Source organism: Perna viridis, chromosome 9 (genome assembly GCF_037379345.1).
Source record: "Perna viridis isolate PV_CMFRI_1.1 ecotype Kerala chromosome 9, ASM3737934v1, whole genome shotgun sequence".
Classification (NCBI taxonomy): Eukaryota; Metazoa; Mollusca; class Bivalvia; order Mytilida; family Mytilidae; genus Perna; species Perna viridis.
This window is the reverse complement of record NC_142453.1, coordinates 588,396-732,574: the sequence shown is the minus strand read 5'-3', so window position 1 is coordinate 732,574 and position 144,179 is coordinate 588,396. Positions and strand designations below refer to the sequence as shown.

At 32.1% G+C, this 144,179-nt stretch overlaps 8 protein-coding genes, 1 long non-coding RNA gene and 1 pseudogene across 16 annotated transcripts; 7 read left to right on the top strand and 3 right to left on the bottom strand.

Moving 5' to 3' along the window:
• Window positions 1-3,267: 3,267 nt before the first annotated feature.
• Window positions 3,268-8,621, top strand: LOC148606017 (uncharacterized). Its single transcript, XM_088546052.1, has 6 exons — window positions 3,268-3,395; window positions 4,211-4,301; window positions 4,741-4,863; window positions 7,193-7,266; window positions 8,099-8,256; window positions 8,472-8,621. The coding sequence occupies exons 1-6, from the start codon at window positions 3,308-3,310 to the stop codon at window positions 8,619-8,621; spliced, it is 684 nt and encodes a 227-aa protein (XP_088402178.1). The 5' UTR covers window positions 3,268-3,307.
• Window positions 8,622-11,212: 2,591 nt separating this feature from the next.
• LOC148606016 (uncharacterized protein T19C3.5-like) lies at window positions 11,213-15,511 on the top strand. Its single transcript, XM_088546728.1, has 6 exons — window positions 11,213-11,400; window positions 11,947-12,037; window positions 12,551-12,673; window positions 13,132-13,205; window positions 13,992-14,149; window positions 15,275-15,511. Exons 1-6 carry the CDS (start codon window positions 11,313-11,315, stop codon window positions 15,338-15,340), a joined length of 600 nt encoding a protein of 199 aa, XP_088402854.1. The 5' UTR covers window positions 11,213-11,312; the 3' UTR covers window positions 15,341-15,511.
• Window positions 15,512-21,330: 5,819 nt separating this feature from the next.
• LOC148606015 (uncharacterized) lies at window positions 21,331-25,445 on the top strand. Its single transcript, XM_088546987.1, has 6 exons — window positions 21,331-21,489; window positions 21,887-21,977; window positions 22,848-22,970; window positions 23,332-23,405; window positions 24,566-24,723; window positions 25,301-25,445. The coding sequence occupies exons 1-6, from the start codon at window positions 21,375-21,377 to the stop codon at window positions 25,379-25,381; spliced, it is 642 nt and encodes a 213-aa protein (XP_088403113.1). The 5' UTR covers window positions 21,331-21,374; the 3' UTR covers window positions 25,382-25,445.
• A 674-nt stretch (window positions 25,446-26,119) lies between these two features.
• On the bottom strand, window positions 26,120-64,498 carry LOC148606014 (unconventional myosin-Ic-like). Of its 7 annotated transcripts, none has more exons than XM_088546981.1 (31): window positions 64,376-64,498; window positions 51,514-51,665; window positions 47,613-47,728; window positions 46,603-46,801; window positions 45,834-45,914; window positions 45,140-45,319; window positions 44,562-44,660; window positions 44,286-44,399; window positions 43,851-43,922; window positions 42,665-42,784; window positions 41,839-41,906; window positions 41,396-41,501; window positions 40,817-40,897; window positions 39,591-39,728; window positions 38,856-38,951; window positions 38,439-38,519; window positions 37,824-37,929; window positions 37,289-37,406; window positions 36,485-36,598; window positions 35,833-35,909; window positions 35,012-35,080; window positions 34,160-34,244; window positions 33,458-33,617; window positions 32,591-32,674; window positions 32,144-32,237; window positions 31,615-31,685; window positions 31,269-31,410; window positions 30,683-30,753; window positions 29,884-29,984; window positions 28,347-28,446; window positions 26,120-27,636 (listed from the first exon to the last, which is right to left on the bottom strand). In XM_088546981.1, exons 2-31 carry the CDS (start codon window positions 51,637-51,639, stop codon window positions 27,622-27,624), a joined length of 3,084 nt encoding a protein of 1,027 aa, XP_088403107.1. In that variant the 5' UTR covers window positions 51,640-51,665; window positions 64,376-64,498; the 3' UTR covers window positions 26,120-27,621. The 7 variants fall into 7 exon arrangements, with proteins under 7 accessions (XP_088403107.1, XP_088403108.1, XP_088403111.1 ...); XM_088546982.1 differs by lacking the exon at window positions 64,376-64,498 and adding an exon at window positions 60,548-60,701; XM_088546985.1 differs by lacking the exon at window positions 64,376-64,498 and adding an exon at window positions 60,033-60,054.
• Window positions 64,499-67,838: 3,340 nt separating this feature from the next.
• On the bottom strand, window positions 67,839-106,681 carry LOC148606012 (two pore channel protein 1-like). Its single transcript, XM_088546978.1, has 26 exons — window positions 106,560-106,681; window positions 97,167-97,540; window positions 96,737-96,850; window positions 94,189-94,319; window positions 92,751-92,839; window positions 90,953-90,987; window positions 90,204-90,262; window positions 88,912-89,011; window positions 88,212-88,328; window positions 87,899-87,962; window positions 85,616-85,725; window positions 84,661-84,727; window positions 83,757-83,801; window positions 83,079-83,135; window positions 82,581-82,658; window positions 80,521-80,593; window positions 79,319-79,423; window positions 77,986-78,057; window positions 77,533-77,622; window positions 76,825-76,922; window positions 75,024-75,070; window positions 74,401-74,469; window positions 72,840-72,930; window positions 72,265-72,386; window positions 71,795-71,872; window positions 67,839-71,123 (listed from the first exon to the last, which is right to left on the bottom strand). Exons 1-26 carry the CDS (start codon window positions 106,669-106,671, stop codon window positions 70,959-70,961), a joined length of 2,562 nt encoding a protein of 853 aa, XP_088403104.1. The 5' UTR covers window positions 106,672-106,681; the 3' UTR covers window positions 67,839-70,958.
• On the top strand, window positions 75,564-81,456 carry LOC148606013 (uncharacterized). The gene is made up of 4 exons (XR_015915537.1): window positions 75,564-76,200; window positions 79,608-79,739; window positions 80,747-80,847; window positions 81,253-81,456. It is a non-coding gene; the product is annotated as an uncharacterized LOC148606013 (long non-coding RNA).
• A 216-nt stretch (window positions 106,682-106,897) lies between the features above and the next one.
• LOC148606011 (dynein regulatory complex subunit 10-like) lies at window positions 106,898-111,259 on the top strand. Its single transcript, XM_088545735.1, has 4 exons — window positions 106,898-107,937; window positions 108,517-108,750; window positions 109,142-109,213; window positions 110,361-111,259. The coding sequence occupies exons 1-4, from the start codon at window positions 107,020-107,022 to the stop codon at window positions 110,631-110,633; spliced, it is 1,497 nt and encodes a 498-aa protein (XP_088401861.1). The 5' UTR covers window positions 106,898-107,019; the 3' UTR covers window positions 110,634-111,259.
• Window positions 111,260-114,411: 3,152 nt separating this feature from the next.
• Window positions 114,412-117,287, bottom strand: LOC148606010 (uncharacterized). The gene is made up of 3 exons (XM_088544737.1): window positions 117,069-117,287; window positions 114,877-114,971; window positions 114,412-114,605 (listed from the first exon to the last, which is right to left on the bottom strand). Exons 1-3 carry the CDS (start codon window positions 117,129-117,131, stop codon window positions 114,506-114,508), a joined length of 258 nt encoding a protein of 85 aa, XP_088400863.1. The 5' UTR covers window positions 117,132-117,287; the 3' UTR covers window positions 114,412-114,505.
• A 304-nt stretch (window positions 117,288-117,591) lies between these two features.
• LOC148606009 (uncharacterized) lies at window positions 117,592-135,924 on the top strand. Of its 2 annotated transcripts, XM_088544736.1 has the most exons (3): window positions 117,592-118,027; window positions 119,502-120,574; window positions 135,468-135,924. In XM_088544736.1, exons 1-3 carry the CDS (start codon window positions 117,592-117,594, stop codon window positions 135,477-135,479), a joined length of 1,521 nt encoding a protein of 506 aa, XP_088400862.1. In that variant the 3' UTR covers window positions 135,480-135,924. The 2 variants fall into 2 exon arrangements, with proteins under 2 accessions (XP_088400862.1, XP_088400861.1); XM_088544735.1 differs by lacking the exon at window positions 135,468-135,924 and having other exon boundaries at window positions 119,502-121,530.
• Window positions 135,925-137,639: 1,715 nt separating this feature from the next.
• Window positions 137,640-143,226, top strand: LOC148606008 (patched domain-containing protein 3-like; annotated as a pseudogene).
• The last annotated feature ends 953 nt before the right edge of the window (window positions 143,227-144,179 follow it).

Here is a 144,179-nt window from a genome sequence, read left to right as displayed (position 1 = left end):
GACCAAAGAAGTAACAGAAAATATCAGCAAAACACTTAAAAATCCTTACTCTCAAGAAAAACATAAGCTTAGTTCAAGTCACGTCGAGGTAATCTTATAAAGTGTGCATTTGTTTTTCGAAATGACATTGGGCAGTTGACGCTACATAAAAAAAAATTTAAAAACCTGTTGGTAATTAATAACGGTATTATTACGCAGTGATTTTCCGAAGGGCTGCGTTAAAGGTCTTCGGCTCGTCAAATTGTCCGCAGGCCAATATGACAAACCTTGCACCTATATAACTAAGCCGACATGGAAATCACTAAGAAATAATACCACAGAAATGATAGTATTGTCAACATAGTCGATAATACATCTTAAAAGTAGTTTTCTCAAGAAGATAATGAATCATTATGACTTTCATTAAGTTACGCGTGTCTGCATTTTCTGCCTTTGTAAATAGCATATCAAATGACAATGTCTTCTTCCTTCAACTCTGATAAGGCAAGTATTGCATAGATAAATTGGACAAATTTTCATCGTGGTTAAGGTAGAAATAAATAGATATGAAAGGGATTTGAAATTGACTTTTGAAAACCAAGCATTATGTTCCATTCGATATAAAATTCAAAATATTTAGGCACATGATAGGAATTTATTACCAGTTATAGCGTGCTTTTGTTTTTTATTTTTAACATGTCTTTTTTAGCAATTTAAATTTTTGCACTTTCCCATCAAAGATGTTTACTTACACTGCATTATGACTATAGGAGAGATAACATCTATCAAAAATATTAATATGTGCACATTATTTGCAAACGTTTCAATATAGAGGAAAAAACTTATGATTGTGGATTTTTTTTAGTTTGTCCTGTTTTACTTCAGACTTGTACCTTTCTGTTTATTTAATACGTTTTTGAACTAGAGAACAGTGTTTCAAAAGGAAACTTATACATATATATTTACAAAGAAAACACTGCTATTCAAATAGGTTATAAAAGCTTAACTAGTGGTAAATCTGATCAATGTTTGCCATATATTTATGTGTGTATATGAACATTTTAAGCAAGCAATTACAAATTGGAAACGATCATGTGACATCTTCTTTTCTTATCTGACTGATTTCATATAGAACTGTATTTAAACTTTCTTTGTATGGACTCTTTTGGAGATTTAGTACCTAATTCAAAGATATTAAAATTATATTCGACCGACATTTGGAAACCGTCACATAAAACGCAAATAGCTTTTCCCCAACATTGCAAGATTCTTGCATTTTCTAAGAAGGATGTCTTTAGTGTTTAAGGCGATCTTCCAATGTCAGCTGTTGTTCGAACCTTATTACGACTTGGAGCTTGACACTTTCCAGGACATTTCAGCAAACTTGACAAAACACTTATCAATTTATTCTGTGTTTTTTGTAACGGTTATATCAGCAAACATCTTACCTTCCGTGTCGTTTGTTAGAAAATGAGTGGAATTTCCATGAACACAAAGATTAAACGTTCCACCTGTTGTTAAGTTATTGAATGATTTGCTGGATTAAACAGGTAGACTAATGTGATAATGTCAATGTAAACTTCACAATAATAAGTTGTGTAACATATGAAGATTATGTTTTTATTTTTCAATAAAGTACCATATTAAATGCACCATGCAGTAATACTTGGATCTTGTATTACCTTGATACTACTTACTCAAGTATAAATATAATTAGGCTAATCAGCTTGTAATAAATGTATGTGCCTTTTAAAATACTGATGATAGATATTGTCGAATGTATAGCGTTTTCACAACAATAATTGCTTTTTCGTCTACCATGGATGTTATAGATTATAAGCAACTTGGTGGATGTTTTTTTATAAAATCGGTGTCTGTCTACCCTGCCGGAGAACCGGTTCAATGCTCTCAGTTTTTAGCGTGGTCCGGGTTGCTCATTTATTTTTGTTTCTTTGTACATATCACTTTTCTTATTTCATGGTCTTCGTTCCTCTCACTTTTTTAAAAGGTATGTGGAAATTGCTCATCGATTTTAGGTTTCCATTCACTTTAATTCATTCACACCATCAGTTGGCAAGAAATGAAGAAGTAAATATCTAACAATGCTATACAAAGTTAATTATTATTATTATTCAATTATTAACTCATATTTAATAACAATTACTATACAAAGAGTAATTAAGGGAACCAAGGTTATAGCGGAAATCAAAAGAATGTAATCCAGGGACAAAGACCAGACATTGAAAACAGACATACACAACAAAGAACATAAAGTAACTACAATCATACATACAAAGTAACAAAAGCAAATGAGCTACTCGGACTCCAGTAAAAACTGGGAGCATGGACCAGGTGCACCGGTAGGGTACATAAGAAAAAAAATAATACAAACAACACAAATAAAATGAAAATATATACAAAAATGTTCAAAAATAACAAGTTTAAAAACAATAATAATAATATGCCATCAAAGGTATTAGCAAAAAGAGAAGTAAGGAAAATGTTAAAAACCTGATTTTCACGAAATATTATGGTATAAGTTATAAGTTATGTTAAAAAGTATAGAAATGAAAAGTCGTGTTAAAGGTAATAAAACAATGAGCGACGGAAACATAATCAAGTACACGGGATCGTTAAGGTCAGATAAAGTGATAAATAAAATGATCAAAATTTACACACTGTCTCCATAGGCTGTAAAAGATGTGTTTTAACAAGTTTTTTTTCAAATATACAGTGACGGCACATTTCGAATATATAGTGGGAGACTATATTGGTTGCAATATTTTACACAAAAGTTTATATCAGAATAAGTAAAATATATGGCTCATTATTGTATGTCCTGGATGTAAACCTAAAATTAACATTATTTGATTTATATCAATGCACATCTGGAAAAAGTATGAAACCTTCATACAAAAACTTCTACATGATAAGTACATTATTGAAAATATTTAAAATCTCTATGATTTAAGCAGGTTGATCGAACAGGATTAGTTTTAGTATTTTTTGAAAATGTTATCATATGAAAACCACGAAAGTTAAATAGGGTATGAGAAAGAAGGGATGATTAAATGCAATGCATAAAAATGAAAGTTTTTATACATATACACGATGCATATTCACTTAAAGTTAACAAGAAAGAATTTGAAATCGAAATACATTTAACTGGTTGAGCAAATACAGCTTATTCTCTCATTTGTAAAAGAATACATCCAATGAGGACCAAGAAAGCTGCCAATAAGAAAGAAATTTCAAATCTAAAACGTTACATGAGTTATAATTTTCTAATTTATTGTAAACAAAAACATATATACTATACTCAGTTAAAATGACTTGCATAAAGATTTTGTTTCTCGTTTCATTGTTTTGTATTGTTCAATTAACCCTTGGAATACCTAATGCAAATATCAATATAGGTAAGAAAAGAATGTTTTAATAACCAGTACACCTAAATAACGTAAACAGTCTTATTGCATGTGGCACGGGGCAATGGAGAATAGGTTATTAGATAGTGGGGTATGGCAATAATAATTTAATCTGCACATTTCGGTTTTTTTTATTACTATTATTCAAAGCTTTATATTTGCGATTAAAATTAGATGTGCTCTAATTGTATGTATGATTTTAGTTACTTTATGTTCTTTGTTGTGTATGTCTGTTTTCCATGTCTGGTCTTTGTCCTTGGATTACATTCTTTTGATTACCACTATAACCTTGATTCCCTTGATTACTCTTTTAAATCACATTAGCATAAAGTGAGCAAGTGTATATTTAGCGATTTCTTATTCATACATAGGCGAGTTTAACTTTTAAGAATAACAAATTCAAAGCTTCTTTATAAAATGCCTCTGAATGATTGCAAAAAAATGGCTAAAGAAATGTCGTAGTTTACTTTGCTTTTACAGTGCATTATGATATGTCTTTGTACAAAATACATTTAATTAACAATAATACCACTAAACCTATCAAGCAAAATGACATATTTAGGCAGATTTTTTGTATTTGACAAATATGAACGTTTTATTCCTAAGGGCAAAAAAAAGGAAAACAAAATTCTAGCGGAAATCAGACGAATACAATCCAGTTATAAAGACTAGACAGAGAAAACAGACACACGTAATAAAGAACATTAAATAACTAAGACAACCAATGATTTTAATGTCCCTAATATCCCTAAGTGTTATACTGTAAGCCATTAACTACAATGTACGCATATTGTATTTTGATTTAGCCGGAAAAACACTCCAAGGCATGATAAAGAATGATATGTTATCTCTGATAAAAATACCAGATTACAAGATTAAAAAAGGCAAAGTTACCAGGTAAGAGTTGCCAATTTGCTTGCCATTCCGAGTGAATTCACAGTCGTGGGAGCAGATCATTTATTTTTTATAAGATAGACGTTCATTGGTGCATATTTTATATCACTTCGATGTAGTTAAATTATCGAAGATTCCAGCGGGGCGCTCAAAATAAAGCTTGGGAAAAAAGACAATGGACAAAGGTCACAGAAGAACAAGAAGTTAGAAACAAACATCCAGATACTCACAGAGAAGTAGTAAAGACCTTGACATAAACTTATTACCCAACACTAGACAAAGGTATTGCATTCTAGTATTTACAAGTTCGATTTCATTTTGTATCTTTTAACGAACAGTATATGTATGACATTATACTTTATGATCGTATGAATTATTGTTGTAGATATTGAAAAAAATAGTCATAAATTAATTTGATGCTAATAATAGGTTAATATTTCAGTATCAAAATTGTAAGCCTGACACTCCCGGATGTAAAAATAACTGAAAGGGGAACAACACTTACAGTTCAAATATCAAATTTTGGAGTAAAATTGGAAGCTAATTGGAGAGTCAAATTTAAAATGTAAGTAAGTGTTGTTTAAAAGGGCAGATGTATCAAGTAAATTCGATGTCACTTCGAACCTCCAAGGCGGGTCTTTCTTGACAAGTTCGCAATTATTGATAGACAGGAGACATGTTTCGCTGCGCCAGGAATTGCAACGGCACCGTGACTAATTGGACAATGATAATATACACAAAGTCGACGTGCCAAACTTTCTACGGTCGTCAATCGAACTAGACTGACAAATATAAAAGTAAATCCAAGAAGACCATGATAAAAAAAAAACATTTTATTTAATATTCGGGGACAAGATCTACACAAAAACAGACACAACGTCACAATGACGCACATTAAGAATACAATTAGTAACTTATGAATCTATTAGCAATATGCACTTAACTATTTATCAGGTGCAGTGGTACGGCAAGCGTCATCTTCATTCACAGAATAAACCATCGAGTTAATCATATGATGTCTAATACGGGGTGAAATAAAAGGGAGAAACAGAAACGGCAACATTCTGATCAAAACTATTATAACGGTTGAGATAGCTGCATTTTGACGATCAACGGGTTTATGGTGTCAACTTTAAAACATTTGAAGTAGCGACTTAAACTTTGTGGCGACATAACCTTGTTCCAATATCTTATTTGAAAGAAATTTAGCGCAATACAAGAAAGCCGTGTAGCTTCCAAAGGCTCTAACATTGCGTATAAACTGTGATAAAGAACATCTATACGCAGGGGCTGAAAAAATGCCAGCAGACAAATGACATCGTTTGTCGTTTGATGAAGCTACTAGTCGTCTTCCTTAATCGGTCTCTGAAAGTAGGTCTTGATATGAAGCAGACATCATTGTCTGTAGTATCCTATGCGGCAAAAAGTTCTTTGGGGTAGATTTGAGGTAAAACGTCAACCATTTTTTTTATTATTCAACGTCACCTTTGTGACATAAAATACCGTTCTTTCTCTTGTAACCTTTTCGAATATGGTCAGCGACCCCCAGTTGTCTTTCTTTACATTAATTTTGACCTTCACTAAACAATACGCCTATAGTCATTCAAGAAATAGGAAGTGTTTACCCTTTCGGGGCCATTGAAAATGGTTTACGGTGTAGTTCATGCAATTTATTTTTAGTTCTTTCGTTGATATTGATTTGTTCTTTGTGGATTGCCATTTTGGTGCTTTCGTTGCTGTTTCGTTAAGGAATCTTCGTTTGATTTTTCTTCTTTTAAATATGTTACCACAAGTTTATGCAATGCCTCCTTCCTGAATTTTGTTTGAATATTAAAGAACTTTAAAGAACACAAAAGAACAAAAAAGAACAAGAGTGATCAAGGGAATCCAAATTCTAGCCGAAATCTAAAGAATGTAAGCCAAGGACAAAGGCCAGACTTGGAAAACAGACACTCACAACAAAGAACATAAATAACCAAAATAATACATACAAAGTAACACAATTAAACGAGCCACTCAGACTTCGCTAAAAACACCAGGTGCACTGGTAGGGTAAGAGTCCTCTGCTTTTCTATGTTAGGTTGAACAAACCAGTTTTTATGGTGCAAATGGATACAAAAAGCCATTTTTCTGCATTTATCGATTTGTTTACGGTGACATCGTAACCAGCATGCCATTATTTACATTACGAAATTTGCACAATTTTTACTTCAAAAGCAAATGTTGATCATTAGTGATTTAACTGAAATCCAACTTTACCGTTTAAATTTTCGAATTCAAAACATTTACCCAGATAACTTACGATAGTACTTGTTTATTTCAAATTCATTGGAAATCAAATCTTTCCCGGCGGATAATTTGAATTTATGCTAATAGTTTGGTAAATCTGGATGGTCCAATGATTAGTAATATCATATTACAAAAATGTCGATGTGCCAACAACCCTCGTGGATGAAAAATATCATCTATAGCTAGGCCACACATGTTTCTGCAATGAACACCGATGAAACTATTACACCACAGGGCAAGGTGCAGCTGTCATAAAGACTACAGCGAAATAGTTGCCCTTATATACACAAGCAAAATAAAAATAACCTGAAAGTGAAAACTAAACAAGATAAATAGAGGCTAGAATTTCTGACCTGGGACAGTCGAAAAACATGCAGCGGGCTTGATCATCCCCTTTAAATCCTGTTAGTATGGAAAAATATTATACCATTAAGCACACCTAAAAAGGTCAAATCTAACTTTGATCATTTGTTGATAAAGCCGTGGTTCAAAGTTGTCTTTGTCTGTCATTGAAATGTTTGATGCTTTGTATGATCTTTATTTACTTTTATTTCGATTGACATTTTAATCAACTTTTGAATGTTACCGTTAAATGTATCTTTCAGAGTGTTAGTTAGCGTCAAAGGAAAAGGCACATTGAAAGCATCAGCAAATGGCGTGGGAATTACTATTTCTCTCAGTAAGATATTACTCAGAATAACTTTACTACTGTCATGATGAAGCTCAATGTAATCATTACTGATATAAATTCAAAACAAGCAGAAATTAAAGATGTATCAGTGTCAGAATCCAATTCTGAAGTTTGAACAGACCTGATTAAACTTTTAAAAATTGTATTGCATCACTGACTGGTAAATGTTCGACTGTTTTTAGATTTTTAAAAAGTTATGGAATCTGAAACAAGCAGTTTGGTGAGTTAGAGTTTCAACAAACAACATTTATTCAGATGGGCACAAAATGTGTGTGTGTGTGTGTGTGTGTGTGTGTGTGTGTGTGTGTGTGTGTGTGTGTGTGTGTGTGTGTGTGTGTGTGTGTGTGTGCGTATTCTTCGTTATTCCTTCTGGTTGTTGTTACTCTTAATTTCTTTACTGTGTATATTTCCTCGTTTGAATCTTTGACATTGTTACTTTTTTGTTTACCCCTAAATAGTGTTCTATCATTTTTAGAAACTATCAACCAAACGTAACAGTGCTCTAGATTATAAGCTTTTCTATCCTAATGTACAAATTTCACAAGACATTAATACCTTTCTTTAAAGAAGTGTCAAAATCTTACAAATGTCTTTACTGTATAAATTTGAACACAGAAAGGAGTTTGCAACTAAGATGACACAGATGAATATTATATCTAAATAGCAAAAGTTTTCTGCCTATGATATAATGTGGTCCTCTGAAGTAGTGTCGCCTATAAATTAAACGAATTAAAACATTGTGCACTTAAGTACTGGCGGTACTATGAATATCTGTTCTGACAAGAATTTACTAATAACGATTTAACTTTAAAATTAACAGGTAAAACAACATTGCAAGTTATAAGATGTTCCGACGTTATAAAGAAATTGGACGTTGACTTTAAAGGAAAAAACTTTGTCGGAAAGGTTTTGACTTTTATAACAAAGACGTTCAAGAAACGTGTTATCAAATTCTTCAAAAGGCAATTGAAGGGAAAGGTTAGTACACCGATAATGGGGTATTTATATTTAACTTATCAAATCCGTATTGGCATTTTGTTATATCATATTAGATAAGATATCTTAAGCTTGCAGTCTTTTTATAACATATATGCATGTATTGCCTAGGCAAACATTAATTTATCATTTAAAAAAATTTGTTGCTAATCTGAGATAAGGCAAATTATAACTTTTATGTTCATGATTTGTTTTAGATTTGCGCAGCTGTTAGACGACTTATCGATAGCAATGCCGCTAAAATTGCCAAAATACTTGGAATAACATTGAAACCAAGACCAATACCTAGACCAAGACCTACCCCTTTTCCACGACCGACACCTCGACCTAACGGGGTAATTCCATGATATTCAAATAAAAGTGTTTTAAATTCATATATTTGTTTATATGCTTGCTGTTTCATATTTCCCCCGAATGGATTTTGTGTCAGTTTTCAGTTACAGTGAAACCTGTATTAAGGAGATAGATCTTGGGTAAGGGATATAACTCTTGAAATCAGTGATATGCTTGTATCATATTCAAATTCACCAAAGTCTATCTAGCTTCCACTTGAAACAGAATGAAATAAATCCAAGTTACTTTGCTGCTTACATGAGATTGATGTCAAATGCTGAATACAAATGTTCCAATGATTTGTCAGTCTTATGTCCCTTACCTTAGGTCTACCTCCTTCACTTAAACGTTAAGGGCTGAAGGATTCGTTTTGTTTAGGAAGTCGTTAAGTCTCCGCAGGTTCATAATGAATTGAAGTTGAAATGTACGTACTTAAGAAGACGCCAAGTGAAGACAAGTTTTCGGTTTATTCCGGATATGTTTTTGACAGGTTTCATGGTATCTCGTTTGCGTTTAGTATCATTTGTGTGGAATCATGAAATTTTAACAGAAAACAATCTTTGGTATGTTGAAAGATTTAATTTTCAAATTATTCAAATTAATGGTAACAACAAAATTACCAAAAACTAATTTATTTTCATTAAATTCTTAATTGGGAAGATTGGATATGATACAACAATTCTTATCGAGTTGAAATAATTGGCGGAAAAATTTGTACTTGAATTATGAACAAATCATAGTGGTACCTTTTTGTTTTGTTTTGTTTTTGTTTTCGTTTAGTGACCTGTATCTTTAAATGGAAATTGTTGATGTAGTCTACTAACAACCTTTTTGAGTGTTGGTAGAAGTGCTTATGAGAAGAAAATGTAGACACTATCTATATATCTAGTAAAGTAATAAGCGCATTGGCAATACGTAATTGTCTTTGTACTAGCTCCTACATAACCCCAAGACACATTTATTCATTTATTTTTCTGTCATTTTTGGTCGTATATTTTTTCCACTGGTGTCTATTTCATGTCAGTTGTTTGGGATTAATGTTAGTTCCATTCTTTTACACTCTCCGAATCCGCTTCTAATTTCACCTATATTGCTGTTGTGGATTATTGTATAACTCCTCTCAAATATTGGGTCGGAAATATCTCTAGCATTGATATTATGTAAGTACGATCTACAGTTATTCGAACCAATATAAGAGGACTCCAAAGATTTTACTCTAAAAAATTCTTACCTTCCTTTGATGTTTCTTTGGTTTGCAAAGGTCGCTATTACTTTGATATTTCTAACAGGGTAGTTGAATGTATTCAATGTGATTTTTTGTGTGGTCTGTCTCTGAGTTACAATCTTCCGTAATGTATAATCATTAAAATCATAAGGTTATACAGTAATCTGTATTTTTACGTTCACGTCGGCTACTGAAGCTGATTAAATCCTTTTAGGCCAGGACAAGACAATTTGGTGAAACAGTTCTAAGTTTGATGACAATTATCGAGATGACGAAATGTTTGGCTATTTCAATAAGGCAAACCTAACCTCAATTTTGCATCAGCATTCATGATACAGTCATTGTTTCACTGCCAAATCTGATCATCAATCTGGTGCATTATTTTTCTAATTTTAGTCACAAAAAGCCTGGTATAAATTACATGACATAGGATCAAACAACAAGAAAGAAAAATCATGAAAATACATACAGGAACCAGCAGCACCACCCCATTAAAACGGGCGTGAACATGGATTGTTCGGGGGGTAAGCAGATAATGCTTTTTGCGAGACTCCAACCATGCTGTTCATAAAATTCCATGTCCGATAATGAGGCAGAAGCCTAGCGAACTTCATTAGTCATTATAGAAGCAGATACTCTATGACGATTAAGGAGGTCATGTTGATGACCGTTGAACTTTCGGAGTAGTGGCTACCGTCTTTTGAAAACATATTTCTGTTCAAATATTTTCTGAGCCAGCCGTTTACATCTAAAATCAAACATGTGTGCAAGCCGTTTAGCCTTTACAAAAACATCTAAAACCTGAAAATGTGTTTACCAGCATATAAATTTAAAATAAAATTATAAAGTACTTTTCATTTTTGTCGAAATTTTATAAATTTATTCTAAAAGTTAATCAAACAGAAAAATGAGTGTAGCAGGATTTTAATAAATTCAATCTCTTTAGCCCTTACACCGCTATTAACAAGACGTAAGTCGGAAATTCATAGTTACCTAAACAATTTCATTATATCCAATCCCACATCATTTCACATATATATAAAATGACAAAATATTTTTTTTTACAATATATTTTACATGTTTTGTATTTTCCGTTGTTCTGTGTTTCTGAATGGTTTAAAATTATGCACTACTTCATTAACGCAAACCGTCAAATTTGTTCTGTGACATTTATATTTTAAATCAATTCATTTTATTGCTATTTTAAGAAAACTAGGAATGTTGTTCTAAAATTGATGAAACGAAAATATGTCAGGCATTAAATAAAGCGATTCTTTAGCCGTTATACCGTTATAATATAACAAATATACAGCATGCATACTTACATAATTTACATGGTCTTGAAATACTAAACGTTCAATCATAGAGAAAGTAAAAGGAGTTTTAACCAATGTAATCATCGAAATCTGTCGACACTGATCATATAAGTGCTTTATTTTCTTTGGATATACCGAAACTCACGACGATTATTAGAAGTAGCATGACTTGTTTAAAATTTGCATTGCTTATCTTACTACTTTATGTTGTAAAAATACGAGCTGGTATACCACAGACAAAGTTAGAAATAGGTAAGATTTGTTAGTATTGTACGATTTTAATCAAAACTATACAAGTCAAATGTACACTAACGTGATTGCGTTATATACTCAAAAAAAAGTTAATGGCACTTGTAAAAATCATATTTTGTTTTTTTTTAATAAATTTATTCTAGATTTGTTTAAATTAATAGAAGTAAGTATTAAATTTGACACACATAAACATAACAGGACTAAAATCTGATACTTTCTGTTAAGAATTCAATTAAATCTCCATTGTATTCATTTTTTCCAAGACTTTTTACTTTAAACGTGTTTATCAAAAATGGAAAGTGAGATATATAATCATAATTGTTTTTTGACGCGTTTAATGAAATGGCTTTTTTGAAAACTTGTCGTCATACAAATGTTTTGTGATCCATGCAAATTAACTACATACATAACATACAAAGATAAATGCATGTTTTAACTAACATATAACGATTACACCATCAATAAAGAACGTGCCTTTGATAAAGAATCTGCCTGGTTTTTAGAAATAGCAATTCTTAATACACTGATCGATACATTACATTCCAGCTGGATCTACACTAAAAGACTTGGTTAAAGTTGATTTGATAAATCTCATCAAAATACCGGACCAAAAATTCAAGAAAGGAAAAGTTACAAAGTATGACCTTGTATTAAAAATACGTTTATATTAATATTCTTATGTGCTGAATTTTATTAATTATTATAAATATTATCAATGTAAAACTTTTGGCGATTTCTAACTCCATTACATACGGTATTCAGTTATACTAACTCGGCATACATTTTACGCCTTCATCTTTTTTTTTTCATTTTCGTAAAATATTTTCGATTTTTTATGGCAAATTTAGGAGAACAAATGTCGGACATATAAAGCATGGTAATGTTGAGATAACTTTTAAATGTGGTCATTAAAAGATCTGGACACGAAAGACTGAATGTCAAGTAAGAAAAATGAACCTTCCGCCTGCAGAATGAAAATAACAAGAAAGTTGCTGAAATTACCGCGTTCAAAATATAAGGACTAAAAACAAACTTATGGAATAAACATATGTTTGTTGCTCTGCTTGAAACTATTAAGGAAAGACCAAAGGTTGGTCAAGTATATACAAAAAATGCTTTAAAATGATTTGTTATACTTTCATGTCTTTAGTATTAAAGTAATAGAGATATTTCTACCGGATATAAAGATAACAGAAATTGGTTCCATTCTTAGATGTGAATTTACCAATTTTGGAATTAGATTATCAGCAAATTGGAATATTAACTTTAAGATGTAAGTGTATATTGAATCTGTTTGTAGTTAATGCAGCTTAAAAAGATTATTGGCACACTTACAAATTGAAATTAAACATTTTTTTCTACTAAAGTGTCTCAGAGACAGAGAAAGTGCCCATTATCTTGTCGGTCATTTGGAATCCCCTTTGTCACTAATTATAGATCTATTGTGTTACTAAAATGATAAAACACATTTGAAGTTTTAAAGTGCTAGAAGTTGTGGTATTTATCTATGAAATAATTATTTTTCACTCTTGCATTAAGTTGTTTTGTAAACACTTTTGGCATTTCATACGTAATTAGAAAATCGCTTTTAATATCAATCACACAGTTATAAAACATTTACAATAAAAAAAAACTTGATTCATCGGTTGAAAATTCTTTTATACTTGTAGTAGTTACACTATATTCGTTGCCATGATATAAAATTAATTGTTTTGTCGTGTTTGGTTTTAGTGTATTTGTCAGAATAAAAGCAAGCGGTACTTTAAATGTGTCTGCTAAAGGAATAGATATCATACTAACGCTCGGTGAGTATTACCGACATATTTTATTTCGATAAATTTATATTAATGAAATATGTATTTACTTTGTTACAATTTCATTTTGTATACAAAAAGTTGATAACTTATTAAAACTACCACAAAATGTAGAATATGAGATAAGTAGTTTTTGTACATTGAAAGTAAAATATATGAGGTATAAATTTCAGTGTTTTTGCACAGAGTGACATTCTTTTTTTTGTTCTTTTTGTTTTCATGTATCTAAGCTTTTCTTTAAAAGAAAATCACAAATTTGTTTTTGTTTTTTGTTTTTGTTTTTGTTTTTGCTTTTGTTATTTTTTTTTTGTTTTTGTTTTTGTTTTTGTTTTTGTTATTTGTTATTTGTTTTTTTGTTGTACCTATTTTATAGTAACCAATATTGCCTATCTACTCAATTAGCCTTGCTCCATTTCAATGGGAATTCAAAACTTTGCAGTGGTTAGATATTAAGGGAAAATATAAACGCTTTGTCTGTTTAATGTCTCACATTTATTTCATTTATTTAAAAAAAAAGTCCAATTTAACTAGCACCCGTGTTCATCAATGTCGGGTGTCAATTTTACTGAATAAGAGTAAAAAAATAATTTTCGAAATTTTAGGATTGGAATTATAACCATTTAACTACAAATCAGACATAAAAGTCCGTCCTTCGGACTTTTATTTGTTTTGTGAGTGGGTGGTCCGACTTTCCGATTTTAGACATAGATAAATTCTGGAAAAAAACGGTGTGCAATCTGATAATAAACTTGCTTTAATGAATAACTGTTTTTATAGATAAAAAGACATTCAAAGTGAAAACATGTAAAGACTCTATAAAAACCTTAGATGTTAAATTTGAGGGTAAGGATCTTGCCGGGAATGTAATAAGTTTCCTTGCCAACACATTCAAGAGGCCTGTTTCAAGACGTTTAAAAAAGGAGTTGAAAGGGAAGGTAAGTTGAACCGTCAGTGTTCAAGGAACCCGGCTAAGTCAAAACATTGTCTACTGTATATGACAAATATGCTGTTGTACCAGCAGACAAAAAAAACAATACTTTTTTGTCTGCATGACGCATTATATCTAATGTTTAGTATAAAATATTTACAGTAATAAAACATATATTGCTTCCAGACTCTCCATAGATGAGCTTGTTAAGAACCAAAAATCCGTTCTATCCTCTTTCGGTCTCGCTACTTAAGGCGATGATTTTGATCTTTCGTCCATGTCGTAGATTTTAAAAAAACTCCACAAGAGTCCATACAAACAACTCTTCACAACTGGAACTGCAAAATGCACACCAAGCTTTTTTTCGAATCAACTTTCCTAACACTTGTTACTTCCGTGGCGGTATAATTTCAATGTGGATTCTGAAAAGTTCAAAAGGTCTTCATGAAACCTGTTTTGCTAGATTATCAAAATGTTTGAATTTTGTATCGACAACTAAATGTTCAAGTATGGCGGGCAGGTTCTTTCACAATTATGATGCTGGCTTTACACCAAAAAACTTATGATAATGGACACTACAGGCACTAAAAAAATGATGACCAAATATACTACAAACGCAAAGACATCTAATCCAGTATCATCAACTTCCCCTTCATCTGTGGCAATATCCCTTCGGCACCTTAGTATGGGCGTTCACGTCACAACTCAATTTTGTAGCCACACTACCCAGACTATTGTACCATAGTAAACTTTTAACAATAATGTAGTCTCCATTATCATACTTTTTCGGGGTGAAAGCCATGTGCAAACGTCATCTATTCAACGGAAACTGAGATCAAAGGATCTGACGAAAAGATGCTCCTTCTTTGGATAAGATCAGCTATAAAGCCAGCATCACAATAGTGAAGGAATAGGTCAGCGAGTAACGGAGCACAATTTGATTCAGTTGGATTGATAATCTGCTACGTTTGCAATGAGCATAAGCTAAATATCGAAAAATCTATAGTTTGTGTGAGAAATTAAAATAATTAAATGAAACTAGTACGTTAGCGGTCGATGTACTCTACATTTTTTTTTAATTTTCAATATAAAAATATTGACATATCACTTTGATTTACTCGGCTTATTTCAGATTTGCAAAGCGGTCACCAAACTTATCAACGACAATGCCCCAAGGATAACTGATATACTAGGTTAATCAACCGCACAACAAAATCAATAGTAGTAATTGTATATTGAATGTTTACAAATATATCTTAATAGGTGGGTTATCGGTTTGCTTAACATTATCTTCGATCAATTCTTTCCAACAAATATTTTATGTGTACAAAATTAAGATTTAAAAAAAAATAAAGTAAAAGAAAATGAAGCACTGAGTCGTGTTGTTTGCTAATTTATAATTTGTAGTCATATATGCTTATTTGGAAAGACAATATTAAATATTTTAAAAACACGAACACACATTTGTACCCCGTCTTGGGAAATCTGCCATTAAAATTTCAAACAAGAATAACAACTTATATTAATCAGTATCATCCTAGACTCAAACAATGCAAACATAATATAATCACCCATTAGAAAAGCTTTCAAGATTTTTAGAAATGTTGTCAATGCAATATCCTACTTAAAACGATACGTAAAAAAGAAAACACAATATGTGCTGTATGTTAACCATTCAGATTACCATTATTGGTTACCATTATTCTCCAATAAATGTTCATAATTAAGAATTAGGCCGAATTCATGGTGTCTGTAGTGTCCAATAAGGAGTGTAATGAATATCTAAAAAACATGTTTAGGACGAGATTGTCTTACTTAAAGTTATACAGGTGATGAGTATGAAGTGGTCTTAAGAGATATTCTAAGAGCTTGTTTGCAGAATTCATGATGGTTCGTGGTTTCTAATGTACAAACAGGTATCTTGCGAACTGTTCTGTGATTATCTATTAAACATTAAAACAATACAAGGCGGAGTGGCATTGTGGGAGTCAAAAATCTCTGTTTTAATCAATCTTCAAATTCATTGAAACTTATATCTTGAATTTTCAAATTTGATATCTTAATTGTAAGCATTTTGTAATTGTATTTATTTTGGCTATTTCATATGTTTTGTGTGTGAGTCTTTATTTTCCTGTCTAGTTTTTATCCTCGGAATATTGTTTGGTTATCATGCAAATCTTGGTTCCCTTAATTACCCTAACATCTAAAAGAGGGAAATAAATGATAAGTTAGCACATATAATATAACCATACAAAAGCCATATACAGTGAAGTATTGAATTGATTTATCAAGTTTTAAATTTAAGGCTTTATTTTGTAAGATAATTTCAATAACGGTACCTTTTAAAAAAGTCAAAACGCTGGATATTGTTGGTGTATTCAACGTATATTGTGTGCATCAGTTGCAAACATGTACAAACTGTTTGTACATGTTGCAACTTATATGACACGGAAAGACAAGTTGCAGCCTGTACAATTATTTGTGTACATGTTGCTACTTGTACAACATTTACCATGAAAGTGGCTGCAACTTGTACAAATCCTTTCATTACAAGATTACTTTTTTTAAATTACAAGTTTTGCTTCCAGTCCAAAGTTAATTCTAATCATAAAAACTGATAATTTTGAAAGGTGTGTAAGAATAACAAATTAAATGATTAACAAATCAATACTAAAAATGGATGCCAATGTCCAGTCAGTTAGAGCTGAGTTGTAGTTGAATGAAATTATAAGACATATAACAATATAACAATAATGAAGTTTTTTATCTTCAATATGACATTAGAGACGGTCGAAGACAAGCTCTCTCGGGCAGTGTTCTTGACGTCACAAACAAATTCATATCAAGTATCACTTACCCAAACAATTAACAAAGAAAAAGTTAAGTGTGTTAACTTAACTGATCATTCCGTCAATTGTCAAAGGACTAGCTGATAAGAGAAACATTGAGTGTATTGTAATAGATGTGAATGAACATGGAAGTTTAAAAAAATAGGAGCACAAGTATGGCAGATTAAGGGGTACATGAGTAGGACACAGATCAAAAGTTATAGAAGGAGTAATCAAGGGAACCAAGTTTCCGGTGGAAATCAAAAGAATGTACTCCAGGGACAAAGAACAGACATGGAAAAATAGACATAGACAAAACAGAACAAAGAAAAATCAAAATAATTAGTGCAAAGCAACAAAGGTAAATGAGCAACTCTTTCTCTAATAAAAACTGAGAGCCGTACAGCCTTTACCCACTCTAACAGAGAATCAATGTCTTCTTGTTCTCGTTTTATCCATTTTCTTGCATAGTCCTCAATGGCATCCATAAGAACTTTAAAGTTATAATTCCTATTCATGGAGCGTGGTTCACGGTACTTGGAACCATTAAAAAGGACCTTGCGAAGAGATTCGTTTTCGATGATGATTAAATCTCCGTAATGACGTCAACGGGAGGACCATATTTGAATGGAGAGTTTTTGCAATTTTGCAAGAACAGTCAGGCGGTTGAGCCTTGAAGTCCTCACTCTCGAGGTTCTGCAATATCCTTTTATAATTGAAAATTTTGGAATATGTGAAGTATAGGAATATGAATAATCGGTATTGATTTTTCCTTGAAATATGGGGAAATTCGTTGGTTACGTTTTTGTGATGGAGGATGTTAGCCAAATTAATTGCATCTATACCTTTGTTGACAAACGGTAGTGAAATCATGCAGAGGGTGAAACATATCATACGAAATACACACTTATGGCCGTGTTATCAAGACAAGATTTTCTAAACATATTATGATAAACATGCGCAATATATAATCAACGGCAAACTCTGTCAAAAAAAAACTTCTTCTAACATTCGATAATTTTCTTACAAATTCAATCATGACAAGATCAAAAAGATGTTATTTCAAATAGAAGAGGCTTCCTTTGTTGAAGATATATTGTCCGGTTGGTAGGTTTTGGAACCAAGCAGGCCAGATACTGGCATGTTGTAAATTGTAATTTCATTTTGCCTGCTTCGTTTAAAGATTTGTACTTAACTAACTAGGTCGGCATGAGTAAATAATGTATTGGAAATGTTGCAAAGGTATGTCGAAACCATTTAATTATCACAACCGTAAAACTGTAACTATTTCACATGCTTAGTTCTTATATGGATGTATATAAAACATTTCTATGTGTAAGATTTCATGTTGTCTTTGACAAATTAAAAAAATGATTAAAAATGGAAATAAAATCAGGTTACCAATAAATTAACCTGTTATTATATTAAAAAAAAACAAGCCATACACTGCATACTCTGAATTAATCATAAACACGGGGATTTTACTCAACTAATGCAAGTCATTGAAATAAATCTAGCTCGTGTATTGATTCAAACCTTGAAATGGGGCAAAAAAAATAAAATACATACCTATGAATCTGTCAATACCGATTAAATAAAAGAAATATTTTACACTCCTAAAGAAATGTTTTAACCATAACAATTGAGTGAAAGTTTTCTAAAGGCATAATCATGAATTGTTTTTCAAATCTGCTTTTAGTTTTATGTCTATGTATCGTCAATATCCATGCAAAAATATAAGAGAAACATCTTGCAATTTTGTAAGCATTATTAGAACTGTTAGGGTTGGTTTACTTAAAACAATACATGTAATTTTCAAATTTGATATCTTAATTGTAAGCATTTTATAATTGTATTTATTTTGGCTATTTCATATGTTTTTAGTGTGAGTCTTTTTTTCCTGTCTAGTCTTTATCCTCGGAATATTGTTTGGTTATCATGCAAATCTTGGTTCCCTTAATTACCCTAACATCTAAAAGAGGGAAATAAATGATAAGTTAGCACGTATGATATAACCATACAAAAGCCATATACAGTGAAGTATTGAATTGATTTATCAAGTTTTAAATTTAAGGCTTTATTTTGTAAGATTATTTCAATAACGGTACCTTTTAAAAAAGTCAAAACGTTGGATATTGCTGGTGTATTCAACGTATATTGTGTGCATCAGTTGCAAACATGTACAAACTGTTTGTACATGTTGCAACTTATATGACACGGAAATACAAGTTGCAGCCTGTACAATTATTTGTGTACATGTTGCTACTTGTACAACATTTACCATGAAAGTGGCTGCAACTTGTACAAATCCTTTCATTACAAGATTACTTTTTTTAATTCTTAAGTTTTGCTTCCAGTCCAAAGTTTTGGTTTTTTTTCGTTTTTGTTTTCACATGTGGCGATATCCTTTCAGCACATGCGTGTGGAGTTTTCATATTATCTCTTACGTTATGCTTATTCGTACCTACGCGAACTATTTGTGCAGTGCTCGACCTCTAACAGTTAGGTTTCTGGAATAGGGTTATGTTACATCAAGATCAAAGTCATCACTACAGAAGTTTTGCAATCGTCATCATGAACTCGTGGATCCCTACGGTGTATCCATCTGTACCATGATAACCGATTTGTTCATCGTGTCATAGGGTTGTACGTGTTACATTTAGATTATTTCATTCTCTATGTTGTTTGTGTCTTTCTGTCATGAACTCGTGGATCGTTACGGTATATTTATTTGCACAATGAAAACTGATTTGTTCGAAGTGTTATAGTTTTCCTTTCCTTTTTTTTTTTTTGTCTACTTTTTATGAGCAACTCTATGTGGATGTTTCTAAAAAAAAGCAGAGGGCGTTTACCTTACCGGTGCACCTGGTCCATGTTCCCAGTTTTTAGTGGATTCCGAGTTGCTCATTTACTTTTGTTACTTTGTATGTATTTATTTAATTACTTTATGTTCTTTCTTGTGTTTCTACGCTATAATATTTGTTCCTTTGATTACTCTTCCCTGTGTGGTCTTTTTCCTTAGATAATATCCTTTTTATTTATGCTTGAATCCTGGTTCCCCTTTCTTTCTCATTAACACTCAACTACACTTTTTAGAATACGAAAAAAAAATAAACGAAATTAGCTATTTTCGCCTGCTGATAAAGCGGTCAACAATGTTGTCATTATGTGAGGTAGATATTGTGACGAAGTACTCTGTTGCGGAATAACGTATTATTCTAGGTACCATAACTTTTTTGTGTGTGTGGTTTTTTTTTTTGTTTTTTTGTTTTTTTTTGTTTTTGTTTTTTGTTTTTGTTTCTTTTTTTCTTTTTTTTTCTTTTTTTTTTTTGTTTCTTTTTGTACTGGTCAGAACAATTTACTTGTTATCGATTTATCCAGTTCATAGCATAGTTTGTCCCCTTCGAACAATCCCTTCTTTTGTTTAAATTAATGGATTAATGATTTTAGTTACTTTATGTTTTGTTTCAACAATCATGTTATTTAATTATATAAGAATTATTGGCAACAGGTCGGTACTTTTCGAATTTGAAGATATTTTTGGAAATATGTGCGTGTTGACAAAGATTATCGAACTTTTTAGTAGATTTTAGTAGAATAACGACTTGATATTAAAGTGTAATAATAGTCAGTCAAAGACTCAGGCAAAACTGAAAACCCAAAAAAGAAAATAGTATGATACAATTACTCCTATTCAGATTTGTTTCCCCTATGTTTGCGTGGTAACGATTTCCCGTAAAATTGTTTCAATTTCAGGTGCTAAATGTATGTAACCGTTCAATTAATAAACATTTATTCATTAGGTGTTCCAATGTGTTAAGATAATACATAGACTTTATGTATTTAAAAGATTCACATGATTCACAAATTTTCGTGCCTTCCAAAAAATAACCCCTTTCTTGCCAATTAACCAGCACGACTTGCACAGCAGGTATTTGCATTAAGCCGGAACAGCTCCCCCTTTCGGATCAGGTATTTGCATTTAGCGGTAACTGCTTACCCTTTCGGAGCAGGTAATTACATTCAGCTGGAAGAGCTCACCCTTTCGGAGAAGATGTTTACATAAGCCGAAACAGCTAACCCCTTTGGAGCACTTGGATTCTACCCTTGCTGTTGGTAGACTTTGTGCTGTTGGATTTTTTTTTAACTTTTTTGCAGACCTTTGAAGATCTTTTCTTTCTATTTCAACTCCTATTTATATATGCCCTAGTCCAGATACTATTCGTTTTCTTACATGATCCTTGTTTTCACCGATACTTTAATAGCAGTACTTGTGTGACCCAAATCATCAATATTTTTGGATGTATGTAATGAAACAATGAGTATCACAGCTGTAGAATAATGAATTTAGAGTAGTGATGCCTTATAATAAATAAAACAAAAGGTAGGAAATTATAGCATTAAATGTGTACATTCCACGCGATAAACATAAACATGACTAAACTTTTACTTGCCCTGTCGCTGTTTCTTAGTGTTCAGATCAGTACTGCTGGAATTTCTGCATCAAAAAAGATAGCAGGTAAGACATTCAAAAGGTTCAGATAAAGGAAATGTGTTTTCTAGATTTATAAAGAGATTTTGATCTGCAAAAGAAATTCTTGTACAGGGTTTACTTGAAATAGAAATGAAATAACATATGTATGCATAAACGTATTCACTGCGTCATTGGTGTATGAATGGCTCTTGTAAGATTTATTGAGAGATAAAAGTGTGAGATCGTAACCATATATGTTGACAGTTACATTAATTAGAAAGAATATTCCAATTGGTAATGTGGTTATTACTGTAAAACTTACAACAATTGTTCTAAGTTATAAACAATAACTTCTTAGTCTTTATGAAACTATAATTGAACAAATGGGCTAATTAGGCTCTTTTTGTTGTTAAAATAATTAAATAATGAAGTATTATTGCAGCGGGCGGCTTAATCGGTGATTTGTGTAGCAATGATCTCAAGGCTTTAATTCAGATACCTGATCAGAGCTTTAAGAAAGGAACCGTCTATGAGTGGGTATTTCTATTTTATAATTATTATTAATGTCGATGGATAGAACGGGGAAGGGAAATAAATACAGAAATGTCACTTAAATCAATATTGAAAATTTCAGTATATTGCTGTCTACGTGCTTCAATTAGTAACATCTCATCATCATTTGAACCAAATAAATAGATTATTTAAGGTCGGCATGGTTAAAGTAAACATAAGTTTTTTGAGCTTTTGACGGTCAAACACACATAATACATTAAAATGAACACCTTCGGCCTGAAATGCATGAAATACCTGCCATAAGACGTTAAACCATAAGTAATCAATCTGTCCATGACGGCACTGATTTGGGGCAGGTGTTTGAACATACAGCAGGAAGAACATCTGACGAAACAAAAAAAAAGTTATAATCAGATAAAAAGAATGATCAAGGGAATCAAGATTCTTGCGGAAATCAAAAGAGTTATCCGAGGACAAAGACCAGACAGAGAAAACAGACACACACATAAAAACATTAAATTACCACAATAACACGTACAAAGCAACAAAAGCAAATGAGTAATTCGAACCACTAAAAACTGGGAGCTTTAACCAGGTGCACCGGTAGGGTAAGCGTCCTCTGCTTTTCTAGAAACATCTGCCGAGTTGCTCATAAAAAGTCAAGTCTGGGGTAAACAAAAGTCAAAAGGAAACTTACGACACGTTAAACAAATCGGTTCTCGTGGTGCAGATGGATACACCATAACAACTCACACAGGTTCATGATGACGACTATAAAACTTTTGTATTGATGACTTCTATCTTGTAGCCACATTTGTAAGAAGTCTAGAGCGGTACAAGAAGTCTGCGTAGGCAAAGGAAAAAGTACACATTCTTAATTGTCATTGCAGTATCAATGTGCTCCGGATAACTGTACCACACGTAACAATTACAGAAACCTATTCAACAATAACGGTACACGTGTCTAACTTTGGCATCACTCTAGCCGCTAAGTGGAGTGTCAAAATCAAGGTGTAAGTAATTATTATATTGTGTATGTCCACCATAGTTTATTATTTTATTATTCTGGTCCCTATCAGTCAGCAGTATGAAACACGTTCTTCAATGTTGTTTTGTTTTTCTTTCATGAGAGATTGGCTCTTTTATTGTTCTCGATCAACATGACGAAGATCTATTGATAGATTCCTTTGATTTTTTTGTAGTGTAGAGGCTAAATTGCGGTTTCTTCATAGAATCTTCAAGAAATCTTGAAATTAAAATATTCTTTTATATTAAGCTGCATCTATTACCTAAGTTCCCTTAATATTGAAAATATATCCATATATCAATCGGACTTATAGATATGAATGTGCATGTACATGTGTATATTTTCAGCTTATTTGTCAAAATTAAAGGAAAAGGGACTATTCAATCATCAGCAGATGGAGTTGGTATTTCAATTACACTTAGTAAGTTAATTTCAGAGACTGTCCGTTCAGAAACCAGGCAGTTCCTATGATGTGGATGGCACATGGCAAATTTCATCCCTCTGAATTTTTTGTTCCAGTTTATAACATATAATATATAATATATATATCCATTTTTTTTTAAATCAACAATGGATGGTTCAATTTTAGTTTCCTAAGAAAGCAACTAAATTTGGCCAAAATGAAAGAGTTATATCCCTTTTTCAATAAATGTCAATGCTTTCCATGTAATTTGTTTCTCTTTAGGGATGCATTTGTGATATGAAGTAGATGAACATTTTTTTTAAATCAAATTTGTCATGTGCCACACGCTGGACGCCCTCTTAAACGTATTGCGATTGTATAGGTAGGTATGACATTGCAAGAGATGCATTTAAAGGAGAACATGTTAGAATTTGTGCATAGTTACATCCTAATTTTCTCCTTTTCGTTTTTAAAAAGTGATTTTCAGTCGGTATATTAAAATCGTTTGTAAAAACATATAAATGACCCCACAATATACTACAAGGAACATTTTCCATTCGCCTGTCTAAGTGATCTAATTTAATAAGTCATTTGAATGCTAACACTTCACAAGGGGATAGTGTTGCATTGAAGCAATCAGATATTAGTAAAGATAATTAAACAGTTAATTATCAACTATTCCCTGGGTAATTAATTTCGATATTTCACAAATAAATGTATGAATTCTCTGTCAGATTTTCTATTTTCATCATTACATCTAGCTATTTCTGTGGTAAAATTGACTTTATTTGACGCCAAAGGCTTAATGAAGTGGAATATGAATCGGCAAATCACAAAATCTAAAATCTATTCAAAATAGAGTAGGTAGTCAATTTGTCATCGTGAATAACTACAATATGATTAAACGTTGTGTCGGTAACAGTTGGAGTTGTTCCGGGCACTCGTTAAAGAATAATCAAGGGAACCAAGGTTATAGCGGTAATCAAAAGAATGCAATCCAGGGACAAAGACCAGACGTGGAAAACAGACATACACAACATAAAGTAACTAAGATCATACATACAAAGTAACAAAAGCAAATGAGCAATTAAAAAATTGCATTTGTCGGTGGTCTTGGTCGCATTTTGATTATTCTTTCTCTATTAACAATTAATTATCCTATATTTATTTATATCTAGGAAAAGCTGATCTGAAGGTTGTTCGATGTAGAGATTGGATTAGGAAGTTAGATGTGAATATCAAGGGTTATAACCTTGTTGGAAAACTAATGAGCTACATTACAAAGGTTTTCAAAAGGCTTGTAATACACAGACTGAAGAAAAAACTCAAAGGAAAGGTATGTATATATATAGTCATCGACGAGAATAGTAATACAAAACAAGAATATGGTATAACATTGACGTGATAGATCTGCGCAATACTAATCAACTTGATCCATCGAGAGTCATCATCGTCCAATTTTCAATTACTCTGTCGATTTATAGTAATATATAATTCATCGACTATTCTCCGTCATTACATCACTAGACTGAAACTATGTAAACAACACAGAAGAGAGCAGACATACATTAATATTTGTTACACGAGTGTGTGTGTGTGTGATGGATGATGTTATAATTTATCTCAAGATTAGTGGAATTTAAGCTGCTCGTTTCTAACAATTCTTTGTATTATTTTAAAAACAGTTAATTCATTCTTTGAAGTAATGGCGAGTACTCCCCGACGTTTATAGTTGTTATAATTGAAGTTATTGGTTTGGTTGTATGATGGGCATTTGGTCTCGTTTCAGTTACATTGCCAATATTATTACCTTGTTCAGTTTCTGTAGTTTTTTTGTGTCTGAAAGTTGTCTCGCCATACTTCTGATCCATTATACATGTATATATATAATACATATATAATTAATATTATAGATTTGCAGTGCTGCAGAAAAACTGATAGCGAAGAATGTCTACAAGATATGTGGGGTGCTAGGGCTACCTTATATCGGGTGAAAACAGACTGCTTCGTCCAAAAAGGTACAACCGAAAACCATATAATAAAATATCATACATCGTATTACAACTTTACTTTATTATAATCCTACCATACTTCTGTGTTACAAGAATTTACTACTGAGATTATTGTTTTGTATATATTTTATATCTTTAGTTATTACACACGTATTCATCAGTATAACAAGAATGGTTATGGTGAATGTGTCAAGAGACAACAACCCCAGCATAATGAAAATGTCTGCTCAAAGTCACCTATGGGTCTTCAATGAACGATAAAGAAACTCTCACAACACAGGGTAGGCTGCAGCTGGCCCCAAAACAACATTATACACAGTGTACAGCGAAAGAGTTGCCCCTATATACTACTACCATCAATAGAACGTTCAATAATTAAACAGAATTTTGTTTCATTCTTTAAATTCTGGAAAAAATGGTTTCATTGTTGAATTCTTACAAACATCATGATTTCATAACTTTCTGGTTCTTGTCTTGATATTGTTATTTGTTATATGGAATTTCCTTCCATTGACTAATCCTGTTGACAACAGTTTTCATCAATAAGTTTGGTAATTCTGTTATTACCCTTTTAATAATGAGCCCTTCTTCATCATTTAATTACCAGCTGTATGGTTAAATGTACTTTTTAAAAGTACTGATACCCATTAATTGAAATCTGATCTTAAAGCAAAGTATAGCTAAGATACATCCATGATGTATATAAATAAACAACATGTATGTAGAACTAAGTTTATCCGATCAATTTGTAATGATAGAAATATAAATATACAACAATAATTCATATATAAAGCACCACAATAAAATCACAGATGTAATGACAGTTTGACGTGAATTGAAGACATAAGAATCTAATTCATGACAAAATGTTTAGTACAAATATATAAATACTGCAATAGAGAAACTTCACTTTTTAAGCATAGTCCTTACCATATGGAACTTATGGAGAAAGAACTAAGTAAACAATTGGATACAATATTTTGATAAAATGGTTGAACACATGGTTAACAATAAATATCACATGAATATATATAAATATAGATCTGAAAGCACTGTGTTTACACGTACATTCTACAAAATACCTTTCTTACTACCAAACAAATTCTGGGGTGTTTCACAATTTGTTCTAGAAATGTTTCCAAAAAGTTCTACTTTGAATGTATTATTGTTCGTGGGTACTAATTTTTCTGATATTCATAAATTTGACAAACCATGAAATTGGTTCCTAACAAAAATGAAAATTTAAATTAATTTGTATGATGGAGCAGTCAAATCAACGATTGCAAGCATCCACTAATAAACTGAAGTTTTTTCATTAAATTAAAAGCATTTATACCCAAGAAAAAGAATACATTCAAAGTATCATACAAACTTACTATACTTGGAAAAATGCAAGAATACAACGCATAGCAAACATTGAAGCCACAAAATCAGAAGAAAGGATATTCCTACTGTTAATATAATATAAATTCAATCTTGTTTAACATTCATATCTTAGCTAGAGAAAACATGTTCCAACAGATGTGATGTTGATGAACATCTATACATGTATCTGATCATTTCTTTAAACAGGTTACTTTACTTCCACGTACATTTTGTCAAAAAAAAAAACACTAATCAAGAAATTGCTGTAGAAAAAAAAACATCGGGGAAAAAACACAACATAAGACAAACATGCAATTTTAAAAAGTTTTGACTAGAAAACATGTGTATAATTTAATGAATGAATGGAAAAACATTTATAGCGCAATATAGAACAGTAAATATAGAGTGGAATAAAGAATGCAAGTCCTCGTTGCAATTCTGTAAGGCTATTGTTAGGCTAAAGATGTTTTACTCTTTCTGTTGTTGTAACATTCGGAGGTCTTTCTAAATTGATGGTACCAAATAAATCTAGTTTATGAATTTAACAACTCAGAAACTTTAAAAAAGCACAGGACTTCATTTAAATCTGGTTTGATGTAAGTGTTATGAGGAATTCATGCAGTTGGTTTTTTTAATTCTAATTTGAGTTAAACTAAAGCTGTTTGATTTATCATCTTTACATACAACTTCAATCATCAATATATGGGCAAGAAACAACATTTAACTTCCTGCATGCCAAGGAGACCAATTATTGTCAATGAAGAATTGTCCATGCATTGGAATGGTGATTTGTAACTGGCTTTTTCAGGATTTCCTCAAGATTGCTGAGTTTTGATCATGTTATCAGGTTATCTCTTTCAATGGGCAACAATCTGAAAATAAAAACAAAAATATCTTTTATGTTACCATTAAAAGTCAACATAACAACCCAAATGATTCATAAAATCAAAGGAAGAAAAAGATTTTACAAACACAATGATGAAAATGAAAAGAAATTTCATGTACAATTTGTAATGATATTGTCTGAAAGTGAATTTTATATTTTCAAATTAACAAGAAATTTGGAAAGATAGATTGACAGACAGACAAGATGGTGATTCCTATTTACCCCTCCAAACTTTGTATGTGGAGTTATCAGAAAAAAACATTTTGGTGTGTTATGTTCATTAATAAAAAAAAAAACAAAATATTTTAATGAGCAATAAAATAACATACCAGTTACAACCCAAAAAATCCATTCCACCCATCCATATGTAGTATGGCACCTTGTTGTACAATTTTTATAAAGATCCATTCATTTATAGTCAAGTAAGTGTCTGGATATCCATAAAGTGCTTATTTCTGGCTCCCTTTTTGATAAATGGCCAAAGTGACAACCCGAAAATCAATCCCAGCCTTCCTTTTGTAGTATGGATCCTTGTAATTAAATTGCATAAAAATTTATACACTTATACTCAAGTGATTGTATGGAAACAATATTGTTATGGACACTGGATGATGCTAACAAAACCATGATACCATTAAATGACCACAATTTTTGTGGTTGTATAAAAAGAGATAATCAATATGGATATATATTTACCACACAGAAGTGTCCGTTCTTTCCTTTCTTCATGCTATCAACGGAACCTTTAACAAAGTCTATAGTACCAGCTTTCCCTCCAGATAAACCATGACTGATGCTGAAAAATAAAGCAAAGTATGATATTAAAAATAAGGCCAAACAAATCTAACAAAACTCAGATTACCCATTCATGTTAACCTTTGAAATAGTTCACATAGGAGATTCTCCACATCAATCTTCTGTCTCATTTGCCAGATTTTAATGTAAACGCATATTTTTTATGTAAAAATTCTTTTTTTTTTTACTTTTCACAGAAAATGTAGTAATTCTAATCAAACACCTCCCATACTTTTTTTATGAGAGATTCTACATTTTTCATTGATTTTGTGAGTCTGGCCCTAAACTGTGAGGGGTAACAGTTATGAGTACCAATTTTCTCCCCAGAAAATCCATGACTGGTGCTGTTAAGAGAAAGTATGACAAATTATCAAATATAAAACTCAGCAAACCTTTTCACAAAAAAATCATAAGTGTAAAATAAGTCGTAAGTATGACATCATAGTAGATCAAAGTTTTGTGATGTTATAATGTACAATAATTTTACAGTTAATGTTTTCTGTGAAAAAGGTTACAGGTCCTTCCTCGCCTCTTATTGGGGTTCCACAATACCCATTTTCATCACCATGCCAAACATAAACAGCTCAAAGCATAGGAGTGTGATATAGGGTATGTGATATAGGTCCATAAATGTGATATTGGGGATGTGATATAGGTCTAGGGGTGTGATATAGGGTATGCGATATAGGTCTAGGGGTGTGATATAGGTCCAGATATGTGATATTGGTCTAGGGGTGTGATATAGGGTATGCGATATAGGTCTAGGGCTGTGATATAGTTCCAAAAGTGTGATATAGGGTATGCAATAAAGGGTAAACAATGTAGGGTTTAAACAACCACTTATAATGCATTTAAAAACTAAAGACTTTGAAAAGCCTGAATTGCTCACTTGACTTAAAGAGCCACATAGTTTTTTTTGTACGAGAGACCATGTTTTTTCTTGATAAAAATTCATAACCCTCATACCTAAGGAAAAATCATATCAACTTTCATTGATTTCTGTCCAGTAGTTTTAAAACAGAGGATTTTTTAAAGTAATAACATCAAAGTAGCAAAAAAACACAATAACTCCACCATGGGTAAACAGATTTTCATAACAATTTGACTACTGATAGATTTCATCATGCTTAACACTTTGACCCCATCAGAACTTTGCTGAAACCTTACAGCTTCAGAAATGTTGTCCAAATGTTCTATTTTAAGTAATGGCAGCCATGTTTTTCGACATATCAAAAATCCCCACGTCAGTTCAATGTAGAATACCCCAAAAAACATCTACACCAAGTTTGGTTCTTATTGGTCCAGTAGTTCAAAAGAAAACAGTTTTGAAAAATTGTTAACGACGACATCACATGCCAAGTGATGGCAATTGCTCACATGGCCCTTTGGACCAGGTGAGCCAAAAACGTGTATTTTAATCTGAATATATGATATATACCTCTCATCGCTGACAACCTGCACAACCTCTGATTTCCCTCCAATCATCGATAATTTTGTAATCACTTCTATCACATTGTCACTTTTTAATATCAAGTCTCCCTACAATGTACAGTTTTGAGCTGAATAATAAATATGATTCAGACATATAACACTGAGCTGAGGAATATAATTAATATAAACAAATAACTGCTACATTGAGATAATGCACTATCAAAAACATATCTCAACTTCCAATTAGTGAAATAAAATTGAAAATAATAAACTATGTTGCCATGAATACTTTAACTTTTATGATTATAAATACATGTTCAAGCTAATAGCAAATAAATATCCCCAATAAAATCTAAAATAGGAGGTGCACAATGGGAAAATGTAATAAAGATTCTGTGAAAATTTCATGAAATTCAATTCAGAAGGAGCAGCAGTTAAGAGATGGATACTGCTCTGTGTTAGGGAATGAGGAAAAGGTCATACACCTCAATAGGGATGATATTACAAGGTCAACAAAGCAGAAATTGGCAAAATCGAAGTAAATATACAGTAAAAATAGAATCATAATAGTAAAATCTGGATTTGAAATAGCATAATTCCACTAAAGTGCCAGAAAAAAAATCATGTCGGCCCCAATCACTATATACCTGCACTCAAAGTAGGGGCTCAATTGAATGATTTTCTAAATTGTCCAGATTCTTCATTAATTAAGGCTTCCTGTGTAGGATTTCTATTTTTGTGTGGTGTTTCTTTTTGTTTTTTTCTTTTTAAAGCCACAAATTTACATTCTAAACTTCTAAACCTACTTTGACTCCATCTTCTCCTTGGGTTACAGTTACAATGAAAAGGCCATCACCATAGCAACTTGTCAATATACCTACAAGAAATGGATACCTGTATAATTTTTTTCCTCAAGATTTTTCTTTCTAATTGCTTACACTATAATTATCTTAAATAATTGAAAAAATTTTAGGATTACATGGTACAGATTTAGTATCAGAACCTGAAAAGTTTGGGTTACATTAAGGAACTTTCTAACATCTAATTCATTTCAGAACACATTCTTCTAAATAAAAAAAACTTTACCAACTTCAGTGTTTACAAGACCCATCAAGAAAAGTTTGACAAAAGTAACAAATCAAGAAGATATGGCAGCTGAATATCAATCTTTGAACAGCCAATATATCATTGATATTTTTCTGAAGTCTTGACAACCAGCATTCCTCACTTAATTATGGGCTTAAAGAATAATATTAAACATGTAACTACATGTATCATGGACATTCATTTTTGAGCTTTGAACATTCAATTATAATTTCAAAAAAGTTGGAATTTTTCTATCCTGTAAGCAATTCTAACCTACAGTACTGTTGTCACAGCCCAGTAAATTACCTGTGATTTTATCAAACTGAATTTTGTCCTTCAATCCACAATCCTTGTCTGTTACTAAATATAGATGTTTATCAGTAAGAATCATCAGTCTCTTTCTGGCTTTGTAACCATGGCGATCAAATTTCGTTACAACTGTTGAGTACTGAGAGAAAAAAACAAAACAAAATAAATTCATTATTCTCTATCTTTTGTAAAATCACATTTAAAAAATTATTTCCATAAATGCAGTCCAAAAACTAAGTTTTCGTTTGGAATTCATTCTCAAACCTGATACAATATTTCTTAATAGAATAAAATATTCAAATTTCATTGGCAGTACCAATCAAAAAACCAATAAAAATGTTACCTTGACCTTCTCTTCCATGTCTTTGACCTTTGAATCAAAAACTGAAGAAATCAATCTTGCATGCTGATCACCTGCAAAAGATAATTAATTTTCGTTTTTTATTGCACTCTACAGAATAGCAAGTTTGTTATGGATTCAGCACTGTTCAAATAAGACAAAGGCTACTAAGTATTTAAAATGTACATGTAACCTTGGTTCCCTTGATTACTCTTACTAAGGATAGTTTCAAAAAGTCTGAAATGCTTACATCAAAGATGGATTTTGTTTGGGTATACAGCTTTCATTACTCTATATATCTACAATGGAAAGACCATGCTGCCTGAATGGTGAACAAAATCAACTTTCACCCATATTTCATTGTGAAGAGCATTGTCTTAAAAGTTTAAAAGATTTGAACAAAGGATTTCTAAATCATCACCTGGAAACAAAAATTCTGAGGTTCATTATATACCCTGACACTTCAAGCTTGGATATAACATTAAAATTATAGTAAAGATTCTCTAGTTGTTAAAAACATTATAGTACTTACCCAATCTGCTATCAGTAAACATTAATTTTACACTGTCTGGGTAGGAAGCTTTCTTCCCTTTGAACAGTGACTCAGCCTCTACCTTTTCCTCCATCTGTAATTTTCACAAGATAATATTCTTATATACAACAGACAGACAAACCCACAGCTATAAATTACATACTCCATGCAAATCCTTGAATTTTTAATTTATAAACCTATATACATGATAAAGTAGCTGTTTGAGCTATAACCAAATAGGCTAATATACAACAGAAATATGTACTCTTCAAACCATCTCTGTTCATCCCTAGTTTTTGGTGGAATTAGTGTATATGTGTTCATGTGTATATTTGAGTTTCCTCATGTTTTGTGTAACTTGTCAAGTTTAAAATTCCTACTATTTGACACCTTGGTTTACCCACTAAGCCCATATATATGCACAGATACCATGTAATTATGATTTACCTTAAATTTATAATCAGGAGTGACTTTCTTGACATATTTCAGTACAAGGTTTTTCATACATAGGGTCCGTAACAGTGAGGATGTCTGGAATAAATATACTATATATATATTATGCTGTAAAAATGGATATACATGTAGAATCTATATGTGATCACCTCATCAAAGTTAACATGCATCTATAAATAATTACAATTACTGAGCATTACAATATGTTAGTTTCATTAGATAATCGGCCTTACACATAATATTATTCATTAAAGGAAGAAACACGTTTGAACTATCTATATAGACCACGTCCACAACTGAGTGAACTACTTATATTGATCACTGTGAATTGCCTATTTACTATGTATATCTTAACATGATAAAATAAAATAGAAATAAAATCACAGAAACATATGAAATGTAGTTATAAGTAGCGAATGTTTCATCAGCGTGTGAAAGCATTGACCAGTTGGTCCTTTTCGACATGAAGTGCCAGTAAATATGCTATGGTCAATGCTTTTACATGCTGATGAAGCATCAAAAATGAAACATTCAATTCTTAAATAATTCTAAATTAAATACTGTAATTTGTTAAAGCAGAAAACCCCCCATTAAATTCTGTATAAATCATTTACTTTAACTGAAAAGTAGAAAGGTTCAATCTAGTCAACTAAATACACCCTAGTACCACATTACTTGATAAATAATTTAATTCTGAGAATGTCCTTTACAGCATTGGATGCCACGATATCCTAATACTTCCAATGAAGTTGCCTTGGAAAGTAAGAATATCCTTAGACTTCAGTAATTATACAGTTTGTTTTTTTTTTGTACTGGGGCTAGTACTTGTTGAAATGCCTGGTAGTAATACATTGTACTTACGTCTTGTAGAAGAGCTGGTGCATTGGGCCATGACTTTGACAAAACTGAGATAGGAAGATTGTTTTTCAGTTTGTGGAGATAATTATATTTGGTAAACTTTATAAACTCTCTGTTCTCATCACATTCTGGGTCCTTTCTGTGTATAAAACCATTGACAAATCTGCAAACAAAAAGATTCAATAAAATAAACCATCAGATGATTTTAAGCAAAATTCTACAATTGTAATGCCTCTCTTTCATGATTTAAATTTCAACGCTTTGTAAGAAAGAAAAACTAGCTCAGCAAAAAATCAATGCACCAGAAAAATTTTTTTAATTGATTTGTAACTGTTTATGGTAAAGCAATGTACCACATATCAGTTGTATATCTGCAAGCATGACAAAACAAAGTGCAGAAAACTAATTTGTCAGACTGATGGAAGGAATCCCCTTCAGCCAAAGTCGATGGTAGGGGACTAATAACTAGTCAATTTTTCCCTACCCAAAAATCAGGCTTTTAATACATTGTTTCATCCACACAGATATATGATACTAAGTCATTGTGTAAAGTTTCATCTTAATATATTGATTCATAAATCATAGAAAATAAGGTAACCAGTTAGACAAGACTTATTCAATATATAGCTTACAAGTTGGGTTGCAAAATAAAGTAGAAATCAAGTGAGTTGGACGATTTTAATTAAAGTGATCTTAAATTCTTACTTTCTTATGGCCATAGCAGCACGCTTCCTCTTCAGCATTAATACTCTGGCCTTATATCGTCTCCAATAACTCTGTAATGTGATGGCTGAAATATAGAGTAGAAGTTGATAAATAGCTAAAAAATATAGCAAGATTTATTTGTTGTAGAAGAGGTATTGCTTTGTATTTCACGACATATTTCTTTATATGTATATGTATTTGTTTCAGTTCTGTTTTCTTATTCTTGTTGTAAACTGCAATTTCAATTAAATAACCTTAATGAGCATGCTCATATACCCCATAAGTTCCCATGTTGGATACTCAAGTAAATTTCAAACTCTAGACTGTGATTTCTATGAGTTTTAATTATTCCAAAGTAAATATAACAACTAAAGTACACTTGACCTGTAACTTATCATGGTGAAGGTATATACCAAAAACCATGACATAATCTGTGAGCATTCAGAAAAAAAGTAAAAAAAACTGTTATTACTGTGGTTTAAAAAAGTTCAAGGCCCGTAATTTTCGGTAAAAATCATCAGAGCAAAACCAAACACAAACCTGTCCTGTAACTTTTCATGGTGAATTTATATACCAAAAATCATGTCAATATCTGCAAGCGTTAAAAAAAAATCAAAAAAACTGAAGATGGACTGACAGATGGACGGGTCAAAAACATTTTACTCTTCTCAACTTCGTTACGTAGGATATAATTAGGTACTAATTAGTGGGTTGGAATTGGTATATATAATGTAAATTGGGTATTTTGTTCTGTACAATTTGTATGGATAATGAAGAATGGTGTTTTGTAGTTGGGAAATTCAAATTGAGTATCTTTAATGTTAAAAATAAAACAGAGTACTGTAATCTTACTTGATAACTTAAGTTTCTGGTATTTTTTCTTCTGTGCAAAGCCTCTGTACTGAGCCTGGATACTGGTGGCTATAAAACATGGCATAATTATAAAAATAGGAAGGTTCAAGTGTGACATAAAAAATGTCTTAGTGATATGACAAGGTTTTTTTTTTATAATTCTTGAAATCTGAATTGAAAAATCTGAAAACTGCCATACCCCAAATATGTTCTATTTAACTACTGTCAATAGTGTGCCAAACTAATGCTTCAGAAATTGATTGTAAGAAAATAGAACATTGGCCAAAAATAAAGAAAAAGTTCAAGGTAAATTTGCTTACATTAACATACTGTGTTGACCTTATTCAATATCAGTTTTTTTCTTAATCTGTCAAAAATTTACTGTTGTCTTAACAAGGTGTGTTATAATTTCTCCTTATCATTTAAGTGAAAAGTATCAAGTAGTCAATGTACATGATAATCTATAATTTACCTTGTTGAATGCAATTAAGTATTTGGTTTAGCTAAATGTCTTATTATTATGAAAGTAAAAAAAAGAAAAGCACAAGTAAAGAAATGATGAATTCAACACTAAAAATGAGATTAGAAAATGCTGATCATTCAAAAGGACCAACAAAAATCTATGTGATCTTTGAGACATTGTCTTTCAAGTTTGAATAGCAGTCAACTATGATGACAACATTTCATTATCCACAAGTAGGTTTACATAAGGTAGCTTGAGTAAACAGATTTGTATTGAAATCAGTGCCAGTCATTTTAAAGCTGCTATAGTAGGTAATGTCAGTTGTAAGATGTCTTTAATGCCTGTAATGGGCACTTACCTAGTTCATGTTTTCTGAGTTGGAAGGCATCTTCGGTGGCAAACAGAACCCTGGGAAATCTTATAAATAGCTTGGTCCTGAAAATATATGTTCTTTAACAGTAAGAGAAACAGTGAAAATTCCCTACAGAATTGATATAAAATCACCAATATGAAGGCTCCATTACCTCCAACTTAAGTTTGGTGACCTATGCTTTTCATTTAACTCAAAATTTGATAGCATGTTCGTTCAAGGTCATTTTTGAGAAAACTTAGGAAAATCTATCTACTAAAAGGATTAAGTATGACCTACCTAACATACAACTATGAAAGAACACATTCACTTATTCACAAACGATCTTGTGTTCCCTACATACACATACAAGCCAAACTTTGATTTGTGTCCTTTTTTTGTTTATATGATTTTTTTAAAACCAACAGTGTTTGGTAAGATGTTAAAGTAGGTAGGAAACTTTTAGCTAACATGGCTGAAGGATTAATGTTTTGGCTTGGCTGAATCTGTAACAGAAATGTCAGCAAAAGGACTAAGGTTCCTTTGAGAGGTATATATGTGAGGGGACATTAATGATGCTCTCTGTTTCTTCTAGGAAGAAAGGTATATATGTGAGGTAAGGTGAATCATGCTCTTCAGTTAAAGTAGCAGTAGCACTTACTTGCCAAGCCTAAATTCCTCAGGATCATAGTTGAGATATCGCACCAGTATTTCAACTCCCTCTTTATCTGATCCATGAAATCTTGGCCAGGTTTCTGGGCATAAACTTTTATATCTTTAAAAAAATACATCATCTCAACATGACAAGTGGGTAAGTATGTAGTGAAAATTACAAGACAAGTTGAATTATATCCCTTTATAAGGTTCACATAAAATATTTTTTTCTCTGTTGACATCACAGGAATAATTTGATTCCAGATGTAATATGCTTTCTGATTGGATAAAATATTTTGTCCGTCATCTCATAGACCAAATTTTTTATATGACTGTGACGTCATCAACCTTTTTCAATGGTTTACTCATTGAATTTTGAAACTGAAATTAAATTATAAGGAATAACAGTTCCATATTTTCGATTTATTCAAAATAACCTCAATGCCTTTGGTGCACAATTGAAAATAACCAGCTATGTAGGTCATTTAGTGTGCACCACGTGATTGAAGTTATTTTTTTTATAGACCTAAAAAATATAACAGTCATTCCTTATATATTCTAACTTTATCTAAATTATAATCATTCTATCAGCTGATAAAGAATTCAATCAGTGACAGACATATGAAATCTATAACAAGAGCAGAATTCATCTAAGAAGTTGCTGTTCCCTGTCAACATAAAGAAGCAAACGAAACATATGGAAATCGTAATTGCTGACCATGCAAATGGTTAAATATTTCTCTTGCATTCATACAATACAAATCTACGAGTATATTTTTTTATAGCATTGCCAATACTGATCTTAAAATACCTTTTTAAGAACACTTCATAAGGCCGTCTGTAGGCAAAACCAGCTCTACGTACTCTCAAATTCTCCATTAGACCTAAATACTTCACCTGGTGGTTAACAATCTTCTCATCAAATATTCCTATAAATATAAATATTGCCAAAAAGTGATGGAAGAGCTTTAGACATTGTTGCTGAAAAGTATAATTCCATCAATGATGTGGAAGGTGCTTTTTCACTAGTATTTTATTGATGGATAATGATATTCCCTCAATAGAAAAGATTAAAGGCCTCAGAAACAAGGAATTATTTTTAGTTGGCCTAAATGGAGTAATTTCCAGATAAACCTTAATGTCACTTTTTAAAATGATAATCACAAATTAAAAAAATCAGCTAATTTTTTTTGTAACATCATATGTAAGAATATAAATATCTAGTGTGAAATGCAAGAAACCATTCCTCAATAAGTATCTGGACTCATCTTCTACTTGAGCAACACTTAACTTAATAGATTTTAAAAGGTTTAGTTTTCTCAATTTATGTTTGTGTTCAGTTTTACCTTTATTTTTATAATCATTAGGTTTGATACACCGGACATAGGAAGGCTCCTTTGACATTAGTATTGTCATCAGTTGACTCAGACTCATCTTAAACTGGGTCCCTGCCTGAAATACATTGACTTGTTTAAAATCTCTGAATTTTGCAAAAACACATGATTTTTTTAACTCATCATAATAATGAAATCAAAGTTTATAGTCAATATTACTTTAAGCAAATCTTCCTCACAATGAAAACAGAATAATATTTAAAATGTAGTGACTTGATATGAGGGCAGTTCAATGTCACACAAGATCGAACTATTACAAGAGGAATCACCATTAACAAAAGTTGGTTACTAAGCGACAGACAACTTATTTTTCCCCCAAAATCCAGTAAATAAGTGTTTTATCATACCTAAAGTAATAGAGTGTTCTTCAGCATTTGTTATCATATTCTGGCTATTCACACTCTCAAATTGATTTTTCTATTATAAATCATTTTGAAAGACATTTGAAAACAACACAGTATGGTTGTTAATAAGTCACAGTATATAATTGTAGTAAAATCTACATGGTTTTAACAGGTTCATTGTATACTTTCAGACCATAACTTTTAACTTATACACATTACTTACAGTTTCTGGTCTTTTCTTGTTGTGTGATTCAGGTTTAGGGAAACATGCTGATAGGATAGGATTAGTTGTTTCACTCATAGCCTACAAAGGATTACAGTTGTAGATAAACCCAATGTAACTCCAAGGGCCCTATCTACTATATAAATATGTTAAATTTGTACTTTAATCTGAAACCTAACAAGTGTGACAAAACTTCATGATTTCTCAAGTTACTGGTTAATCAATGGTCATTACTCTATCATCAAGGACCACCACTCCATCATCAAGGACCACCACCCTAAAACAACAACTTACTATCCTAATTGAATCTGTATCTTATGGTTGTAAAATGATAGAACTGACAATGGATGACATTTTATGCTCTTTAGGTATCATATGTAGGCAAAGTAAAAAAAAATAGATGACAATTTCACCTACCTCTTTTAGATCCCTAAAGAGAAGATCATTGTTTTTGTCTATAAATCCCTTAACATTGTATGTTACTTCTCCAGCATAATGGATCAATCTAAACTCCTGAAAAGAAAGGAAGAAAAAAACAATTCCTTTTCCATTCTTATATCAGCAGTATGGTGTTAGTGTTCATGTAGAGCCTTTTCCAAAAGCGAAAAAAAATAGCTAATGAATAAAATAATTCAGTCACTACATTTAAATACAACATGAAGTTACATGGTGAAACTCTTGCTAGGTATGAATCATCTATATAAAGCCATACACTAAATTTATAATCAATCTATCCATTGGGAGCCAAGAATCAATCCATCACTTACAAAACCAAGAGAATTTTGGCAAGATGGAGAGAATAAGTAATGGACATGGTGATTCCAATACACCTCCCACTCATGTAACAGTTATTGTACCTATGATTATTGCAACATGAACCTTGAACCACTGAGTTGTTGGTGTGACTGAGGAAGTTATTTTTCCCTGATAATTCAGGGATGATTTTACAAGGTCAACAAAAAAAACAGATTTTGGCAAATTCAGAAGTAAGTATACAATAAAAAAAAATATTGTAACAGTAAAATCCAGATTTGAAACAGCAGAAATCCAATAAAAAACAGACGAAAATCATCCCTGTGATATGACCTCAGTTATTCTACTGCATGAAAGGAAACAGTTTATCTATTATTTGCAACATGTCATGTATCTTACATCTCTTGCTATAGTTTTTCTAGTGACATTATCTCCAGTGGCATGACTGAGAAAGTGTGGATGATTCCCAACCGTCTCTGACAACTTATCTAGGAATGTTTGGTCAGTTGTCTCCCCTGGTCGTAAACATTCTTCATCCTGTAACAAAAACATCATTTTCATGTTCCTGATAAAGTTCCTAAATGTACTATTAATTATTTAAGTTATTCCAAATATTTTTCTGTGATAATTTGCATAACCAAAAAAAATTATAATGGAATTTATATAGAAATTGATATGGGATTTTTCTCATTAAGTAGCAAAAATGTTTTTCTTTTGGCATTTACGAGTTTCTACTGGCTGAATTTCTTTAATGTAACATTTGTGTAATTTGATAATTTATATTAATTGTTAATCTGTACTTTTTTCCTTTGATCTTGTTGACAGATATTTTTCTGGCTCTCATACATAACAAGATATTTGAAAATATGTCAAAATATTGAGAGTGATTGAAACATCATTAGACCTCATTCAGATTTTTGAATGAAAATGATGTCCCGAGTTAAATGTTAAAATTAAAGTTAAAGTCAAATTTAAATTTAATGATTAAAAATGAAATAATTGGATTACCAATATACAGAAAAAATGTTACCTTTGATTTTGATACTGACATCCAAACTCACACTTTCATGCTTGTCAAAATACTGTGACAGTACTATTGTTATTGGGGTATCAATTTTCGTGGTTTTTGTGAGTAAACCAAACCACAAAATTTGGTTCCCAACTTAAAGAAGATTCCCACTGATGTGTTAACTGAAAACCTCAAAACTGTGAAATCAAGAATTCACAAACTTGTCACATACTGTCAATATCAAAATTAGAAACAACTATTTTTCTTTATTTTTATGTAATCATTAATGAACCTACCAGTTATGTAATGAGCCTACCAGTAATGTAATGAACCTACCAGTTATGTAATGAGCCTACCAGTTATGTAATGAACCTACCAGTTATGTAATGAACCTACCAGTTATGCAATGAACATACCAGTAATGTAATGAACCAACCAGTTATGTAATGAACCTACCAGTAATGCAATGAGCCTACCAGTTATGTCATGAACCTACCAGTAAGGTAATGAACCTACCACTAATGTAATGAGCCTACCAGTTATGTAATGAACCTACCAGTAAGGTAATGAACCTACTAGTAATGTAATGAGCCTACCAGTTATGTAATGAACCTACCAGTAGTGTAATGATTCCTATAGGTTTACTTTCAACTAAATCACAGATAATCTTGTTGTTAAAATACTGTACAGGCTCCCACTGAAAGATACAATTCACATACAGAAGATCATGAAAATTTCCATAAATTAATTAACAAATCAAGTTACACCTGTTCATGTTAAATATGAAATCACAGAATATTAATACTGGTATGATTAAATACATAAAGTGTTGAATCATCCTACAAAATATCAACGAAGTGTCATAGCTAGTTTCAAAGGAGTTGGTCCACAGTACAATAGTTAGGGACTGCAATAGTCCTGCTTTCCAAACAATTTTTAGTAATATTATTTCAAAATTATCCAGACAAAATCCTTCAATTTCTTAATTCTTCCAATACCATACATATAGAATGTAGTGAACAGCTTAGAAACAACAAGATGTAGTGAAGACAAGAATAATAAATAAGAGAACAATTGCCACTTTTAAAAGATAAAATGGAACTAAATACAAATAAAATGAAAAATAAAACGTATAAACATAAAGAAAAGGAGGCCCAAATTTTTTGCCCTACAGCCTTCATGATGTTATATGTACCTCAATTCCTTCACTCTGATATTCTTCCTGTTCAGACTTTAGGGTCAGTTCTATAAATAGCTGTTGTAACTTCTCATTGCAGTAATTTATACAGAACTGTTCAAAGCTGAAATGAAAGTAGAGTGCAAGTCAATTTCTACTATAGTCATGTTTAGATCATATGACTGTAGTTTCAAGGCCAAGTGTTAACATGGAATTATAATTAACTTACATGTGTTTTGATCAGTTGATTGATTGAATGACTGATTGATTATATATAGAAGAAAGTTCTATGATAATATTTCATATGTGTCAAGAAAAGAAAGGTTCATCAATCAAACAGACCTTGCCTAATTCAAATACCTCATGCATAACCGTTTTTTTAAGAGCTAACTCACAATAACAACAGTCCACAGGTAGGCATGAACCATGAATAATACTGATAGATATATATATATACTAACCTGTTGACACCAAAGATTTCAAATCCATAGATATCTAACAAGCCCATTAGGTTACACTTCATAATTTTCTACAAATAGAAGGAAACTTTGTAGAAAACTACAAATCTTTAAATTAGGCAATTAGGTTACACTCTGTTATTCTCTACAAACAAAGGCAACTTTTATATTAGTGGATAAAGAAGTTAAAGTGTCAATGGTTTGAAACAAGTAATTCACTGATCGTTCTAACTCTTGCTGGGATTGAGTTGCTCATTTAACTTTATAAGGCCAACGGATAATAATGTTTTGGTTGTCAGGCCCTGCCTCATCTCTTTTAAGGGTACTTAATTCATTTTTATTGCTAAATCATTAACGAAAAATGAAACACAGAAATGTCATCATTGTTTTTGATGTTTTAAACAGTACTTAGGGTAAAAAAAAAATTAAGAAAATGAAAACAGGTCTGAGAATCAAGAAATTTACTTTGAATGGCTGAGTTTATTGATTTTGTTTTCATCTACCGCCATCACATTTCTTAAAAAAAGTACTTTTTTAGATTCTTCTATCAACCAAAATATTTCTCTGACTAAAGCAGCATACTGTACAATCATCTACTCCTATCATTATCCAAATATATTTTATTTATCTGTCTAAAGCCAGGAACATGTGTACTTGTTGTCTTCTGATATTTAGCAGCTTTCATACAAGTATGAAAAGTTTGACTGTGCCAGCTTGTACCAAAGATTAAAGAGTGTCTATCTTGCTGATTTTGTTTTCAAATTTAAACTAGTTAGGTATAATGACATTGTCCAAATAACTTTGCTTTCCTGATGAACATAATACCCACCCTTCTACTGAGTGATTCATTGATTTTTTTCACAATCCAAGTAAATAGTCGATCATATATCCCCTTAGATAAGGCATCTCTGGCATACAAGGCCTGTTCTGTTGTTAGAGTAGATTTCATCTGGAATTAATGTAAAAACATATCACTATCATTTTTTTTTTGGTCACAGTTGTGTTAAAACTTCACTGAAACTATACTTTTGTTAGCACCCGGTATAATTAAGTTGATCAAGTTGGGAGACAATGTACACATAATAAAAAATTATCAGTTTCTAAAAGATTTTTTGGTAAAGAAGCAACATTTTACAAGCAAAATTCTTAGCCATTAGCGAAAAGTACCCTTCATATAAGATTTTATAATATAGACAGAAATATGCACATTTTGTAATATGTGTGACAAGGATGATATTGAAGATGAATACTATTTCATTTTAGAATGTGATAAATATGACAATATCATAAGGAGATATTTAACACCATGTCATTGGAGAAGATCTTCTACATTTAAACTTATACAATTGTTGTCTGTTCATAATATAAAAGAATTAAACAATCTTGGTAAATATTAATGTCTTGCTGACAAACTTAGAAATAATGTATAATTGTTATTAATAAACACTACATATTCTCTGCCGTGTATTGTGTATCTCTTGTCTATTTACAAAATTGATAATGTACATGTATTGATAAGTTATCAATTTAATTATTTCAACAAGGATTTATATATTAAATTTATGTATATTTGTGTAAACTGCATCCCATGAGCTGTATTTGCTTCCCAATAAAGTCTTATTATTATTATTATTATTATGATTATTAAACCTTTACATGGGCCTAAAATACCCTATATGATCTTGCTACAAAAGAATTTACTAAAATGATGATGTTTTTTCCCCTTTTAAGCATGCATGTATATTCTTGTACTCCGTGGAAAATTTCAAATGCAAGCTAGTTTATGCTGAGGTTTTTTTCAAAGAACATGTAAGTACCTTTTTTCAATGATTAAAAAGGATAGTTGTACAAACCTGAATAATTATACAGTAAAAATTTATTTTGATAAAAACCAGATCCTGAAAATATTATTTTCATAAAAACTATAGATAAGACCAGTTATTCTGTTTATTCTGAGTACAATTTAAAATGTTTCATGTATTTTCATACCATTCTAGAGAAATACTGACACAAACCTTTTCACCGTTAGCCTCTATTGTTTTATGGCGTAGGGCTGACATCAAAATCTTCTCTGGACATCCTAATAACTAGAATTGTAAGAACATAACTTAATCATCATATTGTTAAAACATGAAACTTTCATGGCTGTTTTATTTTTGATTCTTTCATGGTAAGACCTATTACTGCCATGTATATTTTTTTCTTTGAAGATGGATGACTGTAAATTCAAAACTACCCTGAAGTAGATATTGATTCCAGGAATTGTAAATAAAGATAAAACAAAAGAAAATATCCCTGTTACAGTAAATAGAATGATTTTACCTTTTAACAAATTCAATATGTTTAATTAAGTTCAATAACTTATAAAATTTCAAAAAATTTATGAAAAAAATCATATGTATTGAACTTAATAACAAAGACCAGATATTGTTTGTATCATTATGTTTTACCTGAGACAAGATTTCCACAGGAGCTTCATCAGCTAATACTGCAGGTCCATCATTACTCTCCTCAAACTGGAGATTTCCCAGGTGTAAAACTGCTGCTACAATGCTGAACACTGCCTGAAATGTAGATAAAAGCAAATTGATTGATTATGGATTGGTCATTCAGTTTATTGATTGGGTGATTGATTTGTAAATGGGTTGATATAAGGCAGTAAAATATCCAAAATCTAATAAAATGGGAGATAACTCAAGTAGTAAACTAGTTATAACTAATCCTACCTCTTGATCTTGTCTAGAGAAGTCACACACTTCCATGGCATTCTTCATCCCTGTGAAATCTTTACTGTCATTCAATGAATCAACATTTATACTGTTTCCCTGAATAAAAAACAAATTAAAATGTTACAGATATAAGCAAATTCTAACATACTGCTCACATATACTGTCTCAAACTTGAAAAAGATAAACATCTTACCACTTTTTAAATAATCATTTTTTATGATATTAATTGGTGAGTTTTCAGTACTTTTCCACAATCTTTGAGGTATTTATTGAGATGAAGGTAATTTTTGTTTCGAAAAACTCTTACATTTCTACAGGAGAGACCCCATCAGTCAGTGTTGTGTTTGAGTTATTTCCCTTGTATAAAAAAACAACCAAATTGAAATTTGTATCTGGAATTAGGTGAAGTTATTGACACTCAAGGCTTACCTGTTTCAGGTAGTGATACTGGTTTGGATCTGGAATTAGGTGAACAAGGAAGTTATTGACACTCAAGGCTTACCTGTTTCAGGTAGTGATACTTGTTTAGATCTGGAATTAGGTGAACAAGGAACTTATTGACACTCAAGGCTTACCTGTTTCAGGTAGTGATACTGGTTTGGATCTTTCTGTAGTTTTAACTTCTTCAGTAACATAGGTGTAGCTCCCTGTACTAACTGATAAAATATATGGAAATTCCTCTCTCCGTCTGAATGATGTACAACTCGAGATTTCTCCAGGAGATAGTTCAATATGTGACCTCCAATAGGACATCCCTGTAGCAAAGATATGAAATATTGACATGTGTAGAGTAATAAAGAGAAAAGATGTTTTACAGAAATAAGAAATTTACATGCACCCAATAAAGAGAAAAGATATTATACAGAAATAAGAAATTTACATGCATCCAATCTCATTAAAATTAGGCCTACTAATTGTTCCATTCAGTCATTGGATCTAAAATCTAATAACAAATTTAACTCTTTATATTTTTTCAAATTTTAATATAGATTGACACGTTTGTAACAGTGCAGATAACTGAGTTCATGTACACCAATTTTTGTGATGTAAGTTTTTTTTCAGAATTCTTGAGGACTATAAATTTATTACCTAACTTGGTCTTTCGTCAATGTGTTAACAATTTTAAAATTTGGTCAAATGATGAAATTCTCAACCAATATTGTACCTAAATAATTTGTCGTTATTGTCTTTTTATAATTTCAAAATTATAGTTTTGTTTAGTAATACCTTCTATTTTCAACACTATATTAATTCTGATTACCAACTTACCTTGAAATCAAACTGTATATCCATGTATTTTCCAAATCTGCTAGAGTTATCATTTCTGTTGGTTTTTGCATTTCCAAAGGCCTGAAAATCATCAGATAAGCTTACAACTATCTATACAAAAATGAGAGGTCCGCTGTTCATTTTCACCGAATGAACTGAATTTTTAATACCTAAATTTGTATTAAGTGAATGCTCTGTAATTGTCCTTTACACTGTAATATTTCAATTTTTGTGAAATTCTGAATAGCTCAGCTTATCAAGCAAACATTGTCCATTTTGTATAAGCTAACTTCATATTTTAGCCAAACCCTTTACTATGGAAATACTTCAATGGGGTATCCCAATACACTAAAAGCATACATGTAAATTACAAATGGCGCAATCAATTGACAGAATGTTGATTTCATATTACAAAAACAAATATGTATTTTTTTTTCCTTTTTGTTTTCTAGTGTTTTTTAATTAAAATATAAGATCCATTTTCAATTGTTGGTTAGATTAAGGGATATAATTAACTTGGGTTTGTTTACACTGCAACATAAACCTCTAAGTGGTTTATTCAACATAAACCGACCCAAAGTGTGTTAATCCCATAATCTAACCAACAATTAAAAGCAATCATTAAATAAAGTTTCATATTTCATATGGGAAACAATTTTTTGTTTTTCAGTCTGTAATTTTGCTGTTCAAAAAGGTCACATTTTGATTATTCATCTTATTTATTATCTTGTAATAACCTGAAAAGAAGATGAAACATGATAATTATTACCTCTAACAATGGGTTGGACTGTAGTAGACGATCTTTGACCCTTTCTAAGTCTTTTGTGTGTACACTGCTAGCAGCTATGTAATGCAAGATTTTTTTCGATGCCTCAGTTTTGCCAGCCCCTGATTCTCCCGAGATTAGTACACAGACATCTCTGTTTTCTGTTCTCATTGTTCTAAAGGCAGCATCGGCTATGGCATAGCTACATTTAGGAGCATTCAAAGATGTAAAGGGCAATCCATTGTAATAGAGAAGTTAAAGTAGACATTTCAGTACACACAACCATTTTCTATATATGAAATTCATTCATTAAAGTTGAAATTTGGTTACATAAACATCTAAGTATATTTGATATCTTTTTTATACAAACTCACTAAAATATAAATGTGTAAATGTAATTCAAGTGATAAGAGTCAGATTTGTTAAAGTCTATATATCAATATGTGTTGGATGTATCAATTTAGCTCACAGAAATTTATTTTATGGTTACCAACTTACATGTGTGGAGGTAATAGACTTCCATGTATGGTGTGTGTTGACTTGCATGTGTAGTGGTAGTAGACTAACATATCTGATGGTAGTTGACTTACATGTGTGTTGACTTGCATGTGTAGCAATAGATGACTTACATATGTGGTGGAAGTTAAGTTACATGTGTGTTGACTTACATGTGTGGTGGTAGTAGTTACATGTGTTGTGGTAGTAGACTTACAGATGTGGTGGTAGTAGAGTTACATGTGTCGTGGTAGTAGACTTCCATGTGGTGGAAGTTAAGTTACATGTGAGTTGACTTACATGTGTGATAGTAGTAGACTTACATATGTGGTGGTAGAAGAGTTACATGTGTGATGGTAGTAGACTTACATATGTGGTGGAAGTTAAGTTACATGTGTGGTGGTAGTAGACTTAAATATGTGGTGGTAGAAGAGTTACATATGTGGTAGTAGAGTTACATGTGCTGTGGTAGTACTTACATATATGGTGGAAGTTAAGTTACATGTGTGTTGACTTACATGTGTGGTGGTAATTCATAGAAGTTGACATTCCTGTATGTTTTGATGAATTCATCATTGTAGATGTCTAACTTGTGATACGGGTTGACAGACACCAACACTGGCCCAATATAAGTCTAAAATAAAAATAATATTCTAAGAACTATTAAATACACTTCAAAATATTATCCTGAAATTTGGATATCAAACTTGTTTATTTTCGTATATAAAAAAAGATAGACCCTTCATGTACTCAATAGCTGTACTACACAAAGATCTTGCTATTTGTTATACTGACTTCCATTTTGGCCTATTCCTTTTGACTATTGCCTAAAGTTTAACAGTTTGATAACTTTGTTATACCCTATATTCAGATGTTCTTAGTAATTGTAAAGTAGGGGGAAGACAAACAATTTAAAAATAAGGTTGGCCTTAGAAAAAAATTCAACAAAACAAATAACTAGCAACTGAAAAAAAATTACATGGGTAAAATCTTCCTTATATCATCAGTGTTCAATGTTTACACTTCCTGATGACAGCTATAGATGTGTAGCACCTGTATGTAACTAGATTGCTGACAATTTTAACACTGGTTTGGATTGACGAGTTGTGTTTTTTCTTTACTTCGAAATATAAGCAAAATAATTGAAAGAACTATTGAGAAGATTGTTTATGTTAAGGGTACATCACATTTTATGTATTATTTCCCATTTTACAAATAGAAACAAGAAATCTGAGAGCGATGGCTTACTTGTGATACCTCTGCTTTCAATCACAATATAAGGAAATGAGTAAAGTCCTTGATAATCAGAAAGTTGTCATATTGTCCCAAAAATGAGTTCCATCATATTGCATACATACAGGCAGAATAGGCTTAAATTTCTAGTCGCTGTAGTTACTGAGTATGTGTAATGAACAAAAATTGCTATGGACAGAAACAAAAAAAAGCGAAATTAACCCCTCTCCTTCAGAGCAGGGGTATAAATAGCCAATTTTAAATTAATTCATAATTAAGGTTCATTGCCTTATGAGTTTCCAACAAAGTGAAACTTCAAGCTTCAGCTACTGTTCAAGAGAAAAAAATACTGGTACTTTCTTATGATAATCAGATTGTGCTGTTAAAGAATAAAATTATTGGATTTCAATCTTATTGATTTATTTCATTTGTGGGTCTATGTTTCCCACTGTAAATTTCCATTCAGTTGAAGACAATAATTTGTGGTTAAACAGACCTCTTAAAGCAAAAAATATTGGTACACTCCAAAATAGCAATACCTTGACTTTACTAAATCATGTAAATGATAAGATTAACTTACTACAAATAATCAAAAAGAAGGCTTCATGATAGAAAATGGTTAAAAAAAAACTTTAGAAAAGCAAATCCATAATCTAGTTTATAATTACATGGCATCAAAATTATGTGCTGTGTAATTTTCTATAGACAAAGGTTAAATGTTCTTCTGAAGGTTTTATTTCTAATCATCACTAAGATCAAGGAAATTTATGTTATCCCTGGCTACTATAGAAATCAATAATCATTAATGATTAGGATTTTATTAACAAGGTTTTAATGAGGATTTGAAGGATGATCTAATGGCTGTTTGTTCAAAAGGAGTCATTGATGTATTTACCTAGCTATAGTCATGTTGTCACAAGATTAAACTCTTCACTTCAAAGGTTTTATGGTCAACATCTTGAACTTGTTGACCAGAACAATGTGACCCTCACCTCAATAAAAACAGACTTCTTCACAAGGTCATAGTTTCCCTCTTATCTGTTTTAACCCCGATTTGACATCATACGAACAATTCAGGTCAGGATTTTATTTTATTTTATTTTATTTTATTTACTATTTTGTCCCAAATTTCATAACAACTTAAAAAAAAAACATCTTATTAACTACCCAGACTATGTGGAACCAAAAATTAACCTCCATCTGTAAATTGTCACGTTGTTTGGTGGTACTTTTTATTGTTTGTTAAAATGGAAATAGATCAGTCAGGGGTTCAAGGCAGGAGTTGGTCAAGGCATGAGTTGGTCAAGGCAGGAGTTGGTCAAGGCATGAGTTGGTCAAGGCATGAGTTGGTCCAAAAATAAGAAACAAATATATAATTCTACTTAGCCTTATGATCCTGTGACACATTACATGCTTTTACTTATTTTCAATTTTAAGGGGGGTCACTTGCCCAATGCAGACAAATTTTCCTTCCATACAGGAGTTAGTGCACACATGATTCATAATTCACCTTTTATAAGAAAACCTGCATTAACCTTGAGTTAAACTTACAGGAAGTGAATCATTAGTAGCTTGTCCTTGACCTACATATGATCAATAACTAATTCAAGTACTTTATAAGGAGCCAACATCTATATCCTTCAAAGTTCTTGTTACTTATGCATGTACATGTACTTTATACTTGAAGTACAAGTAGCTTACAAAATACCTGACTTCCTGGCAAGGGCCTTTTGTCAAAAAATGTTGTTATTGAATTATTGGTTTTTTTAGTGGTAATATATATTAATATAATCCATATTACCAAAACATTAAAACAAAGTTTTCAATGTTACATGTATCTTTTCTGATAGCCAAATTGTTAAACCATTTCTTGGAATATTTCAACAATTTTTAGTCTAGAATTATTTAGCACTTTTTTTACAAAAAATTTACATGTACCTATCAACCATGAACTTTTGAACTGGTAAACCCAGAACTGATTAAGAACATTTATCTTCAGGCAAATAAAAATCAACAACAGTAAAAAACCTTTGACTGAACCATCATACAACATGTTTTGTAAATTTCTGATCATTTTAATTAGTTTGTGATTTTTAATTCTACATTTTCCATGAAATTAATGAATTGTTTTCAAGATCTAGATTACTTGTATGAACATTTTCTTCCACTGAACGACAAACAAGTAGGTCAATTTATACATCAGAATATAAACAGAGGACAATAGGGATTTCATAAAAAAATTCTTCTCTAATTTTTAAATTGTTTTTTTTATTTTTCTATCCAAAAAAGACAGCCAAAGAGTGTCCAAAGGGGTTTCTATTTTCAGGGCATAATCAAGCTACTGATGTGTACTTTCACTTATAATTTAAGAGAACTGAATTTCCAATATCATTGCTGTGACAAAAATTACTAAAATTTCAATTTATTTATATACAAATTTAAAACAGGAGGCACCATTTTCCCTTTCTATCATGCTTTACTAAAAATAAAACACTTATTAAAATTTATGAAAATTGAAGTACGTTGAAGGTCTCACACATTGACATTTAGCATTACATTACTTCAAGCTTTAGCTTCAAAACCAATTACAGAGTAACCCACCTTATAATATGTTCAGTTTAGACAGGTGATTGGTTTGTACAGGTGCTTAGTTTAGATAGGTGTTTGGTATAGATGGGTGCTTCTTTTAGACAGGTGTTTGGTTTAGACAGGTGCTTAGTTTAGACAGCTACCAAATTTTTTTGCAGTGCATTCTGTGAATAGTTTTGAAATGACAATTCCTCAGGTAATTATATTGTAACTGGAAGATGAAGAAGGAAATTTTAACTTCTTATCAGATTCACCTGTTGATTAAGTCCATAGTATTTGAATTTATGTCTGATACAAATTTTAAATCTCCTTCTCCACTGCCCAATTAAACTGGACCAGTTAACCAACTAAGGCAGGTGATAGTCCTTTAATCAAAAAATGACCAATTCTATTTTCTGAACATTATCAATGTATTTGCTGTAAGAAGTACTGTAAGTTTGTTAAAAGTTTTGTTAAAATACATTATAAGATACGGAATCATGTTATGGAAGGGTGGACACAAGCTGTACTACAATGTATGTTACTATAGACAGTGAATTTTCACCTGGAAATAGAGACCAAACCATGAAACAATTTCCAATGTGTCATTTCACTTACATAGATAAGATTTTCATTAAATCGTTTCTTTAGGTTATCCACAAAGGCCACAGGGTTGGTATAATCTTCAAGAAGGACAAAATCCTGTACTCCAATGTGATCCCTCTTGGTTAGTTCGTTCTCCATGGCTTAGATCTTCATAATACCTTCATCTGAAATGAATATAAGAAATAAATAAAATCTGTTCAGGTTCATGACAATAAAATATTGTAATAGATTGTCTCTAGTTATATCTATGCAAAACACTGCATCTTGGTAAAATCAATGAAATCTATTATGTATACACATTAAAAAATGGACATAAGTTCCTTGTAGCAAACTGGCCTACTCCTTTCTATACCATTACCAGATATCAAGAATATTTTCATATTCATCAATCTGATTTTTTGTGGTATGTCAAAATGTTGCTTCTCTGTAAAGTTTTGCTTCCATGGGATTTGTGTAGATTTTAAGTTGTCAAGAATTTAACTGTTTGTTAGATATTCAAATTTGCAACCAGAACCTAAATTACCACAAAAACCATAGAAACAGATACTAAATGAACAATACAGCTATGAGGATAACTATTAAATGTTGAAACTACCTGAAGACTGATTAATACAGTTGTTGTACTGTACAAACAGACATACTCAACATGTTTAAATAAATGTCTCTTAAATTAAAAGAAGAGCAAAACCATACATGTAAAAAATGTAAACACACAAAAGAATACTAAAATTATAAAACAATAATTAAAATGTTAACTTACTTGTATGTGAATCAGAAATAGGTTATCAAGTGAAAAAATACAGACAGACAGATATTTTTTTTCATAAGATGCCTTTGAGCATACAAGAAAACAGTAAAAGACCTTACCTGTTTAATACATACAAATGTATACAATACACCTTAAAGTTTTCACTGAATAAATTTAATGACCTGTAAGCTATAAAATGCTCATTACATCCTCAACTATGCACCATGCCCATTTTGTGATTCATATTACATAAGGATATTAATAACCACAAATATTTTCATGTCATAAAAATGTATATAAAAAGACAGCTGTTTTTATGCATGAAATCAATTAGACAGTGTAGTGTTTACATCACAGACCGTAGAATGGAAGAATAGATATATACATGCTTTGTACATTCATTTTATTTTAGAACAAGAGTATCTATTTAAAATCATGGTTAAGCACTTTACCTAGGCCAAGTGAAAATATTTTGTGTTCAATTCAGAGTTAGATGTATTAAAACATAAATACCTTCTTAAAATGTATGGTAATGCCCTTAACTTAGGCTACAGAAAGTATGCTGTGTTCATTTCATTTATATGTAAGCTTTTATTTTAGAACAAGAGTACCTTTATAAAATGTTTGGTATCTTACTTAACTTAGACAAAAATCTAAAAACTGGTATTTTGTGTTCACTTTATTTCATTTTAGAACTTTAAAGAGTATCAAATTGACACTTAACTTAGGCCAAAAAAAACTATTTTGTGTTCACTTCCCAGGCTGTGTTAAATGGATAACAGATATTGGTATTTTAGTTATTTTAATTTTATTAGTAACTACACATACTATGTAAAAAATGCATTACAAGTACCAAATAATAGACACATACATATTTATAAACATACAATGTATACAGTTGTTCCTATATGTCATAAGATACAACTGTTAAACAAAAATTGGGTAAATTGAATGTGTTTTTGTTTCCTTTACGGAAAAATATTTTGTAAAAGTACTTAGCGAACATATATCATAACTATATGCTACATGGATATACATGTCAGAGGTACAAATATCTCATGTAAAATACCTCAGGTGGTTGTAGCTACTGTATTGGATTGGTGATGTTATTTTCATCTTTTAAATAAATGACATTATTAGGCCATTTATGTTAATTTCTCAAGACAGTTTTTCTTTTATGAAATTCATTACAGGTAAAAGACATTATATTTCCCTTTTTTTCTGTTCCCCTTAATAAAGACAAGAACATAATTTACTGTACATCATGTACCCTGTTCATCACTAGAAAATGGCAATGTTTTTTTTGTTTGTTAGTATAAGCTGGGTAATAAAACATGTGAATCAACCTAAACGAAGATAAGAGACTGAAAACTTTGTTAAATATTTCATACTTTTGTTTGCATAAGATAACAGCAAAAATTATGGACACAAACAAAAGTAACCACACCACTGCCTCACATAAAATCAGACAGTTACTTTGATGAAACCAGAAATTCACCATGCCATTGCCTTACATAACTGACAGCAGAAAATTACCATGTCATTGCCTTACATAACTGAAACCAGAAAATTACTATGTCATTACCTTACATTACTGAAACCAGAAAATTACCATTTCATTACATAACAGAACTGAAATAAGAAAATTATCATTTCTTTGTCTTCCACAAATGAAATCAGAAAAATTGCCATGTTATTTCCTTACACAACTGAAACCAGAAAATTACCATGTCATTGCCTTCCATAACTGAAATAAAAAAATTATCATTTCTTTGCCTTACATAACTGAAACCAGAAAATTACTATGTCATTACCTTACATTACTGAAACTAGAAAATTACCATTTCATTACATAACAGAACTGAAATAAGAAAATTATCATTTCTTTGTCTTCCACAAATGAAATCAGAAAAATTACCATGTCATTGCCTACCATAACTGAAATCAGAAAAAATACCATGTTATTTCCTTACACAACTGAAACCAGAAAATTACCATGTCATTGCCTTCCATAACTGAAATAAAAAAATTATCATTTCTTTGCCTTCCATAAATGAAATCAGAAAAATTACCATGTCATTGCCTTCCATAACTTAAATCAGAAAAATTATCATGTCATTGCTTTACAGAACTGAAGTCAGAAATCTTACACATCATTGCCTTACAGAACTGAAATCAGAAAATTACCATGTCATTGGTTTACAGAACTGAAGTCAGAAATCTAACACATCATTGCCTTACAGAACTGAAATCAGAAATCTATTACATCATTGCCTTACAGAACTGTAGTCAGAAATCTAACACATTGCCTTACAGAACTGCAGTCAGAAATCTAACACATCATTGCCTTACAAAACTGAAGTCAGAAATCTAACACATCATTGCTTTACAGATCTGGTCAAAAAATTACCACAGCATTGCCTTAGAGCATGGTGATATTGTATGTTTTACATGTAAAACAAATGGATATGTAAAAATCCTCCATTCCTACATGTTATCCATCCTTACATCTCATCTATTTGTTTTCTCAAATGAATGACCCATGTAAAGCTGGTGATACATTTAAATGTATTTTATAATGGATAATTCTACCATCACTATAATTGAAGTTGCATAATAAATATATCAAGAAAAAAATGAGAAATCAGTTAACAAGGTAGGGTCAGTCTGTTCCATTCATAACCTTTAAACTTCCAAGCCCTTTTCCAATATCATGCAAGCCATGGAAATGTATCTTGTTAAAGTTATCAAGTATTACTTGAAGAATTAATGATGGCAACTCCCTCTCCTGTAAACATTGCAAAAAAGCACTTATCTGTCAATCCACCTGTCATTATGGTCTTATTTATATTTACATGTAATGAGCATGAGGTTCCTTAAATCTCATGATCCTATTTCTTATCATAATAAAAATGTAAACATTAAGTATAGCTAAATTTAAGAATCAGGTAAAAGTAGACAGTAAGTAAATGAAACAGGTAAACCTTTCGTACATAAATATTTTGGCTGGAAACCATTTAAGAATGCCTACCAGTAATTACTAATACTCTATTAAAAATGAAATTGTCAGTGAATGCTCAGATTTATTTACAAAAAGGTACCCCCCAAAGAAACAGCAAATATAGTGTACCAGGTACTCCCTGTAGTACCAGTCAAATCTGTCTCATAATACAGAGATACCTTTATGATTTCTTGATGTAAAATACATATCTATTGACATACACATATATTTCACCTAAAAGATATAATTAAACTTAAATATTTTGATTATGTTTGAATGATGTGTAAGGTAAGATCAGTAAAGGGTATTTCTCTATTAACAGCATTTCCAGGGAAGCAAATATTGCAGGGATTATTTAAAGAGCTATCAACTATATCAGGACAATTAAATACAAAAAAAAAATGTATTCCACTTTCTTCCTATCAATTAAGTGATAAACCCCCTGCATGACTTTTAGACAAGATTATACAGTAATGTATAAATAAGGTTACATGGTAAAAAGAAAAGGTTATCAGCCCATGTGACCTGGTAATCAATCAATTTACTTCCTAGTACATCTGTCAAATCATCAGTAAGAAACAAAAACAATTCAATCTAGAGATTCTAAATACCCTCATATTCTAATTTTTATAAGAGAAAAGGACCATAATGTAAGTCCTCATTGAAACTTAAATTGTAATAAGCATCATAAATGACCCTGACCTATAATGTACTGACCAGGTGATTGACAGATTTCTTTTATTACCATCTGAAAGCCACAAGTGTTAATATAATTACAAATGATTATTAGGATCACATCCAAACTTGTTGAGCAGGGGTATAAATTACTACATGTATTGTCATCACGAGTTCCAATTTCTAATTTACATGTACATGTAGGATCTATAATTTTTTCCCCTGGATTTTGGACCTTCAACCATTGTGATTATCACTATATTGTGGGCTTTTGATTTTTTTTACTATCTCATCCCGAGGTAGAAAATAATATTTATATTAAATATTGCATGTACCAGTATCAAAGTATTTCATTAAACTTATATTAAAGCCCTTTGCCACAATTTAATTGTTTTTGGGGGAATTATACATGTAATTTCTTTTTTGTTTAGTTGTTTTTTTAGGTTTTTTGTAGGGGTTGATGTGTCATACAATAGTTTATAATACATGTACATATCATGAAGTATAAGATAGAGTACTCATACATACATTGTAATGTTTAAATCTTATCAAGATTTTAAAGATTCTGACTAATTGACTTTATATTAGGCAATGAACTCAATACAACAATAATGTTCAGCATACAATGTAAATGTACAAATGTATTTAATAGCAGGCCTGTATCAGGATACAATATTTGTTCAACGAAAATATTAATTTTCATTTTTTTTAAATGACATGTATTTTTCTTTATCAAAGACCCTTACTAAATTAATGAAGAAAACATACACTCACCCAATGTACATGTATGAAGGGCCTGCGGTATACAACAACTAAAAATCTTGAATTTGTATTAACATGTATGTAAAAATATTATGCAGAGCTATATATCAAAAAGCATGACTTCATTTAGGTTTTTAAAATAAATCATTACCGGTACACATTTTTTACAGGAAGGATTATATATGTATATTTATGGTCAGAATCTAAAAGTTCACAACCTAACAGATCCGTCACATTATATATCTTATCACAAGTGCCACTTACGAGCTGTAGCTAAAATCTTTACACCTAACCATGACAAGATGTAATGATTGATAAACACTTCAAAAGTACATGCCAGACGAACTACCTGCATCTATATTGTACTTTTATACAGCATTAAAATCGTTAAGGAATGAAATAGTTCAAATTCAATAAAACTATAAAATACAACATTATTGTCATCATTTGTCTATCAAATAAAACTCAGTGGTTGGGAAGGTAATATATATATCTTTGATCTGAATATTGCTGTTGATTGATTATTGTTTTACATTCTTTGACAAATATTTCATGTACTTCTGGACGAGAAATGATTGACTAATCAAACAGACCTTGCTGTTTAGGTCATCCATTGTCTAAATACAGGAAGATCCAGAAATTTGGACCATGCTATGATTTCCCCATTACTGGAAAATTTTACACAAAATTAACCAAATTTTCAATCAGAGGGAGTGTTCCACAACACCCCCATCATGTCTTTGAGATCTCTGTTTACCTACATGTACATGTATCAGCGGATCAGTTTTTGTCTAATTGTTAATTGTTTTGTTTTATAAAACATTCACAATTTCAAGGATAATTCTACATGATTCAAACCCGCAGGTCCATTTTTTAGTGACATCGGGTAATATGAACAAATTACCTAGAGCCTTTCATGAGCATTTACATTATCCAAATTGTCTTAAAGACATAATACATGTATTAGCTCATAAAAAATATTCTCTTAATCTCATGTGTCAGCTAGTTAATGACTTATAGCATCATTTGATAAAGAACACCCAATCCCCCCTCCCTCAAAAAAAAAATAACAACCAATTAATTTCAGTTGCAAACATATTTCAACAAGTTTCATATATTAAAAATAAAACAAGTATGAAAAACATACATTCCCTACCTTATTTAGTATATCAGTGTAAAATATACAGACTATTTGTTAATTTCACAGGTAAAACACAAGTATCTATCATATATACTGATTGACCAAAGGTACAGACAACACCTGTAATGTAATCAATATATGATTACTACCTGCCCAGGTGTGGAAGCTGATACAAGTGATTTTTGTCACCTTAGTAGAAGAGTTGAATGACACATAACACACCGAGAGTCACATTACTATAAAATTATATAAATGCTGTTTAAGTATAGGTTATCTTAAATAAAACAGATCCCTTAATTCTAAAAAATCATGGTTGGTATGTATCCATGTAGACTAGGATATTTTTTCTAATCAAGTTGTAGGCAAATTAGATTGGATGTTCAATTGTTAGTACAGTACAGTACCAAAAAAATGGTAAAGTACATTTACATGTAATACAATATATAACTATGCAATTTATTTACCAATATTCAACTTTTCTGATGAATTTCTTTATATCATTGAGGATAATTAACGTATTTTTTTTTTATTTTAGCAATGATTGCTAAATGAAGTTCTATGGGCATATTAAACAATCATCTTATTTATAAATAAAATGTGTAGTACATGTACAAATGTTTGATTATCTCCATTGTTTGAAAAAAAATTTGACTGCATAACATTTATAGTAAGTTTTATTAAAATCAGTGAAGTTTTGCTTTCCTTGTTACAAGGTACAAATAAATCAATAGAAACAGACAGAGCCACAGTAATTCTAAGATATTCAAGATAAACAGTATATCTTTAGTTTGTAGTACATCTGATGGTCAAACTGATACAAGTCAATTATATAACAATTGGCCATCTGTACAGTTCAACGTACATTGATACTATATCATGTAATAGCTTTCATCCTGCTACTGATATTTTTTATAAAAAATCTAAATAATTACCGGTAGTACAAATGTATGTTAGTTGATATTTAGTCAAGTTCATCTTTAATAGCTACTTAATCAAGGCCTGCAGAAAACTACAATAAAAATCCTTGATTAAATATAACTAAATAATTTTACTTGTAGTTGGAAATAGTACTAAATAGTATCTTTTGTTTCAATCATTGGCTCTTCTGAAGACAGATAATTTTGAGATGAATGAATAAAGGCAAATGGGCTAGAAAAATCACAGGATTGTTATTGTGAAACAATCTTCCAATTATCTCTCTACACCAAAGTATGTGGTGTCAATACCACAGAAACATGTATATGAAGCAAAATAAAACTTTGAAATTTTGAAAACTAAACTAAATGTTTAAGCCAAAAATACATTACAATGTAAATCACAGACTAATAGAAGTACATGTATCAGTCAAATTTGGGTTTAATAGATATCTACTGCTAACTTTAAACTGAATGACAACAAATGTAAATCATGAAACTTACAGCAATCCAATGGAAATACATATGGCAAGGATTTACATTGTATAAAATAAATCTACAGTACAGAGAGAGACCACCGACATAGTTGTACATCTCTCTGTGAGTGGTAACTCACAATTTTTTTTATCCATACAGATTATTATACAGATAGTTCTTAATTTTTTCTAAAATTTTGAATGGTAGGTTATGTCCAACTGTAAGAAACCTGAAGAAATATTAATATTATGTGGCTACCCGTCTTAGGGTTATGTACCATTGATGATCAGTCAAGGTATATATATGTACAGAGGAAAAATATCTTAACACTATTTTCCTATGAATTTTATGTGATTTTCACATGAATTGAGCAAATAATTTTGAAACTGATTTTAAAAGAAATCAATATGAATAGAGCTTTCACTAAAACTCATGTGAAGTGAATTTTATGTGAAAATCTTAAATGTATTTGAATTTCATAATAACAATACTTGTCTGTGTAATTTACATTGTGTAAGTTTTAAATTGTTTAACATAAGAACTGATTACAACAATAGATTAATGTTACACCAATTTTTTTTATGGTTATCTCCCTTTTTCATTGAAATGACAAGGAAATGGAAACATTTCAATATATCATTACAACTAAAACACTGTATAATACAAATCAATAACCTGAAAGATGTTTTTTCCTTATGATATCTCTTATTTCTATATAAACTCTATATAAAATCAATATATATATACAAAATGGTAAGCTTTATGATAATGATTGAACAGATGATCATAACATTATCTGAAATCATTACTCACCCTTATAAAAATGAAAAGGGTGTGTCTTTGTGATAACACATGGTGCCTGAATCAAAATTGAAAACATGCTATACTACGATAATGATATCTGAAAAAAGCCGTTTATCATAATTTTATCAATGAGGAAAATTAAAGGCTGCTAATTTTGGCTAAAAGATATATTTGTACATGTAACAAAATTATTTAATTTTGATTAGAAAAAATGTATATGTGAATGTTACTATAGAATAAGAAAACTTGAAAAAACCTGCAAAACACAAAAGAAAATTTTGAACTTGACTATTGAATGGCATAATCTTCCTGAAAAAAGGTACTATACGATTATTACATTATAGTATACCTGAAAAAATAAACATGTAGTCATTCCAATTGTAATTAATATTAATATCAATCACACTCAAATAAGATCTAAACAAAAAAAACAGTTATAATATTTGCATGTAAAGCTTAAAAAATGTTTTTTTTTAATGTTTCACTACCAAAAAATTAGGAAATTACAAGAAATTTATCCCTACCTGTCACCACTGTATCAATCTGATTACCTCTCTGATTTACAGGTAAACATTAAAGATCTACCTGTCCAGGTAAAAATCTTGGGTGAGACTGCAATGAATTCCTTTATAGTCAGCATAAACCAATAAACACATCCTTCCTCTGCCATTATCTACTCAAGTTTTCGTCTACCGAAGATTTTATGTCATTTTATCAGGATTTCATAAAGACATTTGTTTATCTTGAATTAACTTTCACCTTCTAAAGAATTTCTTTTTTTTTTGTCAAAAGGTTAGGTTAAGCTTAATGACCTTTAAACTTGTGTTTAACAGGAATTGAACTAAAATTTCCCTCCTATAGACCACACCTCAACCGTATACAAAGCAGGCGCGGATCAAAGGACTGATGTACCGGATGTACACCCCTCCTAAATCGGTAAGAAAAAAATTCCACAAGTTTCACCCCATAATATTTTTTGCCTTGCTTTGCACGGCATTTAATTCAATTTAGAAAATTTTAAATTGTCAATGCATCCCCAGAATTATACGAACGTGCCCTTATTGTGCAAAACAGAAAGCAATGCAAAATATCAGATGACCACATGTATATACTCTCTGGACTAATCATAAAATTACAGGACTTAAATTTTCAGCACCATTTTTTGTTCTTGGTTCAATAGCCCTGCAGTTTCATCAACAATATTGTCCAAACAAGAGGCTCCTAGGAGGCTGAATCGTCCATCTGGTTAATTTTGCCTTTCAAAAGCAATAAATCTATCAAGAAGTTGTCCAACAATCTGACTCAAGAAGTCTTTGGTAGGGCTTATCATAAGGATCATTTCAACAATTGAAAGTTTTTTTAATCTATTACAGTTTTCAAGATATTAACTTAAAACTGTTAAAAAAGGTCATTTTTCCCCTGTCAAGGGCAATAACTCCTACAAGGAGTCATCTGACAACTTTTATCCCTGAAGGCTTTTGTAGTCCTAATAATAAGGACCATTTCAGCAATTGAAAGAGTTTGGCTAGACCTAACGGTTTTGAGATGTATGCGAAAAACTACTGTCTGACCCCTATGTTCTATTTTTAGTAATGGGGGCCATGTTTTTGATGGATCAAAAATCCCCATATCAGTTCTATGCAGGATATCCCAAGAAACATTCATACCAAATTTAGTTTCAATTGGTCAAGTAGTGTCAGAGGAGATTTTCGAAAGAAATAACATTAAAAATAGCAAAAAATTATGAAAAAAGGCAATAACTCCAACATGGCTTCACAGATTAAAACCAAAATTTGACCAGAGATAGATCTCATCATGCTAAACACTTTTACCTATGTCAGAATTTAATGATTTTGTAGATATATTAATAAATCTACTGTCTAACCACTATGTTCTATTTTTAGTAACGGCGGCCAAGTTTTTCGACAGATCAAAAATCCCCACATCAGTTCTATGCAGAATACCCCAAGGAACATTCATACCAAGTTTGGTTCCAATTGGTCAAGTAGTTTCAGCGAAGAAGAGTTGAAAAATTGTTAACGACAACGATGGACGCCAGGTGAGCTAAAAATAGCAAAAATCGTTGAATAGGGGCAACAGCTCCAACATGGGTTCACAGATTAAACCCAAAATTTGACCAGAGATAGATCTCATCAAGCCGAACACTTTACCTGTTCAGAATTTAGCTAAACCTAATGGTTTTGGAGATATCTGCAAAAATCTGCTGTCTGACCCCTATGTTCTTTTTTTAGTAACGGTGGCCATGTTTTTCGACAAATCAAAAATCCCCAAATCAGTTCTATGCAGAATACCCCAAGGAACATTTATACCAAGTTCCGTTCTAATCAGTCCGGTAGTTTCAGAGGAGAGGAGTTTTGTATTATTGTTAACGACGACAACTGCCAAGTGATAGCAATAGCTCACATGGCCTGTGGCAAGGTGAGCTAATAAAACATGAAAGAACTGCATTGTAAGCTACAAGAATTAATGGGTCATTCTTAATTTACTGAGCCATCTAAACATTACAGGTAGATTAATTTCAGAGGTCATTTTTCAATTTTTAAGGGGGATTTAACACATGTCTAAAACTACCCTACATTATTTCTGATTTTAAAGAATGAAGTTCAATATGTATAAGCTTGCTATTAGAAAAGACAACCAAATTTAGCACACCAGCTGCATGGTAACAAACCATGCATTAAAATAGCAGAAATACAAGTGTACTGCATGTATTTGTTAAATACTTATTGTAGAGGACTAGAAATACAATGTTCTAAAGAGAATCTCTCTAGTCAAGCACTTAAAATTACTCCCACCTGCCCTGGTATCAGCTACAAAAAAACGTACTGAAGACCATAAATTTCCCCTTAAATGAAAGAGGCAGTCACCAGGGTAGGAAACTCACTTAAATTCTAGCCAGTCCTGAATACAATTTTTCAATATATTTACTATATGGCTGTATAAATTTTTGGTAAAATTAGCCAGCCCTGCCAAAAAATACCCAGTCTCGGGCTGGCGGCCAGGCTACTATTTCTAACTCTGCAGTCACTTATGGTGGGGTAAAACTTAATGTACACTTTGTATCTGCTTATAACTGTAAAGCATGTTCCGGTATAGATCTTTGTCAGTATCTAAAATAACAACACTGCAACTAAAATACATTAATTACACCATATTACATGTACCTTAGATTTTAAGAACTTGAATTAAGTAACTGGGAAATACTTTAATAGATTTCAAAAGTGAGAATTTTACTGTGAAACAATATGGGTTTACACCAAACAGTAAGAAAATAAGTGCTACCTTCAAAAAAGAGGATAAGTGGTAAACTTAAAGCCAGCAAACTGTTAATTTGATGTTACAATAACAACATGTAAATGGTATCCTTTGAGGACAGTCTATGTCATACCAGTTTTTTTTTAATGAATTGTTTTTGTCTTACATGTACATTGTACTTATTTCTCCAGTCTCCACAGTGGAGATGATATGAGTGGAGTTACAGTGTCTCCACAGTGGAGTCACCATTTCAAAAATTCTTTGTAGTTAAAGGACTCCTGTCTTTACACCAAAGTACATTGAATGGTTCTAGTAGTTAAATAATGTTTCTCAGTTATGAACAGAAAAAAAATATTGCAAAGAAGGAAATGGAGCAATTTTATCCTAGTTTTCACTTTGGTGGAGTCACAATGAAGGACATGAGTGACTCCACTGTGAAGAGTGGAGAAATTGAATTTTTTGTTGATTGTAGTGTATCTCTTCAAGTAAGATATACTGACATCCTGGCTATGGAAGATATTCTATGTATTTCAGGATGAGAACACTTGAATGACTGAACAGACCCTTATTGTACTAGTCCAATACACTATGGCAGATCTTTAGTGTGCTAGCTCAAAGAAGCAATAGCCTACAAGTAGGCAAGGCATGCCAACCCAACACAAAAACATTATTTTGATGCCAAGCCAGTCAGTCTTGAGTTGTCATTTTATCCCCTTAAATATAGCTTACTACACAAACTGCTTGATAGTAAACTTTTTAAAAAAATCAATGAAAAATACTACCCAAGTGATAACAGTTGAAGATTTATGATTACCAAGCATAAAATATTGTCTGAAAAAAAATCAGAAAAAGGGGATGCAAAGTTTGTCAAAGTTGTACCAGTGTTCTGTTCATACAAACACAAGAACCGACAACATAAAATCTATGAATTATTTTCATTTGACCGTTGATTACTGAACGAAAATCGAAATCAAAATATAATTAGCTTCGACAATAATTTTCATTTTTATAGTTCTCTTTTCGTGAATAAGAATTTTGGTTTTCAGCAGACCCAGGAGGATTTACTGATTTGTTACCTAAAATCTGTTATTTTACCAGTTATACCAAGTAAATTGTTTCTTCTTAATTATGTGAGTGAGGGTCCGATCTTCATCCCGCCAGTTGATTTGTAAATAAAGAAATGACCACGTGATTTTGACATCTTGGCGGGAAATCAAGTCGAATACGGTAGAGACTATGGTATAACATCTGGATATTAGTTTCTTGTAACAGTAACAAGTTTAGAAAAGTAAATTTCAATACCATAGAAAAACAAATAGGACTTAACAATAGTGGTGTTCCCAGTATATTGGAAATATTCTAAGAAATTTTCAAAGTAGTACAATGAAAATCCAGGCCTAATGGTGCTGTGACGTTCAGTTTCAACATTTCGTCTTATTTGGACTGACTGCTCTATATTTTTGACTTGGTATTTTTAATAACGATAAATAACAAAATAACAACTATTATTTTTTCCTCTTTTTTTATTTAATGTGTATCTTATAACATTTTTATGTCACTGACTTTTTTTCTGACCGGCAAATCAAATTTTGACTGTTAATTTCATCTGAAATACTTGCCTTGTTTTAGTTTCACCAACTGATAACATACTTCATTGTACTGGTGCTGACTATGGATTACATATTGTATGCGTGGTATTTGCGTTTATTTCCTACATCGTAAGAAGTTTTAAAATCCGTTCCTCCATACCCCAAGGATGGCAGAAAATAGTTAATTGCCAAACAACCTCTAGCATTGCAGGAGTAACTGTCAATCACATGGGCCATGGTATTGACACCGACTGTTAATCACATATGCAATGGCAGTAACATTGACCGTTTATCACACAAATCGTAGTGTTGGCGCTGATTGTTGATCACATGGTAATGGCTTACTGTAAATGCCACAAGACAAGGCAATATTTTTATTGATAGCCCCAGACACAGTAGGTGTACAAGAGGACCTTGCAAAAAACAAAACAACCACAAACATGTACACAGATAAGACAAAGACACAGACACAATACACAGAACAGTCAATATAAAAAAAATATATGAATACATAAAAATTCTAATTTTTATTTTAACACATTCACTTCCACACAAGATATGGCATTGATGCTTACTGTTGATCATACAAGTCATGGTAGTGACGCTGACTGTTGCATGGTTACATAATACATGGTATTGACACATAATTGTTTATTCCGTAGTATATGGTAATGACACTGAACGTTGATCACATATATGTATGGTATTATTTAGCGCTGGTTGTTTTTCTAAAATTATAATATAAAAGTTAGTTTTATATCAAAAGCGTGCTATGCCTAAAACTTATGCACATGGTTGTCTATAGTCAGAGGGTTATCTAGATCTGTGATGTAATACGCCCATATATTTGCCGGAAAGTATTGACGAACCTTAATATCATTTATGATATTACCGTAGGCCGTTCAACTCCTTTTTAATGACATATTTACAAACTGTTAGTTTCATTACCGACTGTTAATCTCCTATATCACGTAATTATTGTCACTGCAGGGCTCACTTTCTGGTTGGCAATACCTACACGACGGCATGAATATGCTAACGTTCCTAGACCCACGTGGGGTCTGATTGTAAGCTAGGGCGTCAACACAACAGCCAAACCGCTAGTGTTTCGGTCAGGCGTCAACACAACAGCCAAACCCCTAGTGTTTCGGTCAGGCGTCAACACAACAGCCAAACCCCTAGTGTTACGGTCAGGCGTCAACACAACAGCCAAACCGCTAGTGTTACGGTCAGGCGTCAACACAACAGCCAAACCGCTAGTGTTTCGGTCAGGCGTCAACACAACAGCCAAACCCCTAGTGTTTCGGTCAGGCTGGCTCCACTACCAGCAGCTATTGGTGAACTACAGACAGCTGTTACTAACAAAATCCAGTTAGATCCACAATGAAAGTAAAGACGTAAATATCACCACTGGATGATTGTTTATCACCTTTTGGTTATACGCATGCCTTGATTCTGTTTGCTAATAGCATTGTCATGGTATTTTTGGTGATGTGGCCACTAATTGATTATCTCGATTGTCATGGTATTGTTGGTGAGGTGGCCGGTGATTGATTATCTTGATTGTCGTGGTATTTATTTTGGAAACACATGTATGCCTGTAATGTTTGTTTTCTCATGGTCGTATGTGACAATTGAAGTATATTAACTGAATGTTAGATACGAATCATATAGTTTTTTAACTGACTGTTTGGTATCTTAGCTGCTTATTCATACAACTTTCCAAAGTATGGTTGTTTATTGATTATTGCACATGTTATAGCGTTTTTACCACCCATTTATTGCACGTCATGGTGTTTTACAAACTGTATGTTACATATGTCATGGTGTTTATTGCACGTCATGATGATTTTAACACTTTTAATGCACATGCCATGGATTTTTTAACAACTGTATGCAGTAAAAGTCATTGCATTCTTACTAATTTTATATTGCATATGCCATGTCGTTTTTTCCAAGTGTGTGCTCTACAAGTGTGGTGTTCTTACCAACTGTTTATTCAGCAGTACGACATTTGTACATTTTTTATTACAAGAGTCATGGTATATTAGACAACTGTTTATTGCATGTGTCATAATGTTTGTTTTTCAATTGTTTATTTTATGTCTTGATGATTTAGCAACTTGTTCATCATACGTCATTTTGTTTTTCACTAGTTCTTCAATTTACGTATTATGGTGTCAGTACCACCTGTTCTTTTTTTTTACACATGGGTTGTTTTTGCCAAATGTTTAAATGCATGTTCAGGTGTATATATAACTGTTATTCCTGCTTTTTAACAAATTGCTTATTTCACGTCATACCGGTGTTTTAACCACCTGCCATATGTCATCGCACTTTTACAACCTGTTTTTTGCACAACTGTATTCCTACCAACTGTATATTGCACAGATCATGGTGTTTTACCAAATGCTCTATGCCAATGTCATGGTGTTTTTACGTCCATGGTAATTTACTGTTTATTGCCCCAGTCAAGACATTTTTACCAAATGTTGATTGCCTTAGTCATGGCAATTTACCAACTATTTATTGATAGTGCCTGTGTCATGCTGTTTATAACAACTGTTTTTTCTTGCCTATGTCATAGTGATTTATCAACTGCCTAATGCCCAAGTCATGGTGTTTTACCAACTGCTTATTGCCAACATAAAGGTGTTTTACCAATTATTTATTGTCCATGTAATGGTGTAGCTACCAACTATGTACTGCCGAAGTTATGGTGGTTTAACCAACTGTTAATTGCCCATGTCATTTGTTATGTCCATGTAATGGTGTACTTACCACTATTTACTGCCCAAGTCATGGTGTACTTGCCAACCGTTTATTTCCCATGTCATGGTGGTTTAAACACTGTTAATGTATTTTCTTCTGTTTTTGCCCATTTGTTTATTTCACTACTACTTTAATGCCTGTTTTCAATCAATATATACTTGATTATTTTCAAGCGAACTACAAAATAATATGATTTTAATTTCTTCATTATAACAAACTATTTGCATAAAGAACCCTTATGGGTTTTTAGTAAAACATAACAATTGCTATATATAACAATAATAAAGTATACCATATAGACAATCTACACAATATTTTCAACATATGAATATAATGGTTGACATAGATGGTCCATTCTTGCAATCTTGTAAAGGCCGTCATAATTGTTTTTGTTGACTAAACTAAAATCCTGGGTAAAATTGGTAACAATGACTTCAACCATCATCATAAATAACTGTCATATAACATTTTTATGTTAAATCAAGGTTTACCAGTTACCCCCAGACTATAATTTAAAGCAGGAGACAAAAATAATAAACAACAGAGAAAACTCAACCGTTCTGTTACAATTAATGGCTAGAAGGGGAAAATCAGGTCAAATTTTAGGTTTTATGCACCAACAAATTTTCATTAAAGTCTGTTTAAAAGTTTCCTAGGAGTTGCACAGACAGGCAACTTCAGCAGTATATGTCATGGAATTGAAAGTGTATAACCCAACAAAATTTGCTAAAACAAAATCCTGCTTTTGTGCATATCTACTATGATGCAGCCACTTCAGAGGAGTTGCATGAACAAGGTGCTTCCGCAGTATATTTCCAAAACATACCAGAAAAAATTTAAATGTTTTCCTAAGCTAAAAAGGAGATGGCACACAGAAACAATGCCCACTTACATAAATGGTGTGTAAAAAAGACAAGTGGCAGTTTGAACAAAATAAAGGGAGAAAAAAATCCATGATTACAATTAACAATTTTTCAAGTCTATTTTTGACTTAGTGTATCATCACATACATAGCATTATAACAACACTAACACAGGGAAAAACTAACAAAGATCATGCTACAAAGGCAAATATTATTATTACCTTAACATGAGATTAAAGTGATTTTCATGTGAAATTCACTTGACAGTTAACATATTAAAAGTTTATGTTAATTTCACATGGAGACTCAATGCACCTCAATTTCACATAAATTCTGTTACAAATTTCAGTTGGTAAACTCAGGTCAAAATCAAATAAAATTCATGTGAAATAATTTTACCTATGAACCTTCAACTGAAACACTACAGGATTACATCATCATGCTTAGGTATTTTCCTCTATATTTTACATCACAATTACTGTGATAAAATCATTACCATATACAAGACAACACAAATTATATTTGCTTTTGTATGACAAAATATTAATACAACTAAAATATAATAATTTTTTTTAAAATAGATAAACAATCATAATATTTATAAGACATATCAAACAAGAAAAAAATAAAATTTAGACAATAAAATCAATACATTCTTTTTTGACTTTTTTCAGTACAGGAAATTGATAATGATGTCAATGTAATTTTATCATTACATAATTGACATTATATGAACAGCCTTTGGAGTTCTTGTGATTTTCAAATCTTCAATGGTATAATTGAATTTCATGTATTTGAAAATCCACCAACTGCAATTACTAGATTTCAAAAATTGATATCAGGGAATCATATGGTTAAATTAAAGAAAATTGCATTTTTTCACCTACATCTACAAGTATCATTTACTAACATAACATGATATTATACTTCATAAAAAAATATAGAGTTTCTATTGGAGAATCAGTTTATGTTATGAAGGTCTATTCCATACTTCCTCTGTCCCATATACAATGACTGGAGTAATGATTAACTATCCAGATAGAACAACCTCATCACAATATACCACCTTGCTTCCCAATGGCATGTCTAAAAGTATTCTGTGGCTATCAATATAAGGTGTCACTCTGGAATACCACAATTATAATAATACATGCATATCACCTTCAACAGCACCTTGGGTAATATACATCTACTGTAGTTCATCTGGTTTGTGGGCGTAACTGTATGTATAATGCTGCTATTGAATTTTTTAAACGAACATCTTTAAAACAAGACGTGTGCCTGATACAAGCAATAAAAAAAAATTTAATATTTCCCTTTAAACATATTAATTAAGCCATATATTGAAAAAAACAGGAATTTGACCTTCAGGTCAAAGTTCAAGGTCATAGGCCACTATCCATGGTACGCAACACATTGTTTTTATGTGATCTACCACATACAACAATTGGACTAATAAACAATGCATAGAAAGTGCAATCAAATATTTACATAATGATGAGACAGATTTAAATATAGGGACTATTTATTGATGCAAGAAAAGCAACTAACTTAAAGGTTAATTGTCAAATGGTACTACTCAGCCATTTTCTAGTTGCATGAAAGAAAAACCTTGTTAGTAACTGTCCAGGACTATTTCAAATCTGATTCTAAAATTATATAAATTTGTTTTCGACTTGACAACTGAATTTCTTAGCTCCTCCGTATGTGCCACAATTCTTTGCATAATTGATGTTTTAATATCAAACTAATATCTAAGCAATACTTGGTGGAGGAACTACTTTAGATCACTACACTTCACAGAAACTATATAAGAAATTTATCTTTCTGCATGTGAAGTTATTATTTATTGTAGCAGAAATGGCAAAGTAGTAACATACCTTATAAATGATTTTGTCAAGTTCACAAATTCTTACAATGATTTCTTAAGACTTTACATATAAAGGTACATATACAAGTATATATTTAGAATTTATTCAGTTCTTGAAAAAAAAATTCAGCTATTGCACATAAAATTTTGTCATGATTTTGTTCATTGTAAATATGAACACATCACTTCAACACATGTATATTGTTATGGCAATCAATATTTTTAAAGCAGCTACTTGAAAAAACCTGGCAGGTTCCATTAAATGGTGATTCACTGAAAAAAAAATTCCCAGACCTGCAATTTTTAAGAGTTATCTCCCTTCCATAATACCTTTTATATAACCTTTATCTTGTACATCCAGATTTAAATCTTAAAACCAGCAATAGAGTTATAGTTTTTGTGCCGGTCTAAATCCAAAACTGTAATTAAATTTCTGCTTTTTTTTTTCAAAACGAATCACTTCTGCCTGGTTTTTATAAAAAGCTATACTTAATAAGTAGTACATGTATTCTAGTTTACTGACAGACATTTATGTGGAGTACATTGCTATCTCAGACAAGGTCAAGTTATGCATAGCTATTTGGTTGGTTGGGAGTTTCCAGTTCTGATGCAGTCCTATGAAAAAATATATCATCCTCTGACATAGAAAAATTGTCTCGTCTATGACGTCTCATGTGTTCCATGCTATTAATAACTTCCTGTCGGCTCTGATTCTCCTCTTCGATCCAACCCTTTAGAGAAAATTCAAAATATTATATTACTATTCTTGGATAATAGTGATTTTTATTGGAAACAGAAAATATTTAAGCATCTCCATTACAGATAAATGTGTCTAGTGTTTTGATTCCCTTCTTAAAAAAAAGTTTTAAAAATCACAGCCACTCCAACATGTCCAATGTCCTACCAAGTTTTTAAAATTAGTTTTCCTACCATGGAGACCTGACTTCAATATATCAACAAAGTGTTAATTTGGGTAAAATTGAAAGAACAAGTACACAGACAAATGACATGTAACAGTAATATCTAACAACAACTGAATGTCACTCAGTGCCTTCTGATGGTTTGAAAAGTCACAAAATTTGGTCCCTGCCAAAACTGTCACAATGAGAATCATATGTACAATATCCTATGAATCAATACTGATATGATTATCATATTTCTCAGTGATATACACATGATTCTTGTGTTTCTCTACCATATGATTATCATGGTTGCAATATAACATCTACATATAAAAATCATATGATACTGTAATCTTATGACTACGATGTGTAACTTTGTCATATGATTTTCATATGTAATATTACCACATGATTAACATATGAATCAAGCAACATATGAAGCACTTCTGACTATGTAAAATTGTATCCATAAAAGATGTCTTCCATTAATATCTATATACCTTAAGTTCATCACTATACATTCTGAGACTAAAGTCCTCCTTACTACGGAATCTTTCTCCTTTATACAGGTAAGGAGTCTAAAATAAACACAAACAAGATAATCATTCTCCTGCATTACATGTTGCCATGTGTCCTCTAACTACAGAAAAAAATTACAGCCACTTAGATATGCAAAATAATAATGTACTATCAAAATTGGAGCACTGTATGAAAATTGCTTTATACAGATACTGCTGTGGTTTCAGAGGTGTAGCAGCCCAAAATAGAATGGTACTTCAGAATGAGTAAAACATCATGTTTTGTACAGTTTTACATAAATTTAAGGTACTGCATGCAACACCAGCAAAAATTGTTGATACAGCTCTAGCAGTACCTATCGTACTAAAGGCTACACCCTTGGTTTTAAAACAATCAACTTTCATGGCCAATTTTTAAATAAGTAATAAATCAGGAATTTAACATGACTTACTGGTATATCACAATTCTTCACTTGGTTGACTAGATGATCACCAGTTAGTTTGTTGTATCTATGATCACACATGGCTTTCTCTTCTTCAGATACAGTGATGTGTACAATGTGTTTGGCATGATCTGGATAAAGAAAAATGCAATCATACAAAAGTATTTTTCTTTCACTTGATCTGAATAAAGAAAAATGCAATCATACAAAAATATTTTTTCTTTCACTTGATCTGAATAAAGAAAAGTGCAATCATACAAAAATATTTTTCTTTCACTCTGAAACTTGACATGGATGTACCTTGGATAGAAGAAACATAAAGAAAAAGTTACTTTAATCAGAGCCTAATCTATACATTGATAACAAGGAGACGTTTGAGTAAATTTTGTTTGAAAAATAACAATTTTGACATTTTTGTCCAAGTAATTTATTACAAAATCTTCTCCCTGTCAAAGACAAATAGGAGAAGTGAGCACAAACAAGGAGAAGTTTCTGCTCACACCTCCCTAGGCCCAGAATGAAGTTCAATGGTTAAAGAAACTTCCTATCACAACCAAACAGAATATCCTAAAAGAGAAACTCACCATCAATATCAGCAACCCCTGTTTTCCTTTCATATTGCATTCTAAATAAAAACTGTTCCAAAATAAAGGCAACAACAATGTTCATAACTACCTACAAAACACAAAAATAAAGTTTTTGGTATAATACAATAATACATGAGGATAGTGTATAAAACATTGATGTAGCAAGACTGTATAAAATTACTAAACTAATAGCCAGATATAACATCACAGTACCTGGTAAAGATGGGAAAAATTTCAAAATTTTTAGGAATGGAAAAGGTGAATGCATCAAATCTCACATATAAGTTGATTAACTAAATTTGAAAGAAATATCATATAACAATTAACTGTATGCGGAGTATCATTTCTTTGCATTCAAGCATGAAGAAAACAAGTGCAAGAAACTATTATTGTTGGATTGATGGATTTATAAGTGCTCATCTGTAAGGGACTAACTAACAATGTGCAGTATAAAAGTCCCTAAAGCTTGAACCTAAAGTCCCCATCTGAGTGGCTTGTAGGAGACTAACAATGCGCAGTATATGAAGTCTGTACAGCTTGAACCTAAAGTCCCCATCTGAGTGGCTTGTAGGAGACAAACAATGTGCAGTATAAAAGTCCCTAAAGCTTGAACCTAAAGTCCCCATCTGAGTGGCTTGTAGGAGACTAACAATGCGCAGTATATGAAGTCTGTACAGCTTGAACCTAAAGTCCCCATCTGAGTGGCTTGTAGGGGACTAACAATGTGCAGTATATAAAATCTCTTAAGCTTGAACCTAAAGTCCCCATCTGAGTGGCTTGTAGGAGACTAACAATGTGCAGTATATAAAGTCTCTAAAGCTTGAACCTAAAGTCCCCATCTGAGTGGATTGTAGGGGACTAACAATGTGCAGTATATGATGTCCTTTAAGCTTGTATTTAAAGTCCCCATCTGAGTGGCTTGTAGGGGACTAATAATGTGCAGTATATGATGTCCTTTAAGCTTGAACCTAAAGTTCCCATCTAAGTGGCTTGTAGATGACTAACACTATGCAGTATATAAGTCCCTAATGCTAGGTTTCAGTCTTAGACTAATTAAATATGCTTCAAAGGAAGCATTGTATCATCAACTGGATTCAGTATACTCAAGGACAGAAAAACCATCAATATCTGGTTTGTGCATGTAAAATTGGAAGTTTAAAAAAGCATCATGGTAGCTTCATTCTTGTATATTTGGTAAATGCAATTGAGCACCACACCTGTCTAGAAAACATTAGCTAGCATCGATGATTAAATACAAAATCTAATCTTAGCTTTCTCCAAGACAGAGATGGTCAAAACATGGCATCCAAATTTTTACGAAAATGATGTTTCGGACCATGACATCCCACAGTTCCTAACCAAATCTGGATATTTCGGCCCATATATATTCCACACCATGACAATAGGAGACAATAAATCTGTCTATCATATGTATATCATGGAAGTTTAAAATTACAGTACTGACAAAAATAATGAAAGGACTTACGTGTTTGAATATGTTTCTTCGGGGTAGAGTTTCACCTTCCTCATATTACAATGCAAAAATTATAAGACTTACCATCATAACAATATAAAACAACATGAAATAAAGTCTGGACCATTCTCCAACATGGTGGGCAAAACCTTCCTGAAAATGATAACGAATTTACTGAACAAATCTATAACAGGTTTATTTACCCAAAACTATATTTTTGTTTCTTTCTCTGTCATGGATAATACATGCAATCACAGTTTGTAAAGTATTTTAAACTTTGTATTATTTACATTGTACATGAGGAATTTTCTTTATAGACTTGTAATCTATAAAGTATATTTCACAGACTTGTAATCTATAAAGTATAATTCACAGACTTGTAATCTATAAAGTATAATTCACAGACTTGTAATCTATTAAGTATAATTCACAGACTTGTAATCTATAGTAAGTATAATTCACAATGAAAATTATAACAGATATAATAGCTCTGTATACAAGTCACAAAATAAATTTAAGGTGAATATAAGATGTACATCATATTCATATTAATTATAACCAAATTTTAGGATCAGTGGATTGATAGTCTTAAAGTGACGTTTTAGCAGGAGAAAGTACCAAATTTAGTTTACAATGTAAATTATTGACTTTTTTTATACAGGTTACAAATCACTGTTATTAATAAAATAAGAATTTATAAAACTTACCATGATTATAAACCAATTATTGACAACTGTCAGTTCAAATAAGGTCACTGTAAAAACAATACTTTATATTCATGTATCATTAAGGTAATAGATTTATAATGAAGCTTAAGAAAACATTTACAATATGACTCCTGATAACTTAAAAATGACAGGAATATAATGATTGGTGGTGGGAGTTCATATTGCTTTATAATGATTAGTAGTGGGAATTCATATTGCTTTATAATGACTGGTGGTGGGAGTTTATATTGCTTTATAATGATTGGTGGTGGGAGTTCATATTGCTTTATAATGATTGGTGGTGGGAGTTCATATTGCTATATAATGATTGGTGGTGGGAGTTCATATTGCTTTATAATGATTGGTGGTGGGAGTTCATATTGCTTTATAACGATTGGTAGTTGGAGTTCATATTGCTATATAATGATTGGTGGTGGGAGTTCATATTGCTATATAATGATTGGTGGTGGGAGTTCATATTGCTTTATAATGATTGGTGGTGGGAGTTCATATTGCTATATAATGATTGGTGGTGGGAGTTCATATTGCTTTATAATGATTGGTAGTGGGAGTTTATATTGCTATATAATGATTGGTGGTGGGAGTTCATATTGCTTTATAATGATTGGTAGTGGGAGTTTATATTGCTTTATAATGATTGGTGGTGGGAGTTCATAAGTTTTTTGTATGACATCTTGCTTTCCTTATCTTCAGTTTTGATGTGTAATCTACTTTATTCGGTTTGCTACATTGTTTACGTCGATCGTCTTTGGTTTGTATGTTTAAGTTTGGCCATGTTTTGGGATTTTGACGAATTTGAATCGTCCCATTACTGATGCTTCAGTCATTTTTTGCCGATATCTTGTCCGATTGCATTGACATTTTGTACTAGTGAAAAGATTTTTTTATTTTATATGTATAAGTTGAAATGGCTAGTACAAATGGTCTCATGTCATCAGAATAGACCTGCAGCAAATACCATAAATCTAAGATGGACCCCACCTGGAAATCAATGCCTGACAGGCCAAGAACAACATGACACAAAACAGTCAAGGCAGAGCTGAACCATGGATGGCTCACATGGGGAATGGCACATAAACTGGTGAAAGACAAGACATAAGTGGAGAGATATATTGTAGCAGCCTTATGTCTCATCCAGGAGAAGAGGAATAAGTAAGTAAGTAAATGGAAATGTATACAGCCATGTGCAAGTAGAATGATACGGTAGTTAACCCATAGTATGAACTCAACAACAAATAAAAATCAATGAGACGGAATCAAACTCTGTAGGCCCCAATTTGCCAATTGAGCCATATATTGAAAAAACAGGAATTTGACCTTCAGGTCAAAGTTCAAGGTCATAGGCCACTATCCATGGTATGCAACACATTGTTTTATGTGATCTACCCAAGTGCCAAATATCAAAAGCCAATATTGAAACACAAAAATGTTACAGCCCGGACACTTGTTAGTCACTGAAATAAACAGGAATTTGACCCTGAGGTCCAAGTTTAAGGTCATATGTTCCTATCCATGTTACACCACACATTATACATCATATGTAGGAGATCTAACATATGCCAAATATCAAATGCTTACATCCATAGACAAAAAAGGTAACAGCTCAATACAAGTTTGTAATGGATATATGGACAGAGTGATCACTTTTCATGGTTGGGCCCTCATTATCTTTCTTTAAATATATCTATATTGTACATTCCATGTCGATCCATCTTATAAAGATTTCTAAAATTCATTAAATAGCTTAGAATACATTACAAGATGTGGACAGGATTCTCACCTCCAGATATCAGTATGTTATCAAAGTTGTTTAGGTAGTAGTAAGCCTGGTCTGTTGAGTCATTGCTATATTTATAGTAAGCTTCAACACTGGTGTTTCTGAAAAAAAATCATAGGAAGTTCTTCATAAAAAATCATATAAAAATTACCAGTATGTATATGTGAAAAATAAACCACAAATATTTCATCATACATTTCAATCACTGAACTAAACTAACTGGCAAATGTAACATTCTACCAAAAGAACAATACTTATACATAAAAACACTGTAAGTAGGATATTTTATATGAAATATTAGGATTGACTACAAAACAGTTAGACAAACATTGACAGTGTGACAAATACTGACAGTGTGACAAACATTGACAGTGTGACAAATAATGACAGTGTGACAAACATTGACATTGTGACAAACATTGACAGTATGACAAATACTGACAGTGTGACAAACATTGACAGTGTGACAAATATTGACAGTGTGATAGTGTGACAAACATTGACAGTGTGACAAACATTGACAGTGATAAACTCTAAATGTGTATCTAGAAAATAAGAGGATGTTTATCTGGAGATTCTGGTTCATACTTCCAGATTTTAGCAGCATCTTGGTTACTTATTAATTTTTTTGTCTCTGCATATTTTTTTAAATTTGTTTTAATTATTTATGGTATTTTGTCTGATGTGACAACACAACCAGGATGAACTTACTTGCAGCAGTTACGTAAATCTGTGTGTAAAAACATCTCCATACCAATAATGGCAAAGAAATAGTACACTAATATTATCACAATGGCTAGACTGAAATTAAAGAAAGTAAATCATTATCATATTGAACTGATTGGACCAAGAGGCTCTACCTGTATCATTCACCTTCGCCCTATGTGCTTTCAATTAACCAATCAGAGTATGAACTCCATCAAATTACAGCCAATACAATGTTGAAGTTCAGTGGATAGAGTTGATTTTCCCTTGATTAAATGAAAATCACCTGATTAATCCCTGCAGCATTATTTAAAATTACATTTTTCTACAGCTGCTTTTTTAGAATTAAACTTTACCCTAAACAGCTGCATTTAGAACCAGACTTTTCTATAACAGCTTTTTTGGGAATAAACTTTACCCTCAACAGCTATATTTAAAAACAGCACATGCTGATTTTACCTGATTAATCTTGTAAACAGAACAAACAGTGTTCCCAGAACATCCCTGTATCTTCTCTTCACTTTAAATAATCTGTAACCAGATATACACCAAATAAAAAAATATTAACTAGACACTGCCCCTACCATGACTAATACCCACGCAGCCTGTTGAATCCTGTACAGTTGGGGACCAATGTGGACATATGATTCATATTATCCTGTACATTTGGGCATCAATGTGGATATACGATTCATATCATCCTGTACAGTTGGGGACCAATGTGGACATACGATTCATATTAGACACAGTGTTTATGGTCGATAGACTACACACTTTTGCCACACATTTTGCTGCCATTTCTAAAACACCCAACTGCAAACAGCAATCAGTGCTATTTTTTGTTGACAATATAATAAAATAATATGACTAAATCCTGACAATGTGTAAATCTCCATATAGTAATCTACTATTCCATTCAGTTTCATTACAATCCTACAAGTTCTTAAGGATCATACCAAATTTTACTGAAATGTGCCTAGGTTTCAACAGCAATCATTTTTACAATTTTTGTTCAAACCTAATTACTTGACAATGTACACAACTCCATATAGTAACCTAACACCTCATTAAGTTCAATTACAATCCTGTAAGTCGTTAAAGAGGAGTTGTGGACAATCCATGAGACCAAGTTTTGCTAAAAAATGCCTTAGTTCAAAAACCATCATTTCTACAATTTTTGTTCAAACCTAAATTCCTGACAGTATGCACATCTCTATGTGGTTATATTACATCCCACAAAGTTTCATAACAATGCTGCAAGATGCTAAAAAATAGTTTGGACAGACAGACAGACATGCATGGTAAAACCTGTATACTTCCAAACTTCCAAACTTCATTTGTTGGGGGGGGAGTAAAAACATAGAATTTTACATAAAAAACAATTCCATCAACACTGAATGTTAAAAAAAACTTATTTTTTCAAAAATCATACTGTCTCTATGCCAATCCTTTCCAACCAAATCTTATCTATACCAACATGAAGTTGCATGCATTTTTGTGCTAGGAATTCCTCAACTCCTATAAAAAGTTGATATATAGACAGCATACTTATAACATATACCCCTTCTATACACAGCCATACACCATCCATTGGAAGCCAAGATAATTGCAATGACAATTTACAATGACATTTTGACAGATGGACAAGTGGACTCCAATATACCACTCACTTATTGAGTGGGGGTATAATAAAGGCTTTTTTTCTGTTTCTTGAATTAAGGTCTAATGAAATTCAAAATAATGTCCATTACATCTTTTGATAAGACTAACTATAGGTAGATATAGAACTTACCTTAAAAGTTTAAATGGCCGTAGAACAATTATAAAATAAAAAGAGTTATCAAAAAATTCTCCAAGTAAACCAACCACAGATGTACTTGTAACAAAAAAGTCAAATCTGAAAATAGAAAAAATTATTTAGGAATAAAAGAAAATAGTGTAGTAATACATTGTTCTGGTATCAAAGTGCACAAATGATGTCACAGGCCAAATAAATGTTAACAGGATGTCACAGGCCAGATAAATGTTAACAGGATATCTTCACAAAAAATGCTTATTTACTGTCACACATATGATTTTAGGCTATGTTTATGATGGAAGGAGCTCATTCTTTATTTACGGTGCACCGCCATGTTGTTATGGGAAAAGTCTCATTCGGTAGGGAGAATGTGTCACTGAGGATCTGTCCATATTAGATAACAACACTCAGAGCTGTGAGTAATAATCTATAAACATTTAAATATTTTTTTAACAATCGTTAAATTTCAATTTTGAGGATTTATATATATATTTAAGCATAACTTTCTATACTGTTACAGCAATGGGATATAATAACATTTGAAAATTCATTTAGTGGAGCAAGCAAATCTTGAAGTTTTCCAGCTGTCTGAACTAGCCAAGAGGATATGGAGTATAGTTAATACCAGACATGCTTTTACAAAGCCAACCAAAAAAAAACAGAAATTGATGAAACCAGAAGTAAATTTACAGTAAAAAATAGAACCATAACAAAAAATTCCAATTTTGAAAAAGCAGAAGAAAATCAGGTCTGAAATATCTAATTTTGAAAATCTCATATATACTGATTTAAAAAAGGGTTCTCCATGGTTACTATGGTTATTATGGTTACTAGGTAACTGTTAAACATTGAGATGGAATATATCTCTGTTAGATTTGCTGTAAAGCACACATTTAGCAGTTAGGTCAAAGTTCAAGGTAAAAAGTTACCAACTATGGCATACAACATATCCTGCAGTGGTCTACCCAGATATCAACATGTAACAGGCCTGTAGTCAGTTTCACAAAATGTTGCAAATCTATTGTAAGTTTTGAAGTTCCAATACAGTTTCACATTATTCTCTCAGAAGCTTACAACTTTTTCTGAAATAGACCACACTATTTCATCTGGATGCACAGAAGCATGTATGGACTGACAAATAGACTCAAACTAAAAAGCATCCCACTTTCCTAAAAAATACTGTGATAGTTACTTACAAATCCCATCCTGATGTGAAATATACAGCAGGTCCTTTCCCTAAAATCTTTAACATGGCCTCTATGATATAGACTGAAATAGACAAATTCTATAATTATAGAAATGCAGTGCACATTAAAGTGTTCTTACAAAAAGATGAGTTCTGAAACCACATAGTATACTGCTGTACCCTCTTTCTGATGTATACCTAGTTCCGATGTATTATTAATATCCCTTTTTGTACAGAACTGATCGCATGTGCTTGGGTCAGAGGTCAGAGGTTGCCGACACTGAACCCGGCCTGTTTCATGAAAACAACAACAAAGATCAGATTGCCAGTATTCCAGGTAATTTTCAAGTTTTAAGCTAAATATAGAATATTTCCAACTTTCCCAAAACCTCTGTATGCCATATTATTTAATCCCTTTTAGAAATGTAGAAAATACACATGACACCAATCAATCGATATTGATTTATCATCTGCCATTTGCAAAGCTTCCCAAACAACATTCATATGACCAAAATATGTCATATGTCATATGAATTAACTATGGAAAGCCAGATTAACAAAATAAATGAACACTTTCAGAGGATTTGACAAATTAAAATATCAAACATATTTTCCCTCATGTTTAAAAAACATACTGCTTATAAAAATTCAATGGAAAATAATAGTTAAGTAGTATTTAACACTAGAAAACCTTCAAAATGAACAAATTTAAGCTAATTTGGTATATTTTTTTTATTTACAGATATATAAAATAAAAGAAGAAAAAACAGCACCACCATGATGCTTAGAAATCTGCCTTCAATGCAGTACAGGAATGGATATTTTTTGTTTTACGGTTTTTTTTTGCTGCTGTTGATTTTATTAAAGTTGTTCAAATGTATAGATGATTTAATTTTCTAAGTTAGAATTAATTCAAATGAAAAATAAGTTGCACAAAAATGGTATATGAAATACTTATATAGGAATATTTAAATATTTATCAATAAAATAATTAGCAAGTTTCAATAACCTAATGATTGAGATCACCTAGTATATCAATTTTAAGTAACCTAAAATATTCTAAATGGTTTCACTTCTTAATCAATTTCAATCAAATGATTATTTGAATATGAATTGAAATAAGATAAACATCATTTTGAAATAATTTGCCTTAAAAAATGAAGTGTTAAAATTCTCACATATAAATATTTCTCTTTAAATAGACTAAAAAATGATTCTATGAAGTTAATTTTGCCCAGTACTATATTTTTTTTCAATAAATCCAATACAAGCATATTTCTATTTATTTAGCGGAAATGTATTGGATCTCATATGACTCCCTATATACTTGTTTCATCCCTGAACTGGAAATGCACTGATTTGGGGTATGACAACAATAATGGCAGATGATTGACATTTGATTTTCAGTCACTGATGTAATAATTAAATAAAGACAGGCACATAACACAATTTACAGAAGTGGAAAGTAGAATGTCCGAATTTTATTTTTATAAATAATATTAGCGTCGTCTGGTCAAATCGGTAACACAATTGGAAGAATATTATTTTGACCAACGGAATGGGGGTACCCCAGTATATGCTTTGACAGCTGGCAGCTATGCCAAACATGTCAAAATTTAGTTAGCATTGCATGGGACTGCTGAAAAACTTTGTTACGATACATCACGGCAATCAAGGTATGCCTTAACTTGTCCAGTATCTGAGAATTTACAAGTTAAACAAAAATCATCAAGTTTCGAACTTGGCAATTGTAGATCTTGACCTACCTTCACAGATTATTTTTAAGACCTGTGTATCTGATCTTTCCATTCATTCTATATAATGCATCAGAGATTTATGCAAGGTGTACATAGTATTGTTCCTTTGCTGTATAATCACTGTATCAGACTATTTGATACGTGTATTGATCGTGCGATTAAACAATTCACTACAGACTTGCTGTATAATCCCTGTATCAGTCTATTTGACATGTGTATTGACTGTGTGATTAGACAATTCACTACAGACTTGCTGTATAATCACTGTATCAGACTATTCCATATGCATTGACTGTGTGATTAGACAACTTACTACAGACAAATACTGTTGAGGCAACAGATGCCCAGCTCTCTCTATCTGTTATTTTGTGTCTGTCTTTCTCTATAGTGACTGTAAACAAATTGATAAAGAATGATAAATTGATAAGATTATCAATAGATTGGTAATATAAATCTATCATTTGTTGGAACAATCCCTTTAACAAATGTCTTCTTCCATCTCTTCCTATACCCAGCAAAATGTTAGCAATTTCATGTCGTCTTCAAAAACTTAAAAGCTACCAGTAACGGCTAACAAATATGTGTTCCTTAAAAAGATAGTAAAACAGATAAGAAGAGGTAATGCAACACTTCACTGCATATAAATTTAATTATGACACTATGACAATTGACCTTGAAGATCATACAAAGTTTTAAAATTTGATTATTCATTAGGACTTAGTATGTAGACAGATTTTTGTTTATTTTCAAGTGCTAATGCCATAAGAATCAGAATTTAATGTATAACCCATAAATTTTCAGAATTTTGTACCTGACATTTGTATTGTTTCTATCAAAATGATCAGGAAGTTCACTGCTATTGTAAAATCTGCAAAGGAAAAATATCATATACACATAGATTTTTTTTATTATACCATTCAATATATTTGAACTAATATTGTTTCTTCTATATCACAATTCAACTGTTTAAGTATAGAAAATTTAATGTGATATGTCTAGTTTTCTTTGTGTTATGATTCAAATTAAGTACATGAAGCTGTGACAGGAAAATAAAAATGTTGAATTAAAATTAAATGATTCATTCAAAAAGTGGTCACCCATTGGCATAACATTTCTTAGATGGTATGGACAATGATTTTTCATATGACAAATTCTATTAAGAAATATTTAAGGTGAAATTAAAAACACAGTGCACCAGCAAAATAAGAGTTATTTCCCCTTAAAGGAATTGCAATGCATTTTGTTGACCTTTGCCATCTACTAGAATAAAAGTTGAGTAGAAATTTTTGATGAATTGCAATATTCTGAAGTATTCTTGAACAACATATCAACAATGTTTAAGAAGTGATATTTTATCCTATAATTCACCCCTACATGATTTTTAGGTGGAGAGATACTATTTTTAAAAAAATTATCTTCGTACAGTATTAAGGAGTGAGAAACAAATATTTTAACTGCATATGGATTAAAAACGAAGACATATACTTACATATAAAATATTTGAACCATTTCCACTTTACAAAATTGTAGATTTCTGAAATTATAAAAAAAAATACATAAGCATGACATGGTCATGTTATTCACAGAAAAAATCCCAAAATTTCTTTATTGTGACATACACCTCCATACATATTAAAAAGAGAAGATAAAAAGAAACTCTCAATTGAAGTTACATAGGTTTTACTTCTGCTGGAAACAATTTTGGTACACTCCTTAAATCATGTGCATAATACACATGTAATCGGATCATTGTTATTCATTCTTTTTAATAGACTCAATTTCAATACTTTAGTCACCTTTTTATCTTGAAAATCTTATATTATAATGGAAGTGGGGCTGTCAATGTAATTTAGTACATTTCAGATTCTGTCAGCAAAAATACATAAAACCTTTTAGTATAAATTGTAATTCTGTAAAATAAAATATTTTCCAAAACTTGTTCCTTTTTGTCAGCCTAACCATCCATCACTTTTTTAATCAGTATATTGCTCTCTTCATTTAATCAATATTTATTATAGACATTTTTTATATACTGTGTAATGTCATAAATTATAAGTATCCTTCCTTTTCCACTGGACTAGATCATAAGAAAGCAGCATGGCAGGTGTCCTGTACAAAGCAGGATCTTCTCACCCTTTTCATAGCACATGAGTTCACCCCATGTATTTAGTTTGGTTTGAACTGTTCATTTTTCATTGTGTACTGTTTCAGTTCAAGTCAGCTGATCAAATTGGTCTTCACAATTTTACATGTATACTATTCTTCTGGTGTTTCACGCATTGTCTTGTCAAAGGACTTCTCCTTGTTTGTACCATCAGTTTAGCTACACATACTTCTTAAGGAATAGTTTGTACGCCAAAACTTCCTGAATCTCTACTACAAGAAAGACTTACTTCCGAAAATTCTGTTGAATGGATGTCTGAAGTAAGAGGACCAGATTATATGCTCATCTGCTTTTAACTGCAAAGAGTAAATATACATGTAATAACAGAAGCTATGAAGCTCTGTTAAAATAAAATATACAAATTAACAACAGTAAATATCCAATTACTTTATATTGTAGACATATTACATAAGAAATTTTGATGAACACAACATCCTTATACAAAAAAATGAAAAGAGTGCTGGAAAACTTAATGTATCTTTTTAAGTGTTGTTTTAAAATAATTTTATTTGATTTGTAATATAAGTTTTTATGGGTTATGTTTCTTTGGGCAACATGGGTTATTTTCTGTAAACAAATTTGGTTCTACGATGTGATTAATGCTATTCAATGCAATTCAAATAATTCTAAACTAAATAATGACTTGTGGATCATTCTCAATTTTAATTGAAATTTATTGAAAATTGAATATGAGTTTGGACTTTGTCTATGAGGGACCAAAACAATTTGACCTGTGTACAAAATGTACTGTTTGCTTCTTATATTGCTGCTATCTCAACTAAACAGAAATATGTCAGACTTTCTGTTACATACATCTGCATTAAAAGTTCAAACAATCACTTCCTAACTGCTGACATCACATACGAAATACATCATTTCCAACATATAAAGATTTCAGAGTATCTATATATATAGAAGTCACTGATGCTCAGTCCATAAAAGTATTGTTAGTTTATTTTTTAATCTATTTATGCTTGTATTACCACTAGGAAGGTTATATCTAGTAAAAACTAGAAACAACACTTAAATCATTAATAAAATATAGGGTGTATATAAAGAACATTGAGCTTTACCCACAACCCCTCATAAGCCTGTGTGGCCTAAACAAACAAATATGATCCTGTAATACTTCTCCTTCTTTCTCAAGTTTGATATACAGGAAATAAGTAGAGAGCACTACTTACAATCCATTGAAGATCTATGGCTTGGTAAATCTCGTGGAACTCATCCAGACTCAGTCTACCTGATTTACTTGTATTCAGCATCTTAAATATAAGGTAACCATCTCTTCTGGCTGAAATCATAATTAGAAATAAATAAAACGTTTAACACATCACTAATTAAGCATTTTTTCTTATTCAACAAGCAACTCGTAATTGTGTGTCCCCATCACTGCAAAAAAGTTGATTTGGAGTATCAAACTGGTGGCACAATCTGATTAACTACAAATATTGACTGACAATCCTACAAAATTTGAGCATAATCCATGAAGTGGTTTGCAAAGAGTTGCATCCACAAGTGTGAGCAGGGGGCATGCAGATGGATGAACACCTGTGGGGTTGCAGACAAGTCAGTCAAGCTATGGCAAGCAAACTGACTTTTTTCAGTCTAAATCTAACCAGTCATTCTTTGTCTTCACTCTCCACTCGCTCGTTACAGGATGTAGAAATTGATTGGCAAAGCCTCACGTTTCGACCATCCACATAGGTTGTATCTTTTTACAATAATCTGATATTTAATACTGGGTCTCATTCCATAAAGCTCTGCAAAAAGCATTGGTGGCAGCAGTTTCTAATCCGCTTTCAGTGTCTGACTATCAGCTCACTTAAAAAATATTTGACCAAACAGAATGCCCACTGAAACAAGATTTTATATTTATCTCAGGTTTAAGTAACATACAAAAACTACAGATTTTTAAAGAAAATTTACTGTTTTAATATATTTCTGAATTACTAAGCATCTAAATAAAAGATAGTCAAGCTACACCTAAATGTGGAAAGGAAAATAATCAAAGAACAAAAATATATATATAATTCAATTTTCTTCAAGGGAAATAACTCCATAAAAGGAATTCTATTTTTTTTTATTTTATATTGGTATTTGTAAGTGTAGACTACTGGCTTAAACCAAAAGACCATTAAATGATAATTTTAAAACTGTTAATTCAATAAATAATCAATTTATTAATGTCAAGTTCAGTTTATGCATATTGTATTCACAGTTCAGGATTGTTGGCCCTTTTCACTTAACTATGAATGCATAGAAAAGTACAACATTCCAAGGGAAGATAAAAACAATTCTGGTTAAAAGGGGAAGTACACTATATTTTGGAGTAAAATTTGTTGCTAACCCTAACTCTCACGTATAAATATACATTTTATCCAAATTTCCACCACCTTCCACCTATTCTACTATCGCAACCTAATTCAGTCATCACTCAATCTGGGGTATATCATATGCTTGACAAAGAAGTGTTAACTACCATACCAATTCAGACAAGCCATCACTCAATCTGGGATATACCATGTGCTTGACAAAGAAGTGTTAACTACCATACCAATTCAGACAAGCCATCACTCAATCTGGGATATACCATGTGCTTGACAAAGAAGTGTTAACTACCATACCAATTCAGACAAGCCATCACTCAATCTGGGATATACCATGTGCTTGACAAAGAAGTGTTAACTACCATACCAATTCAGACAAGCCATCACTCAATCTGGGGTATACCATGTGCTTGACAAAGAAGTGTTAACTACCATACCAATTCAGACAAGCCATCACTCAATCTGGGATATACCATGTGCTTGACAAAGAAGTGTTAACTACCATACCAATTCAGACAAGCCATCACTCAATCTGGGATATACCAAGTGCTTGACAAAGAAGTGTTAACTACCATACCAATTCAGACAAGCCATCACTCAATCTGGGATATACCATGTGCTTGACAAAGAAGTGTTAACTACCATACCAATTCAGACAAGCCATCACTAAATCTGGGGTATACCATGTGCTTGACAAAGAAGTGTTAACTACCATACCAATTCAGACAAGCCATCACTCAATCTGGGATATACCAAGTGCTTGACAAAGAAGTGTTAACTACCATACCAATTCAGACAAGCCATCACTCAATCTGGGATATACCATGTGCTTGACAAAGAAGTGTTAACTACCATACCAATTCAGACAAGCCATCACTCAATCTGGGATATACCATGTGCTTGACAAAGAAGTGTTAACTACCATACCAATTCAGACAAGCCATCACTCAATCTGGGGTATACCATGTGCTTGACAAAGAAGTGTTAACTACCATACCAATTCAGACAAGCCATCACTCAATCTGGGATATACCAAGTGCTTGACAAAGAAGTGTTAACTACCATACTAATTTTAACAAATAAGTGTACTGGATTTGATTCAAATCTAAGACATCCAAATAATTAAATACAACTTACTCTTTTTTGGTCTCAGGTATTTCATCATTCCCAGGAAATGCTTCAGAGAAATTGACTTGCTTTTCTAAAAAAAAATAAATAAAAACAACATAATATGAAGTCAACTAAGATGACCTCTACAAAATAAAGCTTGACCATACAGTTACATGTATCTTGAGAAGTATTTCACAATAAAAGTGAACCGTCTGATATGTTGAACTTTCTGATTTTATAATAAATGATAATGTCCTTAATGAAATCAAGCAGTGACTTTCTGTATAAAATGATTTTCCATGCTCTAAGGAGATAAATATGAGTAAAAGAAAGACTTTACCTCTTTGGTGACTAACAATCTGAATGCATGTTCACAGCCTAATCTTTTGTGGAAGAACAATTTTCTGATTTTCTTCCTTTCAAGGTTGGAAAAAGTGTCATACACAACAGCTAAAAACTGTAAAAAGAAATCAAGATCATTACTCACATATACATATATATTACGGTTGGGAAGTAGAACTTTCACATGGGATCTTTCAAGTTATTTACAGCCTAATTGAAATAATTGACAAATTATATATTTTGTATTAGGAAACCCCAAAAGTCATTTACATAGAAAAACCAAATAGGAGGTGCAAGATGGCATCATGTAATAGATAATTTATGAAACCTTCATCAAATTCCATTCCACGGTTTCAGTGGAGTTGACGATAAGTACAATCATTCAGACACCATAATAAGTATACAACTCCCACTTCTGGGGGATAAAAACAACAGGTCTGACAATACTTCTGGGAGATAAAAATAACATTAACAGGTCTGACCATACTCCTGGGGGTGGGGGGATAAAAACAACAGTCCTGACCATATTCCTGGGGGAATAAAAACAACAGGCCTGACCATACTTCAAATAGATCAATCAAATTGTCTGACTTTAGAAAAAAAAATGGCCCATTGAACTGTCATTTCCCTACTTGACCCATGGCACATTAAAATTATTCCTACCTCACAACTAGGAGATCACAATATTTATATCTTACCAGATTCATAATGAAGTAGAGCTCTAGGGACAGGTAAATAATATAGAATATACTATAATATCTGGAGGAGGCATAGGCTGGCATCATCACATCTGGGTAACTATAAGTATAAATAATACAGAATATACTGTAATATCTGGAGGAAGCATAGGCTGGCATCATCACATCTGGGTAACTATAAGTATAAATAATACAGAATATACTGTAATATCTGGAGGAGGCATAGGCTGGCATCATCACATCTGGGTAACTATAAGTATAAATAATACAGAATATACTGTAATATCTGGAGGAAGCATAGGCTGGCATCATCACATCTGGGTAACTATAAGTATAAATAATACAGAATATACTATAATATCTGGAGGAGGCATAGGCTGGCATCATCACATCTGGGTAACTATAAGTATAAATAATACAGAATATACTATAATATCTGGAGGAGGCATAGGCTGGCATCATCACATCTGGGTAACTATAAGTATAAATAATACAGAATATACTGTAATATCTGGAGAAGGCATAGGCTGGCATCATCACATCTGGGTAACAATAAGTATAAATAATACAGAATATACTGTAATATCTGGAGAAGGCATAGGCTGGCATCATCACATCTGGGTAACAATAAGTATAAATAATACAGAATATACTATAATATCTGGAGAAGGCATAGGCTGGCATCATCACATCTGGGTAACTATAAGTATAAATAATATAGAATATACTATAATATCTGGAGAAGGCATAGGCTGGCATCATCACATCTGGGTAACTATAAGTATAAATAATATAGAATATACTATAATATCTGGAGAAGGCATAGGCTGGCATCATCACATCTGGGTAACTATAAGTGTAAATAATACAGAATATACTTTAGTATCTGGAGGAGGCATAGGCTGGCATCATCACATCTGGGTAACTACAAGTATAAATAATACAGAATATACTGTAATATCTGGAGGAGGCATAGGCTGGCATCATCACATCTGGGTAACTATAAGTATAAATAATACAGAATATACTGTAATATCTGCAGGAGGCATAGGCTGGTAAAATTGAATAAAAAATTATTCTTTTTACATCCTCAAGACTAAAACTAGAACTTAAGGTCTGAAAATAAGCAAATATATTAGATATATAAATGTAGTTATTTTTATATAAAAAATTACAAAAAAATACAATATTGTGTATTTCTGATAGAGAAGTGAGCAAGATTAGTCTCCTGAATATGGAAAAAACTTAATGCAGAAAAGAAACATGTACAGTATGCTCTACATATCACTTACTTAGCAGTTGTAAGAAGAACAAACAGACTGATAAAACTGTCCTTCAGTGTGGCAAAGTACTACAATAAAAATCAAAGTACTGATAGTACTGCTAAAAGTTAATATTCAGTTTGGTTTATAATGTGTAACTTTGCATAAAATCAATACTTGAATGAAATAACAAAAACATTGAGAAGATCTCATGTGATCTAAGATATATAAATATCCATCAAGTATAATTATTTAAGTGCAAGAATACTGGAAGTTTAATGCTATTTTAATTATTAGAATGTTTTAAACTGCTAGGGTCATTATCTTAATGAATTTTCATTAAATTACCACAAAATGAAAACATAAATAACCCTACGTAAGTTTTTGGCGGTCAATGGAAAATGCAACATTATCAATCCATTAAAATACAACTTATCACTATAAACTAGTAGCTACATGTATTTGTTTAAAAGTGTTACAGTAGTTTGATAAAATAAAAACTGTTTGAACCAAACTCCTTTCAGGCTAAATGTTATGTTCAGTTTGACAGGTGAACAGTTTACATAGACTGAAAAGATTCTGACTTATACAGGTTTCTGTTGGTTCATGATTTGGTGTAAACAAGAATAAAATATAAACAAAAAATGGAGGCCATTATTCAGTGGTATGTGACTAGGTCTGTAAAGGTAATGTTACTCTGTCCCCCAATAATACTTTATTGCAAATAAAACACACATCAAACACAAGATTAAGTGAGATAAACACAAAAGTATACTCACAGTATCACCACTAATACCAGAAAACAAATAAAATCCTGAAAATACATGTAAAAAATCTAGATCAGTTTAAATTCTAAAAGTACTGCCATAGTGATTCATGCAGATGGTTTTCTGGGGGCCCTGGTAATTTTTTGTTGGTTTTATTAGTATAGTATTAGTATATCTGTCAAAAAGAAACTACACTCTTAAAACTAACACAAATCATGGAAAGGCAGCCATTTTTATTACTTAGGTCTTAATACTGAACAAAATTATAAAGTCAGCAAAAAACTTAACTTCATCTATTAACTAATCATTTTATCATTTCACATTTTTGTTTTCCTACCTCCCTTACTTAATAACAGGTGAAATTATCTAAGTGGAAGATTGTCTATAAACAGCTGTTACCTGTTCTAAAAAATTTTTTTTTAACATTTACTTTACTTTTGAATGATATACAGTACACCCAGATAGATTCTCAAACTTCCATTTTGGTGTCACTTTTCGGAGTGACTCCAGGGTAATAAAAAAAATGCCATAAAAATTCCTGGAGTTATTTTGGACACTTCCTCCAAAAGACAATGAAATACTCCCAGCTGGGAGTTTTTATTGCCCTGATTATCCTTTGAAGTGAATGTAGGGAAAAAAGTCACAGAAAAATAGTCACGGATAAAAAGTCACAGGAAAAAAGTCACAAGAAAAAGTCACAGGAAAAAGTCACAATATATATTGTTAAGAATAATGGTCACATATATAGGGAAAAAAATTATAAATTTAATTTTGTTTTTTAATATCTTTATCATACATGTATTTAGGATTAATTTGTTATATAGATATATAAAATGTCATTTAACAGATAATTATTTTTTTTGGTAAATATAATTTAAATGCCTTAATATATATTTTGTTTATACTGTAGTTAATTCTTCCTGGATAGAGACCCAGTTGTTTACTTAGTACATGTATTTAATTTATAAATGACTCAGAAACCATAATGATTGAAATTTATCAAGGTCTCTATAAGTCCCTTATATTTAGAAGGAGTTGTGATTGAATACATAGCAATGAGACAATCGAATTTGATTTTCAATCAAGTCTTGAAACAAAACAAACAAAACAAAAACAAAAAATAAAACAAACAAACAAAGAAAAAAATCACAAAACTTTAAAAACAAAACAAACATACATACAAAGAAAAAAGTCACAAAACTTTAAAAACAAACAAAACAAAAAACAACAACAAAAACAACAAAAAACAACAACAAAAACCAAAACCAAAAACAAACAAATCATATATATTGTGACTTTTTTTCCTGTGACTTTTTTACTTGTGACTTTTTTTCCCACATATTTTGTGACTTTTTATCCTGTGACTTTTTTCTTGTGACTTTTTTCCCTTTACCTTTGAAGTAACCACCTACATCCTGTCTTACCTGTCAGGTGAACATGATTACAATACACAAGGTAATAAAATACTTGGAATGACTCCAAAATACTCCTAAAAAGACAATAAAATACTCCCTGATGGGAAAAATCACTTGGAGGATTTTAGGAGTCGATCTGTAATACTCTGTGATCCACTGGACACCAAAATGGAAGTTTGTGAATCTATATTCTCTGGATGTACTGTACATGTTCTGTAAATTAATTCACAAATTATTGCCAGCATTTACAAGTTCTAGAAAGTCTCCAATACCCCTGTTGGTCGAGATATCACTCACAACAAAATAGTGATGCATCATCAACAAAGTCAGTACTAATAGCTCTGTCCCTGATAGACATAGACTAAATCATATTGATATTGAAATTAACAACTTACCAAGGATAGAGAAAATAAGCATGAAAAACAACAGTAACATTAACATATCGAGGATAGGTGGCATGGACTGTAGAATCTGTCTTACTGTCCTGAAATGTAAACAAGATATAGTAATTAGTTTGGCAAAGATTGTAGACATGAATGACTGCTTGACTGATTGTGGTGTCACATCGTATAGCAGATATTTTTTTTTCAGGACAAAAACTTTTCCCTATTCAACAGATCCTGCTAGCACACTGAGTTGGATCTTAATTGTACGAGCTCACAGAAGCAACAGCCCAAAGTAGGCATGTTATCTTAACTCTTGACACATTAATCTGAGCCAACAAGTCATCATCCTTGGCAGAAAAGCATTGAATACCAAATTTGGTGTGACCCAGCTGGGGATTGAACCCACAACATCCCACACTCTGGCAATGTGAGCATACTTCCCAAAATCCATCCAGGAAGCTAATTCATGAATGAAAATGCATCCTTAAAATATAAAATGTATCAATAGACAAAACAATTTCCTTTAAATCCGAAGGTTTTACTAATGACAATTACTATATTGTATTCAGATTACACACAATGGTTACTTTCACCATATCTGTTCTTTTTTCTATTTGTTGAGTTTGTAACATTCTACATGAGTTGAAATAAATCATAAGCCATCAGACGTTTAGTAAAAGAGACAGAAGGGGCCTATTTACTACAAGTACTGTAAACGTATTAATTTTTGCGATTGCCTCAAGAAAGTGAAAAAAAGTACCTGCAAAAATATATTCACATTACCAAGTCCTTTGACAGTTATAAATATGGTTTCCACAATTTTGAATAGAAACATTGTTTTGTGTAAGGGTCGTGTCATTCAATGCAATCAAGTATGAATTTATACCAAGTCTTTTATATACACCTATACAGTAAAAGCATGTGGGTTATAATTTCTAAATTCATGATCTTGTTTATGTAATGATTTGTATCAATGGCAATAGAATACCTGTTACATTAAAGAAAATACTGTGGAAACATTCAATTAACAAAAAGAAAAAATGTAAGTGTAAAACACACACTACAGGTAATCACCATTTTATATAAATATATACACTGTTAGATTAAAATGGCCATATGAAACTATATATGTGGATTGCCAATTTGTTAATATCCTATTAACGGCCGTCATTAATTTATTGAAAATGACGGTAAAATAACTGATCAAAAGAGGAATCACGCACTGCCAAGACTATTGAAAAACTCTATCTTCATCAACCTTGAAAACCATGAAAATTAATACCCACGAACATGCTGACTTTTCAAAAACCACAAGAAATTAGCTGCCGCAAAAATTAATACATTTACAGTATTAAAATTCTCAAGTCAGTCATAATATGTATCATTCCATTGGTAAACCCTTCAAGCCTCTGAGGTCTTGATGTACCAAGAGTAAACTAAAGCATACCTTCTGACTCCTCGGCAGTAGTATGTATCAATCAGGAAGAGAGGACGGAGTGACCTTGTGACCCGAAAGTGGTTGTGCTGTCTTATTATAACTACGATTGTCTCTATAAAAACTATGATTAATGTGCAGCTCTGAAAGAGTAATCAAGGGAACCAAGGTTATAGCGGTAATCAAAGAAAATGGGATCGTCGATTCCAAATATGAAAAATATTGAATAAACTAAAATATATTTATACAAAATCTATACCTTGTAAATACATGTAACTTAATTTAGTGGCATTTCATGTATATTATGTAATAAAGACTTAAGTTGCAGAAAAGGACGTACAGCAAAATCTGTCAATACCAAACCCCTTTTAGAATTTTAAGTACCATTCTGAGTAAGAATCAGGCAATGGGTGGCACATCATATTTCTTAACTTGGTCTTTTTTGCCTCAAATTTTCAAAAGTGTCTAGTTCAGGAAAGTTTCCAATTCTTCTAGGATCTGGTTTGCAGTTCTTCTAGGGTCTGGTTTTCACAGGTTTCACTGTACAGGATTTATGCTCTGTTTGACATGTATACATGTACATAGCATGACATCAAGTTACCAAAATAAAACAATTACTGTATATACTCCAGCATAAATCAATCCCCTTTTAATTCAGACCACCTTTTCAGTCCAAAATTTCTGGAACCAATCCTTGACCCACTTATAAGTCGATTGATTTCTGACAGCTGCATCACTAAAATTCCTTAATTACAATGAGTATACCTGTTTGTTTTGTTAACTTCAATAATGTTGAAATAAATAATTACAAGCCAGAGTTGTTTTTATATTAGTAAGTACATAGTTGACAAGCCATGTGGATACTGCCATTTTTAATCTAGAGGAAGAAATGATAAAAAAATTCTCCTTTTTTGGTGCTCACTTCTCCTATTTGTCTGTGACATGGAGGAGTTCATGTAATATGTCAAATAGACAAAAATGACAATATTGTTATTTTTTAAACAGAATTTACATGTACTATAACTTCTCTTTGTCATCAATGTCTAGTTTAGGCCTGCATTCATTCTAATTTTGGTACAACCAATAATCCAAATTAAAATCATAAATACTGTACAGTGAACAACAAAAAATAAAACAAGGTTTATTATACTCTTACAATTCATTTTTGAGTTAAGAGGTTTCATCTTAAGGAAAAAGAAATTCATCAAAAGAATTGTTCTAACCAACTAAAATATTGAATACTTTTGTCATAAATTTTATGGTACATGTATATTATTCGGTCATGGTTCTAGTACATATTTTGGCTTTGGGCTATATGAGTGTACACAGGTAAAAATCAATACACAAAATGGATGAGTGGGAAATACAATAAAATCATAAAAGGCCAGTACTGTGGCAAAATAAAGACTAAACAGTACATGTTCTTTTACTGCAAAAGGTAGAAGACGAAGACAGTCTTCCTAAAACTGTTCACAATTTAAACATTGGGGTAAACGGCGCCGGACTGGCTGTTCAACTTTGCTATCACACTCGTGTCAATTATCAAGCTTTTGACATTTTCAAGATGAAAATTTTACTTCATAGGTTAGATCTTGCCTTTAAGTCGGAACCCTTCACAGCAGTTAAAAATTTAGTCCTAAAAATATTACTTGTAGGCGAGTATATATTGTAAGTCAAAATAATATGTATATATAGAGATATAAAATGTGACATTAATGTGTTGTCTTACATGTACTTCACACTATAATGCCAATGTCAATAGGACCATGGTTATTTAAGATTCTACACTGCCAAAGGTTCAATAGGACCGTGGTTATTTTAAGATACTACACTGCCAAAGGTTCAATAGGACCGTGGTTATTTTAAGATACTACACTGCCAAAGGTTCAATAGGACCGTGGTTATTTTAAGATACTACACTGCCAAAGGTTCAATAGGACCGTGGTTATTTTAAGATACTACACTGCCAAAGGTTCAATAGGACCGTGGTTATTTTAAGATTCTACACTGCCAAAGGTTCAATAGGACCGTGGTTATTTTAAGATACTACACTGCCAAAGGTTCAATAGGACCGTGGTTATTTTAAGATTCTACACTGCCAAAGGTTCAATAGGACCGTGGTTATTTTAAGATACAACACTGCCAAAGGTTCAATAGGACCGTGGTTATTTTAAGATACTACACTGCCAAAGGTTCAATAGGACCGTGGTTATTTTAAGATTCTACACTGCCAAAGGTTCAATAGGACCGTGGTGATTTTAAGATTCTACACTGCCAAAGGTTCAATAGGACCGTGGTTATTTTAAGATACAACACTGCCAAAGGTTCAATAGGACCATGGTTATTTTAAGATACTACACTGCCAAAGGTTCAATAGGACCGTGGTTATTTTAAGATACTACACTGCCAAAGGTTCAATAGGACCATGGTTATTTAAGATTTCAGCTTCATGATTATATTATACAACGTACCTTAATGAGGGTTCTTTTATGTCTGATGAATGTCTTAAAGCCCAGCCATTTCATTCTAATCCCCAGAATGATTATATTATACAATGTACCTTGATAAGGGTTCTTTTATGTCTGATGAATGTCTTAAAGCCCAGCCATTTCATTCTAATGCCCAGTTCTAATCCTAGTATCAACAACCCAAATAGTTCTAAGGAAGCATGAACCTGAAAAACAATCATTAATATACATATAGGTTTTAGTACCAGTACATGTATTTGTATATACATGTACAGCTATAAATAGTTCTTTTCTTTGAAAGTACTACTGTTCGTGGGGTACCAATTTTCGTGGTTTTCGTGGCTAGGCCAAGCCCATTGATACATGTATGTATACTGAAAACCTCAAAACCACAAATTTAAGAATCCACGAAATTGTGTTTCTTCCCTAACCCACAAAAATTGGTATCCACAAAATAAAGTACTTTCACAGTAGCATATATCTCTTTGTTTGAGAAACTTTAAAAACAATTTAATAACAAACCCCAACAGGAAGAGTCAAGTATGGAACAGCGGGTCTCTCACAAGCAGCTAACGACATCACCAAGATGGCAGCAAACAGATCCATCATGTAAAACACTTTATTATGAGCTATCTTGTAAGCAGGTAAAGCCTTGAAGTCCCTAGGATGAGTTTTATACTTGTCATTGTTTTCTCCCTCTTGTAGATAAATGGCAGCCTCCTGATAATTAAGTTCCCATTGTTTATATTTGTTATGCCTTCGACTGATAACATTATATGGTGTGTCATGTCCCTCTACTATCTGATGTGATGAACCAACACCTTGGCTAATATCATAAAGAGCATTAGCTCCAGTATAAACATGAGGACTGCTTGGTACATCATACTGGTCTTCTTCTGAAATCAGATTGATTATTGATTAAGATTAGAAATAAATATTTCATGTATTTCAGGACGAGAAGTTGAATGATTGCCATTTTTTTGTCAGTCGACAAGTAAGCATGCCACCACACTCAGACATATCATTCTCACTCCAAGCTAACAAATTGTCAATTTATCCCCTTAAACACTATGTGCATGGTGGAGAAATAGTGACCACTAACTTAAAAGTTTCTGGATTGAACTTATGACTTCCTGCACTCAAGGCAAGCATGCTATCCTGAGGCCATAGCGGTTTCTGAAATAAGGAAAACTTACCGTTTACAATACTTGAGATGATATTTCAGGTATTAGTGAATCATCTTGATCTTTATGAACAAGAAGCTCACTAGAGCCTAAATCGCTCACCTATTCAATATTGAAAGTACTGCCATATTCAACCCTTTATATCCTTATGTATTTATAATAAAAATATTAGTGAAATACATACAAATTCAGCAACTTGGGTTTTCTGGATAACAGGAAAATACTAGAAACATTGTCAGGGGATACAACTCCATGAAAAATAAACAGATTTTTCCGAAACTTGCACCAAAGATACATTTTGTAGACTGAACATTTTTTAATTCTTTCAACGGCAATAACGCTAACAAGGAGTCATCCTACAACTTTGGTCCAATAAAAACTTTTGTAGGTCTCAGAAGAATAATTTCATCAGTTGAAAGTGTATAACTATCTCATAATTTTCAAGATTTTAGCAAAAAATAGCCATCCTTGCTGAATGTTGTATTCTAGTTGTACCTGCTACCAAAACAGTCCAAAAGTGAAGTAATTTTAGAACTAAACATGGTAAGTCATTGATGTTATTTTAAATTTATCTACTAAAGGTACATAACAATTCCAAAAGTGACATTGACATTACACTTTTAGATAGTAAAATCTTTAAAAATGAAAAGTAGTTTTACGAGAGGCATTAAATGAAGATTTAGACTTTAAAACTGTGAAAAGATAGGAAGGTCTATAGACTTTTAAATAAATGACACTTATCCTACATACCTGGGAGTATGACAAATATATGTATTTTAACTTGATGTGGATTGCATTTTATTCTATTCTAAATGATGATGGGATTTAAGTGTATATATACAAGTACACATATACATGTATATGTACACAGACAAATTCATGGTTGTGGATGTGAAATAGTGATGAGCACCAACACACACTGTATTGAGCACTAGCACCCTACTGAACCTGATATACACCAGTGGAAGAAATTAGTAGTAGACCTAAGGACCCAGTCTATATAAAAATCAAGCAGGTCTATGATGATAGTCCGAAATGAAAATATGAAGCTAGGAATGGAAATTGAAGCTAAAACTGCACGAGGAACAAAATGACATTCAGAGAAATGAATCTGAGGTCAAATCAAAAGAAATGGAGATACTAAGGGATGAAAACAGGATGGTTAGGTTGGAAATTGAAACAAAAACTAAACAAATGTTAACTTTACAAGAACAAAATAACATTCATAAAAAGGAGATACAAAAAATAGTCTGAAAATTTATATAAGACGACAGTGATGCTCACTTTATTGTAACAATTCTTAGCTCCAACAGATACTCGACATTAGACGTAGACACAAACACAAAGACGAATGTAGGAAACAACTCAAAAGAACAGTAGGAAAAGACTGGAAAACTATCTTATTCCAAAGAAACTAAAACAATACAATAAAGTAAAAAAAGTTAAAAAGTAAACTCCAAAGACGATTATAACTTACAGATTGTTGGTGATTCCCCCCTGAATTCATTAATGAACAAAGAAACTACCGGTACTATGTATACAAACACAAACCTCAAATCTTATGTCAAGGGGAAAAAAATATTAGTGGTGCGTATATATACTTTGGATCAATCTCAACAATGTGCAAACACTTGGTGGTTGAAAGCAACAATCTGTCTAAAAAAACAGTACCTCAAATCTACAAGGAATTAAAAGAACTGACAAAATTAATTACCACTAAATTCAAGGACTATATTTTCAACTTGTCGCCATTATTTCACAGACTTGGACAGTTTAATTCACAAGTGAATGAGATAAACAAGAAGATACTAAATCTTTAAAGTGACAACATAATTGTGATGTCAAACAAGTTACATTCAAAAACAGACATATGTTTGAGGATGGAACTCATTTTTCTAAAAACAACCAAATTTGCTACATTGATAAAAGAAAATGTAAATGAACAACTTGGTCTAAAACCATAATCAGATTACATGTACAAACAAGAGGGTAACTATCCCTATCATCCATACTTTGATAGTTAGGATCATCACCTGCATTAGTCACCCAATAATCAGGTTATGGACAACCCTAACATTAGACCATTTGAAAGGGACATTATTATGCGATTGCTAGGAATGTAATAACTATTATCTATTTCAACATTTGTGTTCTGTCATGTATGAAAAGGTGATATTATTCAATTGACCATAAAAAATTCCCTTTTAATCTGATCAGAAAGATTAGATTTATATTAAGCAAAATCATTAAATAAGAACAAGTAGTTCTTCACAATTTCTTTTTTCAGTATTTTGCTATGAAGAACATCAGCTAAAACATGAATTATCTTTCTTAGAATAATGATTTCAAAACCTTATATACAGGTCACTAAACATGACATTCTTATGTTTAAATACAGATTCTAGTCACTACAATGTTACTACTATAGGCTGTTGGAACATAAATGGCTTCTCTAGTCTAGTCAGAAAATTTCAGATGTAAATATTGATAAATATGATGTTTTTGGTATAACTGAGAGCTGGACCAATAGTGAATCAGATATTGCTTTACCTGGCTTCAAGGTTTTCCATGAATAAGGTAGTAAGAAAAAAGGTAAAAAAGGTCGGTGATCTGGCAGAATTATATTATATGCTAGAAATAATTTTTCTAAAAGCAATTCAATAACAAAAATATAGAGCAATAAAAAATTTACATGGATAAAAATGAGCAAAAACTTGTGTGGCACAACACATGACATTTATCTGTGTTGCCTGTATATTAAACCCCAATTTAGATCTTTTTGCCCAAAAAATGATATTTTTGTTTGAAAACCGGCATTCTTTATAAATGAATATTCCCAAATGGGAAACATAAGACTAGATGGTACATCAGACCTGTTACCTAACTCCTATACTGCTGATATTTCTTTGCATTACAGAAACAACTTAGACAAAGAAATAAATGAACAATGAATGGTGATTCACTAGGGTACAACACATACTACAGACCTACAGGTGGCAGCACTAATGGTGATTCACTAGGGTACACACATACTACAGACCTACAGGTAGTAGCACTAATGGTGATTCACAAGGGTACAACACATACTACCTTCCTACACGTAGTAGCACTAATGGTGATTCACTAGGGTACAACACATACTACAGACCTACAGGTAGTAGCACTAATGGTGATTCACTAGGGTACAACACATACTACCTTCCTACAGGTAATAGCACTAATGGTGATTCACTAGGGTACAACACATACTACCTTCCTACAGGTAATAGCACTAATGGTGATTCACTAGGGTACAACACATACTACCTTCCTACACATAGTAGCACTAATGGTGATTCACTAGGGTACAACACATACTACAGACCTACAGGTGGTGGCACTGTAGATCATTTTATTGTTTCAGAAGATAGTTTCATGAGTTTGTTTTTATGAATGTTCTTCCACCAAATGAGTTATCAGATCACAGCATTTTATGGGTTGGTTTAAAAAGTAATGCTTTAAATACAAGTTTAAGTAATTCTGAAAATAAGATTCTACTTTTGAAATGCTGCCTGGAAAATATGATATAGAATCAGGATCAATACATGATTTTATCAGCACATTAGCAGATAGTAATACATCTTGCTTGATCAACCAATTTTTGCTAGAGGTAAATAACTCATCAGCTGACATTAACACACTTTCAGATAATTTGAACAATATTATAATAAATTCTGCAAAAAATGTTTCCACTTTAAATTTTTGTGAAGAAAAAGAAAAGAAAGAGAAAATTTGAAAAGAAATAGTTTAATGGTAATTGTCACTTCATGAAGTACGAGCTGAATAATACATGTATTGGAAAGAAGCTAAAAAAGAATCCAGATGATCACTATTTATAAATCTAGCTACCATAGATTAAGAAAAGAATATAAAAAAACTGCTAAAAGATATAAAACAAAATTCCATGAAATAAGTTGTCAGCAAATTAGACTCATTGCATGGAAAAGACCTCAAAGCTTTTTGGACGACAATAGACGATTTAAGACAAGAGGTGAAAAATCAAGAAAATCCCATTTTAATGAAAGCTTGGGTGGATTATTTAAAGGGGTAGTATACCAGTAACAGTGATGATGTTAACACTGATTTATCAAAATTAGAAGAAGAAACTTGTACAAAAAAGATCTAGATTTTGTATTTAATTGTAAAGACGTTAGAGATGGTATCAAGAACCTTAAGAGAAATAAACAACCTGGAATTGATCTAATTTATAATGAATTTTTAATTCTTGGCAAAGATGTATTGTTATTACCAATTGTTAATCTTTTTAATAGAGTTTTATCATTGGGTATCTTTTCAGAAACCTGGAATATTTCATGCATTTCCTTTTTGCATAAAAATGGTGATATTTATAATTGTAAAAACTATCGTTGCTTAAGTTTGACTAGTTGTATGGGCAAATTATTTACATCTCTTTTACATAAAAGATTGCATAAATATATGGAAAATAATGTAGTATTAATGTATGGCCTTTTCCATATTGGCCCTTTAACATGCCCGAGGTATTAATGATGGCCAAGGATGATGTAATAGACCGCGGCAATGCCGAGGGCTATTACAGCCATCCAAGGTCATTATAAATAACAAGGGCACGTTACAGGGCCAATATGGAAAAGGCCATGCATTGATACTTTTATTAACCAACTTAATTTCAGGACATAGTCAGAACCTATTATCAATACATATGATTTCACATTTATTAAAAATAAGTTCATATCTCAATGAATCAATTATTTATGAAAAAAAAACATGAAAGTTTAAAAGTTTAGTTGTCTTTTCCAATAATCCCCACCCCACAAATCTGGTTCCCTGGTCAATATTGTAAGCGATCCTAGAGAGAAACTTGTGGAATGAAAATATTACCCGGGCTTCCAGGTTACCACCCCCAGCCCCCAACCTGGAATATTTGGGTTGTTTCCGTTATCATTCTTGGGTTTATTGATACTGACTTAGTATGTGACCCAGGAAATTTAAAAAACAAACAAATAATTTAACCATTTTTTACGTAAAACCCTTGTTTTTAAGTGCATTTTGATCTAGAATCAAGCTATGTTCAAATGTTGTGGGAACTCTTTTGACAGAGCACACAAGGTAGGTGAGTAAAAAGAGAAAAGATATGTACTTTGAAGATTAATTTCAACAACTTGATTCATGCAAAATAATGAGATTTGACTGCACATTTCGTCTTTGAAAATTACTAAAACATAAAAGTCACCTTTTTTCTTTAGCATTTCTGTGTAGGAAAGTATGGGCTCCCACTTCAAGATTTCAATTTGTTGCCTTTTTCCAATAATTCCCCCCCCCAAATGTTAATAATAATTTATATAATAAATTTCAAGCAGGATTCAGACCAGATTATAGAACAACAAACCACATATTCACAATTAAAACTTTAATCAATAAAGGTTTAAATAAACTTAAATAGCCAATTTTTGCTTGCTTTGTAGATTTCTGCAAGTCGTTTGATTCAGTTTGGCACTCTGGACTTTTTAAGAAACTGTTAGACTTAAAAATAGGTGACAATTTTAATAAAATTATAAAATTTATATATTCTAACTAAAAATTTGTTGGCAAAAACAGTAAACTTATCTCTCCCATAAATTACGTACATAAAGGAGTCAGACAGGGAGGTGGTTAAGTCCTTTACTCTTTAATATATACACAAATGACCTCCCCGAAACCTTTGATCAGTTAGACACAGATCCGATTCAATTAGATTTTACAAAACTTAATTGCTTGCTACATGTATATGCAGATGACTTGATCTTGTTATCTGAAAGTGAAAAAGGTCTGCAATCCTGTCTTGACCATTTTTCTACATACTGCACTAGATGGAAGTTGAAAATAAATCTTTCTAAAACAAATGTTATGATATTCAGTAAAGGGAAAAGAAATTTATCTTAAGTTTATTGTAAATGATCAAAAATTAGAAGATGTAGAAAAATACAAATATTTAGGAATTATTTTAACTTTTCGCAGAAATTTAAAACATACTGCAGATCATATATGTACAGTAGAGGATTAAAAGCAATATTTAGTCTTTAAACTAAAATACTTGACTTTGACTTAGCTGGAGTTAAATTAAAATTAAAACTGTTTGATACTTTCCATCTAAAAGGCATCTAATTAATTTTCTTCTATATGTGAATTAGGTAGAACACCCATTTTGGGTTATATAAGTACACTGGCTCTTAAGTATTTTAAAAGATTTAATCAACTTCCATCTAGCAGAATAGTCAAAGAAGCTTTTGAGGTAGATCAGGGTCTCAACACTGAAGGACAAAAATCATGGTATTCTTTTATTAATAATACTACTAAACAGATGAATACAAATTTAGACAATTAATGTGACCTGTGCCCAAGCTAAAACAACATAGGGATGAAATTATTAGACTTTGTGGATAGTAATTTACGAAAACAGTATAAATAACAAGCATTCTGACAGTATTGCTGATGCAATACAGTGTCCCCTTTCGGCCTTTGAACTCATTGCCTTTATGAGATTTTTTTTAAATATGTGAACTAACAATGGATGGTGTTATTTTTTTAACAATCAAGAGAAAATAACTCTTGAACAGCAAAAGCAAATTCCATCAAAATCAAACCTGAGCTTCATTTTACAGTAGTTAAAAACATTTTTACATTACAGAAAGCTGTATAAAGACATTCTCTTTCTATCACCTGGAAAGTTGAAAAAACCTTGTTATTATGAATTAAAGGGTAAATAACTCTAGAATGACAGCAGCAATTTGCATCAAAATGATGTAACATAAAATTTTATGTAATTTTCTATGTCAGAGGACCATAAGTTCCATATAAACCATTTTGCCACAATAATATTTAAATTTAATTTGTAACTTGTCATGATAAGTCCAGCTAACAAATATGAAATCAATTGGATGAGGCATTACAAAGAAAAGTCTGGAAAACATAAAACTTTATGAAATTTTCTATGTCCAAGGGACACAACTTCTGTAAAAATCATTCAACCATAACATCATTCGAACTTAACTTGTAACTTGTCATGATAAGACTATATACCATATATGAAATCAATTGGATGAGGCATTACAAAAAAAGTCCAGAAAACATAAAATTACATGAAATTTTCTACGTCCAAGGGCCATAACTTCTGTAAAAATCATTCAACCGTAAGGTCATTCAAACTTAACTTGTAACTTGTCATGATAAGACTATATCCCAAATATGAAATCAATTGGATGAAGCATTACAAAAAAAAGAGTCCAGAATGAGAATTTAATGTGTTCTATTAAAAGGTAAATCAGCTTCTTATTGTTGAAAAAGTCATGTGATTGTACAATTATTCAACTTTGCATTTATAAATAGCCACATGCTTTTGGCCAGGGTTGAGTGAATTTTAACCATAGTCAGTTTTGTTTGGTTCAGTATCAGATATTAATATCTGATTGACACCTTCATTAAAATCAGTGTGTGGTGACTGATATAGAATCTTTTCAGCAATGTCATAGGCTTCAGACACCTGTGCAGTCACGCGTAGTCAACTGACCATAGCGTGTTTACTGCTAATTACCTTGTAGGATGCAAAACTAAGAATAAGTGCTTATGCACTACTAATAGAAAAGGGCAGATATTCCAGACCAAAAATACCAAGAAATTGAAGATTATGCACTATGTGCAATAAGATTGAAGATAAAAAACATTTCTTCTTATTCTGTAAAAAATATTATCAGTCTAGAGAGACTTTATTTATAAACCTAAATATGAATACAAATTAGAGTGAAACCCAGTGATGAAACATATATGTAAATTTATTCAGTTTTCTTTTTCTAATATCTAATGTTTGTATCTGAATAACCATGTTTAGATATTTCATCCTCTGTCTTTTTTCGTGTATTGTTCCTAAGGATTAAATACAATGTACCTAGACATTGTAGTGGAAGATTTCAATTACTTTATTGATTACCTAATAAATAGTCTTAGTCTTAGAAATTGGCTAAATTTCCTTTCAAATCTACAGTGCAGTCTACATAAAATTATGATGGGTCTATGTTGGCCAAAAATTAAGTTTCTAACACTGATACACTCTTCAGTAACTGCGGTTCTTCTGTGAAGAGGGATTTGATTCTGTGATGTAACTAAAAAATGTGGCATTTTTAGATTCTAAATATCTAATTTAATAAGATGCATTGAAAATTAACTACAAACGATCTCCTTAATACATTTTTTTCAGGGCAAACCACTAGACTGTCATGTACAAGAACATGCATAAAATCAATACCAAATGAGGATTCAATATTGAATGAAACATGGTTTTGTACAAATGAAAATATTGCATAATAATAGTAACTTTTTGCATTCTCAGATTTTAAAGTAGTACTAGTACTAGTAGTCAGGATACATTGTATCGACTATCTATAATTATATCTGTCTTCATATTTCCACACTTCCTTATCATACTGACAACTATGTGCCGTTTGAGATCTGAGATAAAGGAGCAGTTGATGTAGCCAGTTCTCCCATTAAGCCAACACTACATACCACACTTACAATTTATTATTATTAAAAAATTCAGTGTAATATTATTGTGTATTGTATTGAAACTGATGGAAGTGTCAAAGGTCAATTCCTCTTAAAACATGGCAACATTTTGCATCCAGCTTTAGTTTGATATTGATATAGTAACTTGAATTATTTTTTTTCTTTTGTGCTGTACCTATCGACGTAAACCCATTTTCTGTTCGTAATAGGAGTGGGCTTTCCATGTTACCCGCCATATTGTCTGCATTTTCATCTAGATAATGATAAAAGCCGAGAATAATAAACATTGGGAAAATATCTTCCGAACAAAGTCCACTTCCGGTTAAATAGAAATAGTTCCTTGACAACATAAAATTATTACGCAGCTATAAATCCGTCTTAATTAATTATATATCGAATAAGAAGTATTCTAAATAACTTAATACTTCTAAATATTGTACAGTTTCTCAACATAAAATTTTCAATGCATTTATCACACGGAATAATTAAGACCTCTTTGCTGTTAAGTCTAGGTTGTAAACATACTGGTTGTGATGCGACCTAGGATTTGATGATAATGGTAGACAGAAGAAAAATTGACGTTTAACTAAACAAAAAGTATATTTTTTATTACAAGGGTTCAGTGCTAATTAAAAATGGCAGTCGCAGCTCTTCGTTCAAAGACGCTTACTGATTCCATTGCCACAGAACCTACTTTAAACATGAGGTTAACTGTTCCACAACCACCCCAAAAGGGTGCACCAAGCAAAATTAGAAACAGACTCCGGTTGGACCCTGCTAGGGCGTTAGAACCTGCTAGGAAAAAGATAGCAACTATTGAAGCCCAACGTGTTATGTCAGTATTTGATGACACAATACAGAAGTTAGAGATTTCTAGCATGCTTCCATACATTCTTGAGAATTTGGATCGGTTCAGAATTAGTTTTGGATCTGAACTAGCAAGTCTTTTGGAAAACCACAATGTAATCATTAGCAGTTACAATGAAATAAAAGAACAGCTAGACAGACAATTGCAACGTAACAGAATAAGAACAGCTAGCTCTGTAAGGAGTGATGCATCTCAAGATGAAACAGATGATGTAAACGAAACTCATGCAACTGAGGGGGATGGAGAGCAACCATTTGAAACAGGTCAGCTAAGTCCAGTTGAGAAGGCGCCATCTAGAAAAAGCAGTGCGGGTAGCCAAAGATCTGCTTCATCAGTGCAAAGCTTTGACAGTCAAACTGAAAGAACAATGAGAAGTTTAAGTCTTGTTGCACAGCAGTTAAGTTCATCTTGTAAAAACATTCTTAGAGCTTTCCAGGTAAATGTTAATGCTTTTAACACTGTGAAAGCCCACTTTAATAACCGCCCTGCTGAAAGTGAAAAAATGTTGTCATATATGAAAGATCTAAAAGAAATTTTATTAAACAAGCTTTTAACAACCCCTGAAGAGGAAAAAGAAAGAATGACATATATCCAGGAAGTCTCGCAGAGGGAAAGGAACAATGCTGCTATTATTGCCAAGATGGAGGAAGAGCTACAGGCTGCAGTTGCTGATAAAGAAGAAGAGGTATCTACAATTTATTTAGTTGTATACATTGAACATACATCTTCAACTTTTTTAAGACAAATTTTGTTGATTAACAAAAATGTATATTGAATGCATAATAAGTATACATACTTTTTTCTCTGCTATGATCTTTGCTGATGCTTAACCTGAAAAAAATATTACATTTAACACGATATAAGTCTACCACATGCTTGTTTGATGTACACTTAACAATAGATAATGACAATATCCAAGAGGTCATCCTGTCTATAATAAGGCATTTATACTTCCTTGATTGAGAAACATTTAGTAAACATCAATTTATCAAAATAAGAAAATTGGCTACATGTAGCACTTTGGACATTCAATGAAACTTTTAATAAAGTACAAGATTATTGCATTTTTATAATTAACAGAAAACAACAAAGTATGCATGTACACATGTCAAGCCACAAATATTGAACACATGAAAATTACCTGATTTACTGTCTTAAAATATACATATGTTGAATTATGCTGCCCTAATGATTTTAGTTTACTCAGGAAAATACCAATTATGATTTCTTTTAAAAATTCACATCTTTCTTCTCCTTTTTGCAGATGAAAAAGAAAAATGATGTCATCAAAAAACTTCAAACAGAGCTTCAACAAATTATCAATTTCTCCAAAGACAACATTTCCAGAATTAAGAATGAACAGGAGAAGCAGGAATCTGCAGATAAGAAGAACCATGAAGGAAAGATACAAAGACTTCAAAATGAAATTGTTCAGTTGAAAACACAGCTTCAAAATCTTGTTTTAGAACATAGAGAAAAAGAGCAAGATCTAAGAAGAGTATGTTTCTTTGTTAACATGGAAGTTTTTGTATGGGGGTATTTCTCACTACATTTGTGATCACCAATTATCCACACAAAAAATTCCTAGGCAAATATTTATTGCTTAATAAGCTAAGAATGTTCAGTTGTCTGACTGAAATGTTTGACCTAGTAAATTGTGAAAGTAACATTTCTCAAACTTCCATGGTTACAATATATGGTTTTTTTTTCTTGTTGAAGTAGTATAATTTGATAAAGCTTATAAAGAGGTGGATGTAGAATGCACAGTTTGATTTTTATGGAAAACTATATGAATCTTAAATATAATAAAGAAATGCTAATTAAAATTGTCAGTTAAATTTCATATATATATATATGATTGTACTACAATGTATGTTTTCTTGTTTCAGATGAAGTACAAAGTAGAATCTCAAGTTGAGGGCTTGATACAGAAATATGATGTAGAAATGAATGAAAGACAGGTAATAGATTAGACTAGTGATATGATCCTTTTAGATTACCACTCTTCTTTAATGATCATACAAGTACTTAGTTTTCTAAGCAAAGATAACAAAGGAAAACATTATTTTAGGTGAAAAAAAATAGATCTGTTTCCTGCTACCTTACATTTTGTAGTTTTTTGTGCCTACCCTAAACATTTTAGAGCACTACTGGTATCACTAACCACTTCTAACATTTCCATAACTTAACATGTTAAAAAAATAATTTTCAAAGATTCACTGTGAATTCCAGGATAAATGGCATCTTAAAGTTGCATACAATTGCAAAGCTTACAAAATAAGGCTTTCAAAATCAATATGCTAATGGTAAGATGGTAGAAACTCTTCACAAAATTTACTTGAATAAACAATACTGAAAATTCACATTTTTACTTTTTCTAAATGACAGCGTTTAGGCAAATTACTCACACATGTAAACAATATTCATACACTTTTGTAGTAAATTACAAATATGATTTTAAAGTACACATTCTCAGCTTTATTTTGACTACTTCTTATCAGAATAAACACAAATGATGCACTTACAATGCATAGATCTAGGTTCAGTATGTTTTTGGTACTACATAGGGGGGTGGCTATTTGACCCAGAAGTGGTTAGTTGAGACCACAGGTTAAAGTCTAGATTGTTTCCCCATTAACTCAATGTAAACAGTTTTTTTTTAATAAAATAAATGAAACAAGACTTATATTGTTTTGGCCTTAGACAATTATCACAGTTGAAATATATCATTTTTCCATTTAGCACCTATATGTACTGCCTGAAATCTTAAATATTAGGCTACTGCTGTCACTGCTGTGATACATTTGTACTAAGAATTATTGGTGATTTTCTAAAAAAAAATAGATATTTGGTTATTATGTTATCCTTGGAAATATAAATAGTTTGTAGATTTTTTAACAATTTTAGTAATTTCCAAACAAAAATTTTGTACATTTTTAATTCATTGATTTTATTTACACATATTTCGCTTTTCATTTGAAATTTGATTTGTGGTTTTGCTTAAGGATGAACAACAGAGAAATAAGTATACACAAAACAGTTGTTTCACAATACAAGCAGTTAATGGCAGCAATGTTAGCAAACAAAATATGTTTATTTCTTTCCCAGGAAGAATATGAGGAAATTGAGGCTGCATACAATGCCCAGAAGAAACAGCTTGATGAGGTGGAAGAGAGGTTTAAGACCATGTCACAAGAGTATGACCAGATTCAGGAGGAGAGGAGGTTAGCAAGAGAGAAACGTGAGGCTGCAGAGAGAGAGATGGCTCTTATGGTCAAAGCTGCTACTACCATCCAAGCTTTCTGGAGATCATTCAAAGTCCGTAAGGCTCTTAAAGCCAGAAAGAAGAAAGGTGGTGGAAAGAAAGGAAAGAAATCTTAATCTGTGTTTGACATAATTCTGGGTTGTGAAGCTTTTCAAGCTGAAAAGGAAAAGAGAAGCAACTGTCATAAAAATCCTTTCTTTTCAATTTACTGTTGTTCTTGTGGAACTATTAATATATTTTTATACTATCCGTAAGAGGCAGAATGTAGGACACACTTTTTTGGAATACATTCCAGTAATTTTATAGTTGGCTCTTATTTGTAAATATCACTTTAATGGTTGGTTGGTTGGTTGGTAAAAGTTGTGATTAACTCATGATTAATAATACAGTTAGCAATTGACACCAAATAAGGAAATCAAGCTGATATTTCCTTTGAGATAAATAGCAATAAAACTACTGGATTTTCAACTTCCACTATTAACCATCATAATTTTTGACTGCCTGTAAATTTCAGATTCTTTTACAAATGTACTTTATAATATAAAAAAAACATGTTATATAATTTGGTTAAGAAATACAAATCATTCATGCATTTGTTTGTTATCTTTTACATATGAGTTGTTCCTCCTGTTGAATTATTAGTATTTTTTATATACTGAGTTGATGGCATTTCTCACCGTCACTAGTAAACTTTTCTGTACACAATCATCCAGGCTGTGATAATAAATTATGTACTGTATTACTCTTGTCTTGTGTTTTATGTTAATATTTTGTTAATCAGCAGAAAAGTTATATTATGTCATTAATCAGTTTGATCATTGTTGCCCTTCACTTTTCAATGATGGGTCTGAATCAACTGCATAGATTTAGTCTTTTTTTTTCTTCTAAGTAAAAAGATAAAAAGAGTAAATCAAGGGAACCAAGATTCAACACAACAAAGAACATGAATTAACCCTAATAATATGCACAAAGCAACTCAGACTCCACTTAAAACTGGGAGCATGGACCAGGTCAGCAGTAGGTTAAGTGTCCTCTGCTTTATAAAAACAACTGCCAAGCTGCTTGTGAAAAGTCGTCTAGTGTAGCTGAGTTGTCTCCCCTCAGCTCTCAACATTTGTTGCAAGTTTATTAGAGATGATCAGACAGCTTAGGTAATAAATTCCCCATTTTTTTGGATTTATTGGAATAAGAAATGGAGCTTATTTAGTTTTTTTTTCTTTTTTGCAAAATAAATAAGAACAATATGAATTAATCATGCAAAACCCTCAAGTTGGATCATCTCCCTTTGCAGACCAGATAATAATTATCTTCATGCATATATCTACACATGATCCATATCTTCCCTATGAAATGTCATCAAAATCCATTCATCCATTTAGGAGCACTTGCCAGATATGATGTAAGACATGGTGATTTTTGTAATTCAAAACTTTGTGAAGATAAAACTACATGTACATGTAGAGCCAATACTAAATACCAGATTTATTAATTGATGAATTTTCAATGTCTATCTCATTGAGGCTTGATGTTTTAACATCTCATCCCATGTCAGGAGTTTCGCTTTCTTAACTCGTACATTTATTAGTTTGCACATGTAGAATTGGTTATTGCATTTACTGCACGGCAACCATGGTGTATCCCTTGATACAACTAGAGAACCTTACATGAAACAAAACCTTATCTAACGTACAAGGATAATAAATATTATTGCAATCATTTTCAATCAATTAAGTATTGCTCTCTCTTAGTATCAGGCAAAATGTGTATAAAGTGTAGCACATGAAGAGTTTTTGTAAAGTTTGCCTTTTTTAAGATATTGATAGGTCAAACTTCCATGTCCCAGTTTTTAGTGGAGTCTGAGTTGCCCATTTGCTTTATTACTTTGTATGTATGATTTTAGTTACTGTATGTTCTTTGTTGTGTGTGACTGTTTTCCACATCTGGTCTTTGTCCCTGGATTACATTCTTTTGATTACCGCTATAATCTTGTTTCCCTTGATTACTCTTTTGTTGAAATGCACTTCTTAAAATTGGTGGCAAAATTTTTCTGCATTTTTTCCCTATAGAAGCAGTAAAAAAATATCAATGTCACAGATGCTTTAAGATAATATTAAATAGATTTTTGGTTATTTTCTATATATATTTGAGGCAAGAATAATCAAGGGAACCAAGGTTATAACGGTAATCAAAAGAATGTAATCTAGGGACAAGGACCAGACATGGAAATTAGACATTCACAACAAAGAACATAAAGTAACTAAAATCGTACATGCAAAGTAACAAAAGTACTGGTATGAAGGAGCAACTCGGACTTCACTAACAACTGGGAGCATGGACCAGGTGCACCGGTAGGGTAAGCGTCCTCAGCTTTTTTAGAAACACCCGTCAAGTTTCTCAGAAAAAGTCATTCCCGAGGTAGACAAACAAGGAAAGGAAAACTATGACACAATGAATAAATCAATTTTCGTGGCTCAGATGCAAAAACCATAATGATCCACAAGTTCATAATGACGGCCATAAAACTTCTGTAGTGATGACTTCAATCTTGTAGCAACATAAAACGGACCATATTGAGAAAATGATATACCACCCACTGCTTGATTCTTACACTGAATGGTACTTATTTTGTTCCAATGCAACTTAATATGGTCAACAACATAATAGATGAAGACAGCTGCCTGGAGGATATTTCATTTTTTTTCAAATTTGATGTTAAATAGAATCAATTTTTTTATGTACGAAATCATGGGCTCAGGAAAGCCAAGGCATAAAAATAATAAAGATGGGTTTGTACAACAATCTACAATCAATAAAAGTCATTTTTAGCGGTTGGCAAGATATTTTGTGACTTGGTGCTGTCCATACTTGGAATGGTGAAGAAAAGAATTTCAGCCTCTTGAGCTTAATGTGTAAGGCAAGTACTCTGAAACCATACATGTACTAGGTTCCATATAATAGTGTGATATGAATACAGGTATTTGAACAAGAAAAAAGAGCTTTCAAGAAACTCAATTTGAAACATGTACAAACACACAAATCAAAATTTATTCTCTAACCCCACAGATTTAACAACTATTCAAAAGAAGTAAGAGCATTTGTAATTCTCAATAGTGATTTTTTTCTGCCATAACTATCCCCGTCTTCACCATTTGTCTTAAAAGAAACAGGCTTACAATGATTAGATAATGATTAGAAGAATCACTGTTATTGGAAAAGTAAAGTTTAAGCCACAAGTTTTAAAATTTCATAATTTGATGCATGTCGTCCCAGCCAAACAGTGCAACTTTTCAAGATTGTTTTCAGACAAATGTCACATCATTTCCAGACAAATGTCACATCATTTCCAGACAAATGTCACATTGTTTTCAGACAAATGTCACATCATTTCCAGACAAATGTCACATTGTTTTCAGACAAATGTCACTTTGTTTTCATCAAAAAATGGTATTTTATACAACATAAATAGTGAATCTTAAATTTCCATAAGTGAAAATATTAATGGGAAAAATAAAAATACATACAAAAATTCTAAACCTTATATAGTTAGGATAATTGGTAAACATTGTACTGAAATGTGTAGTGAACTTGATTATTAGCAACACATTGTATTGAAAGAATGCCAAACACAAACAATAAGTAAATTAATCCATTTATCAAGTATAAAAACATGTCATAAAGATTTTTTTTTAATTAAATGAAAAACTCTATACTAGACCATATACTTTTTATTGTACAAGACATCTAAATTTGTCTTGCGTTACCTAATCAATTTCCTTCAAATTGAATATTTTTTAATTTGTAAATTTCAAGCATATCTATAAGGACCTACATAATAAGGTTAGAAATAAAAATCTTTCTGGTCCATTCAGAACTGTATAATTCAAAACAAACATGGGAGATAACTCATATTTTATTACAGATGTTTCTGCAAGGAAAGTATAAAAGCAGTTTTATTTCCAAGAGGTAACATTGTCAACATCAACGACTGTCATCCATTCTTCTGTTTCTCATACTGTTCTGGAGTCCATGTTTTCATTTCAAAGGCATGAATTGTCTTCATCTCTTCCTCAATTGTTGAATTTACTAATCTGAATTTGTAAAGAAAGGTAATATATTAATTTGTTTTAGGTTTAAAGTTATCATACAGAGTAGAACCCTTGACAATGTTCCACCTTTATAATACAATCTGACCTCTTTTTGTCTTTTCATAGTACAAGGTACTGGTATGTTTATCTTTGTTCTAATACAATTTGAGGAAAAATTGTACAATAGATAAAAGCTGTATGTATGAATCTTAAACCATTACTTGGGAACTTCAGTTATGAACAACAAACAAAGCAATACAATTTAACAATATACCTGTGTCTTTGTAAGAGAGGTTTCCCTTCAAACTGTGGTGATACAATTATTGCCTTGAACTTTGACCCACACCCATCTGACATGTCCATTATATCCTAAAAATAAATATAATTTAGTTCATATAATTGGTTGCATAATAAAATCACAAAAATAAAATTTTCAATGTGCACAATCATACCACTGTCTCAGAGACAATCAGATTCTTTGGTAAAAAAAATCTCCATATCTATGGATATGCATTTAAGTATTGTAAACCGGGAATTTTTTGTAGAGTTTTAAATTTGCCATCGCATATCAAATTGTACTTTAATGTTCTTCAAAAAAAATATTGAAACAGTTTAAATTTCGCATTACGAATCTTGGCACAGAAATAGCAAAAACAATTGACACAAAAATTTCATGGTGCACAGTAACTTGTAATCAACAAGAGTCAATAAAAATTCATCAACAAGTCAATAGTACAGTTATTACAGTGATCTAGTCTGCTTTTTTTTCAAAATTACTTCGTCCTTTTTTTATTGGGAAAATATGTCATCTTTTTTAAACGGAGATATCAAGACTAACCTTACAAAACTTTGAACTTGTAGTTAAGTATCAGTCTTTGTAAGAATCATGCAAATTCTGTAATATGTGATAAACCCTAAAAAAAAGGCCACACATTTTTATTTTTGTTATTAAGTTGCTTTATAGCTCTACATGTTGAAATGTATAATTATTCATTCCAATCTGTCTGCTCCTAGTAGACAATACACATTGAAAATCAAACAGTTTCTATTGTATTTTACTGTTATTTACAGAGTTATTTCCCTTAATTTTGTATTTTACAGTACATTCCATATAATTTTTATCTCCTAAGAACATGGTAATATGAAAAACCACAAGTTAATTTCTGTTTATCATAACATTTTAAACAAAATGTATCTCATTTTGCATGATTCTTAGTTGGAGTGCTACTTAAATAGATTAATTTCTTAGAGGATTCCAAGAAAAAGATAACTCATCAACAATTAATGTAATTTTGAACAGAAATCCCATATCTTATCTTTCCACAAACAATGGAGAATTAGTTATCTTATTTGGGATTATTTTAGTCATCATCAGGGGAATATTTATAAATCATTTATTGATTGCAATAACTTGAATGATCTGATTTATTAACATGTTTTGAATCCTGTCATGCATTCTGGTTAATATCCAAGGTTAGTAATGTCATTTCAGTAGAGTCATTATATTGTGTATTTTAGTACCAGACATACAACAAAAACAAGAATACTGTGTATTTTTCAGTTAGTTAACATGACCTTTCATTTCCAGAGATTTGGCTCGACATTGAATTTGAAGTGGAAAATTTCGCTAATCAATTAAAAAATAAGGTTAGTTTAGTTTTGAGTTTTGAAGGAAATGATGACATGCAAACATTCATTGATAATTGGTCTTTTTATTGATTTCTATAAATGATTTAACAACATGTAATTCTAATATGAGATGCTTCAAAACTCTTTAGAACACAGCCATGGTAAAAGAGTGATAAATACATGACCAACATTTCCTCCAACACATAGACTGCATCTATTCAAAAATAAGAATAAACTAGCCTATAAGAATTGAAATGAATCATGAAAAATCCAGTTTATCATTGTTTTTCTAGGGCTGGTCATTTATGTTGCTATTTAATTCCAAGCAACACAATATTACAAAAATGGCCAGCAATGATAAAATGGATTTTCCATGATTTATTTTATTTCTTAAATAAATACTTATTATCATGTTATAATAAATCATTAATTTAATATTATCAGCATGTGGCTTAATATTTATTAAGTGTTAATAATTAATATCTTGATATCAATAATTATTAATCACATCACTTTTAAAATGATATCAATAAATGAAGATATACTGATATCACTAATGAATCCTTAATCATGCTGATATCAATAACTTATTTATTGATATAACTAAACATGGAATAAATTCCATAATGGCTTGCCTTAAAAATTGCACTGTTGACTGGATAATAAAACAATAAAAATTTAAAATACTTCATTGGCACAAACTCTTCAACAATAAATGGTTATATTTATATAATCAGATACATGGCCCAATCATACAAACACATTTAGAAATGGATTAAAATGCTGAAACTGAAACTGAAAGAAAGAGTAATATGAAATGTAGGTAAGAATATTTACCACATGTGTTGCCCCGAGCTGGGCTTTAAATTTATCTTCTAGTTGTTGGCATGTGATGGTCATTTTTCTCAATTTGTGTGATTTTCTCTCCTCTCACCGGTTTTAAATTCCGATTAGAGTTGTCTCCACCTGGTATAATAGAATGTTTTGTAAACAATGATTGCGTGTAGATGAAAGTTTTTTATTGTTGGGAATGTAATAGTTTCTTCGTTCCTCTTTTGATTTCAGGTTGATGTTTATTGTGCCATACTATCATATTCCTGAATGGATTATAAGAATTAGTACCTGTACACATTTTATATGGATAGTCCTTAAAGTGAAAATAGAAAACGAAAGTATGAGACACGTGTACTTTTTGTTTACATTTATTATTGCGATAGATTCAGTTCTTAGACAAGAGAATAAGTGTGATATTCTGAAGCCATTCATGTACATGACTGAAAGTGACATATGTTTATCTAATTTTGAACTATACACAAACTTTGATGACTGGCATCTAGCGAAACATCCAATACTGTAACGAATGTTTCCGCTTGACAAAGAAACGCAGAATTTCGTAAGAAAAGTTTCAAACTGCTTATTTTCTATTGTAAATCCAATTCCTTTGAAATCAAATGTGCAGTTAGCCGCTGTGTCTGGGGATGCTTTAACAGAAATCCTTGATCTCGACCCTTCCGTGGCTTTTACAAATGATTTCCTGTCATTTGCAAACGGTGGAAAGTTACTTGCAAACCCTCTATCCCACAGATACGGCGGACATCAGTTTGGGAGCTGGGCTGGTCAGCTAGGTGACGGACGTGCTATCATGATTGGGGAATACATTAACCGAAAGGGGGATAGATATGAACTGCAGCTCAAGGGGTCTGGACGAACACCATACTCAAGACGGGGAGACGGTAGAGCTGTTATCCGTTCCTCTGTTAGAGAATTTCTTTGCAGTGAAGCGATGCATTTTCTTGGTAAGAAAATCTATATGATTCTGTATTTTATATCAGTTATGTGCAAATGTTGACCATAATGCTGCTTCTAGAGTAGCTGTCAGTTAAGTTGTCAGTAAATTTGAAGACTTAAATTAAAGTTGTGAAATGTGAGGTTGGGGGTATACCCATGAGGTGATAATACAAACAACACTTGTAATCAAGAGGCGAAGGGCTGCATCAACCAGTCTACAAAACGGGATTATTTTTTGCTCTATACGGAGCCCTATATATAAAGTTACATTGTTGTACCAAGTAAAGTATCATAAGTCGTTATGAAATATTGCGGAGAATAAAGGTAATAAATATCAAAAATGTTTTTCTTAATTAAAAAATGCAACACCTGAAACAAACATTTTGGTACGAACCCGAGTAACAACCAACCTTTTTTCAGGCTTGATGTTATAAAATGTTTTACAAAGATATCAGTATATTTCTGAGCCATTGATTTTTTTCTCAACTTTTTGTCAATGTGGAACCGGACTTGTGCTCTTTTAATGATTGTATTATTTCATACATGTCTACACGTTGTTCATTTTCTTTGAAGGGACATTGTGTTGTAAAAATGTTAAAGAAAGATAACTGTTGTTTTTCTTACTGTTTTATAACTGTTTCTTTTAAGAGCAACAACAAAAAATAGGGGATGAGTCATATGTTTTTTTTATTTAGAAAATATCATTAAATCATTTTGTTTCCAGATTTGAGTTATTATGTGTGTACTCTGACATGTCCGCTTGCTATTTAATGCTGTTGGTTAAAAAATGTACTATTTTTATAATTTAGAAAGTTTCTAGCCCTGTCAGAGAAGTAAATATCTGAAAATTGGGCATAGTATAAACAACATTAAATAGCAAGCAAGAGTACACACACAATAACTCAAATCTGAAAACAAAATGATTTAATGATATTTTTAGATCCAAATAAAAATAAATAACAAATCCTGGTCCCAAGGGCCTGTGATCGACGTCAATGCATCAAGCCGTTAATGTATTTTCTAGCTTTATAGAAAGAGTAATCAAGGGAACCAAGGTTATAGCGGTAATCAAAAGAATGTAATCCAGGGACAAAGACCAGACATGGAAAACAGACATACACAACAAAGAACATAAAGTAACTAAAATCATACATACAAAGTAACAAAAGTAAATGAGCAACTCCACTAAAAACTGGGAGCATGGACCAGGTGCACCGGTAGGGTAAGCGTCCTCTGCTTTTCTAGAAACATCCACCGAGTTGCTCATAAAAAGTCAAGTCCGGGGTAGACAAACGAGGAAAGGAAAACTATGACCCGTTGAATAAATCAGTTTTCATGGTGCTGATGGATACACCATAACGATCCACGAGTTCATGATGACGACCATAAAACTTCTGTAGTGATGACTTCAGTCTTGTAGCAACACAGAAACATAGAACTTTTTGTAACTGCTTTGAAACGTAAAGCTGTTTTCTACTCTAGGAATACCGAGCAGTCGAGCGGTGTCTATTGTAGTCAGTGACGATCCTGTGGTTCGGGACATGTTTTATGATGGTCATCCTCGGACAGAGAGAGCTGCTGTCGTTCTCAGACTTGCTGAATCATGGTTCAGAATCGGGTCACTCGAAATTTTGAAGGATTCTGGAGAATATGGACTCCTGAAGAAGCTAGCTGATTTTGTTGTTGCTAACTATTTTAAAAATATTAGTGTTAGTGGCCACGACCGCCATCTTGAATTCTTTTCTCAAGTAGTAGAACAGACAGCCAGTATGATTGTTCAGTGGCAGTCTGTCGGGTTCGCTCACGGTGTGTGTAATACTGATAACTTTAGTCTCTTATCTATAACAATTGACTATGGTCCTTTTGGTTTTGTGGAGGAATATGAACCCGGGTTCGTACCAAATACATCTGACGATGAGGGTCGGTATAGTTATGAAAAACAACCCGACGTGGGTTACTTTTATTTGAATAAACTTAGAATCGCGTTGACGCCTTTGTTGTCAAAGGTGCAACAAAAGCGGGCTTTAGAAATTCTGAATGGATATGTAAATATTTTCAAGTCCAAGTTCATGGAAACGTTTCTCAGAAAACTTGGTCTGTCAGTAATTGAGGACAAGAGCGTGGAGGATGAACAGCTAATTGCTGTTTTACTTAAAATGATGCAAGAGACGAGGGCCGATTTTACCATAACTTTCAGGCAGCTGGCGGAAATAAATATGTACCAGTTAAGTGAATATGGTGTGACCAGGTTTTTATGGGCGTTGAAATCACTTTCCAAACACAAATGGTTTAGGGAATGGGTTGTACTTTATCAGAAACGGTTTTCACTGGAGTTGATCTCTGACGAGGACAGGCAAAACATAATGGTCAAAGTCAATCCTCGTTATGTGTTAAGGAACTGGATAGCACAGAGTGTTATAGAGAAGGTAGAGAAGAATGATTTCACCTGGCTTAGAACAGTTTTGAGTATCCTGAAACATCCTTTTCAGTATCAAGACGAGGCAGAGACTCTTGGCTTTGCATCACCACCGCCAAATTGGTCTAAATTATTGAAAGTTAGTTGCTCATCCTAAAAATTGAATATGTTTATATTTATGACCATTTTATAGTACGGAATACTAAGATATAGAGTTTTACAATACTTTAACATGAGATAAGCAATGCGACAGCAGTGGCGGATTTAAGGGGGTGAGTTGAGGTGACCTTTGTCATTTATAGAAATGAAAGAATTTTTGCATGGAATTTTGATTTTTTACTAAATTTGTGCTCTTCGCCGCCTGGCAAAATAGTTATGTTTACGCCCTTGTCCGACCCTAAACGTATCACATAATTTGGTATCCGGAAAAGACACGTATCACTTACAATGATCAGGAATACAGTTTTGCCAGAAGAAAATGCACCACTTAAATTTTTTAAAATTTGTAGTTGAGTGATGGCACTATTTAAGGGAGAACGGTAGGACTTATTTTCCCATAGCCTACAATATATATACTATAACTAACCTTCAGAATTTCTAAATATATCTCAAGTCAGTCCAAAACCATTCTTTGTTGCTGTACATTAACGCTACATTAGCTGTCATTTTCGTATATTTTTGTTTCTGTTAAACAAGTGTGAACACTGACTGGTATTGCCCGAGGTGCAAGTATGAACGCAGACTGGTATTTCCCAAGGAGCAAATTTGAATATATATGCGTTTTGTCTGAAACGCGATTGCATTGTCTAGAAAATTTCTCCGTTTATTGATATCAATAATTGAATTGTGCACATGTTGATAAATATCCGTTAACATGTATTACTAAACATCTAACTGGAGAACAAATTCCGCTATGGATTGCCACAGGACACGTCATATACACATGCTTCTTCCTTGAAGGTGTATTTGCACGGATTTGTTGAACTTGCTGTGTCATGTCAAGGATTAGCCATTTCACTTCATATAGGTTAGCTATAGGTTAGGTTTTTTATTATTATTATTATTTTTTTTTTTTATTAAAAGAAACCTATAGTGTGGTATCTGTCAGTTACTTGGATGGCCTTTATTTTAAGATGGTACGGGCCATAAACCCAAAATCAAATAAGAGCATTTCTTTAGTAGTTAATAAGATCATATTAAAATTTCATAATATTGATCAACCATAACTATAAAGTCATCGCACGAAAGCCAAGTGAATATAAACGACAACACGGACGCCGCCGAAGGTGAAGCCCTGTCAGCACCATAAACAATATACAATGTTTTGCGGTGACACTATTATATTAAATATATAGATATTAAAGTTTATATAAAGGCAAATTCGAGGTTCGGGAATGCTCCATTTTCAATTCCCTAAAAAGCCTGTCAATTACTCTTCCTTACGACCAATTTAGAAGTGTGTGATTTGCTAAGAATTTACATCTATAAGGTCTTTGTTTTTACATTAGTTCTAGTTAAACAGTTCTCTAAGAAAATTAAGAGAATAAAACTGCATAATGAAAAAATCCACTTAAAGTCATGTACTCAACAGTAACATTCGAAATTCTTGTGAATTAAAATTACAATACCGGTATATGAAGGACTTTAAGGCTAAATCCATCGATACTGGCTCACAGTTAACACTTCAAAATCAATATTTCAACTAAACCTAGTCTCAAACAATTTTAATCAACTTCTAAATAGTTATATACATTTGAAGCCTGAAAAATGTTTCCTTAGATAAAAAGTGTATACTGTATTATTTGTTTTGAAGCTGTATAAAATATATCAAGAGGTACTGCCAGTATCGTTTGGTTTCAGAACCAACGTAACGTGTATGTACATTCATTATTTCAAAACACTGTCATTGACTTTTCTTTAGAATCTCTATTTCATTAAATCCTGTAAATATTCACAATTTAATAAAACTTATTTACTTTTACGTATGTAGTATTAATGTCTTGATACTAAACAAAATCTTCGTCCTTATAACAGAAAAGCGATTCATCCATATTTGTCTATCTGCAACTATAATAAAAAGAGCAGACATTTATTTTTAATATTTTACAAAAATAATCAAAAATGTTGGTTTTTTAACAAACATGTAGTTGTATCTCAATGCCAGCATTTGTTGATTGAGTGTAGGCTGTTACTCTACATCTATAATCATATACAGTGAATCTAACTGTGTAATTCAAAATCAATGTCTATTGAATATTCTAAGGAAAACATCATCTGACACAGGGGTGAGTCCATGATTTAGATCAGGGAGGGGCCCAGTTAAAGTTTCACCGAGAGGAGCGAGGCGAAAATTTTTTTTTAGGTTAAATTTTTGAAATAATCTAGAGTTGGTGCAATATAGATATCTTTTGTAGTAAAATTAGCGAGAAATTAAATTTTCAACCTAAAACCGCCCAAATCTACCCTTGACAACCCATGCTTTGCAAATTTTAGGGGGTTGCACGCCCTCGCCTGAATCCGCCTTTGTGCCATCACTACGGCTGTAAAACAGTTTTAAAGAACACTGCACGTGCAATGTATTTTAACTTGCATGCACATATGTGTACAATATCATAATAAAATGAGCCCAGAAAAGGAGATTATAATTACAATCTCATTTCAATTTCCTAAACTATTTCTCCACTTACTATGCTAAAGCTCAAATATTGAAAATGAAATTTTCCCATTCTCAATGGAGAAATAATACTGAGGGTGAATCTTGAGTAATACAAATACATGTACATATATACAGAAACCTGAACAATAATCAAAGGTTTGTCAAGTTCAGATTTTGTTCGTGTTCATACATGTATTTAAGTGTTTTGATTTCAAAAGTCAATTAACCGGTTTACCCTTAATGTACTTTTGTACATGTATAAAACATACTTTATTTAACAAATGTAGCCTTGACGGACCCGTCGTACGTGTACAGTTCATAATTTATTTACACACAATAACATGTACATAAAGTCATAATGTGACGGTTTTCTATAAATCGGAAATTAAACAAAAAATTATCAGTAAACTTAAAGTATTAAAAATAATTTATGTGGTAAACATCTAAAAAAAGAGTAATATTTAGATGTAAAATGTTTAAGTATGTATTGCAGATGATTAAAATTATACTTTTATGTACATGTACAAACTTTACTTTATTTGCACGAAGTCATAAACAAAAAAAATGGTTAAATTAAAAATATATTAAGAGTTGTCGGTACATGCAGTCTGACATATTCATATATAACAAAACTAAAAATCGTTGGAGCTAGCTCCTCGGAAATGTACTTACATGTACATAGCAATTTTATGTGCACATAACCTCTATATGTATAATGCAGAGTCCCCGAAAGTTCATGTTAGAGTAATGGGCAGCTAATTGGACTACCCCAATTTTAAAGATTCCTCAATGCCGTGACGTTGCGTAGGTTGTTGGTGTTACATTCGACTGAACCGGGGCTGGTTACGAAAACTTAAATGTTGCTATTAGAATGTTGAGTTATCAAATGCAATATAGATATTAAAATGTTCAAAAAAATTTGTTGTTTTAGGATTATAATGATAAATCTTTGATATATGCCATTAATTGTGGAAGGAAAGCACTATTCGATCACAAGAACGTCCATTTTCATATTTGGACGGGTAACATTAAGAAATGCTTTCTTCCCATTTCACCAATATATTTAAGTTGTTTCTTGGCGTATTTTGAAGAGAAAAAAAACCAAACTTTTTTGGAAAGAGCAGTTTGTGCTGCAGATGATGTCATATTTTTCATGACGTAATGATAAGATCAAAGCGTATCTATCACAAATGTCTCCCCTTTGATGTGGACATTGTAAAAATAGAAAGAAATCGATTTGAAGACAAAATGTTAGACATTTTTTTATAGTTATGCGAACAACTTTTTTTAATCGGGACTTTTATTAACTATATTGACAATTTATTACATAAAATGAAAAAAATATATAAAATGTTCAATCAGTCTTTTTGTTGAAAGCCTTTTTGTCCGTATTTCAGTTATATCAAAATCTTAATTTTTTCGACGTTGGCCATTGGCTACTTTCTTGCTTACGGTTGTAAAATATAACAACGAATATTATTTTTATCAAAGTATATTCATGCTTAAAGGACTGTATAAATATTCAGAATATCATGTATATTCTAAAAACATAATGAGTTTTATTGTCTATTAGTAGATAAATACGCACATACGTTGTGATGTCACGTTGTCTTTTTCACGACGTTTTTTACACGTCGCTTGCTACCCGGTCTCTATCAAAAGCTTTTTTTGTTAGCTTTGAATGAACTAATAACTATGAAATTTTGAGTTTTACATGTATATGTGCTACAGATAGTATATTCTAAAAACAATGGTACTTGGTTTAATATGTATCTTAGCGCAGCATTTTGTCTGTGTCTAACAAAAATGTCACAACATCTGAAATTTGTATATTTTATTTATTCACGCGTATACCATGCAAAATTCGAACGCACTGTACAAAAAGGCAAATGGTGTTGAGTCGATTTCTTCATGTACTTAAAATGTATCCATCCTCCTCTATGGTTTTATCATTTCATTTTATCTATGGTTTAACAAATGGGATATAAATATATGTAAAACCGTGTCTAACAAAAATGTCACAAAGCGCATTTTTTACGTTTCCGAAGTAACGGTCTGTTTTGCCACGTAAAAAACAATAAAAAGTATTGTAAACTTACGATCCTAGATTAAATTAATAGGACTGTGGATGTAATGAATAAAAATACGATTTAACGAATCTGATAAAATAATGAAAGAATGTTGAAAAGAAAACAGGAAAAAGAAAGCCCCTCCCTCCTTGCGCACACTCCTGTCTGTTCATATGCAATGATGTCCTGGTGAAATGGGGATTAGCGTGTCTGCATCAAAGTATTTTGAAATGTGCAAACACTCGCTTGCACATTCGCTAATGAAATATTGTAAAATTAACGTATTTGATGATCGTCTTAATGATATTGTATCTCTTGACAATTATTTTAGCTATAAGATATAAAAAGCTGTACAAATATTGCAAAAATATTTTTTTGAATTTGTTTTCCAAATCATATCAACTTTTCAGACCAATTCGTCAACCACAACTAAAGTTATCGCACGGAAACGAAGTGTCCCCAGACGACGACTGCGCCATAGCATTATACGACCACAATTTTTTTTTTTTTTTTTTGTCGTATAATAAAAAACGGGAGATCTCGCTCTCTAATTTTCTCAAAGAGGAAGCTTTGCTAAGGTTCTGTTTTCTCGAAATGTTTAGCAATGTTTTATGTTTAGCAACATACCTTAGAATTCCGAAACGAGTAAGTGTATTCGGAAATATCACTTTACATCTACATTAATTAGAGATATAAAACCAAATAGGAAAGAAATAAATTCACATCATACGCTTCCACAATTTGATTTCCGGAGGGGGAGGGGGTACTGACTTTTTTGATTGTAGGTTTGTTGGCTTTCTGTTTTATTGAGGGTGTGTTACTTTTTTTAGCGCATCACGAAATTTGTTTTCATAATTCCTAACATTTTTCTCATAGGATAAAATTTTCTTCAAATCATTTTTAAATGGTTGATGCCAAACTATTTACCATATCAGAATGTAATCTGATCATTACAATTGACCAAAACGTACCAAAAATTAATATCGAATCGGATAATTAAATAATAAAACATGTCATGTGTGTTATTTTATCTGAAAAATTAAATAAGCACACTTCTTTTTACATGTAACAATTATAGAACGCAATACTAAAAAGACGTCGAAATTTTGCCGATTTCGACGTTACCAAATATAACACCAACACAGTACGCTACGTCTATGTATTTTGCAACAAAACGTCGAAAAGTTCATATACACGATATATACGTACGTATATGGAACATGAACAGTTAAAAGATATATAAAAGGAAGGTCCTATTTAACCTTGGTACCCAATTTTTTTCGCCAGCAAAATGGGAAGAAATATGGACCATATTCAACTTGTGTTCTCAATAAAATGCAATTTGAAGAATCTATACCTACCTCCTGGACTGCTTTATAAGCATTTTTCCATAAGAAAAATATTTAACAATTTAAAAAAAATCGATTTCAGACCCACTTTTGAAAACGCAAAATCTAAACCTCATATTATCTGTACATATATATAGACTACTACTACAATATAAAAGGAGGTTGGAATTTCCTTCCTCCATACCCCAATTCCAAGTCAGAAAATAACTTGCCAGACAACCTCTAGCACTGCTAGAGTAATAAATAGACCATTAGTTTAGGCCTAAAAATGTTCCCGGTCACATACCACCCCTTCCTCAGACCCACTACCTGAAAGTTTTTATTTGTGATATTGGTAATAATAATTAAAGTCTGCCGATTGTCATTCAAAAAAAGAAGAAAATAAAGCCAAAGCTGCATTAGCTGCCAAATTTGTTCAGTTTTTGATTCTGCTGAATTTTGCTGATTCAATGAAACAAGTTTCTAATAATGCCATTGAAGCAATAAATGTCGATAATACATACAGATTATTGTGAAAACAAAGGTTTGTTTTAATCACAGAAGATCGATAACTCTGATCTAATTATTTTTCGCCATTACTTCCGAAGATTGCCGACAGGACATTCACCTGGGTAAAAAATACTTAAACCTTTGTAAATAAAAAAAAAAAAAAATAACGGATACACAGGTAAGCACGTGTCTTGTTTTCATTTCATTTCATTTGCTTCTTGATTAGTTTTCAAACAAATAGTGACTATATTTTAGCCACATTATATCACAATAGGTAAATTTCAAAAGGATCTTTGCGTTGTACTCGAACTTTTTTCTTTTACGGCTTGAATCCGCCGGTCTTCTTTACCGTTGAATAACAACTTTCGCTTAGCTGTCAGATTTGTTATTAAAGAAGCTACCTTTACAGCACATGCGCGGATTAAGGTCACCAGAAGTCATATGCATACGAATTCATCTAGGTCGATTTTTTGTCTTGCATGACAATAAATATAAACACCTATTTTATGTATTTAATGCATTTTATTTGTGGATATCAAATGATATTATACAGAAAAGTAAAATTTGGTAGAAACAATTCAAAGTTATGTTATATTTCAACAGAAACACAGATTTGTAATATATCAAGTAATATATAAGTAAATAATGCACGTGTGAAATGTCTGTAACATAATGATGTGTTGGTGATCAGTATCTAGTAAACCATACAATGAATCAGATGGCTTTTGTCTCACTTTAATATAACGGTTCCCCACTATTTTACAATGGCGACGAGCGAAAAGTTCTCGGATTGATTAACTAGTAGATTAATTAATAACATTGATTAGTTTTACGAAATATAGTTATGGCATCCTCGTTACCAACTTTTCCGTCATTCAATGCTCATGAAACCGGAGCGGATTTACGGTGAAAAAAGTGGACAAATCGTCTAGAAAATCTTGTTGGCATGGATATCAAAGATAAAAAACGTCAACGTGCATTGCTACTACACTATGCTGGAGAAGAGGTGAACGAGATATTTGATACACTTGCGGATACGGGTGAAGACTATGCCGCAGCTAAAGCAAAGCTTACAGACTACTTTTCGCCCATAAAGAACACAGAGTATGAAATCTACAAATTTAGACAAGCAAAGCAAGGGTCTGACGAAAGTATAGATGGATATCATACCCGTCTAAGACAGCTCGCAACGAACTGTGAATTCCATAATACAGACCGCGAAGTGAAATCACAAATTATACAAGGATGTTCATCAACACGTTTGATAAGAAAAGCATTACTGGAGGATACTACACTCGATCAACTATTGATTTCTGCAAGAGCTCTCGAACTATCCGAATGCCAAGCAAACGAAATCGAACAAACAGAATCGAATGGAAAAACTAATGCTTTACAGAAGAAAACGGTGCATAAAGACCAGAAACAACACCGAAAGACTAGTGAAAATACTGAACATCGAACCAAACAATGTTTCAATTGCGGGGGACAATATCCACACGCAGATAGCAAGTGTCCGGCAAAAGGAAAAACGTGCTCTAAATGTAATAAAAGGAATCATTTCGCAAGGATGTGTTGTTCGAAAGCGAAATCAACAAGGTATGTCAATCAGATAGACGATTGTGATAAGACAGTAATTACTGATGAAAGTCCAGATGTTGAATATGTGTTTGGATTATCATCAAACATTAATGCGGTACACCAACCTAAGATAACTGTCAAAATTAATGCCACAGAGGTCAACGTACTCGTAGATACCGGAAGCAGCGTAAATGTTATTGATGAAGAAATATTTAGCTGTATGAAGATAAAACTAAAACTGTCAATTCCTAAAATGAAAGTATTTGCATATGGTTCAAAAATGAATTTGAATTTCAAAGGCAGGTTCGAAGCCACCATTGAATCTCGCAATAAATTCACGACGACAACATTTTATGTCTCTGAAGGTTCAGCAGGTAACTTATTATGTTACGGCACTTTGTTGGAACTAGAGATTGTGCCCGTTATTGCGAAGGTTGGTGAAGTAAAAGTGACAAGCTTTGTAGACAATATCAAGATATTTTTCACGGTCTCGGAAAGCTTAAGAATACACAAGTCAATATACATATTGATGAATCTATTAAACCTGTTGTACAACCGCATCGACGAATTCCGTTTCATGTTCGAAAGCAAGTGGAAAAAGAGCTGGAAAGACTCGAACGTTTAGATATTATTTAGAAGGTAGAGGGCCCGACGCCATGGGTGTCTCCAATTCGGTAGTCTCATATCAACATATATACGTATTTCACCAGGAATTTTTGGTTTAGGCGCTACTGCAATTGGAGACATTTGTTTGTTTGTTCGTTAAACCCCAACAAACAAACAAACGTCTCCAATTGCAGTAGCGCCTAAACCAAAAAGTCCTGGTAGATACGTATATGTGTTGATATGAGACTACCGAATAAAGCGATTTAAAGGGAACGCCATATCACGCCAACGATCGACGATTTAATCGTAGATTTGAACGGAGCGAAAGGTTTTAGTAAGCTAGATTTACTAAACGGTTATCATCAGTTAGAATTGACTGACGACTCGCGTAATATAACAACTTTTACCACACATGTTGGTCTGAGACGGTATAAAAGGCTACGTTTTGGAGTTACTAGTGCAGCCAAAAATTTCAAAATACTCTCTCGACCGCATTGGAAGGTTTAACAGGTGTCCGAAATATGTCAGATGACATAATCGTTTACGGATCTAATCAAGAAGAGCATGACTCACGCCTAGAGCATCTATTCAAGCGATTACGTGAAAAGGGGATGACTTTAAACAAACGGAAATGTGAATTCAACAAGAACAAGTTGGAATTTTACGGACATATCTTTGGGTCAGATGGTATTTTTGCCTGTCCGAAGAGAATTGAGTCGATAAGAAACGCACCTGTGCCTACAAATGTGTCGGAGGTACGCAGCTTTCTTGCAATGACGAACTATGTTTGAAGATTCATTCCAGATTATTCTACAATTACAGAACCTTTACGATCGTTAACAAAGAAGGAAAATCCGTGGAAGTGGTCACAGGAACAACAAAAATCGTTTGATCATCTAAAGAATGAACTGACCAATAAACGAATTATGGCTTATTTCGATCCACGACAATCCACAGTGCTCATAGTTGATGCAAGTCCAGTAGGGATACCGCTTTATTAACGCAAGATGGTAGGGTAAACGCTTACGCAAACCGTGCATTAACCGACGTTGAACAGCGCTACAGTCAAACTGAAAGAGAAGCATTAGCGATAGTCTGGTCAATCGAACATTTTCATTTATATCTGTATGGACATCAATTTACTTTGGTCACAGATCATCTTCCTCTGCAATGCATATTTAACAATCCGAAATCTAAGCCACCTGCTCGAATTCAGCGATGGAGATTACGATTGCCAGCGTATGACTTTATAGTCTGGAAATATAAATCTGGAAAGTCGAACGCAGCAGATTACATGTCAAGGCATCCGAATCGTCACACTAAAATCAATGATCACTGATATTGCCGAGGATTATGTGAATTACATATTTACGAATGCGGTACCGAAAGCGATGACTTTGACCGAAATGGCTAAAGCAACTGAAAGTGATTCCGATTTATTGCTAGTTATAAAAAATGTGAAATCTGGAAGTTGGGGCAAATCTTACAAAAATTCTACGCTAGATACCTTTGCTTGAATGAAAAATGAGTTAACAGTAGGCAACATAAATTCAGATATCGAATTTCTGATACACGACAACCGTATTGTTATTCCGAAAGTGTTACAAGAGAAAGTGTTTGCCATAGCTCACGAAGGCCACCAGGGCATAGTAAGAACAAAACAATTATTACGAGAAAAGGTATATTTTCCTGGTATCGACAAATTTGTTGAGGACAAATGTAAAAGTTGCATACCGTGTCTTGCAGCAACTCCGGCACAGACAAATGAACCGTTAGTTATGTCTCCAAATGGGCTAACGTTAGTGTCGATTTTGGAGGTCCGTACCCGACTGGATACTACATCATGGTCATCATGGATGTATATACTCGCTTCCCTGTCGTAGAGACTCTGACAAGCGTGTCGTCGAAATCAGTCATTCCGTTGATTGATAAGGTATTTTCTATCTTTGGAATCCCGAACGTTGTAAAAACCGATAACGGAAGTCCGTTTCAAGGTCAAGAATTCAAGAAATTTGCAGAGTACATGGAATTTGCACACAGAAAAATTACTCCGTTATGGCCTCAAGGAAACGCTGAGTGTGAACGTTTTATGCGAAGTATAGGCAAAGCAATACGTGCCTCACATGCAGAAAATAAAAACTGGACACAGGACATGTATAATTTTCTACGAAATTACCGAGCAACTTCACATGCGACAACAGGAAAGTCACCATCCGAACTAATGTTTTGTAAACCGATGAAGACCAAGTTACCGTCTTTAATTCAGAAATCGAGAGACTATGAAATTCGTAAAAAAGATCAAACAAGAAAGAACAAGATGAAGAAGTACGCAGATGCTAAGAAACCAACCAGTCTAAAAGTGGGCGATACTGTTCGTATAAAACAAGATAAACAGAACAAGTTGACAACTCCATTTAATCCGAAACCATACAAAATAAAAGCAAAGAAAGGAAGTATGGTGACTGCTCAAAGAGATGAACACCAAGTTACAAGAAACTCGTCATTCTTTAAAAAGTGAATGAACGATTATCTGACGAGGAAGTAGATGAAATATTGGATAAGCAACAATTTATTTTGAACGATAAAAAAGGTGAACCCGAATTCAGAAGATCAGTGCGTATTCGGAAACCGCCAAGCTATATGAAAGATTATATTGTGAAATAATGTGCAGCAGTGTTAACAGGCATAATAACCCTGTGCTCACATTTATCTAAGTTATGATCAAGTGAATTTAATTGCTTGTAAAATTACTTGCGAATCCTTTTAGTTCTTGGGATTAAGTGATATACATATCAATGAAAGTACCACGCTGATGAGATGCTTTATAGACTTTTTGCGTTGTGTTCATAATTCTTTAATTGACTTTGATTTATTCTTTCATTTTACAAACTGGCTAAGTTATTAACATTTTTATCATATCTAGCAGTTTTTTTTTTTCTGAATTGACTTTAAAGATTAATTGTTTCAATCTGGTAATGGAGAGATGTAATATAGCAAGTTAATTTGTTTGATTTATCTGGCTAAAATTTAGGAATTAAGGACGTTCTGTCTGACTCTAATTTGACCGTTATCTTAATCACTTTGAATGCATTTGTGAAATGTCTGTAACATAATGATGTGTTGGTGATCAGTATCTAGTACACCATACAATGAATTAGATGGCTTTTGTCTCACTTTAATATAACGGTTCCCCACTATTTTACAAAATTTACGAAAATGACAGCTAATGCAACTTTAAAAAACTAAAAAATGACCATGCCAAAAGAGGTTTGAAGGCACCAGATAGTTTGACTTCCCTAACGTAACAAGCAAATCTTTATGAAAAAAAACAGACTTCTATTTTTATTACGAAGTTAACACTAGCAAATCTGAGGTTGTTTTCATGATTCTGTGTTGTAGCTTAGCTACTGCCAACTAAAAATTTATTTCTGACGAACAGAATCTGGCTAAAACTGGTGTATTGGCAACAGTCTTGTCGGTGGTTGGTTCAATTGGGCTTAACATGTCATGCCATGTCAAGTTCGTTGCTCTCGTTGGAGTTATGCCATTTTTGATTTTAGGTATTATATAATACATTTACAGTTTTAAGAGAATAAACCCTGTATTAAAACCCATATGAATTTGATTTTTCGTCGAAACGGCTAACTTAACTTACACATTCACTATAAACTCGTATAGTAATTCAAGGGTGATTATAATTAGCAAAAATTGAAGTTGGTCTAAAAACATATTTCTTTAATAGATGTAAAATTCGGAAGGCTATTTCAAAATAATCGTATATATCAGTGAAATGATCGTTGGTATATGTTAAGTATTGCAGCTTGATCGTGAACGGTGCAAGTTAAGGATCATGAACACAAATTTTGTTATTTTTTCGACAATTTCAGAAAATTTTTTTTTACAAAACAAGATGTCTGTCGAAATTCCTTTCAATGTGTTTCAGGTAGATTATACATGGTTTGTCTATAGATGGCCTATTTTTTTATAGATAGCGTTGAATGGACATATTTATGAGTTTTTATTTGAAAAAATAATAGATCTTGATTTCTGCGTAACATTTTCCAGTCAAATATCTCCCTAGATGCTAGTATATATATATGAAACGCCTAAACTGTCTGATGAGATACACATTTGTTTACGTGTTGTCAACTTTATATTACTTGCTGTGGTTTTATAATAACATGTGGTTATTTTGTATTTACGTTATGTAGGAACATCTTTACATTATGTCGTTTTGTCTTTACGTTCTGCCATTTCGTCTTTACGTTCTGTCATTTCGTCTTTACGTTCTGTTATTTTGTCTTGACGTTATGTCGTTTTATGATTACGTTATGTCAACATATATTTACGTTATGTGGATTTATCTTTACGTGCAGTGGTTTTTTCATAACGAGAGGTCGTTTTATCTTTACGTTATGTCGATCTCTAAATACTTTATGTGCATTTTCTTTTCTTTACGTGCAGTGATTTCTTCTTTACGAGATGTGGACAAAAATTTCATGATGACGTGTGACCCCGGAACTTTTCGATCCGGTGTAAACTTCAAATCAGTCCGTAAAAGGCAAAATAGACGTCACAACGCCGATTAGAAAAATGCTGAACGAAATACACTTGGGTAGTCTATCCAGTCACCATAGAGTATTAATTCTATAGTAAAAAATAGCTTATTTGTTATTTACGTTCAATATTATCACAATTGATACACCAGGGACTTCAAGAATTCTTTCTTGAAAATTAGTTTTGCATCGCAAATTTGACAGTTCTAACATCGTTGGGAATTTTTCAGACCTTTCTAAACGTTTACATATCTTCCCTGTATCAATTTGATCCGATGGAGCAGTGTAGCGAATAGAGTCGTCACATTCTGAGACGTTATATATATGTATATGTATTGGTGATAACATTTTTGTGCTCTATTGCGCCATCACTTGGCGTCCGTCGTCGTTGACATTTGTTCAAACATATTCTCTGAAACTACAGAATGGATTTGGATGAAACTTAGCTTGATTGTTTCTTAGGGTATCCTGTGTAAAGTTTATGCTTCGACTTGTAATTTGTCGAAAAACATGACTACCGTTACTAAAATAGAATATAGCGGTCAGACAGCAGTTTTTCGCACACATCTCAAAAACTGTTAGGTTTATCAAATTTCTGACTCGTAGTAAAAGTGTTCAGCATGATAAAAGCTATCGATGATGAAATTTTGGTGAAAATCTGTTGACTCATATTGGAGTTATTGCCCTTTTTGGACGTTTTTTTCTGTTTTTGATGTTATTATTTGCAAAAATTTTCTCCTCAGAACCTACTGTACAAAATTCAGTGAAAGTTTGTGTGATTATATCTTAGACTATCCTGCACAAAATGACTGTTTGGATTTTGGATTTTTGCTTAATTGTTCCTTAGGGTACACTGCACAAATTGATCGTTTAAAATTTTTCATCGGTTGAAAAGCACGGCCATTGTTGCTAATGAATAAGAACATAGAGGTCAAAATACAGGTTGTTAGTAAATAAATCATATACCGTTGAATTAAGCAAAATTCTGACAGGTAATATTGTTCAGAAAAATGGACCCATGCCGAAATTTGCAAAATTATTCGTCACCCGATGTAGGAGTTATGGCTCTTGAAACCTATTTTTTTTTTTTTTTTTTTTTTTTTTTTTTGTTTGTTTTTTGTTTTTTTTTTCATGTGTACATCTTCTTTTCAACTGTGAAAATCTTCTCTGAAATGTACAAAATTTAATGAAATTTGGCATAATTGTTCCTTAAGGTATCCTGCATAATCTGCTTGTTTAAATTTTTTGATCGGTTGAAAACATGGCCGTCGTTACTAAAATAGAACATAAGGGTCAAAATGCCTTCTTTTTGCTATTTTTTCCATAACTATGGGCGAATACTAGCATTCATCAATATACAATGCTCATTTCCAACAATGTTTTTGTCAAACATGGTAACTAAGTATGATACCTTTACTTAAGTAGGTAATAAGGCATGGTTTGCCAGGTGAACGATTCAGGCTCTTCGAGAGTCTTTTGTTAAATCTTACTATGAAACACTTTTCACTTATTGGAAATACATAATTGCAAGATGACATAAAGATGTTTTGTGTAGTACGTATGATCTACCTTTAAACTTTCCTCGTGATCGTTAAGCAAAAATATAAAGAAAAGATTATCTTGAAGATATGTTTTGAAAAATCACGTTAAAATGATGATGAATATGACACGAACAACAGAGTATTTAAAAGATTTTTACAGAAGCCTCAAAATTTGGTTTCTTCGTCAGGTATTGGTATAGATGACATGTTTGTCTTGCTGTCTGGGTTGGCAGAAACTTATGACGATGATCCACACATGGAGCCCAAACAACGAATTCAGAAAGTGATGAAAAGCAGTGGCGTCAGTATCACCATTACTACTTTAACAGATTTGATAGCTTTCTGATAGAACTTTTTTCGATAGAATCCATACAAACAACGTTATATAGCTGGATCTGCAAAATCCCGACTTAAAAACATTATACATCGTTGTTTTTCCGAAAAAGATGGTACACCTAGATACAAATATATAGTTCTTGGTAGAGATTCCTCATACTTTGTAAGAAATAATTCCAAATCATCTTCCAAATATACAGAGGAAGATGTTTACAAAATGCTGGAATTTTTAATCGACAACATATTTGTCCAGTGTTATGGACGTGTTTTTCAACAAACGGTAGGCATTCCAATTGGAACATTGTGCTCCTTTACTTGCTGACATATTTCTTCACTCTTTTGAGGCTGACTTTATAGCTGATCAGATCGGAAAGAAAGAATATCGTTTGGCTAGATCCTTTAATCTCAGTTTCCGCCATATAGATGACGTATTATCTTTAAACAATCCTAATTTCGGGGATTTGATACATTGCATCTACCTTGACCTACACTTAGAAATCGATGGTAAAGGAAAACTATTGACCAAACTTTACGACAAACGTGATGACTTTTCATTCAGAATTGTCAACTTTCCTTTCATCTGTGGCAACATCCCTTCGGCTCTTGCGTATGGAGTTTTCATATCACAACTCATATGTTATGCCAGAGCTTGCCGAAACTATGCAGACTTTTTGTATCGCCCTAGAACTCTAACAAATAGGCTTAGGAACAGGGTTATGTTGCTACAAGATTGAAGTCATCAGTACAGAAGTTTTATGGTCGTCATCATGAACTCGTGGATCGTTATGGTGTATCCATCTGCACCATAAAAACTGATTTATTCAACGGGTCTTAGTTTTCCTTTCCTCGTTTGTCTACCCCAGACTTGACTTTTTATGGGCAACTCCGCGGGTGTTTCTAGAAAAGCAGAGGGCGCTTACCCTACCGGTGCACCTGGTCCATGCTCCCAGTTTTTAGTGGAGTCCGAGTTGCTCATTTACTTTTGTTACTTTGTATGTATGATTTAAGTTACTTTATGTTCTTTGTTGTGTATGTCTGTTTTCCATGTCTGGTCTTTGTCCCTGGATTGCATTCTTTTGATTATCGCTATAACCTTGGTTCCCGTGATTACTCTTTCTATGTAGGAACCTCCTCGTCATTCCTCAGTGTTAAGAACTTCTGTATCTTCACAGGTATTTAGTATTTTCATGATTTGCTTATCATGGTCTTATTTAATGCATGTCAGTTAATACCAGTAATTTAAACATTTTTTACTTTCCTGAGTTCGCAACATTTGTCCCGCTATCCAAAATTAATACACGGCTTTCAGATAAAAAAAAAACTATTGACTTGCGCTCGACTTTTTCTCAATCCCACTATGCGAAAAATTTGTAACTTTGATTTTACATTGCTGTCAGATCAAGTGTATACGGGTTTTGTCCTTTACTTTATTGTCTTGAACGATAAATTCTTAAATCAAATATATAATAGAAAACTATCTGCAATTTATACAAAAAAAGTCGACCCCTAAACCATACGCTTTTCCGTGATGTTTTTTTCTTCATGTTTTTGTTGTCAAGTGTGATTGTGGTCTACAATTCAAAGCTTTGACAGCAATAGTGTGGTATTGTTAGGGATATTTTTCTGAGCGTTTGTTTTTTGAAAAACTGGTAGAGTAATCAAACTATCTCGTATGCTCGTGTAGTGGAGACGTACTTTATCAGCTCCAAACAAAATGTCAGGAAAATGACTTAATAGACATTATTTTGTGGAAATTCATTCAGGAAACTCGTTCGAAGTTCTAGTTGGATTATATAGCAATGTTTCAATGAGTTGAAAGTAGCTGGAAATTATTGAAAACATTATGTATACAGTTCTGTGTATAGTATATATTAGGTAAAGTTTGAGCAGTGTTCACTGGTTTATGTGTAGTTGAGCAGATTGAAGGGTTTACCTGGTTTGTTATTATGACTATATATTTTATATGTAAACAAAAACAGCCATATTGATTGACATTGATCACCTCAATGTTTACACCCATAAACATGTCTCGCCGTCTAAGTAAACTATCTCCTCCCGAAAGAGAATATATAAAGAAACCTAACATGGAAACTTCACCTATGCTTGTATATAGCCTACCTTCTCCAACTCTTCATACTCCTGCTCTTGACCCTCGTTTACATCATACACTTTCATACATCCAATCAAGTCCCTCACATACAGCGCCAACCTCCTTTTCGCTGCAACCATCAGACTTAAGTAATATAGTGTTGCAGCTAAAGAGTGCCCTTGGCGAAGAAATCCAAACTATGATACAAACATTGTTCAAGCAGGAATTAGAAAGAGTACTTAAAGATTCCTTTCGTGGTCTAACTAATCAAATTGAAACTTTAAAACAGGAAAATGCTGAACTTAAAGACGAAATTGATTCACTTGAACAATATGGTAGAAGGGAATTGATGCGTGTTAGTGGTATAAGAGAGTAAGCTGATGAGAACACAACTGAAATAGTCACTCAGATTATTAAAGATATTGATAATGAGTATCAAGATGGTGATATCCTAAGGTCTCATCGAGTTGGAAATCCGACGCGAGTCAACAAAAGCGTTCGACCATTACCTCCTCGTCAGATAATTGTAAGAGTTAAGGACCCAATTGTAAAACGACGCATCCTCAAATGCAGTAAAAACCTGCGGGAATTCGAAAATTATTCCGATATTATGACCAACGAGGACCTTACAAAGCGACGCAACAGCCTTGCCTACAAAGCACGTAAGCTAAAATCAAATGGTTATTTTTCCAACTCTTGGACGCTGGATGGTAAAATATTCATTAAGAACATTAAAGGTCAAATCACTACAACAAACACCGATCTCGCCTTGCAAACATATGTGTTAAAAAACTGTCCGGGAGCAATGGAAGTATTATATCCACCGGTATCCACGATCCCGAAAACTGTCAGTATGTCTGCTGAAAGTGGTGACGGAAGTAATCTTATTTCTCCCGAACAATCTTATGCTGCAGCGGCAGCAATACCTGTTTCTCACGATTGACGAATGGATATCATAATAAATATATTTACAAGACAGCGTTCTATGTATATTGACTTCACTGTTTTTTGTCTTGTTTTGTTTATTGTGCTTTACTATACCCAAGCCTTAATAGCAATATTGCTTACTCTTGCGTGTCATGAATTAAACACATTGATTTATTATTTAATCACGTGACAAACACGTACATTAATAAATCACGTGTCACTCTATATCAGAGTACATGTATGATGTGGAGAACCTAAAACTTTCTTCGATATTATTATGCCTATAATCAAAAATAAAGCTTACTATTATCCCACAAAATTATTAATTTAACATATTTATTAAAGTGATCTGAAATTTATCTTCTCTTATAATTGTTAATGTAATTGTTCGCCGTCAGTAGCAGTGTAAATTATTATTGTACTATTACAGTCTTGATTGATGGCAAAAAACCCTTTGGCTTAACTAGATCATACTAGAACTAGATTATATTAGACATAAAATATATCAATTTCTTGAGTTGATTTCCACAAACACTCATTATACTAGAGTTAATCTCTACTTTGACATATCTACCTGTTATAATTTTTGTATATAACTTACTTATCTTTCTGTTTTACATATTTATTTTGTGTATGAGTATTGAATCTTTACAACTCTTCACTTTGCTTTGTATTTTGATTTTGTTGAAAGAGTTTTTTTTTGTGTACTTGTTATTATGTTTTACAAGACGGTTTGATTGAATTATTGTTTGACCACTCTCACTTAACTAAAGATGAATTAGGTGTAACCTAAATGTGTATTGGAATTAAACAATATAGAATGAGAGTGGGTCTTTTTCATTGTTTAACAAATTGTAAAACTAAAAAAAACATTAAGTCTGCTTGATGCTTTTTGTATTTGCATCATGATCTTAAGTGTAAATAATCTTTCGGCATTTACATGTGTTGTGAAAATCTATTTTTCGATAATTCGTCCTTCTCTTATATTCAATTTGTTACATGCAGAGCGAGGCGATAGTTACAAGACCGATACTTTAAAGGGTAAGTCTGGTCAAGGAGTCTTCTACTCCTAAAACTTGTCTTACTTTCATGATCATTTGTTTTAACTATCTGTATAGCTATCTTGTTAATCATCGGTGGTATAGAAATTAACCCTGGTCCTCTTGATGGAAATAATACGTTTAATGATAGTTCATTTTCTTCACTTGAAAATTCATCACTGACTTCTAAAATATGCGATATGTTTTTTTCATCCGTCTCATAGAGGAGGGTGGTAGGTATTTGGTTGCAATTAAAACTTAATGGTAAGATGGTCCTGTTCTCCACTTTTTATATTCCTCCAAATAGCAACATCGATATGTGCTGTCAGTTTTAAACTCGTCGAAGGCTTCAGGTCCAGACCTTATCAGTCCAAGATTACTGAAAGAGGGTGCCAATGTTTTAAAGTATCCATTATGCAAACTTTTTAATTTGTCCCTACGTGTTGGCAACTATCCTTCTAGTTGAAAAAGAGCGAATGTTACTCCCGTCTACAAAAGTAAGGCTCCAAACGAGGTAGAAAACTATCGCCTTATATCCCTGCTTAGTGCTGTCTCTAAGTGCGTGTGTATATAATCATGTCCATAATTATTTGCTTAATAATAGTTTATTGACAAAACATCAGTCTGGATTTTCTAAGGGGGACTCGGCAATTAATCAACTTATAGATATATCAAATAACTTTGGGAAATCTTTGGGTAGTGGAAATAAAATTAGGGTAGTATTCTTTGATATCAGTAAGGCCTTCGATATGGTTTGGCGCAAGGGTCTTCTCTTTAAACTTTTGCCTCTGGGAATTTCGGGTAAACTACTGGATTCCTTCAAAAAATATCTTTTTCAGTGATGTCCAAAGGGTTGTTTTAAACGGTTCACACTTAGAGTGGCAACCAGTAGAAGCTGGGGTTCCTCAGGAATCTATACTTGGACCCTTGTTATTTCTGATTTTCATTAATGATATTATTACAGAAATTAATTCTGTCATTAAGCTTTTTTGCGGATGATACTACCTTATATATGGTGGTTGACATCCCAAATGAATCCGCTACTATTCTGAATGGGGATGAGTAATCAAGGGAACCAAGGTTATAGCGGCAATCAAAAGAACGTATTCCAAGGACTAAGACCAGACATGGAAAACAGACATACACAACAAAGAACATAAAGTAACTAAAATCATACATACAAAGTAACAAAAGCAAATGAGCAACTCGGGATATTGAGAAAATGAACAAATGGGCATCTACATGCTTGGTTATATTTAACCCACATAAAACAGAATCACTTCTTGTATCTAGAAAACTGAATAAACCTGGTCATCCTCCACTCCTTATGGCTAATCAACAGATAAAAATGTTTCTAGTCACAAACCCCTCGGTCTCATTTGTTCCAGTGATGGTCTATGGCACAGTCATATAGATTATGTCGTTGCTAAAGCCTATAAGAGATTGAATATTTTGAAAAAAGTTTTTGCTTAATCGGTTTACACTGGAAAAAATTTATATCTCTTTTACACGCCTCATCCTAGAGTATGCGGATGTAATTTGGGATACAAAAAATTTAAGTCAGATTGATAAAGTTGAAAATATACAACTCGAAGCAGCCAGGATAGTTACAGGTGGGACCAAATTGACCTCACACCAAAATCTGTACACCGAAACTCACTGGGAAAAACTGACAGACAGACGGAAAAAACACAGACTGTTGTTATTCCATAAGATGTTAAATGGGAAAACACCGCAATATCTGACAGATCTAATAACAGATACTGTTGGAGTTCTACACAACCACAACACGCGTCAGACAAACAATATTCATGAACAAATTTTTATTCAGATTATTTTCTTCCGTCTACAGTAAAAGACTGGAATACTTTGCCTTCCGAGTTACGAAATACTGAATCTGTTGCCTCCTTTAAACGTCAGTTGTCAAATCAAGATAGAAAGACCCCATCTTACTATTACTCTGGTTGTAGACTTGTCAGATCCTACATGCACGTCTCAGAATGCATGAGCATCTTTTCCTAAAACATTTATCTGACTCACTAAGATGTATTTGTGGGCAAATAGGAACAGTTGAACATTTCACCTTATACTGTCTAAGATATGCTACTATAAGACAAAATATGTTTAATGCTATGACGGATTGTAATATCAATGTTAGGATTGATACGAGCTTATTTATCCTTGGATCTATGCAGCTATCAGATGAACAAAACTCTATGGTTTTTAAGCTTTTCCAGAAATTCATTTTGAAAAGTAAAAGGTTTAAAACATAAATTAATTGTTATTGATACTCATACATTCATACATTTATTTACTTATTTGAAAAAAAAAAAAAATATTTTTTTCTCTCTCCTCTTGGAAATTTACTGATTATTCCAATATATATACATTTCTGTTTGTAATTGTTTTCCTTCATTTTATTTTTCAACTGAATTCTTTACAAGTTCTTAAACTGTGCTATATTTTATTCAATGTATTTGTCATTGAGCATGCAAAAAAATGTCAATTATATCATGCTGGTCCTTATTGAGACAGATTTATAAAAGCATAACTATGCTTGTTTCTGGATCCTATATCTATCATATATGTATGTATGTTATCACATTTACGACTATATGAAATAAAATATGTTTAAACTAATCAAACTATCTGTGGTATAATTATTTTTCTTTTTAATTCTAGGAGCAGCTGTGTTTCTTTGTTATTTGAACTGTATCATGTTTTTCATGGGTTGCATGACGCTGCACGAAAAAAGGGTCGCTAAACTCGGAAAGTAAAAATCAAAAAGAAGAAAACATGGGATCCATTGAGTCTTGCATGTGCATCGGTACTATTCCAAAGAGGCGCGAGCACATCGACGGACCTATGAAAAATACCCACAAAGAGCTCTCAACAGATTCATTTTAACAAGACCCTCCAAAGTTGTTATAATTATCGTTTTTCTTAATTATATTGGCATATCGATTTGGGTGCATTTCATTTTGAACAAGGACTTGATCTAAACGCGTTGGTACCAGAAAAGTCATATCTATATAGCTACAACGAGATAGAAGATAAGTACTTCCCTAAAAACATCCCAGTGTCTTTGGTCATCCAACACAACGGAAACTTCTCCGGTAGTTCTACATGGAACATAATGACCAAACTTCAATCAGATGCTGAGAGTGACACGACGATAGATCCAGTGAAAACATTAAATTGGATGAGGGATTATCGAACCTTTCCACTCTATGACGGGTCATCTGAAGGAAAGTTTTTGGAAAATCTTAAAAACAAGTTCCTGCCACTAATGCCTATATACCAAAACGATATTATATTTGATAAGACAGATGGAAGAATAATGGCGTCTAGGATTTTCATACTTTCTATAGAAACGTCTGATACGAATCTCTTTACGATGACCTCATGCCCCGGATGCGGAAACTTGTTGAAAGCTATGTTTTTGATTCGGTCATTGCATATTCTACAGCGTTCATATTTAAGTCATGTCCTCTCCAATTTTTTTCTTCAACCACTGATGATAAAAAAAAGGTTGATGCCGAATCAGAAATCTAGGCATTATGGTATAGAATTTTCATATTTAAAGAACAAATTGCGGTCAAATTGAATTGTATTGATGAAAGAAACGAAAAAAATCAAGAAAAAAATCGTCATTGTTAGGGGTAACATGCTACATGACAAGGTGAAAATAGGAATGATATTCACTAATATATACTGAAACTGCAGAATTGGTATGATTGTTTCTTGAAATATATCTCCGAGAATTTTTCATGGTTTTCATGTTTTCATGCATTAGACGCACCGATTGAATAGATTCATTAAGTGTGATGTAGGTTTGAACACAGGATCTTGAGGTCATAAATTAGATCCATTAAATGAGCAAAATTGCACTAAACGTGTTCTTAGTGTATGGTTATGGATAGTAAAATGTTCTTAGTGTATGGTTATGGATAATAAAATGTTCTTAGTGTATGGTTATGGATAGTAAAATGTAAAAAAATTGTTAAAACAGCTTTTGCTTATTTAATGGATCTAACTCATGACCTCAAGTCCTTGTGGGTTTGAAAGTGAATTAATTTGAGAAGCATGGTAACATATAAAAGCGTATGTGGGTCAGCCAAACACGACCCATTTGAATCGACTCTTTTTGTTTATTTCATATCATTTGTGTGTGTTTTTAATTTTGTTTCATGTTTGTTTTTATTGACTAACAAAATTAACTGTTACAATAGAACCGTTTTGACTATTATGTTGAAGCGCTATATTCGATCGACGCTTCGAGCAGATTGGGTGTGGCAGTTTTTTGCTGTTCATTGTTAAAGGCCCACAAACAAATAGAAATTCTCTATTTTATTACACACCCCGAATACGATGTTTAAAGGGTAAATAGGTTTCACCCTAGCTGTCTGTCCAAATTATTTTTTTCTATGCAGCTTGCAGCATTGTTATCAAACTTTATGGGATGAAGTATAGCCATATGAAAATATGCATACTGTCGGGAATTGATA

Coding starts and splice junctions, on each gene's coding strand:
- LOC148606017 (XM_088546052.1), top strand. CDS start 3,308: ATGACTTGCATAAAGATTTTGTTTCTCGTTTCATTGTTTTGTATTGTT. Junction 3,396..4,210: donor TAATGCAAATATCAATATAG/GTAAGAAAAGAA, acceptor ATTTTGATTTAG/CCGGAAAAACACTCCAAGGC. Junction 7,267..8,098: donor GGGAATTACTATTTCTCTCA/GTAAGATATTAC, acceptor TAAAATTAACAG/GTAAAACAACATTGCAAGTT.
- LOC148606016 (XM_088546728.1), top strand. CDS start 11,313: ATGACTTGTTTAAAATTTGCATTGCTTATCTTACTACTTTATGTTGTA. Junction 12,674..13,131: donor TGGAATATTAACTTTAAGAT/GTAAGTGTATAT, acceptor GTTTGGTTTTAG/TGTATTTGTCAGAATAAAAG. Junction 13,206..13,991: donor AGATATCATACTAACGCTCG/GTGAGTATTACC, acceptor CTGTTTTTATAG/ATAAAAAGACATTCAAAGTG.
- LOC148606015 (XM_088546987.1), top strand. CDS start 21,375: ATGTGTACATTCCACGCGATAAACATAAACATGACTAAACTTTTACTT. Junction 21,978..22,847: donor AAGAAAGGAACCGTCTATGA/GTGGGTATTTCT, acceptor TTGTCATTGCAG/TATCAATGTGCTCCGGATAA. Junction 22,971..23,331: donor TGGAGTGTCAAAATCAAGGT/GTAAGTAATTAT, acceptor GTATATTTTCAG/CTTATTTGTCAAAATTAAAG.
- LOC148606014 (XM_088546981.1), bottom strand. CDS start 51,639: ATGGAGAACGAACTAACCAAGAGGGATCACATTGGAGTACAGGATTTT. Junction 45,320..45,833: donor ATATACAGTTTGATTTCAAG/GTAAGTTGGTAA, acceptor TCTTTGCTACAG/GGATGTCCTATTGGAGGTCA. Junction 40,898..41,395: donor ATCAGAGTGAAGGAATTGAG/GTACATATAACA, acceptor TGTATCTTTCAG/TGGGAGCCTGTACAGTATTT.
- LOC148606012 (XM_088546978.1), bottom strand. CDS start 106,671: ATGTTTATTATTCTCGGCTTTTATCATTATCTAGATGAAAATGCAGAC. Junction 80,594..82,580: donor CTCAACAGTATTTGTCTGTA/GTAAGTTGTCTA, acceptor TGTCTATTTCAG/TCTATATCATAGAGGCCATG. Junction 72,931..74,400: donor TGTTTTATATTGTTATGATG/GTAAGTCTTATA, acceptor TGTGTTTTGTAG/GTAGTTATGAACATTGTTGT.
- LOC148606011 (XM_088545735.1), top strand. CDS start 107,020: ATGGCAGTCGCAGCTCTTCGTTCAAAGACGCTTACTGATTCCATTGCC. Junction 107,938..108,516: donor TTGCTGATAAAGAAGAAGAG/GTATCTACAATT, acceptor TCCTTTTTGCAG/ATGAAAAAGAAAAATGATGT. Junction 109,214..110,360: donor TAGAAATGAATGAAAGACAG/GTAATAGATTAG, acceptor TTTCTTTCCCAG/GAAGAATATGAGGAAATTGA.
- LOC148606010 (XM_088544737.1), bottom strand. CDS start 117,131: ATGACCATCACATGCCAACAACTAGAAGATAAATTTAAAGCCCAGCTC. Junction 114,972..117,068: donor AGCTCGGGGCAACACATGTG/GTAAATATTCTT, acceptor ATTTATTTTTAG/GATATAATGGACATGTCAGA. Junction 114,606..114,876: donor CCTCTCTTACAAAGACACAG/GTATATTGTTAA, acceptor TTACAAATTCAG/ATTAGTAAATTCAACAATTG.
- LOC148606009 (XM_088544735.1), top strand. CDS start 117,592: ATGTTTCCGCTTGACAAAGAAACGCAGAATTTCGTAAGAAAAGTTTCA. Junction 118,028..119,501: donor TGAAGCGATGCATTTTCTTG/GTAAGAAAATCT, acceptor TTTCTACTCTAG/GAATACCGAGCAGTCGAGCG.